The sequence below is a fragment of the Schistocerca americana genome, chromosome 8, assembly GCF_021461395.2.
Source record: "Schistocerca americana isolate TAMUIC-IGC-003095 chromosome 8, iqSchAmer2.1, whole genome shotgun sequence".
Classification (NCBI taxonomy): domain Eukaryota; kingdom Metazoa; phylum Arthropoda; class Insecta; order Orthoptera; family Acrididae; genus Schistocerca; species Schistocerca americana.
This window is the reverse complement of record NC_060126.1, coordinates 34079408-34223586: the sequence shown is the minus strand read 5'-3', so window position 1 is coordinate 34223586 and position 144179 is coordinate 34079408. Positions and strand designations below refer to the sequence as shown.

The window sequence follows — 144179 nt, the reverse complement described above, 5'->3', positions numbered from 1 at the left end:
TGTCACTTGGGTCATACGTCTGTATCTCCACACTCCTAAATATCCCTAGTTCCACTGTTTCCGATGTGATGGTGAAGTGGAAACGTGAAGGGGCACGTACAGCACAAAAGCGTACTGGCCGACCTCGTCTGTTGACTAACAGAGACCACTGACAGTTGAAGAGGGTCCTAATGTGTAATAAGCACACATCTATCCAAATCGTTACACAGGAATTTCAAACTTCATCAGGATCCACTGCAAGTACTATGACAGTAAGGCGGGAGGTGAGAAAACTTGGATTTCGTGGTCGAGCGGCTGCTCATAAGCCACTCTGCACGTCTTTAAATGCCAAACGACGACTCGCTTGGTGTAAGGAGCGTAAAAATTGGACTACTGAACAGTAGAAGAACGTTGTATGGAATGACGAATCACGGTACACAATGTGGCAATACGATGGCAGAGTGCGTATATGACGAATGTCCGGTGAACGTCATCTGCCAGCGTGTGTAGTGCCAACAGTAAATTTCGGAGGCGGTGGTGTTACGATGTGGTCGTATTTTCCATGGAGGCGGTTTGCACCCCTTGTTGTTTAGCGTGGCGCTATCACAGCACATGCCTACATTGATGTTTTATGCACCATCTTGCTTCCCATTGTTGAAGAGTAATTCGGGGACGGCAAATGCATCTTTCAACACGATCGAGCACCTGTTCGTAATTCACGGCCTGTGGCAGAGTGGTTGCACGACAGTAACATCCCTGTATGGACTGGCCTGGACAGAGAACAGATGACTCATTTTTCGTCTACAAAAACTACCTACAAAAGCTACTGGTCTCTCCTATGTATATGGTAACTATTGACAATTACTTTACCAAATTCTACTATTGATGAGCAATAATAAGTTTATTCACCTTCCTCGTAAAACAATTGGTCTCTAAGTCAATGTTTTTCTGCACTCGGAAAGGGAAGAGGATGTACCCTCAATTAAACCTACACAAACACTGCCTCGCTAAGGTCCTCTTCATTCCCTAGAGTTGGAAAGTAACGGAATAGCAGAACAGGAACGTGGCCACTCGTAATAGTCAAGCACGCTGTTCTCAAATTTGGCAATTTACACAGGCCATTGCTCAGACTATTATTACTTTGTCACAGTTCCTAACAGGACCATTTCTTTTGTTTCACATAACCAGTCCGACTTTAAACAAATTTAATTAAGCAGTTCAGTAATATATTTCCTTTCAAAAATAAAAATTCATGAGCTAGTTAATCAAGCCACACACTGAGTAGTACGGCTTAAGACTGCACTCGCCAACCTTCACTGAATTCAGGTCAAGCACACTCTCTCGATAATTATTGTCTGTACACCCAGCGGTCACGAGGACCGCCACTGACAACGAGAGTTCAACGTACTCACATTGTGTACTTGCTGGTCGGTACATTTGATTTCGCACTCGAGTAATCTCAGGTTAATTTTACGCTCCACACGCACTCAACTTCTTGTCTGCATACGCAAGTCTCATCTGAATTCGGATCCAGCACGCTACGTCGACATTGTATGTGTAGCCAGTGACCACGAGTTCCACTACAGATAGTAGATTTTCAAAGTTCCCACCATACACTCGTGGTTGCCTGTTGAAAGGAAATCACACTCAAATGGCTTACCATCCGCACGTGCAAGCCTCCTCAGAATTCGGACCAAGCACAATCTGTCCACATTGCCCGCGTACCTAGCGACCATGAGGTCCACTGGAGACAAAGTGTTTTCAGAGTACTCACCATATATTCGTACTTGCCCATCTAAAATATATCACACGCAAGTAAACTAAGCTTAATTCTACACTCCACACGCTTAGACTTAACGGTGATTTGCCTGCTGTCACGTTGCTATGCATTCCAGCGTCGGTCCACTATCATATCTGAAAGCCCGCCAGATCTGGATATCACATGATTCAGCCAGCAGACTACATTGAGGCTCATAACGAGACCCTTTTCAAACTCCGCCAGGTGCTGATTATGCAGTCTCACAGGAGGAAGTGGCATCTCCCTGCCCGTCATAGTTATGTGACGCTGCTCTCGCCCTTTAATATGCCCTACCAGATCTGGTAACAATACTACACACCAACAACACTCTGTTGGCGCTGTACATGACCCAGAGATCTGTAACTTGAATCATTTCTCTGGGTGCTTCACTTTTTTTGTCAGGCGTTGAGTTTAGCTTTTGGTGTTGTAACAGGCTACGATCCTCTCCCCCCACCGACGAACCAACGACAACGTCAAAGCTTTCTCAGGTCATCGGTCCCTAGACTTTCACACTACTTAAACTAAATTATGTTAGGAACAACACACACACCCATGCCAAAGGGAGGACTCGAACCTCCGGCGGAAGGGGTCTTACATTCAATTAAGTATTGTTGACATTGGTTCTGTATCAAAAAATCAAGTCACGAAAACCAGTGAAAAACATCCATCCTGAATACGATTTTTCAGTGGTGAATTGGTGAAATGGAAATATTACGGTACTATATTTCGTACAAACCTTAATCGTTATTAATAGCTTAAAAATTTCTTCAAAATAGAAGTAGTTGTAACCGAATCTCGGTATTATATACCCCCTTTCCGTTAAACAGGTTTTCGTTGTCTTTTAGTAAATATTTGGGTATTTCGGACAATAATTTACGTTTTCTTTTTGTTACCCTTTCAGACCCCCTGGCTGCTATTGTGCACATTAGTGTTTGCTATTTATTAGCTGAAACAGAAATCTTTTTCCTCCAGGGAAAATTCACGTACACATTTGTGAATGTTAAATCTTTTCGCCATGCACAAGTGCTGCCACCTGTTGCGCATAACTATAAAAACCAACAAGTGAAGGTAGCAGTATGCAGTAGTTTGTGGCTGCCAAAATAGTTATGTTCCACTGTACAACTTAATACTATTATTGTTGGTTTGCATTGTAATTTTTGAATGATCAGTTTATTTATTACAACAGTGAATTTTTCAAAATTTATTATTTTATACCATAAAAAGAAGACAAGTGTACAAAATATGTTTTGAAAATGAGTACATATATGTGCATATAACTGGCATCTAAAATCATTAAAAAATCACCTAAATTTTCCTTCCTCCAGAAAACGTTCAGGTCTGAAAGGGTTAAATTCTGTCATAAATATGTAACAGTACTCTTTAGGTTAGCAGTACTACATTGCTACGATCTTGTTGCTGTGGTCTTCAGTCGATGACTTGTTTCCTTCTGCTGTCATGGCTAATGTATTCGGTGCAAGCCTCTTCATAACAACTGCAACCTATATCTATTTGAACCTACTTGTTGTATCCATTCGTATGTTTCCCTCTGCAGTTTTTGGCTCCCAAATTTCCCTCCGCCATAGACGCTGCCAAGGCCTCCTTAGAAATATTTTTAATATATTTGTGTTGTGAAATGTTACAGGCTTTATGTATGTGGATCTTTATACAGGTGATGTGCTTAATTTCCAAGATTGCATCGTTGATGGACCGACACTAAGAGAGGCTCTTGATGTGGTGGTGGTGGCATGTGAGGTGGTGGGCATTCAATTCATCCCCGTAAATAATAGCTGTAATGTGGTTGAGCTGCTGGGGGATGATAAACCGTAGCTCCTTCGGATGGTGGACGACATCATAGGTGATGATGTGCAGCAGCACAAATATATGGACAATGACATTACCAGACTAGCAGCAAGCAGCCATGGACAATGATTTAGTCGTCACAGACAAGGGTGTGCAGCAGAAAATGGTTCAAATGGCTCTAAGCACTATGGGACTTAACATCTGAGGTCATCAGACCCATAGACTTAGAACTACTTAAACCTAACTTACCTAAGGACATCACACACATCCATGCCCGAGGCAGGATTCGAACCTGCGACCGTAGCAGTCGCGCGGTTCCGGACTGAAGCGCCTAGAACCGCTCGACCACAGCGGCCGGCGCCATAGAGGTGTTCTGCACCACAGTGTGTTTTCCTGCTAAATTTATCAGAGCGTATGTTCCTGGAAGAGTCAGCCGCTTTATTGCTTCCTTTTATACGAGGGTCACTCCAAAAGAAATGCACACTATTTTTGTAAAAATACAGTTTTCATTCTCCACGTGTGAAAGTTTTACAGTGTGTAGATACATCCTTCCCGCTTGTTTTCAAACTTATTTCAACCTTGTCCCGTGAGTGGCGCCGTCACAGCATGTCTTCAAGATGTCTGCTACACTTGACCTTCGTCAGAAGTAACGTGCTCTAATAGAATTCCTGTGCTATGAAAACGAGACAGTGGGAAACATCCACAAGAGGTTGAAAAAGGTGTATGGAGATGCTGCTGTCGATCGCAGTACAGTTAGTCGGTGGGCAAGCAGGTTACGTGACGAAAGCGGGCACGGCAATACTGAGGATTGTCCTCGCAGAGGCAGACCTCGTACTGCACGCACTCCAGACAATGTGCAGAGAGTTAATGAATTGGTGACTGCTGACAGACGCATCACAGTGAACGAATTGTCACGCTACGTTGGGATAGAGGAAGGAAGTGTTTGCAGAATACTGAAAGTGTTGGCTTTAAAAAAGGTTGGTGCCAGGTGGTTTCCCAGGACGTTGACAGTGGCTCACAAAGAAACAAGAAAAACGGTATGCAGAGAACTTTTGGGACGGTACGAGCATGGTGGGGATGAATTTCTTGAAAGAATTGTGACAGGTGATGAGACATGACTCCATCATTTTTCACCAGAGACGAAGAGGCAATCAATGGAGTGGCATCATGCAAATACACCCTAGAAAGAAAAATTTAAATCCACACCTTTTGCTGGAAAAGTTATGGCTACGGTGTTTTTCGATTCCGAAGGACTCTTGCTTGTGGACATCATGCAAAATGGAACCACCGTAAATTCTGATGCATATGTGACGACACTGAAGAAACTTCTAGCTCGACTGAGTCGTGTTTGGCCACATCGGCAAAAGCAGGATGTTTTGCTGTTGCGGGACAATGCACGGCCACATGTCAGTCAAGAAACAATGGAAGCGATCAGAAAACTCGGATGGACAACACAGAAACACGAGCCTTACAGTCCTGACCTGGCTCCATGTGACTGTCATCTCTTTGGGAAACTGAAAGGTTTGAAGATGATGACTCCCTTGTGCACGCTGCCAAACAGTGGCTCCAACACGTTGGTCCAGAATTTTACCGTGCGGGTATACAGGCGCTGGTTCCATGATGGCGTAAGACAGTTGAGAGGAATGGAAATTATGTGGAGAAATGAAAATATTGTTCCTAAACGATTTATCTACACACTGTAAAGCTTTCAAACATGTAGAATAAAAGATGGATTTAAAAAAAAGTTCTGTGTATTTCTTTTGGAGTGACCCTCGTATATATCTCGCGAAAAGACAATGAAGTTAAAATTAGTGTCAAGCTCCCATGGTGTCTTACCAACAACCATTTTTCCAATTTGTAGACGAAACTTACGATGTCACTGTCAAAAAAACGTACCCTCCACCATAAGTTTGCTTGTGGAATATAAATGTATACATGGAGAAGCTTTGCTGTAGATTAGGGTCTGAATTTTGGAAGTCAACAAATACGGCCTCCACTTGAGAGGCGTGAGCCATTGTTTTCAGAATTTCATGTTAGAAAAGTGGCGTTTGGAGTATGCATGACTGATGTTTTCTGATTCGTGCTGGTTGTCATGGATAGGTTCCTTGCTTTTGAGATACTCATTTACTGAGTGACACTGAACTTGCCAAATTTGCATTGTAAGAGGCTGTCCTCGTTGTCATTTACAACACAAGTCAGATATGCGACTAGAGATGGACTCAGTTCACATGCTGTGCCGGCTCCATACGGCGTGTATTGGGTCACTAAATCACGTGGCAGTATATTATTTACTTTGGCCATTCCATTGCACCGACTCTAATAAACTTTTACCCAACGTAATAGTAGTATGTCACCACTTAATTTGAAGATGGTAACTCTAGTGATTTTGGACATATAAAAATATACATAACGCTGAATATTCAGTCTTTCTAAGGAATAGCTCCGTGCTACACTAATATGTCATTCTACGCTTATCACAGAAGTGCTCTAGCTAAAGTCGTTCAAGCTCATTTGAAGTTGTTTTCAGTTAGTGATACACATTTGACAAACTGTCAGAAGATGTGGTCCTGTGCCTGAAGAGTGTACATCAAGAAATAATCATAAAATCTGCGTGTAAATATGGTGCGTAAATAGGCCGTGGCTCACATACACCATGTGAAAAGAGTTTTATAAAAGAGTCACTATATCAAGGAATTAGTATTTTTACTATAGTCCTTCAGACACGAAAAGAAATTATTGTTTAAAGTTTGTGTGTGTTTTTTTTAGACAGCATGATGCGGCAAAACACTAAAATAATTTGAAAACTTACTGCCCAAGTACCTAATTTACGCAAGGGCACAAGCAACACTCAGTAACTGACCTCAGTTAACGATAAACGAGTGCAGTCCTGCAGACGGCATATTTAGCTGATTCTAGAGGAGTAGGGATATAGCTGTCACGAAGGTAAAATGGCACTGATGTTGCTCTGAAAATACATTCCCGGAAAAAAATTAGTACACGCTTTTAGAGGCTTCAAATTCACTCGAGATTTATTGTTGCAGCAGTGCATATGGAGTACAGAAAATAACTAGATTTACAGATCAATAGCCAAGCAATTCTAAGCTACCTGATGAAACACCCATACTACGAGGATGGTTTGAGAAGTTCTCGGAATCACCGCGAGACGTCAACACCAGCGTAGCGAGTTGTTCACGTGATGTTCATTGGACTGTTGCCTGTAAACACGTGCCACGTCAGTGCTCTTGGAAGAGAGCTGTGGCGGTGACGTGGCTCCGTTGTCGTTCCCACATAGTGATTTGAGAAGATGAAAAACATCGAGATTCGTGCAGTTATTAAGTACTTCGTAAAGAAAGATATGACAGCAAAGGACATTCACGCTGATTTCCAGAATATACTGGGGGACTCTGTTCCTTTATATTCAACAGTTGTAAAGTGGACGACTGAATTTAAATTCGGCGAGGAGAGCTTAGATTATGATCCGTACAGTGGTCGGGGTCGGCGAAGATGTGTCACTACTCAAGAGATCATTGCAAAAGCGCACAACATGGTCATGGAGGATCACCGATTGAAAGTGCATGAAATTTCTCACGCTTGCCAGATGTAATCTGAAATGGTATACCACATTTTAACTGAAGAATTAGAAAGGAAAAAATTATCTGCAAGTTGGGTGCCGCGACTCTTGACGCTGGATCCAAAACGCATGAGAATGGGCGTATCGGAACAATGTTTGGCCCGTTTTAGGAGAAACGAACAAGATTTTTTGCACCGGTTTGTGACCGCAGATGAAACCTGTGTGCACTACTACACCCCAGAGACAAAACGACAGTCAAAGCAGTGGAAACACGCCGATTCTCCGCCACCAAAAAAAACGAAGACAATCCCTTCGGCAGGAAAGGTCATGGCATCAGTGTTCTGTTATGCGAAGGGGATTCTGTTTGTAGATTATCTCCCCACCGGGAAACAATTACTGTAGAATACTATGCTAACCTTCCGGACAAATTTCAACAAAAGAGTCGCGAAAAAAGGTCAAGTTTATCAAGGAAGAAAGTCATCTTCCATCAATGCGCGCCCTCACACATGTGCTGTCGTCATGGCAAAATTACGCGAACTAAAGTATGAATTGTTGCCATACCCACCTCATTCACCTGGTATGGCTCCCTCAGACTTCCATCTCTTCCCAAAACTGAAAATTGTTCTTGGTGGACGAAGATTCACTTCAAACGAAGAATTGACAACTATTTTGCAGGTCTGGAGGAAACTCATTTTCTAGATGGGATCATGGCAGTGGAACACCGTTGGACCAAGTGCATTAATCTATAAGGACACTACGTTGAAAAATAAAAAACGTTTCAGTGATGTAAGTACTGTTTTTCTATTCCTTTCTCACAACTTTTCAAACCACCCTTCGCGGGGGGCAATGAAGGTACTGAATCTGCCATCCAGATCGATCGTACAGATGGCGAAGACTGTCCTGGAATACGTTATGCGATGCCTGCTCGATCTGTTCACGTACATCTGTAAGAGTTGTTGGTTGATGAGACACACAAGTTACTTCTCATCCCATCATATACCACATGTGCTCGACTGGAGACAAGTCCGGTGATTGTGTTGGCCAGGGAATTCGCTACACGTCTTACAGAGCACGTCGAGTTAAGCCGTGCGGTTCTAGGCGCTACAGTCTGGAGCAGAGCGACCACTACGGTCGCAGGTTCGAATCCTGCCTCGGGCATGGATGTGTGTGATGTCCTTAGGTTAGTCAGTTTTAATTAGTTCTAAGTTCTAGGTGACTGATGACCTCAGAAGTTAAGTCGCATAGTGCTCAGAGCCATTTGAACAGGAAGTATGTGGGCAAGTATTATCCTGTTGAAACAACATATCGCCCTCCTCTTGTAAGAACGGTAAAAGAATGGGTCTAACAACATTCTGCACATACTAAGCACTGGTTACTGTCTCCTCTAGAAACAGCAAAGATGAACGAGAGTTGTAGCTTATCACACCGCAGACCAGAAGATCTCGAGAGGGGCCAGTGTGTCTCGGACGAATCCACTCTACGAGACAGAGCTCAACAGGTCTGCATCGTAATCGCAAATGACCATCACTTGTGTGTAGGCAGAATGTGCTTTCATCACTGATGACCACGACGCGCCAACCCGTCTCGCAAGTGGTCTTATAACGACACCAGTTGAGCCGTGCAAGTCAGTGCTGCGGCGTAGGTGGAAGACGGGCAGGAGATGAGCGTGCCCACTGTCCCACTGGTAATAACTGGTATGCAATTACTGGTGCTGACATGTCTGGGCTCAGAAGCCCTCTTATCTGCACTGTGATAACTGTACGAACTGCCACTGTTGCCCTTACGATATGACGATCCTGGCAGGCAACTGTGCAGCATGGACGTCCAGAACCTCAACTACGAGTGTGAGAATGTTCACGTGACCCCTGATACCAGCACCATTGCACAACTGACGCAGCGCGTCCAACTTGTGTGGAAATTCTCTGAAAGGACAATTGCACAACTTGGAAGGCCAGAATTTGATCCCTTTCAAACTTGCTCAGTTGCCTGCATCTCCATGACATGGTTGCCTGCTTGCTTCACGTTTTCGACCGTACTCATCCTTCTGACTGTGAGCACTCCCTATTAAAGGTTAGATGCAGATGGCGCTCTGGTAGGTATGCCACTATACTACACTACTGGCCATTAAAATTGCTACACCACGAGGATGACGTGCTACAGACGCGAAATTTAACCGACAGGAAGAAGATGCTGTGATATGCAAATGATTAGCTTTTCAGAGAATTCACACAAGGTTGGCGCCGGTGGCGACACCTACAACGTGCTGACATGAGCAAAGTTTCCAACCGATTTCTCATACACAAACAGCAGTTGAGCGGCGTTGCCTGGTGAAACGTTGTTGTGATGGCTCGTGTAAGGAGGACAAATGCGTACCATCACGCTTCCGACTTTGATAAAGGTCGGATTGTAGCCGATTGCGATTGCTGTTTATCGTATCGCGACATTGCTGCTCGCCTTGGTTGAGATCCAATGACTGTTAGCAGAATATGGAATCGGTGGGTTCCGGAGGGTAATACGAAACGCCGTGCTGGATCCCAACGGCCTCGTATCACTAGCAGTCGACATGACAGGCATCTTATCTGCATGGCTATAACGGATCGTGCAGCCACGTCTCGATCCTTTAGTAAACAGATGGGGACGTTTGAAAGACAACAACCGTCTGCACGAACAGTTCGACGACGTTTGCAGCAGCATGGACTATCAGCTCGGAGACAATGGCTGTGGTTACCCTTGGCGCTGCATCACAGACAGGAACGCCTGCGATGGTGTACTCAACGACGAATCTGGGTGCACGAATGGTAAAACGTCATTTCTTCGGATGAATCTAGGTTCTGTTACAGCATCATGATGGTCGCATCCGTGTTTGGCGACATCGCGGTGAACGCTCATTGGAAGCGTGTAGTCGTCATCGCCATACTGGCATATCACCCGGCGTGATGGTATGGGGTGCCATTGGTTACACGTCTTGGTCACCTCTTGTTCGCATTGACGGCTCTTTGAAGACTGGACGTTACATTTCAGATGTGTTACGACCCGTGGCTCTACCCTTCATTTGATCCCTGCAAAACCCTGCAAAACGATAATGCACGACCACTTGTTGCAGGTCCTGTACGGGCCTTTCTGGATACAGAAAATGTTCTAATGCTGCCCTGGCCAGCACATTATCCAGATCTCTCACCAATTGAAAACGTCTGGTCAATGGTGGCCCAGCAACTGGCTCGTCACTATACGCCAGTCACTGTGGTATCGTGTTGAAGCTGCATGGGCAGCTGTACCTGTACACGCCATCCAAGCTCTGTTTGACTCAATGCCCAGGCGTATCAAGGCCGTTATTACGGCCAGAGGTGGTTGTTCTGGGTACCGATTTCTCAGGATCTATGAAAACGTCTGGTCAATGGTGGCCCAGCAACTGGCTCGTCACTATACGCCAGTCACTGTGGTATCGTGTTGAAGCTGCATGGGCAGCTGTACCTGTACACGCCATCCAAGCTCTGTTTGACTCAATGCCCAGGCGTATCAAGGCCGTTATTACGGCCAGAGGTGGTTGTTCTGGGTACCGATTTCTCAGGATCTATGCACCCAGATTGCGTGAAAATGTAGTCACTTCTCAGTTCTAGTATAGTATATTTGTCCAATGAATACCCGTTTATGATCTGCATTTCTTCTTGGTGTAGCAATTTTAATGGTCAGTAGTGTATTAGTTGTGGACGACGTTGAAAGCATTATCAGTACACCTACTATCCCAAAGGTGATATATGCCGTCATCGTATCAAAATCAACGTTGTTTTTGCAGGTGTACTAATTTTTTTTTTGTTTTGTTTGGGCAATGTATTAAAATGAGTTCTCAGTCAAATGCTTATGTGAACAACAGTGTGACAGAAGACAATATAAAACGGGCACAGTCGTAAACGTCCGATTTTATTAAGAATTTTAGTAAGTTATTCGACGATTGTCATCTTACCTCTAGGTCGTACGACTGCTTGTGCTTTGGCATGCTAGTTCGCTACGAAGTATAGTCAGGTACTGAATTATTTTGGCGCGCAAATCTTGTCACTGAATACTGTGAGAACAGTTTCCACAGTGACACTGACTGTAATTGCGGTTTCTAACCGGTAGGTCATTGGTTTGATGTGGATGGTGGGTGCTGGTGTGAATGTGCTGGATGACAAAATTAAATTGCCATTAACATTTCTACCAAGAACTTTGCGCTAGATACATATTAGTACTGTTAAGTACCAAATTGGTGTGTTGTATTTGTGACCTTTTTTGAAAATACGGCGTGTCTTCTACACCACAGATCACACTCCTTTGCACAAAAAAATCTTGTACTGACTTTTCTTTGTAACGCTGATATGTTTTCAGTTTCTATTATTAAAAGTTTTACAGTGAACAAATTTATAATATTATTGTTGGCATTCGAGGTGATACCAGACTATCGATTATCTAGTTCATCAGCATCTGCACACCGTGGGAAACTTACGTTTATTGGGAGGATACTCTGGAAGTGTGGTGCATCTGTGTAATAACTGGCATACCATGGCGACGTATTCTAGGGCATCGCCCCAACGTTTGTAAACATTATCAGGCAGGCAGGACGGCAGCCAGTAAAAGAGTTTTAAGGTGTGTTGCAGTGGCTTTAATAGGTCAGAATTCTGTACAGCAAAGGATAACTGGGATAATCAGAAGATAAAGGTAGCACACTCAAAGACTGTACTCAGTGGCAACAGGTATAGTAAGTGAGGGGTTGTAATGTTCACGATTCATTTGCCACGGTCGCCAGCCGACAGATGCCACTCATGAGCCCTTTCTGTGCCCTCTCTGTTTTGACTTTGCAGAGAGTAACTACGCTGGGGTCAGAGGAGAACAGTGCCTGCGACATTCATTATAGGTTACATCCTTGCCCCACCAAGTAAATCCTCCTGTTGCATAGCTTCAGCCATTTGAACGGCTGCAGGAAGTTGGACTGATGTATCGACGGATCACTGCACGTGTTCGGTACAATGTGTCAGTGGTGCGTCATTGATTTCAGCAGCGTCTTTGGAACATTCTCATACCTGTAGACCAGGATCTGGATGTCCATGTAGAACAGACCCATGTCAAAATAGATGTATTGCACTAACAACCACACATCATCAAAGGACGAAATCTAGACACATGGTGCACATGCTGTGTTGTCATGGACCATTGGGAACAGCCCACTTGCAGCGGACCTAAGAATGTGATGAACGTGATAATGCTACCACTGGCACAACGACAACGGCGGCTACTCTGGTGTCAGGCAGGAGTTGACTGGACACTTGAACAGCACTCGCTCAAGACATAAAGTATTCAGTGACTGCTACATTTCAGAGGCTGTTACCCTGTGTGCCACTAGCATTTCCTCATCGGGTAGGTGATGTGGATTCTCGGCAGGAAAGTGCACGTCAACATATTCACCTAGGATTGAAGAAACTATTGCCTAATTGCAAATAAAGGCGCAAAACGCTTGGGATAGTCTATCCCAGAGTGCCATTCGATACCTGTAATAATTATTCACATGCGAGAATACACGTAGCGCTGCCGCCAGCGGGCGGTAATCCGTGTAATGATGCAACTGCCCGAGCACACTTTAATGTGACGTGTGTTTCATTTGGTCTGAATTTATAATACCATACTTCTGCACTGTTGTATTACTTATAACCTCTCTTGTCGATAAAATAACCTTGTCCTTGAGGGTGTTGCATTTTTTCTGCCAGTGTAGGACTCTTCTAGAAGATATATGACGTTTCTCCAAAACCCTGTTGAGGGAAAGTAGAAAACCCGGATTCAAGGTAAAATGTACAACTTTTCTGTCGGCTGCCTTCTTGATCAGTGCCAAGTTCTCTGGACTAATGTAAGGTGATTATGCCACGTATGTGAAGGCATTACAGTCTTTCCCCCTGCCCCACTAACGAAAGGAATGACTCGATTTTTGCATGCTGCCGTTTACTGCGCATTGCTTAGACACATTTCTGAAAATTTCAATATTCTGCAAACCACTGAAGTGCAAGGCAAAGGATGTTTTCCGTTCTACCACATAGCACCGTTTCTTTCCTTTGCATTCGCATATGGAGTGCAAGAAGAATGACCGCTCAGTTGGCTGTGTGTCCACTGTAATTAATCTAAACCTTTGCTGTCCTTTACACAGAGGTTTGCCGGGCCAAATATTCAAATATGTCTGTGACGATTTCCCATGGATGAAATAAACCTACGACCATTCATTATTGACCGTTTTGTGTACGTTTGATATCTCCTATTAGTTCTATTTCCTATGAATCCAAGAGACTAGAAAAATATTCAGGTATCGATTGTACATGTAGGTAGTGGAATAAAGCCAACGTGACACAAGTCTTCCGGATTGTTGCCCATCCCCCCAGTTCCTCTCCATGAGGGGGGGGGGGGGGGTTGATGTGGCAGTTTCTCATTGTTGACCTCACCACTCCCTACTCTTCCCTCCTTCCCCATTCCCTACAACCTCCCCCACTCACCCCTTCCTCTCCCCGACTTCCCCTCTCCTCCCACACTTGGAAATTGGTGGGAACAAGTCTTAGTCTTTGCTGAGCTGCTGGAGAGGAAAAAAGTAAGGTATTGTTTTGGGCGTTGTGTTTATTTGTTTGTATGTGTATTATCCTGCTGGAAGAATTTCCTAAATTTTGGCAGGGAAACCACTGACAATTAACCTACAACCCTGATGCTTGAAATTAAAACAAACACAGCTTCTTAACATCTACATCTACATCTACATGGTTACTCTGCAGTTCACACTTAAGTACCTGGCAGGGGGTTCATCGAACCATTTTCATACTACTTATCTACCATTCCAGTCTCGAATGGCGCGTGGGAAAAAGGAACACCTAAATCTTTCCGTTCGAGCACTGATTTCGCTTATTTTATTATGGTGATCATTTCTCCTTACGTAGGTGGGTGTCAACAAAATTTTTTCGCATTCGGAAGAGAAAGTTGGTGATTCGTAAACAGATCTCGCCGCAAAGAAAACCGCCTTTGTTTCAGTGACTGCCACTCCAACTCGAGTATCATATCAGTGACACTCTCACCCCTATTGCGCGATAACACGAAACGGGCTGCCCTTCTTTGCGCTTTTCCGATGTCCTCCGTCAATCCTACCTAGTAAGGATCCCACACTGCGCGGCAGTATTCCAGCTGAGAACTGACAAGTGTAATGTAGGCTGTCTCTTTAGTGGGTTTCTCGCATCTTCTAAGTGTTCTGCCAACAAAGCGCAATCTTTGCTTCGCCTTCACCACGATATTATCTATGTGGTCTTTCCAATTTAAGTTTCTCGTAATTGTAATTCCTAGGTATTTAGTCCAACTGACAGCCCTTAGATTTTTGCGATTTATCGTATACCCAAAATTTAACGGATTTCTTTTAGTACCAATGTGGAAGACCTCGCACTTTTCTTTGTTTAGTGCCAATTGCCACTTTTCGCACCATACAGAAATTCTCTCTAGATCATTTTGTAATTGGAATTGATCGTCTGATGATTTTACTGGACGGTAAATTACAGCATCATCTGCAAACAATCTAAGGGGGCTGCTCAGATTATCACCTAGATCATTTACATAAATCAGGAACAGCAGAGGGCCTATGACACTACCTTGCGGAACATCAGATATTTCTGTTCTTCTCGATGATTTACCATCTATCGCTACGAACTGTGACCTCTCTGAGAGGAAATCACGAATCCAGTCAAACAACTGAGACGATACTCCATATGCACTAAATTTGATTAATAGTAGCTTGTGAGGAACGGTATCAAAACCCTTCAGGAAACCTAGGAATATGGAATCGATCAGAGATCCCTTGTCGACAGCACTCATTACTTCATGGGAATAAAGTGCTAGCTGTGTTGTACAAGAACGATATTTTCTGAATCCGTGTTGGTTATGTATCAATAAGTCATTTTCTTCAAGGTGATTCATAATGTTCGAGTACAGTATATGCTCCAAAATCCTACTGCAAATTGGGTCTGTAATTTAATGGGTTAGTCCTATTTCCTTTCTTGAATATTGGTGTGACCTGTGCTACTTTCCAGTCTGTAGAAACAGACCTTTCGTCAAGTGAGCGGTTGTGTATGATTGCTAAGAAAGGCGCTATTGTGTGAAGGCTTGCCTTCCTTAAGTGATCTGAGTTGTTTAGCAACACTTAAGATATCTACTTTTATGTCACTCATGCTAACAGCTGTTCTGGTTTCGAATTTTGGAATATTTACTTCATCTTGTTTCGTGAAGGAATTACGGAAAACTGTATTTAGTAACTCCGCTTTAGTGGCACCATCATCGATAACATTTCCATCGCTATCGCGCAGTGACGGTATTGACTGTTTTTTGCCACTGGTGTACTTTACATACGACCAGAATCTCTTTGGGTTTTCTACCATATTTTGAGACAATATTTCATTGTGAAATCTATTAAAAGCATCTCGCATTGACGTCCGCACTAAATTTCGAGCTTCCTTGAAACTCAGCCAGTCTTGGGGATTTTGCGTTCTTCTGAATTTGGCATGCTTTTTTCGTTGCCTCTGCGACAGTGTTCTGACGTGTTTTGTGTACCTTGGTGGATCAGCCCCGTCTCTTATTAACTTATGGGGTATGAATCTATCTATTGCTGTCGATACTCTATCTTTGAATTTGAGCCATATCTGGTCTACACTTACATAATTAGCTTGAAAGGAATGGAGACTCTCTCTTAGGAAAGCATCAAGCGAATTTTTATCTGCTGTTTTAGATAGATATATTTTGCGTTTATTTTTAGCAGTTTTCGTTGATATGATTTTGAGCCTCGCTACAATGACCTTGTGTTCACTAATCCCAGTATCCTCTATTACATCAGGATTATTTGTGGCTAAGAGGTCAAGTGTGTTTTCGCAACCATTTACAATTCGTGTGGTCTCATTCAAAGTATTCTCAGAGAAAGCATTTAGAACAATTTTGGAAGAATGTTTTCTGTCTACCACCGACTTTGAACACATATTTTCGCCAACAACTCGAGGGTAGATTGAAGTCTCCACCAATTATAACTGAGTAAAATTGGATAGGTGATAGAAAAATGCTCTCGTGAACTCTCGTTACTAGAAATGGGCTACAAATTCAAGAAAGATGTTGTTTATTTATTTAAACATTAGTTAAATTAATTAACTGAATTGATGGGATATGTTTTCAACTGACGAGATCTTGATGTTGGACAGAGAGAAGGTTAAAGGAGATGTGTATTGTATTACCTGTAACCATACAGCTGAGATTGCGTCCATAGCCTTCTACATGAGGAATGAAAGAAAGTGATAATGCATAATCATAGGGTAAAAACTATTCAGCAAATAATAGTGATGCAGCAGGATGGACAGGGGATGCATTTTGCAACTCCTAGAGGCAACTGCCTGTGTCGGAGCTGTTCATGTTCCTTTTTGTTTTTTAATTTCAAGTGAATCCACAGCGCAGGGGACGACATCATCCTATTCCGCTACCCCAGACTGAATTAACCACAAATGTTCTCCTTGTTGTATGGGGCCGACTGAGGACGCTTGAAATAGGTTTTGTTCGCGTGTGTGTATACATTCACCTTGCTATACGCCCTAATCCACAATACCAAACGAAATTGGTGCGGAACTGTCCTACAATCGCTGCCAGAAGAATTCCCTCCTACTGAACGACAAGTGTATAGTTGCTGAGGAACTTGAAGACACACATACATACTTGGTAAAAAGGGATGGGACAGCAGGCAATCACTAAAGTGCAGGAAGCCAACACACGCTACCACAACTGATGGAAAATGCTTCACTGCTGTAATTACTCATCGAAAACATTGTGAAAAACCCACCACTCATAAACAAAGAATTATAATGCAACATAAGCACTGGAAATTTAGAAAAATCATCGTGATAACACAACTACCACAAAAACTGTCACCAAAAGACCTCATCATGAGAGAGTGGCACCAGCTGCAAGTATGTTCACGGTGAGGTGTGGATGCAGATTAAGCAGCTTAGAACCAGACTTACTTCCTACCTCCTACCTCACTCTCCTCCCCCTGTAGGTAGGGATACCGGTTTTCCAGGCCTATTCTAACCTGTCGCTGATGGTAGACAAATAGATGCATCTCATGGTAGTTTCCGGTCTGCAGAAATCTGTCACAGATGGAAAAAATGCTCAAAAACAGGACGCTTCCTGCAAGCCATTAAATGTATTTCTTGGAAAGACTGGCTTTCCCGGAACAATAGTGAAATACTTGATTGTTCAAAATGGATAAAAAACTGAATGGTCAACAGACAGAAATTAAAAGTATTTCTAGCAAATGTCTACCCCTGAAACAATTGCGAAATATTTGCCATGGACATATCAGCTGGAGAAGAATGGCCAAAAGCATGCTGCAGCCCTCAGCTACACAATGTGATCAAAAGCATCCGGACAACTGGCTGAAATGACTTACAATTTCGTGGCGCCCTCCATCGGTAATGCTGGAATAAAATATAGTGTTGGCCGACCCTTAGTCTTGATGACAGCTTCCACTCTCGCAGGCATACGTTAAATCAGGTGCTGGAAGGTTTGTTGGGGAATTGCAACCCGTTTTTCACGGAGTGCTGTACTAACGAGAGGTATTGATGTCGGTCGGTGAGGCCTGACACGAATTCGGCGAGCGAAAACATCCCAAAGGTGTTCTATAGATTTCCGGTCAGGACTCTGTGCAGGCCAGTCCATTCCAGGGATGTTATTGTCGTGAAACCACTCCGCCACAGGATGTGCATTGAACAGGTGCTCGCCGGCCGGAGTGGCCGTGCGGTTCAAGGCGCTACAGTCTGGAAACGCGCGACCGCTACGGTCGCAGGTTCGAATCCTGCCTCGGGCATGGATGTGTGTGATGTCCTTAGGTTAGTTAGGTTTAATTAGTTCTAAGTTCTAGGTGACTGATGACCTCAGAAGTTGAGTCGCATAGTGCTCAGAGCCATTTTTGAACGTGTTGAGAGATGCAATCGACATCTCCGAATTGCTCAACAGTGAGAAGCAAGAAGGCGCTTAAGACATGAATGCAGGCCTGTGCTATGATAGTGACACGCAAAACAACAAGGGGTGAAAGCCCCTCTCCATGAAAAACACGACCAGACCATAACACCACCGCCTCCGAATTTTACTGTTGGCACTACACACGCTGGCAGATGACGTTCACCGGGCATTCGCCATACCAACACTTTGCCATCGGATCGCCACATTGTGTACCGTGATTCGTCACTCCATAAAACGTTTTTCCACCGTTCAGTCGTCCAATGCTCCTTACACAAGCGAGGCGTCGTTTGGCATTTAAAGGCGTGAAGAGTGGCTTATGAGCAGCCGCTCGACCATGAAACCCAAGTTTTCTCACCTGCTGTCTAACTGTAATAGTAGTTGCACTCGATCCTGATGCAGTTTGGAATTCCTCTGTGATTAGCTAGATAGATGTCTTCCTATTACACATTACGACCCTCTTCAATAGTCGGCGGTCTCTGTCAGTCTACAGACGAGGTCGGCCAGTACGCTTTTGTGCTGTACGTGTCCCTTCACTTTTCCACTTGACTATCACAACGTAGACAGTGTACCTAGGGATGTTTAGGAGAGTGGGAATCTCGCGTACAGACGTATGACACGAGTGACACCCAATGAAATGACTACGTTCGAAGTCCGCGAGTTCCGCAGAGCGCCCCACTCTGCGCTCTCAGGATGTCTAATGACTACTGAGGTCGCCGATATGGAGTACCTGGCAGTAGGTGGCAGCACAATGCACCTAATATGAAAAACGTATGGTTTTTGGTGAAACATGGACGATAAATAGTTTGGACAAGAAGAGAACAGAAGCTTTCGAAATGTGGTGCTACAGAAGAATGCTGAAGATTAGATGGGTAGATCACATAACTAATGACGAAGTATTGAATAGGATTGGGGAGAAGAGAAGTTTGTGGCACAACTTGACCAGAAGAAGGGATCGGTTGGTAGGACATGTTCTGAGGCATCAAGGGATCACCAATTTAGTATTGGAGGGCAGCGTGGAGGGTAAAAATCGTATAGGGAGACCAAGAGATGAATACACTAAGCAGATTCAGAGGGATGTAGGTTGCAGTAGGTACTGGGAGATGAAAAAGCTTGCACAGGATAGAGTAGCATGGAGAGCTGCATCAAACCAGTCTCAGGACTGAAGACCACAACAACAACAACATGGTTTTTGTGGTGTCCGGATACTTTTGATCACTTGGTGTACGTCTCGCTGTGGGAAGAAGCACCTCCAGAGGGCTGCACCCACCAGAGGGGTGGGCGCCGTGAGCAGCAGCCATTGAGGTCAGTGCGGGCGGTCGATATTCAATACGCCAGTGCTGACCACCACTGCTGCTACTGGCTGCTCCAAAAAATGGTTGAAGTGGCTCTGAGCATTATGGGACTTAACATCAGAGGTCATCAGTCCCCTAGAACTTAGAACTACTTGAACCTAACTAACCTATGGACATCACACACATCCATGCCCGAGGCAGGATTCGAACCATGACTGTAGCCGTCGCGCGGTTCCCGCCTGGTTGCTACCAGCAGCCTCCCATATCATAACACCCGTCAGCAAGCTACAATTCCCATCCGTTCCCTCCTCGCTGTTTCATAATATCCAACTGACTAAAACTATGAACTCATCCTATGAACTGTTGTCAGTGACAGATAAGCAGACTGCCGAGGTCGGAGCTCTATAAGAAGAATTTTTGTTGTGTTTTCCTCAGCTTGACATCCATTTTCGCAATTTTACCAGGTTTCCCCTAATTTTGACACATCTTACGTAAGTAACCGAATTCCAAACTGCTGTTGTCGACGACTTGTTGTAGTGTCCTACCCACTCGTCTAGTATAGGGTGCCCAAGAATCTGTTTTTTCGGATCGCTAAACAACAATTCAGGTAGATCATATTAATGGAGTTTATTAAATTTTCATCTTTGAGGAACATTTTCTCAAAAACTGCTAATAGTATATCAATGAAATTTGTACACAATATTGTGTACTTCATTTCCTTCATTTTTATAACAAATTGTAAAAAAAATATTGTACAATTCAAGAGTTGCAGAAGAAAAAGTGCAAAATTTTAGAGAAAAAAATAAGTATCTGTTTAAAAAAGTTGTAAAACAAAAACCAATAAATATTTCTTAACATGGCACTATAACTTTGTAGAGAAATATTCACTGAACATATAGTCCAAAGTTCAGAGCAATATGTTTAAAGGTTTTAGCAAAAATGTTCCTTCTGTTTGCTAAAATTAACATGGAGGAGATGAATCGTTACGACTCCCCTTTAAGTAGGTTAAATTGACAATAATTAACTTTGCGTATTCACAAAGGTGTGCCGCAAGCAAATGGTGAGTGGCAAATAATCAATATACTTCGGTATATACAATTTCAATCCAAGGTAAACAAAACAGGTCATTAAGTCAGTGCTGTGGCGTTTGTACGACGGCTCGTGGTCCACTGCAGCCGCGGCTAGGCGGCGAGGCGCTTATGTTCTCTTCGCATAGGAGCCGCTCCGCTCGTGGTGTCGCCCTAGTCAGCGTGGTATTGGCTGACATCGTCTCGCAGCCCTCTCTGCTCTTCCGCTCTTGATCGTCGTGCCGGCTCTTGTCGTTACGCCGGAACACTTGTCACTTCAACAAAACGTCTCATCGCGTCAGTCTCATAGTGCTACATCTACATCTACATCTACATACATACTCCGCAATCCACCATAAGGTGCGTGGCGGAGGGTACCTCGTACCACAAATAGCATCTTCTCTCCCTGTTCCACTCCCAAACAGAACGAGGGAAAAATGACTGCCTATATGCCTCTGTATGAGCCCTAATCTCTCTTATCTTACCTTTGTGGTCTTTCCGCGAAATATAAGTTGGCGGCAGTAAAATTGTACTGCAGTCAGCCTCAAATGCTGGTTCTCTAAATTTCCTCACTAGCGATTCACGAAAAGAAAGCCTCCTTTCCTCTAGGGACTCCCACCCGACTTCCTGAAGCATTTCCTTAACACTAGCGTGATGATCAAACCTACCAGTAACACATCTAGCAGGCCGCCTCTGAATTGCTTCTATGTCCTCCATCAATCCGACCTGATAGGGATCCAAAACGCTCGAGCAGTACTCAAGGATAGGTCGTATCAGTGTTTTATAAGCGGTCTCCTTTACAGATGAACCACATCTTCCCAAAATTCTACCAGTGAACCGAAGACGACTATCCGCCTTCCCCACAATTGCCATTACATGCTTGTCCCACTTCATATCGCTCTGCAATGTTACGCCCAAATATTTAATCGACGTGACTGTGTCAAGCGCTACACTACTAATGGAGTATTCAAACATTACAGAATCCTTTTTCCTATTCATCTGCATTAATTTACATTTATCTATATTTAAAGTTAGCTGCCATTCCTTACACCAATCACAAATCCTGTCCAAGTCATCTTGTATCCTCCTACAGTCACTCAACAACGACACCTTCCCGTACACAACAGCGTCATCAGCAAACAATCGCACATTGCTATCCACCCTAACCAAAAGATCATTTATGTAGATAGAAAACAACAGCAGACCTACCACACATCCCTGGGGCACTCCAGATGATACCCTTACCTCCGATGAACACTCACGATCGAGGACAACGTACTGGGTTCTGTTACTTAAGAAGTCTTCGAGCCACTCACATACTTGGGAACCAATCCCATATGCTCGTACCTTAGTTACGAGTCTGCAGTGGGGCACCGAGTCAAACGCTTTCCGGAAGTCAAGGAATATGGCATCCGTCTGATACCCTTCATCCATGGTTCGAAAGATATCGTGTGAAAAAAGGGCGAGTTGCGTTTTGCAGGAGCGATGCTTTCTAAAGCCGTGCTGATGCATGGACAGCAACTTCTCTGTCTCAAAGAAATTCATTACATTCGAACTGAGAATATGTTCGAGAATCCTGCAACAAACCGATGTTAAGGATATTGGTCTGTAATGTTGAGGATCCGTTCTTCTACGATTCAGTCATTGATATTGCAGCATGGTTCTCAATTTCTATATCATTACTAAATCACCCCCTCCGTTACTTTGCGAGATTTAATTCATGTTGACATATCGTGAACCTTGGTAACATCACATGACATAAATACTATTTTGTGATGTGGGAAATAGCCAGCAGTAGAGAGGAGGATCTAAAACTACATTTCTTAGCCGAAATACTTTACAAATCCGGTCAGATTTTATTACGATTGGTCATCTCTCCCTATGTGGGTGGTAGTCACAAAGGGGATCCATTCGCAGGATAAAATTGGACATTGAAACATCTCAGTAATACCTTTGATGATTACTACCCCAACAGACGAATCAGATTCATAGCAGCACTATTTCAAAACGAGTTGCCCCTTTGGTGAACTATGGATCCTGAGCAAAACTCTACATGATCGCTGTCTGTGCGTCTTATAACTCTTCCTCTGTTTTTAACCAACCTTTACTGCAACGTTGTCTCCTATTTAATTTGTATCTGGTCAGAAGTAGGAGAGCACTATGCCAACTACATACGTCGTGATGAAGGAAAAGAATGAGCTGAGCTTCATGTAGTCAATACGCTTCGATATTTTGCTTTCTGAAAGAGCATTATATAGACCAGTATTCTCATTACACTTTGTACACCGACGTATATTTTGTTTTTCTACCATCATCTGTGCCAGGTACTAAACCGACGTTAACAGGTTTCGTTCCACTGGCACTCGCAGAAAGCTGGACAAGGCATGGTGTAAAGTGAGCTCTTCCCACAACACACAGGATAGTTGAAATAAGAGACAGAGGTGGTGTTTCTAATTAAAAAAGCTGAGGAAGGCGTCGCAACATATGGAAATTGGAAGTGTCAGCAGCACCGTGGAGCGTTTCCAAACAGCTGTCCAAGGTTGATGATCTCTACATTTAATCTCAGGTTCCACAGTGGTGGGACAGCAGACGTCCCAGTGTCCCGTTTTCGAAGAGAGCTAAAATATTGATTCCTCATAATGATGGTGTGTATTGCACCCAAGTATATGATCACTATTTTGTTGTCCTAGGTGGTGGTCATCCTGATCTCCAAATCTTTGGAAACTGCTTCTTTCATTTTTATGGCTTACAATGTATAGTTGCATGTGGAACAAGAAGGTATCCTGAAAGACTTAAGCCCATAGAGTATCGATAGTATGCACCATCAGTTGTCTATCGCAGGGGTGAAGAAATCGAATAATTTTCATACATCCTGGTTAGTAGGTAGGTACCCTTATTCTTTCAGGCTTTTGTCATATTTTCGTCAATTTTACGTATTTGCTATCAATTTTCACAATTTTACCAAGTTTTTTTCCTGGTTTCAACGTATTCTACCCTATTAATCGAGTTCTAAACCACTGCTCTCGACAACTTGTCAGATCAACAAAACGTCTTACTGCGTCGATCGCGTGATGTTATCAGCCAATGACATTGCAGTATGGTTCTCAATTTCTGTATCATTGCTAAATCACCCCCTCCATTACTTTGCGAGTGCTGTATACATTCGGGCATATCGCGAACACTGTTCCACCACCTGCACCACATGACACAGATACTGTTTCATGGTGTGGGAAATAGCCATCAATAGAGAGGAGGTGCAAACATTACATTGCTTAGCTGAAACACTTCATAAATTCGGTAAGATTTTATTACGATTGGCCATCTCTCCCTATGTGAATGGGAGTCACAAAGTAGTCTCACATTCCTAGGATAATGTCAGAGATTGAAAGATCTCACCAGCACCTTTGATTTTTACCACCCCAACAAACGAATCACGCCCTCTATTTTGAACCGAGCTGCCCCTTTCTTGAATTTATCAGCTAAGTATCCTGAATAAAAATTTAGATGGTCTCTTTATGCATCTTGTAACTGTTCATCTGTCTTTAAGCAATCTTTCCTGCAATAATGTCTTGGAACTGACCAGAAGTATATCTGCTACAATCGACATCTCGTAATGGAGCAGAATGAGCTGAGTTCCTCATAATCAATACACTTCGATATTCGGATTGTGGAAAGAGCATAACAGGTGTTGCAAACCTGCGCAGCCGACTCATGCTAGTGATATTGAGAGAGGGCAAGATACAGTCTCACCAACTTTTCATAAAGATTTTGTTACAACGTTACGCAACTTGAGCAAGACTAGAAAGTTAACAGCCTGAGGAGGCGCTGATGGAGCCTGGTAGGGCGCTAAAAGCATGAGGTATTTTTATGGATCTTAGTTCGTAGAAAAGTATGTTGGAAGTTGAAAGCAAGGAGCGGCGAACACATCCCTCAGGCCCACAGCCGTACAGGGTAGACAGAGCAGCCTCTAGTCGAGACAGGTCTCCGTCAGGACAATGCCGAGCTATACCTACATTGGCGCCAGCTGAAGGCTGGGGTGGGGGCGACAGACTGAAGGGACGTGTCTACGTAGTGGAGTCATAAACCGGGCATTGTGTGCAGCGCCACGCCTAAGAAAAATTCACAAGTTTTCGTGTTCGCTGATACTGCTAATAGGCCTGTGACCCACTTCCATCGGCTGCCTCGGTCGTATAAGAAACTCCGGCATCCGAGAAACGTTTAGAGATTGAATCTTTATGACACCTCATAACTAGGACTAACATGCTCCAAGGCACAGGCGTTTTAGATCATCTTCTCCTCCCATGGAAACTTAAAAAGGCCACTAATTGAGGTTTCTTTTTTTCTTTTTTTTTCAGAGACGCAGGTTTCTTAACTCTTGTGCTGGTTCGACATGAGTTTGTACTGTCGAATAGGAGAGGAGATTTAGCGCCTCTAAAGCCCTGTGATTGGCTCAAGACAGGGTGAAAGTGGTGTCGTTCGGAAAAACGGAATTGTTTTATCTGGAGAAGTGCCAGCACTCCGGTGTTGGACTTCGGTCAGGGAGCAACGTCTGGTTGAAGATCTGGCATGCTCCCTGCTTGCGACCGGTTCTAAGACTGACTTCACTTGCGAGTATTTAGACTGGGGAGCCAGTGGTGAAGTTCTTACTGCACCGACAGTGTGACTTCGAACGTCTCGGACTACTCGTTTGCCGAGGGCACACTTATTCGTTTTTGGTTTACCAGTCTTGACGTTTGGTATCCTTGTGCGCTCTGTCGTATAAGCGACCAGCGAACGGGCGTGTCACACACTGAAATCTACCGTGATTTCAGGGCTCTGGTAGAGAGTAAACAGCGATCCATCTGACTGATCGCTAGACCGTGAGATTTTGCATTTCTTTCGAGGCCACGATCGATTCCCAGGTGCCGCCTTACTCCTCGCCCCCCGCCGCACACATCTCGCCAGCTGCAAGTTGCATCACTGCTCCTCTGGCCTTGCCAGGGCGTACATATCACAATCGCCACTCCCTCTCAGCTGCAACTGTTGTATCCACGGACCCAATCAACCAACCAACTCGCGCACGCGCCCCTTAACCGTGACATAGCTGGCCACAGTTCCTGTCGCGGCCGTCTGCGTCTCAGGGCGTTACCGCCGACGGAAGAGGTCGCGCCATGGCTGAGCTCGGGTCGGCAGCGCCCTCTGCCTTTTGCGTATAAGGAGGAGAGCTGGCCCCGAGGCGGACAGTCTATTGTCGATTGTCTATTGTCAGCCTTTCGTGGAGTTACAGCGGAGCCACTGCAGTGTGATATTTGCTATTGTATTCGACTAGGCTCAGTACACGGATTACTCTTGGATATTACTTGGACTTGTTTTGCTGGTGCACGTTTAGTCAGAAACAAAGATAAGTTATCTCTTTATTCTAGCTGGCGCAATTCTTGTCATTAATTATTTTTCGGCCAACAGACATAGCTACATCCTGGTCACTACCCACGCTTTACACAATTTGTGATGGCTGCCCCAAAAGTACCGCCGAGGACCTTGGGTTAGGGAGCCGTCACAAAAGCAACAATATAAACTTCTGTAGATTTGAACAGTCAAAGTCTGCTCAGCGTGAGATTAATTCAGATTGCGTTATCCACTTTTTTTTAGGGCCGGAGTACTTGACTCGCTTTTGCCACCAGGATCCTTGTCCATTGTGGTCTTAAACCACCTGTGAGTTGTTAACGATATTCTGTCATAACGTGTTATGCATAAATTATGTTAGTCTTCGTTTTTTGGGAAAATAAATGTTGTCAGTAAACTAGATTTTGCATACATTCTCAATCATTTTTATATAGCCCACAAACAGGTTGACTTTCATTGAGGCGTCCCATGCCAGATTAACTTTCATTCTGGCGTCCCATGCAGGATAACTTTCAATATGGGTCGGTATTATCATTCCAATATTGTAGTTGCCGCTCTATGAAGAATGTTCCGTGCCAATATTACTCACCTCACTCATCTAAATACACAAAATCTCTCTAGATGCATGCATACTGAGGAGATTAGCACTCCTAATTGCTGCATAACACATACGAGCCTATAATCCTTGTTTTGTCACTCAATGAGACTGAGTGAGTCCTGTATGCGAAGGATATAGTGGAAACATGAAGTCTGGAAACAATTAATTGTCCTACTGCGGTGCATTAGAAATCATGAGAGCAGACTCATGTAGTGATGCAGTTGATGGAAGCTCAAAGTCTGGAAACAGTTCTCTATGTTGACTTGATTCCCACTCCAATGTGTACAGAGCTGTGAACACAATGCAATTACGCTATCTCATGTGTTGGGTTCCCAGGCAGACGCCCCTGCGCTGTCTCTCTCTCACTAAACCGACACCGAATGCGTGATGTGTGGTGGTAGCACTCTGGGGCAGTTTCTGATATTTTTAATTTTAATTAATTAATTTCATAAACGTTTAGTCAAATAAAAAGCATACTGCTCTAATGTCATGAGATCCGTTTTTCACAATAGCGTTTTTCTGTCATCTGCCATTTTTAAGCAGTTGTGTGTGTTTTTTTTGTTTTGTCTTTTTTCAAGCAGCAAGGCTGTAGGGTAATTGTCGATTCCGTTTTCTGTAAAAATTTAGCAAATTCTTCCTGCAGGATAATAAAAATATAAATAAATGGACATTATTCCCAAGACACGTCCTTCCTCTCCAGCAGCTCAGCACAGACTAAGTCTTTTCCTAACAATTCCCAAGTGGAGAAGGGGAGGGGTTGGTGAGGGGAGAGTCGAAGTGATGGAAGAGAGGGGAAGGGGGTGGAGGGGTTGTGACGTTGCCACATCTACCCCCATGAAGAGGAGGTGGGGGGACCATCCAGGGAAAGCCGCCGTTTTGAATAAAATTGTCACCTATGCAGACTGGTGTCACTTTACCTTTCTCCCGCTACTCATGTGATGTAAAACAATCTCCTTTGCAGACTCACAGTACTTTCTCAGTATCCTGTCAATGAACAAAAATCGGCCACATGCTATACCTGTGAATTAATCCACATGACTGTTGTGCTGATATCCTTGTAAATTGTTACCATCAGTTGTACAGGCTGATAGTGCATTTTTACATATTTTGAAATGCATAGTTTTTGTTTTTGATTATTTATAGCAATATGGTAACATTTGCACAACTATTAAATCTTGTCCAGATCTGAAAATCTGTGCAGTTCTTGTGTCATATAGAACTTCATTTTGGATACCTGTATCTGCAACATTTGAGGTTATGAATATTGTGATACCATGTCATTAATGTACAACATACACAGCAATGGGTACAAGACACTTCTTTGGGGGACACCGGAAGTTACCTGAAATTCTGTCGATGACTCATCATTCAGCCGTGTCAGTCCCAAATTTCGTTTTGTATCCCACATGATAGTACTTTAGTTAACAACAGTATGTATGAAGCCTAGAAAACGTTAAGATAAACTACTACACCTAGCAGCCTTGTTCTGTTGCTTTTTGGGTGTCATGTGAGACAATCGTGAGATGTACCTTGCTGGCTTGCCTTTTTTGATAACTGTGCTGGTTGGTTCGGGTGAGGTCATAGTCTTGGACATTTTCATTCAATGAATATACTAAACCATGAGAAATATATATTTGCTGATCTAGTGATGTATCAGCTGTACATTATGCATACAAAATCTAGGTCATTTACACTAAAACAACTCTCATATATGTATTAAATAAAGATTTAAACCTGTGGCTGATGATGCCCCAATGTAAGTACATAATACAAGGTGTCCATAAAGTCCATTTACAACTTCAAAATTTTATTACAATGGCAGTTGTTGAAGTATTTTAACAAAATTCCTTTTATTGTAATCACTGTTTACTAAAGTTTCTATATATAGTAAAATTTTGTGTTTCAGATACTCTGTTGATGGAAGGAACTGAACCTCTACAAAATGGCAACTCCTCAAGAGGAGGCACAATGTGTGTCCTGGTTTATTGAGACAAAATCGAATGTTCAGACTCAACGAAACTTCAGAACGAAGTATGGAAGAGATGCACTATCGTGCCCTTTCATCTGTGCATAGCACAAAAAATTTATGGGGACAGGATAAAGTTGGATAAAGTGAGGAGCGGGTGAACAAGAAAATCCGAGGAAAACATCAATCGCGTTTTAAACGTCGTCACTCGTTCACTTACAAAGTCCATTCGCACTGCTGCCAGACAGCTGCAACTACGACGTTCAGCTGTGCATAAGGTCCTCCACAAGAACTTACGGTTGTATACTTACAAAGTGCAACTGTTACAGACACTTGAGACAAATGACTAGCCGAAACGGACAGAGTTCTCACTCAACATGCTGGAGGATGAAGCGTTCCACAAGCGAGTTTGTTTCAGTGAGGAGACAACTTTTCATGTTTCTGGGATAGTAAACAGACACAATGTGAGAATGTGGGGATCTGAACGCCCCCATGTGACTAGGGAGCTTCACCGCAATAGTCCAAAAGCGAACGTGAGGTGTGGAATCATGTGCAACCGAATAATTTGTCCATTTTTCTTCAACGAGTCAACAGTTACTGCAAATGTTTACCTCGACCTTCTGACCGAACATGAAAAGCCACAGCTGATTGACTTACAACGAACTATCATTTTCCAGCAAGATGGTGCACCATCACATTGGGGACTGCATATTCGTCGGTTCCTCAATGAAACATTTCCAGGCAGATTGATTGGCAGGGATGGGCCAATTCCTTGGCCACCGCGTTCGCCGGATATCACTCCCTTGGACTTCTTTTGATGGGGGTACGTAAAAGATATCGTGTATCAAACACGGAGGCTGGACATTGCTGACTTGAAGCAAGGGATTCGTAATGCCACTGCCCACATTGATCACGCTATGCTACAGGGAACATGACAAGAAATCGAGTATTGTCTTGATGTGTTTCGTGCAACTAAAGGTGCCCATACAGAGATATATTAAACACTGTCGAAAAAACCTTTATAAACACTGATTACAATAAAAGAAATGTTGTTAAAATATTTCATCAACTGCCGTTGTAATAAAATTTTGAAGTTGTAAAGGGACTTTATTGACACCCTGTACTATTGCTGCATCGACGTACTGGAGTATGGAAGGCTCACTGCCTGTTCCTATTGTTACTTGCATAGACGCACTAGAGCTTAATACATACAAAAATCCTGAAAAAATATTCCACTATAAGGTTAAAAAGGAAGTCAGAGAATTCGTATAATTACATCAATAAGGATATCAACAATTCAATCAATTAACGTAAATTTACTTGATTTATGGAGCAAAATATAGAACTTTGGTCCTGTACTTATGTTATTTTAATTACTACGCCAGGTGCGCCATTCTGCTTGACATGTGTTTCATTTCATGTGTAGCATTGTGTAATATGTATGACTGTGTTCTATTCATAGTTGACAACCGGTTTCCTAACTAAGTCCAACTCTTTTTCTTTTGATAGTTGTAGTTTGATGACAAAGAAGATGCAACGCTATCAAGGTGATACTGGTATTATCCTTACTTTTCGCATTTACTATTTTTCATTTATGACTCCGTTACTGCATCTGGTTACTGGTTCAGTCTTTCTTACTGCAAAAAAATGGACCTTTGATACTTATGTAACTGAAAAATCACTTTTTTGTTGAGAATCTGTCACAAACAAGGTTGTATTACATTGCCATCACATAACAACTTAAAGGATAGGCCGCATGTACTGCCCCGTAGACAGCTGCTAATGATAATATTTTATCGCTCATTTTAGCGAACTGCAAACTTCTTTTCAGCTTGCCATTTTAAAAATAATATTAATACTACTGGGTTCCATACCTTCGAAGTGGAGTAGCGTTCCAGTGTCGTGTACTACGCTCAGTTTTCTGATCGGATTGCCCAGACAAATTGTCAGTTCCGTTTTACATTTCCCATGTGCCGTATTTTCTGTGGACTGCAGCCTGGGGCGGCTGTTGTGCCTGTCCGACAACGGTTCCTGTGCGGCGTGTACAGACACCCTGATTACGTGACATGGAGCTGACAGAAATGTACTGAAAGTGGACAGAAAAAAAATGTGGAAAGAAGGAAGGTCGTCTGTAACATCCTTTAACGTGGGACTCAATATCTGTGTAGCTTGACACATGGTAATAAATCCTAACAGCAGCATTAAAGTTGTGTGGAGACTGAATTAATTAGGATAAGCACAACCGCATGATACAGGTCCTGTACAGGCCTTTCTGGATACAGAAAATGTTCGAATGCTGCCCTGGCCAGCATATTCTCCAGATCTCTCACCAACTGAAAACGTCTGGTCAATGGTGGCCGAGCAACTGGCTTGTCACAATGCACCAGTCACTACTCTTGATGAACTGTGGTATTGTGTTGAAGCTGCATGGGCAGCTGTACCTGTAGACGCCATCCAAGCTCTGTTTGACTCAATGCCCAGGCGTATCAAGGCCGTTATTACGGCCAGAGGTGGTTGTTCTGGGTACTGATTTCTCAGGCTATATGCACCCAAATTGCGAGAAACTGTAATAACATGTCACTTCTAGTATAATATGTTTGTCCAATGAATACCCATTTATCATCTGCATTTGTTCTTAGTGTAGCAATTTTAATGGCCAGTAGTGTACAAATAAACTGATAATACCATTTTAGATGATAAGCACATAACACTGTGATAATATTAAACCCAATGTCACATTCTAATTGAATACATTACATACTGGACCGCCTGTATTGCGGACCCATGAGTAAATTTAGTCTGAAATCAGTACTTACGTGGTGTGAATATTGAGAATAATATCACACTGTAATTGTAGGCACAAGTTATTGCACTATCTTCATGCCAGAGAAAGAAGTAAATTCAGTCTTACATATATACTGAAGATACATCATAACTATAGAACTTATGTGGCAGTAATGTGTGTAAAGTGAAATTACAGTAGTTTCACATAGCAGCAGTCACGTTCCTATGAAGTACTTTTCACTAGTTAAATATTGCCAAAAACTTATGTTTATTAGTAATAGTACAGTTTTCGATTTTTGTTAGTATTTTTATGAAATAAAGTGTGCCTTTTGTTATTTACAATAGTTTATAGATAAGTAATTTATCACTCTTGTGTGGTGCTACTAGTGCTGTTATATGTACTAAGTTGACACAGGTACAACGAATAACTGCAGAATTAACGTTTCTTGTATTCTGTAAATCAAAAATAACCAAACATTGTGCAGCGATGTTCTTTTAATTTTACTGCAGACTTATTTGTTCTGCTGCTAGCTTCATCTTAGAATGTCTATCAGCTGCTGATGGTTCTTCTCCCTGGCGAGGTCGAGTGCCGTCTTGCCTTCATTATTTCTGGCTCTCCGGTCGGCCCCTGCCTGCAGCAGTGCAGTCGCTGCCTGCGCGTGGCCATTGAACGCCGCATCGTGCAGTGGAGTCCACCCACCCTCACTCCAAGCGTTGGGGTCGGCAGAGGACGCCGTCAGCAGCCGCACCACTGCTGCGTGGCCGTTCCAGGCAGCCCTGTGCAGAGGCGTGTTCCCACGGGACGTCCTGGCACTCATTTCTGCGCCAGCCTCTACCAAACACCTCGCAGCCTCGACGTGTCCCTCTGCTGCTGCATAATGCAGGGCGGTTCTCCTGGTGCCGTCCTCTTCTCTCGCCCCCACATCGGCCCCTGCTGCGAGCAGCGTCCGCACATCATCCACGGTCCCCTGCTTAGCTGCCTTGATTAGTCTCCTGTCCTTCTCTTTTGCAGAAAGGCTCCTGCACAAAAAAATGAGGTTATCACTCATCTGTCCAAACACACTGAAGAAAACATACAACTACAGGGTAAAAACTCTGGGAGGTTGTAGGGGACATCAAAGTAAATATTTTTACCTAATGCCATTTTTTCCTACGAGGATTATTTAAAATGGTGGGGGCCATATTACGCTCTTCAGTTGTTAGAAGCCGTATTACTATCTTCAGTTGTAGGTAACTGTTGTCCACCAGTGTAGTAGTGCATTGTCTCTGTTTACTAATGGAGCTATACACCTGGAGCGAGTACACTGATATGGTTGGTGCGTACCACAATGACGAGCTGCACGGCAGGTTAATCAACAACCATATCCTAATTGCCATATCCTGCATCATACGACCTGTGCTGCTGTGTACCAACGTCTGCGTGAGACCAGGTCATTTAGCAGATTACCTGGATGGACAAGCAGTGAAGGAAACAAAAGAAAAGTTCGGAGTAGGTATTAAAATCCATGGAGAAGAAATAAAAACTTCGAGGTTCACCGATGACATTGTAGTTCTGTCAGAGACAGCAAAGGACTTGGAAGGGCAGTTGAACGGAGTGGATAGGGTTTTGAAAGGAGGATATAAGATGAACATCAACAAAATCAAAACGAGGATAATGGAATGTAGTCGAATTAAGTTGGGTGATGCTGAGGGAATTAGATCAGGAAATGAGACAAAGTAGTAAAGGAGTTTGCTATTTGGGGAGAAAAATAACTGATGATGGTCGAAGTAGAGAGGATATAAAATGTAGACTGGCAATGGCAAGGAAAGCGTTTCTGAAGAAGAGAAATTTGTTAACATCGAATATAGATTTAAGTGTCAGGAAGACATTTCTGAAAGTATTTGTATGGAGTGTGGCCATGTATGGAAGTGAAACATGGACGATAAATAGTTTGGACAAGAAGAGAATAGAAGCTTTCGAAATGTGATGCTACAGGAGGATGCTGAAGATTAGGTGAGTAGATCACATAACTAATGAGGAGGTATTGAATAGCATTGGGGAGAAGTGAAGTTTGTGGCACAACTTGACTAGAAGAAGGGATCGGTTGGTAGGACATGTTCTGAGGCATCAAGGGATCACCAATTTAGTATTGGAGGGCAGCGTGGACGGTAAAAATCGTAGAGGGAGACCAAGAGATGAATACACTAAGCAGATTCAAAAGGATGTAGGTTGCAGTAGGTACTGGGAGATGAAGAAGCTTGCACATGATAGAGTAGCATGGAGAGCTGCATCACACCAGTCTCAGGACTGAAGACCACAACAACAACAACAACAACAACAACAACAACCTGGACAGGGTCGCCTTCGCACGGTAGGAACGCTGCAATTTGAGGAAGCTGTCTTGCAGCACATGCAGCAGGATCCTTCAATCAACACTCGTGCAATTGCACGTAACATGGGGACAAATCAGACGAATGTAAGAACAGTCCTTCGAGAGCAATTGTTACATCCATTTCATTTACAGCGTGTCCACAAGCTGGAACCAGTTGACTATCCACCCAGAGCACAGTTTTCGCAGTGGTACCTGGAACAGTGTGAAATGCATCCTAAATTTCCATCCTCTGTGTTGTTTACCGATGAAGCAACGTTCGGGCGTGATGGAGTCTTCAACATGCACAATTCGCATGTTTGGAATGAGGATAACCCACATACCACAGTTACTAGCGCTCATCAAGTGCGGTTCATCGTTAATGTGTGGGTCGGTGTTCTTGGGGACTGTTTAATTGGGTCGTAACTGATACCTAGGCCATTAAATGAGAGGCACTATTACAATTTTCTAGCCAGAGTATTGCCAGAATTGCTGGAAGACGTCCCGCTCCCTACAGGACAACGCATGTGGTTCCAACCATGACGGAGCGCCAGCACGTTTCAGTCGTCGTGTGCGTCGGTTCCTGGACCGACGGTTCCCAGCAACGTGGATTGGCTGAGGTGGTCCTGTACCACGGCCTGCTCGATCCCCAGATATGTCCCCTCTGGACTTTGTTTTGTGGGGAGAGATGCGCAACTTTTTTTACGCAACCCCTGTTGCATCAGAAGACGATCTGGTTGCCCGGATAGTAGCAGCAGCAGGAAAAATTCAGAATACTATAGGGTTTTTGCCCATGTCAGACAGAACATGATCCGACGGTGTAGCCTTTGTTTACGTGTCAATGGAGGCATTTTTGAAAATCTACTGTAGTTGAAATTGGGTTGTGTTAATGTGTTGTCTCTTGGTCCCAAAAAAATGGAAAAGTGTTTGTTGGTTTAATTAATTTGCCGCCAGAGAAATCTTCCTCTACCGGTTTAAATACTCCTCATATGAAAAATGACATTAGGGAAAAATATTTGTTTTGATGTCCCCTACAACCTCCCAGAGTTTGTTGGTTTAAATACTTTACACCCAGTGACAACCAACCAATCTATTGTAAATTTTCTTCCTTCTATGGCACAAAATGTTGGATGTTCTCTGTATATTAAGGGACATATGCACAGCTGTACCATCCTCACAAAAGTTTTCACCCAGTATCCTTTAAAGATTCCTATACTCTATCTCTGAATGAACTCAGTTAACCCAAGATACCACATAAAATATGCTTCATGCAACCAGTACCAGTTCTCTGTGTGGAGTAAACCCTTCTCAACAGCAAAACTCACGGGTTAAGTGAGTAATATAATGTTTTATTCACTCTTCCAGTCGCAGGTTCGAATCCTGCCTCGGGCATGGGTGTGTGTGGTGTCCTTAGGTTAGTTAGCTTTAAGTAGTTCTAAGTTCTAGGGGACTTATGACCTAAGATGTTGAGTCCCATAGTGCTCAGAGCCATTTGAACCATTTGATAAAACACAGTCATTGTATTAATCTGCCAAGTGATTTATTACTGTTGGTAAATACAATATCCATCAATCGATTAAGTACTCATCTTTGTCTGTGGCTATTATGCATACATAGAGTTGATAAATTCGCTGTCTGTAGTCGAAGTCCCATAGTTTATTTATTCAAAATAGATCTTAGTTTAGTAGCAAGTATGTGAAACGCTTCTTGATGTTTCCTGTCGAATGGCAACACAGAAAACGTTAATTCTCAACTACTCGTCGTCAGCCAATGGCCTGAATATCACTTTGACCCCACAATGCTTTCCTAAGGCCGGTGCTGGTGAAGGCATGCGCCTTTGAGTGCCTCTAATCTGTATACCGATTCATACATATCCACAGTCTTAAATGGAGTACTAGCAATGGTGCTACTTAGTTTTAAGCCACATGGTTTCTCGTCTAGCGCAGTCTGTTCCCTGATTGTGAGTAGCAAGATGTAAAATCTGTTTTCTTTGGGATCTTTAACTACTGATTATTTCCTTACTTAAGGATAAGGTAAAGTTTCAACTTCATACCTTATTTACTTTATGTTTCTGCATCTGGCACTCATTATTGCGTCTCGTGACTACATTAGTTTCCCTACATACGTATCGATTCAGTTACTGCACCTCCTGAAGTAGTTGTATGTTATCTTGTTGTTAAGATTTTCTGACATAAGTCCTTGAAGAGTGCCACTTCTATGAGCGTGAGCAATTTAACTCATTTCCACTGAATTGCTCGCCTATTTTCATTCTCTTTTAGGTCTTGGTGTTCTGATCTGTATACTGACGTCCATTGAAATGCAGAGGTGCTGCGACTAATGGGTTGTTGCCTCTTAGAATATAGCTGAGTCACTCTGTTTATGATGAGCTTTTATGTAGACTTATATTTTTCTGTTTATACTTATATGCACACAATTTGCTTTTAGACATAATAATCCTGAGAAATATTTAACCCATAGTAATGAAATTTTGGTAATAGGTGAAAGGCTTATTTCAGTAGTGGTACAAGTGCATTTTTTTTCATTCTGAGAGACAGAGTCTTAAAGTTATAAGAGCGCTGAAATATCTGCAGTTGAGATACCAGAAATATCAAGTATATGTCTCAACTGCAGATTTTTCAGCGCTCTTATAACTTTAGGACTCTGTATCTCAGAATGAACAAAAATGGACTTGTACCACTATTGAAATAAGCCCTTCACATGTGTCACGGTAGTATATTTAGTGTGAAGTGATTGTCATCGTAAGATCACAGGTTAATGTTAGTGCCAGGTAAGCCATTGCAAATGGGAAAAGCAGGTACATTAATAACCTGTGCAGCAGCCAGAACGTTCAATGGAAGCATGCAAACGTGCTTGCATTGTGTTGTAGAGGTGCCGGATCTTGGTTTGTGGGATGGAGTTCCTGGTTGGCCAATACAGGAACGGTTAATGCTGGCTGTGGATGACGCTGGAGCTGTTCTCCGATAATGTCCCCGTGATCAAGGGGTAGGGTCTTTGTCCTTGGGGTGAGAAGCTGCCCCTAAAGGTGGAAGAATCAGTAATGGTCAACGGCATGACGAAGAAGGCAATGGAAACCACAGCATTAAAGACACATAACGTGTATCCACAGGACATGCGGCCTTTAACTGAAAAAGTGTCATCATGATCTCTCCAGTGGCAAAAGATTCCGGAATAGTCCCTCCTCGGATCTTTGGGAGGTGACTGCCAAGGGGGGAGGTGACTATAAGACAAAGATTGAATAACCAGCGAAAGGATAACGTTCTACGAGTTGAGACGTGGGATGTCAGAAGATTGAACATGGTAGCGAAGCTCGAAAATTTGAAAAGGGAAATGAAAAGGCTCAGTCTAGATATAGTAGGGGTCAGTGAAGTGAAATGGAAAGAAGACAAGGATTTCTAGTCAGATGAATGTAGGATAATATGAACAGCAGCAGAGAATGGTGTAACGAGAGTAGGATTCGTTCTGAGTAAGAAGATAGGGCAGAGAGAGTGTTACTGTGAACAGTTCAGTGGTAGGGCTGTTCTTATCCGAATCGACAGCAAACCAACATCGACAATGACAGTTCACGTATACATGGCGACGTCGCAACCTGAAGATGAAGAGATAGAGAAAGTATGTGAGGATACTGAAAGGGAAATACAGTACATAAAGGGAGATGAAAATCTAATAGCCATAGGGGACTGGAAGGCAACTGTAGCGAAGGTACAGAACAAATGGTTACAGGAGAATATGGGCTTGGGACAAGAAGTGAAAGGGGAACAAGTGAGAGAGGGTAAAGACTAATTGAGTTCTGTGACAAATTTCAGCTAGTAATTATGAATACTCTGTTCAAGAATCACAAGCGGAGGTAAACCTGGAAAGTCCAGGTGTATCGGAAAGATTTCAGTTAAATTACATCATGGTCAGACAGAGATCATGAAATCAGATACTGGATCGTAAGGCGTTTCCAGGAGCTGATATAAACTCAGATCACAATGTAGTAGTGATGATGAGTAGGCTGAAGTTTAGGAAATACGCAAATGAGTGGGATACAGAAGTACTAATAAATGACGAGATACGCTTTAAATTCTCTAAGGCTATAGATACAGCAACAAGGAATAACTCAGTAGGCAGTACATTTTAAGAGGAATGGACATTCCTAAAAATGGCAATAACAGGAATTGGAAAGAAAAACATAGGTACAAAAAAGATAACTATGAAGAAACCATGTGTAACAGAAGAAATGCTTCAGTAGATCGATGAAACAAGGAAGTACAAAAATGTTCATGGAAATTCAGGAATACAGAAATAAAGGTCACTGAGGAATGAAATGAATAGGAAGTCCAGCAAAGTTAAGACGAAATGTCTGCATCAAAAATGTGAAGAAATCTGAAAAGAAAAGATTGTCGGGAAGACTGACTCAGAATCCAGGAAAGTCAAAACAACCTTCGGTGAAAATAAAAGCAAGGATGGTAACATTAAGAGTGCAACGGGAATTCCACTGTTAATGCAGAGGAGAGCGTGTAGGTGGAAACAGTACATTGAAGGCCTCTTTGAGGGGAGATTTGTCTGATGTGATAGAAGAAGAAACAAGTGATAGGGGATCAGAATTTAAAAGAGGTTTGGAGGACTTACGATCAAATAAGGCAGAAGGAATAGACAATCCATGAGAATTTCTAAAATCATTGGTGGAAGTGGTAACAAAACGGCCGATCAAATAAGGCAGAAGCAATAGACAATCCATGAGAATTTCTAAAATCATTGGTGGAAGTGGTAACAAAACGGCCGTGTGTAGGATGCATGAGTCTGGCGACATACCATCTGACTTCCGGAAAAGCATCATCCACACAGTTCAGAAGACTGCTAGAGCTGAAGCAAGACTAAAGAAAAATCGAGATCCGTTCATAGGATTTGTCGGCCTGGAAAAAGCATTCGACAATGCAAAATGGTACAAGATGTTCGGAATTCTGAGAAAAATAGGCGTAAGCTGTGGGGAGAGACAGGTAATATACAATACATACAACAGCCAAGAGGGAATAATAAGAGTGGACAACCAAGAACGAAGTGCACGGATTAAAAAGGGTGTAAGACAGGGATGTAGTGTTTCGCCTCTACTGTTCAATCTGCACATCGAAGAAGCAGTGATAGAAATAAAAGAAAGGTTCAGGAGTGGAATAAAAATACCAGGTGAAATGTTGTCAGTGATACGATTCGCTGATGACATTGCTACCCCAAGTGGAAGTGAAGAAGAATTACAAAATGTGCTGAATGGAATAAGCAATCTAATGAGTACAGAATATGGATTGAGAATAAATCGAAGAAAGACAAAAGTAATGAGAAGTAGCAGAAATGAGAACAGTGAGAAACTTAATGTCAGAATTGATGATTACAAAGTGGATGAAGTTAAGGAATTCTGCTACCTAGGCAGCAAAATAACTCTGACGGATGAATCAAGGACATCAAAAGCAGACTAGCACTGGCAAAAAGCGCATTCCTGGCCAAGACAAATTTGCTAGTTTCAAACAAAGGTCTTGATTTGAGGAGGCATTGTGTGGTGGTGAAACATGGACTGTAGGAAAGCTGGATAGAAGAGAATCGAAGCATTTGAGATATGGTGGTAAAGAAGAATGTTGAAAATTATGTGGGCTGATAAGGAAAGGAATGAGGAGATTCGGCGCAGAATCGGAGAGGAAAGGAATATGTGGAAAACACTGACATAGAGAAGGGACAGGATGATGATCATCTGTTAAGACATCAGGGAATTACTTCGAAGGTACTAGAGGAAGGTGTAGCGAGGAAGAACTGTAGAGAAAGACAAAGACTGGAATACATCCAGTAAATAATTGAGGACGTATGTTGCGAGTGCTACTCTGAGATGAAGAGGTTGGCACAGCAGAGGAACTCATGGCAGGCCACATCAAATCAGACGGCTGATGACAAAAAAAAGTCCGATATGTTCTGGACTGGACACCGATCTGGTGATCGAGCAGGCCAAGGCATATGTCGGCGCTCTGTAGAGCATGTTGGGTTGTGTGCGCGAGCGTTATCCTGTTGGAAAGCACCCGCTGGAATACTGTTCGTGAACGGCTGCACAACAGGTAGGATCACCAGATTGACGTACAAATTTGCAGTCAGGTTCGTGGGATAACCATGAGAGTGCTCCTGTTGTCATACGAAATCGCACCCCAGACCATAACTCCAGGTACAGGTCCAGTGTGTCTAGCACGCAGACAGGTTGGCTGCAGGCCCTCAGCTGTTTTAACCAACATACGGCCATAGCTGGTACCGAGACAGAGCTTTCGTCAGGAAGCACAAGAAATGGCTCTGAGCACTACGGGACTTAACATCTATGGTCATCAGTCCCCTAGAACTTAGAACTACTTAAACCTAACTAACCTAAGGACATCACACAACACCCAGTCATCACGAGGCAGAGAAAATCCCTGACCCCGCCGGGAATCGAACCCGGGAACCCGGGCGCGGGAAGCGAGAACGCTACCGCACGACCACGAGCTGCTGACTCAGGAAGCACAGGAAACCTCCAGCCCGCCCTCCAGAAGGCTCTCACTTGACACCACTGAAGTTGGTGGTTTTGACTTTACAGGTCAGTGGAATGCACAGGGCGTCTCACTTGGACCTGTCCTTGAAGTAGCTGATTTGTGACAGTTGGTTGTGCCACTGTAGTGGTGCTCAGATTGCTGCTGCCGCTGCGCCAGAGCCCTAAGTCGAACCCGATGGTCTTCGCTACCTGTGGTGCCATGTTGCTTGCGACCGTACATTCTGGAGACCACCGCTGCCAGCAGTCACGTACAGTGGCTACATTCCTGCCACGTCTTTCTACAGTGCGGCAGAAGGAACATCCAGCTTTTCATAGCTCTATTACATGATCTTGTTCAAATTAAGTGAGGTGTTGATACTGGCATTCTTGTCGCCTTATTGGCATTCTTCATTAACATTAACCCACTACGTCTAATCTCAAAGTTAACCAAGGCTCACGACCGTTACAGCGTTTATTTAAAGCAAACCTGATTTTCATCCTTATAGTGGCGCTTGTTCCGCGACTCTTACGCGACTGACACGAAATCTGAATAGAGATCATCTTTCAGACGTAGAAAGACTCCTACCAACTTTCGCTTATGTTGGGCAACTCCTTTTTGGTGTTGCGGTAGTTTTCCGCCACATTTTTTAAATTTTAATTTCTTATACACCACATAACGGTGATGCAAACATCAGATGTTCTTGCGTTGCAGTCCTTTGTTTAACCAATTACTCATTGACGTTGTGTAACAAATGGTCATTTCCTCTTGTATCGAACCTAATAGTAGAAATGTAAAACAGTCAGGTTTGAGTGGTCAAGACACAACTGAAATTATCCAGTTTAGTTAATTTAATTTTCCACAATTTCAATGAGAATACCGTTTTTGTAACTGCTTTTATTCACTTTTTGTGAAAACACTACAGTGCCTTTTCTTGGTTGGATGCAATTTGTTCATATTCGCTTCTGTAATCAGTTTTTGTTTCATGTATGTGGTGTTGGTGCACCTGTGCATAATCTTTGGCATTTGTTCTTTTATCATGCAGGAACGCAGAAAATTCAGCGCAACTCACTTTTCTAGACCTAACCAGATGCTATTTTTACTTTTTTTATATGTTCAATGGAAACACATTATTTGACGTATGCCAAAAGCTCATTTCATTTCATTTGATGTAATCGCTTTTATGCTGTAGTCATGATCATTTTAAATGACCAGAATTACTGGTTCTGTTACAGCGTGCATTGTTACTCGACGATCGATTGGTGAATGCGTTGTATGCCTCTATGAACGTAGCATTTGTTCTCTTCTGTTGTCAATAATTGTAGTTAGTTCAACGAGGCTCGCTTGCTATATCTTCAGCAATACACAATAAGCACCAGGGTAGTTGTTTTAGGCCTTTCACATTTTCGGTCACAATGCCTTTCTGTGACTATGTCATTCATTACTTACGATCGTTCCACGAGTTTTTATTACGTTCCCAGATTATTTTCACAGTTACTTCATAACTGTATTTTATAGCTAGTTACTTACTGTCACATGTGCGAACTCAACTGACGATGCAGTTTGGTGTAAGCACTCACCCGTTCCTTGTTATAGTTCATAGTTGTACAGTAAACATTTGTTAATATCTGTTTTTCATTGTTGAATTATTTGTGGAGCGGTTTTTATTCTTTGTCTGTTCTGTACTTTTACATAACGGTAGCAAGCTTAACACAGAGTTTCATTGTAAATACACCACTGAAACTACGCAGTTTAGTTATTTCAGTATTCTACATATTCAGTGACAAGTTCTTGTAATTGGTTTTATATCGTTGCTCACGGTCACTTTCTGTGAGCACGTTTATTGTTTTTTGCTATATTGTGTGTGTGAAAGTAGTTTCTGTTTTATCTGTCTACGCCATCTTGTGTAATATTTGGCATCTGTTCCGTTATTGGATAGACATGTATCAAATTCAACATAGCTCGCATGTAGTCTGTTACGACCGTACAAGAACTAACCAGCTCAGTACTTTTCAGTCTTTTTGTATGTTCAATGGCAAGACGTTTTTTGTTGTAACTGCTTTCTATTGTATAGAATTGATCACTTTGTACGAGCATAACTATGGGCTCAGTTGTATTATATACAATTACTTCAATATCGTGATTCTTGAGGTTTTCCGGCGTACCGAATTCGTGATTTGCAGCCGGATCATGTTGACTTCTTGCCACAATACTTCGGCTGGCAAACGACCAGAGCCGCACTACGAAAATTACGACAAAATCCTCGCACGATGGCCTTACCAGCCGATGAGGGAAACGCCACCGTGCTGTTGCCACGGATGTGGCGGGGGGGGGGGGGGGGGGGGGGGTTGTAGACCGAAGATAACTTGCTGAGTGAACCATTGTATCGAAAGACTGACACCAAAAGATTAAGGTCTCATAGTTCCGTGCCACCCAGGTTATATGGGCTTCCGAAAATTCATAAAAAAGAGGTTCTGTTACGGCCGACCGTCAGTAATATCGACGCCCGTACGTATGATGTGGCGATACATCTTGCCTGTACTGAGACCTTTTGTGGGGAAGTGCGCGCATCATGTTCGCAACTCTGCTGACGTCATCAATAGACAGAAGTCACTTCAACTCAGTGAAACTGACTTACTAGTGAGCTTCGATGACATCTGACTTTTCAGTAAGGTTGCTCTTATAGACTCTCCAGGAAGAAGTTCACGGACGACATAACAGCACTTTTGCATCATGTCCTTTCGTCGACTTACTTTTTATTTAACAACGAATATTTTGAGCAGAAAGACGGTATTGCCATGGACAGTCCTCTCTCCGCTCTGGTAGCAAACTTTTTTATGGAAGACATTCAGGAAAGGGCACTTGTTCGACAGAACTTAAACCGGGAGTCCCCAGGCGATATGTAGCTGGCACTTTTGTAGAATGGCCCCATCCAGTTTACGATGGAATAGAGAAGGATCGTTACTTACCGTTTTTTGACGTCTTGGTTACTAGGAGAGTGGATGGGTCATTAGGACATTCTGTCTACCATAAGCCCACACATACGGACCTTTACCTGCAAGCGTCGAGTTGCCATCACCCTTCACGAACTACCGGCGTCCTTAGAACGTTGGTGCACCGGGCCCATGTTGTTTCTGATGGAGACAGCCTTAGAAAGGAGCTAGAACACCTATAGTCGGTGTTCAGAGACAATGGTTATTCTCTACATCACATCAGTACAACGCTAAGAAGAAAGAAACGTGACCACCCACAACATGAAGAAGGCAAGCAGCTGTTCAAGTCCAGGGCGTTCCTTCCATACGTCGGCAACCTTTCGTCTAAAGTAGGCAGGATCCAAAGGAAATATCGTGCAAAATTAATTTTCCGGCCACTGGCGAAGATAGGTGTCCTTCTCGGTTCGGTCAAGGATGATCTGGGTCTGCGGAAGGCCGGGATTTACAAAATTTCTTGCCAGTATGGCAAAGCGTACATAGGTCAGACGATTTGTACAATACATGAACATGAGCCTGTCGCAGCCCAGTAAGTCGGCCATAGCTGAGCATTGTATTTTTTTCCTTTATTGAATTTTGAATTTCGATTCGATTTATTGAATTTCTATTAATACGCCGCTCTACAACCGATAAAAGAGTAAAAAAAACATAATAGGAAGATAACAAACAATATAATACAGGGGATAAAACAATAACTTCCAGTAAGTACACAGGCACAAGTTAGAAAAACAGGGCGACAGTACCGTTCAATGGTCCCAACAACTTCTTCAGAATCACCTTGACCTTTTTGCCACATGGTGTAACCAGTGGCAGCTCAAAATCAATCCTTCCATGACCCAGGCAACCAACATAGGTCGTACCACTCGCTCCTTCCGGCTCCTTGATTTTTCTCCCGTCATGTCCACCTCTCCTCCACCCTCACCTACCTTGGACTCACCATTGACTGTCACCTCGACTGGATCCCTCATCTCCGCTCTCCAATCCAAAGCAAACAACCGCCTCCACCTCCTTAGACTCCTCTCTGGCCAGACATGGGGGTTGAACCCCTCTACCATCCTCCACACCTACAAATCCTTAATCCGTCCCACCCTATGTTATGCCACTTCCACCTGGATATCCACCCCCCCCCCCCCCAAGTCTATAAGTCCCTCTAGATCCTCGAGCACCACTCTACCTCACCTTCCATATACACCTCCCAGCCCATATCTGAGTCCTCTACACCTCCTGCCGACTTGATCCCCCCTCCCCATCCCCTGGTTGCTCCACTCTTCTCCAACCCCAGCCCAATGCCACGCCTTCACCATTGTGTCCCCCCTCCCTCCACCTCTACACCCTTCATCTCCTTTCCTGGATGATGCTCTCTCTCTCTCTCTCTCTCTCTCTCTCTCTCTCTCCCTTCTCTCTCTCTATTTATCCCTCTTATCAACTCTGATACTCACCTTCCCCTCTGTCCTTTCCCCAGGCTCCCTGTCCCTCCCTCCATCCTGTTTCTTCCCTGCCTACCTTCTCTTTGACTCCATTCTCTCTCCCAAGTCCTTTTTTTTTCCTCCACTGCGTTCCCCACTCCTTCTTTCATCTGCCCTGCCCCCCCCCTTTTCTGTGTCCTCTCCCTCCATTGGCATCTGTCCAGGTCCCCCACCCACCCCTATGCCGTCGTACTCTATAGTGCAGTTTTCCATGAGCGTCCCCTTGAGGATGCAACGAGTGTTGCGAACAGCCATCAGACTGTCGCTAAGTGTGTTTTTAACTGTTGTGAACAGCAACCAGACTGTCCCGTGTTGTTTAATTGTGCCTATCTATTTATGTTTTAATCAGCATCGCCGGCCGGAGTGGCCAAGCGGTTCTAGGAGCTTCAATCTGGAACCGCGCGACCACTACAGTCGCAGGTTCGAATCCTGCGTCGGGCATGGCTGTGTGTGAAGTCCTTAGGTTAGTTAGGTTTAAGTGGTTCTAAGTTCTAGGGGCTGATGACCACAGCAGTTAAGTCCTATAGCGCTCAGAGCCATTTGAACCATTAATCAACATCACTGACCCTTTGTTTTTATATTTTCTTCGCACCTCTTCTGCCATGTTTCAGTTTTAACAGTCGCCATTTTATTGTCTGCTTTTATTTTTATGATATCTCCTAATTCTGCTTTCTAACTTTTCTGTAGGCTGCAGAGGGGCGTATTGTGCTGCTGCCAGCCCCCCCTCCCCGCCACCCCTCTGGAAGAGAACCGAAATCCAATAAAGAAGAAAAGCAGCCTCCCAGGTCATTCAGGTTGGAGCCCTGACAGTGTTTACTTGTGAGTACATGCATGTTGTTCATTACAGTCACGAGTGTTGCTCAGCATTGTCTAGTTGTAGTGTGAGTCGTCATCGATTTGTCGTTCACCGAGTAAGGCAGCTTCATTATATTGAATTCATTATTTTCTATTCATCCCGTTGTACCGGGTATAGACAGGCGACAGGCATTCATGCCGATAGCCTGCCAACAGCAACCTGACTACATCAGTCGGACCGGGGCTAAACATGAATAGGGCCAAGGACAGGAATCCATGGCTAGGCAACTCTTCCATTTCCCCTTCGCATGGCAATGTGACACCAGCCACTCAACAGCCATCGTGGCAAGCTGCCGGCTGTGCTGATACTGACACCCCCCAACGGGCTAAGGACCAAGCGCATCTGCTTCCCACCACAAGTCACTGATAACCACTGAGAGTGATACTGATTCACATGAACCCTGTACACAGTATCACGTCAGAGACCGATCGTCCTCTTCGTCGTCTATTCCCGTGGCTGCCTGGTGATAGACCTCTCACCTACGGATAGTCAAGCCATGTCGGCCCCCAGCATTTTTACAATCAACCGACATGCAGACGCCTTGCCGGGTGATGCTTCATCTCCACCATCTCGTCACCCCTACGGTGCTATCTGGGGATTCTGACCCTGGTGGTCCCCTCCACAGTTGACAATCTAAATGGTCTTCCACTCACGCCCATCACTGCGGCCATGATTCAGATTCCAATGCCTCTGCACCTGCAGCAGCGACACCTGTTGCTGCCATGGAGCAGGACATGGGTCCCCATCCAGACCCCACTTCTCAGAATCCGCCTCCACCACCAAGAAAGAAGGAGAAGATAGATCATATCATTGTTTACAATTCCACAAACTACATGAAACTGAACACTGAACTGTGACTTATTGCAGCCCAACTGCGTGCGGTATACCAGAAAGACCACGTCAAGTACCTGCTTGACACCGTGGATGATTATCTCCAAGTCCTCAAATTTGTGAAGTCCAGGGCTTTGGACTACTACACTCAGGCTTCTGGTGACAAAGGAACAAAAATCGTCATCAAAGACCTTCCTTGCGGAGTTACAGAGGTAGATGTCAGGGTGGATTATTTCGTCTCAATTTCCTGGACCCTTTAGTCCACCAATACAACAAGAGGGACCCTGAGACCCGGAAATTTATCCCTACGCCCACCTATGTTTATTCGGAGGAAGGGCTTCGAAAGCATTTTCCAAATCAGGTATCTCCTGTCCACCAAGGTGCGTATTGAATTATATGAAGGCTGCAAAGGCCCATCTGCCGTAGCTGTCAACATTTAGTCCACACCAGCAACTACTGTTCACTGCCTTTTCCTTAGTGTGCTGGCTTGTCTCCATCAGAGGACTGCAGCCTCCCGGTCTCAGAAAAACCCGCGTGTCCCCACTGTTTGGGCACTTCTCAGGATCTCCACCACCTGGCTCCCTGGAAGGTTTGTCCTATATACCAGAAGGCTGTGAAGTCTTTCCGCTCTCCACAAAGGAAACAAAGGACGAATCGACCACCCCCACCATCATGCACCACACCTATTTCCCCATCTCCAGAGTGAATTCTGCCACTGGCTCGCCAACTGGAAAACACAATGGGAGGACAAGATGTCTGCATTCCTCCTCCAACATAAATCCAAATGGGCTTTTGTCCGAGTCCTGCAGAGCTCCACAGTAAAGAACAACCATCCCATCCGCAGTGTTGATGGCTTAACTTATGATGCCCTCCATGTGGTAGAAACTCTGGCTGATGAATTTGAGGCCCAAACCCAGTCGCTCGTCCAACCTCATGCCTGATAACCTACAAGATGAACACGATATGCTAGCGGCCATTGCCGCCTTAAGACAAAGACCACCTCAATCTGTCCCTCAACTTACGTCCACAGGGCAAATCCAGCGGATCCTCTGGTGGAAGCAGGGACAGTTGGCTCCAGGTTTAGATGGTATTTTAAAGGAACACTTCCACCGGCTCCCTCACAAGCCACTGGTCTTGTTTACCAGTATGAAGAACCGCTGTCTCACAACTGGCGTCTTTCCCCCACAGTGGAAGTGGGCCAAAATCTTTGCCATCCCCAAGCCCACAAATGATCCCGCAGTCCCTTACTAACAATAGGCCCATTAGCCTTCAGAATTCCATGGCCAAGGTTCTCAAATCTTTGGTCCTCCATCACATTTCCAAGTCTCTGGTGGCAGATGGGACAATCCATTCACAACAAATGGTTCAAATGGCTCTGAGCACTATGGGACTTAACATCTATGGTCATCAGTCCCCTAGAACTTAGAACTACTTAAACCTAACTAACCTAAGGACATCACAAACATCCATGCCTGAGGCAAGATTCGAACCTGCGACCATAGCGGTCACGCAGTTCCAGACTGAAGCGCCTACAACCGCACGGCCACACTGGCCGGCTCCCATCCACAACAATTTGGATTCGCTTCCCACCTGTCGGCCGAACTCTAAGTCCTTTGGATCACAGAAGATGTCAGCAAGGGCTTTAACTCCACCATGTCGACGTCAGATTTTTTTCTGTGCCTGAAAAACGCATATAAGATCTGACAGGACAATCTTGTGTACAAAATGCTGACATAGACGACCATCCCCGATATCTATGTGAAGATAGTGGATAATTTCCTCCATGATAAGACTTTCTTGTTTACTCAGTAAGGTCGACGCCCCATCTTACATCACATGTCGATGGGTACCCTTCAGGGCTCTGAGTTGTCTCCCACCCTTTTTAGCATTTGTTCTAAAGATATGCCAGTCCTCCCATACTGCCACCTGGCACAATACGCCAATGATACAGCTCTCTATACCACCGGCGCAACACAGACCAGCTTATTGCTCGCCTCCAGAGGGAGGTGGACCTGGTGTCGTTCCAACAAGATTGCACTCAATGCCGCCAGAACTACAGCCATCTACACCACTAAACAGCACCCCATCCTCTGCCACAACATCACTGTTGCATGCGTCCAGGTCGTATGGTTCCGTGATACTAAATACCTAGGTGTCTGGATGGATAAGAAACTGTTCTCCCATCGCCATGCTGAATATGTAACGCAAAAGGAACTCAAGCTGATAAAAGCGTTTTACCAATGTTCACCAGCAGGAAACTGAACCTCGACACAAAGCTCTGCCTGTACCAGATGGTCGTCCACCCTTCCCTCACCTATGGCTCCACTGCATCGGCTACGATTAGTGCCTCCTGGATGCAGACCCTCCAGCACCTGCAGAATAAGGTGCTTTGGTGGAGTCTGCATGCTCTTACCCTCACAAGGGTGGTTACCCTCCATGAGGAAATGGGCACGGCCACTCTCAAGATGTCCATGCGAGAGAAGGCAAGGCGTCTCTATACCAAAGTAGAAGCCATATGTGACACAGTTGCTGGCTTACAAAACTTTGGCACAACGCCTCCCCGGCACTGGCACAGACACCTTGTTCCTCTCACCATCCTTGAGGACTCCGATTCCAACCATGGTTAACATTAGTCTTCTTACAGCCACTCATGCAGCGTTAGTATTGACTTGACCACTCGATGGGTGTCGATCATCATAAACCGCCGATGTTGATACCTAATGTGGTTCGTCGTTATGTTACCTCTCAACTGCACCTGAACTACCACCGTCAAAGGGTGATATGGGACTTCAAGTCCCACCGCCACACCTTCAACATGCACTCCAGTGATGTCTTTAGAATGGCATCACAGTCGAGTGGAACAGTTTACCATCCATCAACATAGTAAGACCGTGGGCAACCAGTGAAACTGTATTCCAAACTCGCAGAAGAAAAAGCAGCCTCCAGTATCAGACACTCACCTGAAAATGGCTGTACGGTTGCCAGCCGAACTATTGTGTCAAGAAGTCATCATGATCTGGCTGCAATTCCGAAACTTCACAGAATATTTCAATATCAGTTGTGTAATAAGTCGTATGACGTTTGAAAATAATAATGATGCTGATCTGTGCAAACACTGGTGCATGTTCTCCTCCATAGTGAATAACTGTAGTTAATTTAACAGCATATGATAACCTTCAATTTGGTCTTTTTTATTCCCATTATTAATGGCTTAAGATCATTCCGTGAAACCAAAATTACCGTTCGTGACATATTTTACAGAAATATTTGGGAACTCTATTTTATAATTATTCACTTATTGTCATAGCTGTCAATTGACGAAGCATCGTTACCTGTCCTCTTGTTATTGTGAATAACTGCATTGTTAACTTTTGTTCAGATCTATTTTTCAGTTGCTTCGATTAACTGTGCTCTCTTCAGTGTCAGTCTCCTATGTAAGGTTATGTCATTGTAACGACTATGATCGGACAATCGACTACCGCACTCGAAAAAGGCTAATCATTACTTTTACATGTATACCTCTGTTGTGGATCGGGCCTGTCTACACAGCTTGTGGTGTCTGTTCGCCATACTTGAGCCAGGCGGTCGGCAAAACATTTTGTGACGAGTTTTTGGATTTGATCTTTGACATTTGTGCCGACCACTTTTGTCGTGACTGCAGCACAACTCGGTGAGGATTTAGTTATCTATTCCTTAAGATTCTGTAGCTTTAGCGCAATTTTCTGGTCTGTTCAACTGCTGAAGACCTGAAGATGTTCACTGAACGAAATTAGCGGTAAAACGATAAATACAGCTGAGGTGGTTGTGATTAAGCATCATCATTAGTGTCAGCTTTGGTGCTCAACATCCTCAAGATTATTTTGTTCAGCGGCATTGGTTCAATGGCTCTGAGCACTATGGTACTTAACATCTGAAGTCATCAGTCCCCTAGAACTACTTAAACCTAACTAACCTAAGGACATCACACACATGCATGCCCGAGGCAGGATTCGAACCTGCGACCGTAGTGGTCGCGCGGTTCCAGACTTTAGCGCCTAGAACCGCTCGGCCACTATTCAGCGGCATTATGCCAGACCCTAAGTAATAGCGACTTGTACACATACCATTTGACAGCACGGATACATGTAAGGGAACTCAATGGCAAACATCAGACAGTAGTTGCGGATATATACACGCACACACACATACACACAAATGGCGAACATCGGTGAATGGCTGCTAACGCGCTTACCTGGTTTCTGCTGGTAGCTCTGAGAGCAGCCGACTGACTTGGACCACGTCTTCTGGCTGGGAGCGGACTGCGTCAGCCCAGCCCTGCGTCGCCATCACTGGAACCAGGTGGGCCTTCATGAAGTTAACGGCGGCCTTTGTGAGGCTGGCCCCGGAGTGCCTGACTGCGAGAACGGCTGTGGTCGCCGCATTCTCGACTGACAGCTGCGCGGCCACCTGGCGCTCGCAGTGAGCCTTCAGCACCAGCAAGCCGTACTTTTCTGCGGCTGCCAGCAGCTGGGCGGCCATGCCGGGCAGCTGGGGGGCCTGCAGGGTGTAGAGGTAGGCGACCAGCTGGCGCAGCACAGGGCCCTCCACGTCTGGTATCGTGACCAGGCCGCTACTGGCCTCCAGCGTCTCGTGCCGGAACATCGCGGCGAACACGGGACTCCTATCGGCCAGCACGGCCCTGTGCACCACGAGACGGGCGTCGCCCGCCGCCAGAATCACCACGGCTCCGTCCCCCGCGTCTAGGAGGGCGCCCAGGTTCACAGTTGTGGTCTCCTTAAATTCCTGAGTGGACTCCATTCCTGATGATTCTGAAACACCGCGTCATTGAGCAGTCCTTTGTCTTTAGACAGTATCCCCTACAATTGTACGATTTACTGGCAGATCTGTATCGAGGACAGCTCTAAATGTTATCAGTTGTACGTCAATAGCAGCAATGTAGTTTCCTTGCTGTGTCAGAAGGATGCCATAGGTGAACAGCTGCAAATAATTAATAATACCATGTAAAGCAGTCCCTATTTGTTTCAGCACATATCATTCTCAGGACAAACTCAAAAAGCGAAGGAGACTTCGTTTCCTTAATATCTTTCTACAGTTATTTCCTTGAGATGTCAGTGAAATGGGCATCTGGCATACTATTAACAAGGCCAGAATGCTCTATGATAGTACCTTATTCTGTGAGCCATGTTCCTGACTTCTCCAGTTGCTTAAGCAAACAAGGATGTTTTGAGAATGGAATCTGCAATACTCTGCTCTTACAAAGGTGGTTTGAAAAGTTCTCGGAACGGAATAGAAAAAAAGTACTTACATCACTGAAACGTTTATTTTTATTTTTTATTTTTTGATGTAGTCTCCTTGTAGATTAATGCACTTGGTCCAACGGTGTTCCAGTTCCTTGATCCCAACTCGAAAATGACTTTCCTCCAGACCTACAAAGTAGTTGTTAACTCCGGCTACCAGTTCTTCATTTGAAGTGAGTCTTCGTCCACCAAGAAAAATTGTAAGTTTTGGGAACAGGTGGAAGTCTGACTGTGCCATGCCAGGTGAATAAGGTGGGTGTGGCAACAATTCATACCTCAGTTTGTGTAATTTTGCTATGCTGGTGGCACATGTCTGCTGGCGCGCGTCAAGAGTCGCGGCACCCATCTTACAGATCGTTTTTTCATTTCTAATTCTTCAGTTAAGCATGCGTTAGAAATTTCATGCACTTTCAATAGGTGTCCTCCATGACCATTTTGTGCACTTTTGCATGGAGTAGTGACACATCTTGGCCGACCACTTTCCGAACCATCATCTAGGCTTTCCGGACCAAATTTAAATTCATTTGTTCACTTGGCAACAGTTAAATATGAAGAAGCAGAGTCCCACAGTGTATTCTGGAAATCGGCATCAACGTCCTTTGCTTTCATACCTTTCTTTACGAAGTACTTAATCACTGCTCGAATTTCGATTTTTTCCATCTTCGAAAATCACTACGCGGGAACAACAACAGAGCCACGTCACCGCCACAGCTCTCTTCCAAGAGCACTGGCATGGCACGCGTTCACAGGCAACAGTCCAATGAGTATCATGTGAACAACTCGTTGCGCTACCACTGACCTCTATTGGTGATTCCGAGAAGTTTTCAAACCACCCTCGTAAAAGTTAGTCTTTCATGTTGTCATGAAGGTGTTAGTTAACACAGAGAATCAACCATAACCTACCAAAGACTGTGGTGCCTTTCCACCAAGCAAAACCTCCATGGAACAGGGGTAACCAGACTGCAACTCATTCTCAACATTCGTCACATAGTCCAACAGGACAATACGCAACCATACATAGGGCGATACATAAGGGCCAATCATAGAGAATATGCCCTTTTTTCGACTTATATATGTGATATGGTCTTCTAGCTGATGTCACGCTACAACAGGTTTGGAAGTGGTACTGATAGGCGAGTACATAATTCATATTAATATAAGTTCTCAATTAGAAGCTCTGGTTCTCTTTCTCATAGTCACTATCTAGAGTATCTACATTAGACGGTCAGGGTTAAATCACCTTCAGTTTATTACAGTTATCTTCTATCAACCAACCTCAGTCATTGAGGGATTCATTTTAGAAGAGGAATCTGATCTACCTCTGCAACACCAAAGAAACCAAGCCCAGAAGTAAACAATTTTCCTCCAGACTTCTTAAAGTGGGAGGAATGGAAATCAAAGTCAAGTTATACACTGTGCTGTGTAACGCATCTGTATGGGGAAGTTACCAACAGATTTTGAGGTGAATCTCTTAAACAACTGATAGGCTCCATCGTTTCAAAGAGTTGACCCCATGTTCTCAAAAAATCAGTTTGGTTCTGGAAGAAGTCAAATAATCTGAGAAGGAATATTGGCCTTAAAAGTAATTATAGAGAAATGTAAGCAAAGGAATTTAACAACAAACATGAATGGTGACAAAGTTTGACAAACCAGTGTTCGAGTACATGTATGTAATGAGCTTCTGTATAACTTTGACTAATTTAGGAAGCAATATCACAGGAAGTGAAAGAATCAAAGAAGAAATACGAAGAATAACTCCCCAATAAAAAGAAGATATTAACATCTCAAGTGGTTGATTTGGGGGAGGGGATGAAATAGCGATCGGTCCCATCTGATTAGGGAAGGATGGGGAAGGAAGTTGGTCGTGCCCTTTCAAAGGAACCATCCCGGCATTTGCCTGAAGCGATTTAGGGAAAACACAGAAAATCAGGATGGCCAGATGCTGGTTTGGACCGTCGTCCTCCCGAATGTGAGTCCAGTGTGCTAACATCTGCGTCACCACGCTCCGTAAAGCTTAATGTAACGACCAATAAATCGGGAAAAGCCTTCCAAAAGCATATGTTTGGAGTGTGACGGTGTATGGCTGTAAGAACTTGACTCTGGAGACAGAGGAAAGAAAAATACTGAATTTCATTGGGGTGTTGTGTTACAGGTGCATACTGCAATTCAGAAACGACTCTTTGGATGAAAAATGGCAATCTTTTAAAGAGTGAGGACAAGAGGAGTTTATATAATTCCGTTGTAAACTATTTTGAGGGGTATCTATTGAGATGTGAGGAGTTCCTAAACGCAGGAACAGACAATAAATCTCACTTGTAGCATTCCGAGCGTATACGGGCGGTGTATTGAGTCAGCGCTGGCAGCAGGTGAGTGCGGGATGTAAGGTCGACGCAGTTTCGCGAGACAGGTTCGCTTGTTGAAACAGCGACTCAGTAGTACTGCACAGATTAGTGCAACAAGGGTAAGCCAGATATCCACACTGACAGCGGCCATGGCATTTTAGACTACAATAAGTTGGTGTCGTATAAGCACATCACACGCGCTGCTGCTGGCTATAAGCATGGGACATTTTTGTAACAAATTTGTTCCCAATGTTGCAGCCCCACCGGGTTTACTGGGCTGTGTCAAACGAGATCACGATACGGGCCTGCTAATGGAAGTCACCGGTTCGAGGCCATGGCAGGGCAACAGTTGTAAGCACTAGGTCCCCCCCCCCCCCCTCTCCCAATAGTGCCAATGCACATGTGGCCATGCCAGACCAACATCAGCAGCACGGCTCATAGCCACTGCTCCCTGTATTGTGGGTGCCACATCTCAGAATTTGCATCAGCATCTTCAACCGACATGGAGTCGGAATCACGAGCTACTGTTATCAACGAGGTGCAGTTGGCGAAGAACTGTGTTTTGGAGAGTGTAATAGACATGGACATGAGGCGTGACTGTCATCGTAATATAAAGGCTACCTTGTTTAGGCCAGAGGAGCCGACTGACTTATCTGAGTTTGGGGGTAACTGTAGAGAGCAGTATTTGGTGTCTCTACGGTGCACGCAACTTGACTTACCTGCGCATTAGCGCAATGCTTGTAGTCTGTGCCTCTACTCCGTTGTACATGTCGTTAATGGTGTCATATTGCAAGGCGCTGTAGAGAGTCTAGGTGGCTCATGATACAACGTAAAGATTGAGTCTGTGATCAATTTATTGGAGTTGCGACTTCTTGTTGTACTAGTGTACGAGATTAGAGTACTAATATTGTTACGAAAGGTTGTACAGCTGACAGCTGATAACAGGCAGCTACATGGGCCGATGACAGCCAGGGACGAACAGTTAGCATAGCTTCAGGTACCACAGTATGAGGTGGATCCAACTATGCAGGGTTTCCCCTACTGTGGAAAACCATCTGAGGATATGCTGTTGTTCGTAGAGGAACTTCAAACCTCGGCGGAGATGGGTGGTTGGACTGCAACTAGAGTGAGAATTAAAAAGGTACGTGAGGTGTACAGAAGCATTAAATAATGCAGCAAGCTTCGAGCAGTTGGAGAAATGACTTTTGCAAAGCCACAAAAGAACAGAACAGTGCACGGTATTTTCGGGACCAGTTGAGCGCCATCGTGAAGAGTCATGGATAAACTGCGGAGGATTTTGCTGATAGGACACGTATGACTTGAGGCAGAGTAATGAAGCACGCACAGTTTTGTTGCAAGAAGATGGGCAGATGATGGTCGAAATTGATACATCAAGAGGTTTATGAGATATACATGTTGTATTTTCTGCAAACACTGTTCCAGGGGCCGGCCGGAGTGGCCGAGCGGTTCTAGGCGCTAGAGTTGGGAACCGCATGACCGCTACGGTCGCAGGTTCGAATCCTGCCTCAGGCATGAGTGTGTGTGATGTCCTTAGGTTAGTTAGGTTTAAGTAGTTCTAAGTTCTAGGGGACGGATGACCACAGTAGTTAAGTCCCATAGTGCTCAGAGCCATTTGAACCATTTTGAACTGTTACAGGTGTAGACAGAAGTGGAATTTACAGAGGCAGTTCCCCCAACCACAGGGAAGCAGAGGATATGGAAGGTATCAGTAGTCGAATTTTGGTAATGGACGTAGTGGTTGATGACGAGGTGGTAAGCGGCCGTTAAAGGCAAGGGGGAACGCAAAGTCCAGCTAAATGCATTCCTGTTCAAATTAAATGCAACAAATACGTATGCAGAGATGGAGTGTGGAGTAATGGGTGTTGTGAAAAATGGGAAGTACTTTTGTTTAACACTGGGCAGCAGATGTGATGGTGGTGGTGGTTAACGTCCCGTCGACAACGAGGTCATTAGAGACGGAACGCAAGCTCGGGTTAGGGAAGGATTGGGAAGGAAATCGGCCGTGCCCTTTCAAAGGAACCATCCCGGCATTTGCCTGACACGATTTAGGGAAATCACGGAAAACCTAAATCAGGATGGCCGGAGACGGGATTGAACCGCCGTCCTCCCAAATGCGAGTCCAGTGTGCTAACCACTGCGCCACCTCGCTCGGTGGGCAGCAGATGTCGGTTGCCTCTAGAGACTACAGACTTACTGAATCAGAGGCAATCGAACCCACAGCCCTATGCGATTCGCGGGGTCAGCGATAACAATTTAAGACGGCTGGGTTCAGCAAACGTAAATTCTCACACAGGGGCTACTCGATTTAAAAAGTATGTAGAGACATTGCTACACCTAAGAAAGGGCTACAGCCTGATCCTGGGGTTTGACTTTTTTGGACCGAAATTGTGCTAAAATTGATCTTAGGCAATGTGTAGTAGAATGACATTTACATCAACATCAGTACTCCGCTATCCACTGTGCAATGCGTGGCGGAGGGTACCTTGTACCACTACTAGTCATGTCCTTTCCTGTTGCACTCGCAAATAGGAGGAGGGAAAAACGACAGTCTACATGCCTCCGTTCAAATGGTTCAAATGGCTCTGAGCACTATGGGACTTAACATCTATGGTCATCAGTCCCCTAGAACTTAGAACTACTTAAACCTAACTAACCTAAGGACAGCACACAACACCCAGCCATCACGAGGCAGAGAAAATCCCTGACCCCGCCGGGAATCGAACCCGGGAACCCGGGAGTGGGAAGTGAGAACGCTACCGCATATATAGAATCCGCCTGTTGCTCTTCATCCATAGTTCGCCGTATGTCATGTGAGATAAGGGCAAGCTGTGCTTCGCATGAGCGACGCTTTCTAAAACCGTGCTGATTCGTGGACATACGCTTCTCGATCTCAAGAAAATTTATTATATTCGAACTGAGAATATGTTCAAGAGATCTGCGGCAAACCGGTGTTTGGGATATTGGTTGTAACTCTGCAGGTTCGTTCTTTTGCCCTTCTTGTATACAGGAGTCACCTGCGCGTTTCCCCAGTGGCTTGGACCCTTGTACCAGGTGAGAGATTTGCAATAAATGCAAGTTAGGTAAGGCGCCAATGCCGTAGAGTACTCTTCGGAAAACGGGATTGGGATTCCATTCGGTCCTGATGACTTATTTGTTTTCATCTCTCTCTGTTGTTTGTCTACGCCAGGAATGCTTATTACTATGTCGCCTGTTCGATGTTCAAAGGACAGCACGTCTGTACAATTATCCTGCGTGAACGATTTCTTGAACGTGAAATTTAAAACTTCGGCTTTCGTTTTGTTATATTCAAGCACCACATCAGACTGGTCGACAGGTAAATGGAAATGAGCGTTTGGCATCATTGGTCGGAAAACCCCTTACGGGGCAGGTCCGGCCTCCTTGGTGCAGGTCTTATTACATTCGACGTCACATTGGGCAACCTGCGCACCGGATGGCGATGAAATAATGATGAAGACAACACAACACCCAGTCCCTGAGCGGAGAAAATCCCCGGCCCAGCCGGGAATCAACCCGGGCCCGTAGGACGGCTATCCGTCACGCTGACCACGCAGCTTTCGGGGCGTACGGTCGACAGGTGATTGAATGAAAGCTTTAAACTCTCTTAGTGATCTCACGTAGGCCCAGAATTTTCTCGGCTTGTCTGCCAGATCTTTTGCTGAGGCATGACAGTGGTAGTAGCTGTATGGTTCACGCATAGATCACAGACGCAAGAGTCTCCACTAACCTTTGCTTGTTGTCATTTGCGGATTCTCTTCCGAACCAAGAGCACAACAGCCTCTGCATCCTGGGAATTTTCCTAATCTCGTTATTAAAGCATGGTGGGTCTTTTCCATCCTTAATCGATATAATAGCACTCCGTCTTCAGGCCACGAGTCGCCTACCGGGACCATCCGACCGCCGTGTCATCCTCAGAGGAGGATGCGGATAGGAGGGGCGAGGGGTCAGCACACCGCTCTCCCGGTCGTTATGATGGTATTCTTGACCGAAGCCGCTACTATTCGGTCGAGTAGCTCCTCAATTGGCATCACGAGGCTGAGTGCACCCCGAAAAATGGCAACAGCGCATGGCGGCCTGGATGGTCACCCATCCAAGTGCCGACCACGCCCGACAGCGCTTAACTGCGGTGATCTCACGGGAACCGGAGTATCCACTGCGGCAATCTGCATAATAAGCATCACATAATTTTCCAGACCGCGATTTACAAACTGCTTAAACTTTGGATGTAACTCCTATATGCCTATTGTACTAGAACTAAGTGAAGTCGTTTCACTGTCTAGGCGAGATGCTAATAATTGCTTATCTGCTCTTTGTAGAGTACACTCTCCTCTCATTTTAACTGATTTATTAATTTGCGTATGCTTAATTGCTGTAATGACATCATCCCGGTTTCTATACTGATGCTGTCGATAAGGTGTAGCCTGTTTGTAGCTACATTGTCTAAGACATTTCCATTGCATGTGGGCTACTAACCACAGTTCGCCTCATGCGGGAAGGCGGCCCTATTATCAGCCGTTCTGTTCATCCCCCGCCATTCATCGAAAAAGTTCAAAGAAGGGCAGTTAGTTATGTACTGTCGCGATATAGGGGAGAGACTGCCAGGGATATCATACGCTAATTGGGATGGCAATCACCAAAACACGGGTGTTTTTCGTTGTGGCAGGATCTTCTCTTGAATTTTCAGTGCTCTACTTTCTCCACAGAGTGTGAAAATACTTTGTTGACGCCTACCTGCAAAGGGAGTAATGATCATCATAATAAAACAAGAGAAATTAGAGCTCGCACGGAAATATTAAAGGGTTCATGTTTCAAGGGCGCTGTTCGAGAGTGGAACGGTACAGTAACAGCTTGAAGGTGATTCGATGAACCCTCCACCAGGCCCTTAATTGTAAATTGCATAGTAATCAAATAATTCCATGCAAGCAGTCGAGATGTTTTATAACATTTTCAAATGTGAATACGAAAGTGAGACTTATATTTTTGAAGACTCAAAAACGAACGGCAGAAAAATCGCCTGCAACACAAATAGATGGTTTTGACAATGATATTTTAAAGCACTCCGTGTTTGAAATGTATATAAGAAGGGAATACTCGCCATCACAAAAACTCGTTACAATTATGCCTGAGCAAACTGGCTTCACAGGTAACGCTTCGTCAATGCAAAGAATTTTAAAAGACATTTGTTTCAAATCTGTTAAGAAGAGAGTTTTTAACTGAAAGAAGTGACACAGAAACAACACGAACCACGTCCCTCATAAAGACGCACCGTACAAGAGGAGGAGGTAGTTCCACAGTGTATTACCTTGATGAAATATGAGTGCATAATTCCATGAGCGCGTGCAAGGTTTTCGGATACTTCTTCTGCAAACTTGTATTTAGGTGTAAGAAAAACAGTAGTAACTACCAGTCACAAATGAACGCTGTCACTTTCAGGAAGTGGTTCACTGAACGATTGTTGCCGTACCTTGCTTCGAAGTCGATCATTGTAATTACCTTGTCAGTTGTCACTCAGTTGTTACACAAAGAAGATCAACTACGAGCACCAGAAAAGGGGATAGTGTGCTCTGGCTGAAAAATAAAAATATCGCGGACAATATAAGCCAGACTCGTGTGCTGAACTCGTGCAGCCCGTTAATTTATAAGAGTCACGCGACGGAAGGTACAAACTGACTTTCATGCGTGTGAATGCGGCCACACAGTGCGTTTACCCACATACCACTACCAGTATAATCCGATAGAATTAATTTGTCGACAGGTTTCAAGCTATGTGCGAAGAAAAAAACAAAACATTCAAGATAACAGACACTGAAACGCTTTGCACGAAGCAATAGACAGTACGCCCCTTCAGTGTGGGCACAATGTGTGTGGCACGATGAAAAGTTTCAGAAATAAGACTGACAGGGAGGTCAATATGGATAAACTCCTTGCAATTTTCATTCTAAATTTACAATCAGATTATGCAGACATGGGCAGATGGTACTACGATGTAGACATTGAAAAGGGAAAGTTATCTGTCAAGGTATCTGCGGTTTTCGACGTTATCGGCCAGCATTACGTCGGCTTATTTACAGAAGATAGTTAATTGTTTGCTTCTTCAGTGGATTATAAATGCGTTATTCCACTATAATATCGAACATACTTCCAGCTTTTGCGATAGTCTTTTGCACTAAACTTTGCTACCAGTAATTCTTTTATACGCATAGTGATTTACATTGAACTACATTGAAACACACCCACCTACGCGCATTATACACAGCTAAAAGAACTGTATGCAGTAGAAGCAGTTATCAAACAAATATAATTATTTCGGTTTGAGTTTGAAGTTTATTTTGCAGTGTATTACATTTTACTTATATTACTGTCCAAATCGCAATAAATAGTAATTATTGGAACCATTTTCGGTGATCTTGTCGTTGGACACTCGTCGTTTTAAGTAAAGTTGTACTTGACGTCTTCACAGAGCTGCGTCAGCTGTTCTCGCCGTCTGACCTTTTTCAAGCAATGTCAGTCAGTTGGTTTATGCTTCATATGTCATTCTTTCTCCGTGTGTTGTGGGTATGGTTACTAGCATTTGCAGTCCACTCTGCACTATCTTTTGTGGTATATATTACAGTTTTATATATGTACAAGGATGTAAAAGTTAAGATGCCTATTCTTTTGAAGCAGTTTCTGTATGTTTCATAAGTCTTTCTTCTCAATATGATCCTGCCTGTTTTTCTTTAATGTGAACACCTTTTTTATGTCTTGAATGTTTGAGTTCCCTGACACTACAACTCTACACTGCATGTATAGTTCAGAGAGCCCATGTTACTCGGTACACAGACGCTGTTTGTCTGTATACTGTGATAACTGCCTCATTATGATTATGACAGAGCTGAGTTCTTTACAGATAGTATTATACATTGTTTCCATTTCGGCTCGTTATGCATAGTAATGCCTAAGAATATAGTGGATTCTACTTCTACCAGTCTCGTTTCATCCACTTCTAAACCCATATACACAGCCTTCCCTTTATTTCTGAACACTGTACACATAATCTTTTTTAGGTTTATAACAAGTTCATTTTCCAGGCGCAACTGAGCTCTGGTGTTCGCAGACATGTATGTTCTTCTCTCAAGCTGTACCACATTTTGGTCATTGTTCAGTATTGTCACACTATCTGCGTGTAATACTTTCTTCTAATTCTCTTCAACACCAATGGCCTATTACGAATCCCTGCAGCGCTCCATATTTGATGGCTTTAGTTTCTGACTAATATGCATCCCCTATTGATACATGATATGTTGCGCAGCTTCAGGAAAAGAACTATATACTCTATCCAGCTAGTTGTTTTATTAAGATAAGTGTAGTACACGAGCAAATGAGGTATTGCAGGAGAAATGTACCCATAAGTGCAGATAATTTTTGCACAAACTAATTGACGTTAAGGAAGGGGATGCTGATAGCGAGTTTTGACATTCCAGATGAGGATGAATGGTACACAAGATGTTGTAAACCACAATCAGCTGCAAGGCACCATTAAGTCTAGGGCTCTAATTCGAATTTGAGGATTTATTTTCCCCATGGGGCCTGTTGCCAGTGATGTCTGTGACACGAATCAGAATAGGGAATAAAGCACCGATATATCAGTAACTATATCACATAGCTAGATATTGGCAGCTGATTATAGAATATTTTATTAACCTGTAGTTAGCTGAGAGGATAAGAGAATAGTGATCTATGGAGTGCAGGAGTCGTGGTCATACAAAAAAAGTCTACAAATGGCCCTAGACAATACAGGTTCTGCTGTGATTACAGTCACTTGAACATCGAGACCACTGAGACTATCGATAATTTAGGACTGTGCAGTCCTCAAGCGTCAACTGCGTACCGACCACAGCAGCGCCGCGAAACAGCATCAAGAAGGCGCTGACCAGCGCAGCGAAGAAAGGAGCCGGCAGCGCCACACCTCCAGAAAGACAGAGTTCAGCGTCCCTCACCAATGCTGACTTAACCAGCTGCCCATCGCTGGTCGGGCCCAGTTCGGTAGCAGTCTTCGAGAGTATCAGTACTGAGTAATACAAAGATGATACTTACCCTGAATTCTGCGAGTAGTAGCAGAGAATAAAAGTAAATGCATGTAGGAAGCACAGGTAGCCACTTAATAACGTTTTTAGAAATGAAGAGTTCTGTTAATTTAAAAGTGTTATGTACAGATCATTTTGCATTCCTGCCACTGGCCATCGCAACTTCTCTCCATCCTTGTTTATGTCAGTGCTGACTTCCACAGTAGACAAGACAACAAGGACAATGCTGGTACTTTTCGACCATAGATTCAAGGAGTGGTTACCACAAATTTGAGGTTGTTCCTAAATACCAGCCGAAGATAGAATATTCGGTAAAATGAGCGTGCTATTAGTTCAGGAGAATGCTTTGGATTGAAAAATGTACCTGCAACGTTTCAGAGGTTATTGATGATGTACTGAGAGATTAAAAACTGGCCCTGTACCTAGTTTACTTAAACGATATCATCATATACTCAAAAAGGAATGGAGCAGGCAGTACAGATAGCCACTGTAGGAAGTGTTTAAGAGACTGAGGGTTTCACGTCTGATGTTGAGCACAGAGAAGTGCCATTTTGCATTAGAGGAGGTAGGGTATTCAGACCAAGTAATTAGTAAAGATGGAGTACAGACAGACCCGAGGCTGGTGCAAGCTTTGGAAGGCTTCCCAGTGCATAAGTTGAATGAGAACTGGAATCCTTTCTAGAGGATCTCAAGTTACTACAGAAAATTCGTGAAAGGGGTGCTGACACCAAGCAGTTGCTAAGAAGTGGTGTGAAATTCATGTCAATATAAGAGTGCTTTGGTGTGTTTGAAGAGTAAGAGGGGACTCCGACATCCAGCGCAGTTCTAGTATTTCCAGACTTTCAGAACGAATTCATTCGTTCGTATGATGCTTCCAATCGTGCTTCGGGATGTGTTTAACACAGGAGATTAAGAGTGAGAAGCGGCCTGTCGCCTATGTCTCGAGACAGCTGAATGCAGCAGAGAACGGTTATTCAATGACAAAGAAAGGAAGAGATGCTGAGTTTCGTTTATAGTGTCACGTATTTTAGATGTTATCCTTACAGGAAAAAAATACTGACCACGATGTTTTGAACCGGTTATCGGGCCTGACGGGACCCATCCAGCAGCCTGGCAAGACAGGTCCAGAGACAGCAAATTGGACTACGAAGTGGTACACAAGCATGCGATGAAGCACAGGAGTGTAAATGCATTATGCAGGCGGGCAGCAGTGTTGAAAGCTCTAGGTAATGGTCTTGCAGTATAGCAGAGAGCTCACAGTGGCTGTAAACAGAAGAGGATGCAGTCAAAGTCTGCCACATGTGATGAACTGTTGTGCAAGGGAAGGAGGCCAGGACTGCGGGTGGCAGTACGAATGAATTTTAAGGTGTTATCTGGTCATGCTGGTCATGAAGAGAGCAGAGCAACAAACTAAAGAATGGCCAGGAGATACTGGTGGAGAACAAGAGAAATGGATGCAGATAAATACACGAGCAACTGCGTGCAATGTGCACAGTGAGCTCACTTGAATCGTAATTGTGTAGACTGCAGAGGCTAACAGAAGTGTCAAAATAATTTGAAATGCTTTGAGATGACGTATTAGGACGGTTCAATCATATGCCAACAGAACACCAATTCGTATTTGTTGCGTACACAGTTCCGCGTAGTCAGTGCGTACACAACTTTCCCACTAGAGCGCGCCCCGCTAAGCACAACAGCGCAGGCGCAGCGCTCGTCCGTCTCCGCACTACGAGATGGCGCTGCCATAGAGACGGACCAAATTCTGCTTCCGCCGATCCGCGTATTAATATGTAACGCAGCCAATGAGATTGCTGCTAATGTAGAACCTTTTCTTCTAGCGGATCACACTCGCGCAGTGATACCTGAACGCTCGAGGTATTATAACGAGTGTACAGGCCTCCGATTAGTCAGTTTGCATTAGTCTGCATTTGTCTGTACCAGTCTATAGTCAAGTTTCAATCTGCTCCTAATAATATTATCATATTCCTGTACATAGCCATGAAGAGAAATGTATAGACACTTTGTCAAGTAGGAGAGATATGTGAGAATAAGATTAACGTACCAAGACCAAAGGAACTTCAGATTGTCAATTGTAAATAGCATCCAGAATCAAGTTTTGTAATGTCTATGCTTTTTATTATTTTAATAAATGTGTGTGAAAATTAATCAAGTTCTGTTTAAAGTTGGTCACCGTCAATCTGCTACTCTAAGCGTGCAAATGGTACTTCTATCGTCTGCCCTAACAGCAGAAGATAAACACGCCACAATAAGACCACTCGCCTACTTCGTTAGAGCGACAAGTCAAATAATCTGATGGTGTGTGTACCGAAGGTCTTACAGTACGCACACCACAGTATTAACGATAAGAGTATGCTTTACTCAGTATGTGGTGATCGTTGCTGTGCTGAACCAGCCGTCAGAGACAGTTGCACAAGCAATCATTAACAGCTGGATGTTGAAGTTTGGCGTGCCAGGTACGATAAGTATGGACCAGACTAGGAATTTCATGTCAGACTTACTGAAGGAATTGTGTCGGTTATTGAACGTGAAGAAGTTAAGAACTAGTCCTCTTCATGGACAGGCCAATGGTAGGATGGAATGGACACATAGAACGATTGGGAAAACTTTACGTTGCTATGTGAATGCTCATCATAGTGACTGGGATGCATATGTAAGGTATGTCGTGTCAGCGTATAATTCAAAATTACACACTAATACTGGGTTTCCTCATATGAGGTTTTGTATGGTCGGAAAATGCCATCACCGTTTGATTTAATAAAGACAAAGAAAGGTAAAGTTGGAGAGGCGGCACGCGGGTATGCGGAAAAATTTCCGGAAGTCGAGAACAGAATACCAAAACAAAGGCAAGGGGAATCAATGCTTCGCTGATTACTCCTGCTTGTCTGTCGCGTCTGTACCTGTACTTACCCTACGGCAAGTTTACCGCAGTATAAAGTGACATTAGTGAGTCCTTAAACGCCGGAAGGCGAATACGAATAACCTCATCACTAGGTGTCGAGCACCCTATCAGATGGTGGTGGCTACTTTGTCAGTTACGTGAAGCTTCAGTTGTCAACAAGAACGGCAGTTGTCTGAGGCAGCCTGGAGTGGATTCCAGGAGTTTCAAGAACGGAAACGGAAAAGAATGCGAAGAGAAGGAATCATAGGAAAAGACAAGATGATGTGGTAGAGTCTGTGCACGAAGTAACGTATTCGTTAAGATCAAGACAATGAGGCTTGTTTCTGAATGATTTCTTTGGTGTTTACATTTGTGTGGGTATAGGACTGTAGCGAATACATTTTTTTAGTCTATAGATTCTTCTGTTATCTTTTGTTGTTTGTGAATCGGCTTGCTAGTGACAGAGGCCTTCCAAGCAGGGGCGGGGGAGTGTGATCTTTGTTCCTGTCACGATGAAAGTAATAACAGTATTACATTTCGTCGCCCGGATTGGGGCGGGGCCTCTGCAGAACCAGTACCAGGAAAGATGAAAGCTGTTCTCGAGGCAACAGGATGTGATAGTTGCCAGCCGTCAGTGGGCGCTGTAGTTTCCAACACATGGGAAATGCGGAATGAAGTGAGGACGTTGAAAGAAGCGTTCAACGGACTTCGCGAAAGTGGTCAGAACATGGAAGTACTCAAGGAAGTTTCAGGGGAAGGTCATAAACGAGGGACAAATGAGACAAGTAGTGGAGGCTGTGCTACATACACGGAGAAAGAGAGACTTAAAAACTGTGGAAAGAGTGAAAATACACAGATAGCGAATTTGGAGAGTGAAGTGTTGAAGAACACACAGTTGGTATGGAAAGTGACGATTAGAATAATGGATTATGCTTAGGCATCGGAGAACGTGATGACCCGGAATTTGGGATTGCTGCAAGCATAAGTGTTGGGAATTGTAGTGACAATGCTGAATTAGCGGATAGCGTGTGGGACGCACGAGAGATGGTGTGACGCTTGCAAGCAGTCATACATCTTGCCTTGCATGGATAACTGAGCTTAATCTTTTGCCACATGAACAGCACTTGTCGGGGTTAGAGAAAGCAAGTAGCGAACTATCGCTGAGTTAAGTCTAATTTGGTAACCCAGTAGAAAAAACTTACCCTCTTACCGCCACATAGCAGTGGAAGTGAAAGAAGACCGAGCGCCATTATACAGGGTGTCCAACATAACTCTACCACCTCATATATTTTAGAAGTGAAACAAAACGGAGAAAATGCAATTGGCCAGGAATGCACTTGTGACAGGGGCAGGTACGAGGGGCGTTTGAAAAGTCCGTGCGAATTCCGAGAGATGGCACCACCGTCGTGTATCGAGGTCACGTTTAGTTAGTAGCATCTTTGGAAAGAACGCACACCAAGTTTCAGCCATGTTGGTCTATTTTTTTTTGCGTTTGGCAGTCGTGTGACTCAAGAAAGTCGGATGATTGTCAAAAAAATGGACGGAAAAGAATTTCCTGTAGTGATTTAACATTACTTTATGAAAGGCAAAACGCCTCAGGAGACTAAAGAGAAGTTTGATAAACATTACGGTGACTATGCATCTTCGATCATAACAGTTTATAAGTGGTTTCAACATTTTCAGAGCGGCCATATGGGCACAAATGATGCTGAACGTTCTGGACGCCCTGTGGAGGTTACGACTCCAGAAATCATTGATAAAATCCATGATATGGTGATGGATGACAGAAGAGTTAAGTTGCGTGAGATTGCTAGTACTGTGGGCATCTCGAATGGACGGGTACATAATATTTTGCGTAAAGATTTGGACATGAAAAAGCTATCCGCAAGATGGGTTGCACGATTGCTCACGCTTGACCAAAAACGGAATCGTGTGAAGTGTTTCAAGGATGGTTTGCAGCGGTTCAGGAAGAATCTGTAGGACTTTAAGAGTCGTTTCGTCACTGTGGATGAAACATGGATACATTACTATACCCCTGAGACTAAACAACAATATAAAACATGGGTTACCAAGGGTGAATCTGCAGCAAAAAAGGCGGAGACCATTCCTTTGGCCAGAAAGGCTATGGCGACTGTCTTTTGGGATTAGCAAGGTATAATCCTCATCGACTATTTGGAAAAGGGTAAAACTATTACAGGTTCATATTCTTCATCGTTATTGGACCGTTTGAAAACCGAGCTGCAAGTAAAACGCCGGCGATTGGACCACAAAAAGTCATTTTTCTTCACGACAATGCACCAGCACACACATCAGCAGTTTCAGTCGCAAAATTAATGGAAATAGGATTCCAATTCGTTTCACATCCCCCCCCCCCCCCCCCCTGTTCTCGAGACTTGGTTCCCTCAGACTACTATTTGTTCCCCAATTTGAAGAAATAGCTGGCGGGACAAAGATTTTATCCAAATGAGGATTGCAGCAACTAATAGCTATTTTGCAGACTTTGGACAATTCCTATTATTCGGAAGGCATCAACAAATTAGAACAGCGTTGGACGAAGTGTATAAGTCTAAAAGGAGACTATGTCAAAAAATAAAAAAAGTTTAACTCAAACAGGTAAGTAGTTTTTATTTTTGCTCGGACTTTTCAAACCATCCTCGTATTGTCGTATTGTCAATTCAAAAATGTAAACAAACATAATTTTCAACGTAATTTCACGTTTCTTTCTTTTTTTTTTTTTTTTTAATGGCACATGTACGTTTTTCTACGGAAATGAAAAATGGAGGTGCAATCAGTGAGGGCTGACTTTTTTTCACTGTTATGAACCTTATACCTGCACAGACTTTTAAGAATGGCAACGGTGCCACGGTCTCTGCTGCAAAGTGCAGAGCAAGGGGTTGCCCAGTGCAGGCTTCAGGACATTGCTGACAACCCGCATTACGCCATTACAGCATTACGGCAGAAACTGTGTTACCACGCCAGTTACTTAAGGTCAATGTATTCCAGAAAGTATTATGGCAGTGAAACCAAGTCTGCCTTCAGTAATGATACCTCTAGTTTTCATTTCAGTAGAAAAACATACACCTGCCATTTAAAACAAACGTAAGTTTGCGTTAAAAGTGATGTTTGTTTACTTGAAGGGACTGTGCATTCCTGCCCATTCTGTGATTCCTCCCTCCCCCCCCCCCCCCCCCCCCCCGACAGGTGTATCCATGGCCAGTCGTATTTTTCATATTTCGTTTCATTTCGGAAAAGTAAAGCTCAGCAGATTCTAATTCGATTCACAGTAACATGAAAATATGTACAGTTTAAGTGTTATGCCATTCACACGTACCCAGTAAAGTCGGAAGATCTTGGAAAATTCACGTAGGTGAAGGTCCACGAGACGTTATTAATTTCGGAACATGGTAGCTGGGATGCAATAACGACGAAGGAACTATTGCAACACTGTCAAGGAGGGAAAGCTCAAGGAGACCAGACTGATTGAACTCAAGGAAAGTGGGTTATTAATCAAGGGGATTACGTGCAACATAACGGGGCCGACCCATCTACTGGCCAGGATTTGGGAATCACACAAGGAAACGTCTCAGAATTTCTGTGGTTTTGGCCACATGTAGCCCTGGAATTATTGCCAGCACCGAATATCACACTCCCAAATGAAACTTTAGAACTTGACCTAAACCATTCCCTGGATCGGATCATTGCTATGCAGGAAGGGCGCATTTCGGCTGAGCAATTAATGCACCACCGAGGAAAATTCAGAGAAAGACAGTGACACGTGGTGACAATTTTCAGTGCCGCAGTACCAAGCGCCAGAGCGGTTTTAACTGTGCTGCGCATTGCTTTTATTCTTATGAGAGGGAGGGCTGACTCAGTATAAACGATCCAGATTCAGTTGACTGTATCTCGAGTGCATAAGAAAGAGAGTGAAACTGTAACCTTGTGAAGTGAGTGTAGAAAAGTGTAAATTAGTTTGAGGGGGAAGGACGCAGCTGGACAAGCCACCGAAGGTTAAATTGCCAGAAGCGCAAAACAAGTGTAGTAAATAGTCTCGTAAGTAACGTAGCAATAGGCAGCATAGTAAGAAAGATTGGCTGTCGTATCTAACATGTGTGGGCAACCTGCCAGTTTCTTTTAATATCAGTTTCTCCGTATTTTGCACGAACATGTAGTGTAATATAGAACTGATTTTGAGGGCGACTCAAGGAACCCGGACTCGTTCACGGAGGGGAGCTAACGTAGCACACCGACAAAATACATGTACACACAGATGAGCCAAAACGCTATGACCACCTGCTTAATAGCTTGTTTGTTCGTCTTTGGAACGAAATACATTACTGATTCTACATATCAGGGATCCTACTGTTTATTGGTAGAACTGCGGAGGTATGTGCCATTAGATGTCTACGCACAGGTCACGTAATTCGCGTAAATAACGGGCCGTTGATTTGCGTACGGGTGATGACGCCCGACAGTGACACAGATGGGTTCTATAAGATTTACATCACGCAAATCTGGTCGCCGAGACATCAACGTGAGTTCACTATAACGCTCCGCAGACCTCTGTAGCGCCGTTCTGGCTCCGAGACACGGACTGCTGACTTTGCCATCGGGGAAGACATCAAGCATGAAGGGATGCAGGTGGTTCGCAGCTGTCAGCTTGTTTTCGATTACTACCACAGTTCCACGTATGGGCATGTCCATGTCCCCCATAACATAATACTGCTCCCACCAGTCTGTGTGCATAGCACGTTGCACGTTTCGAGTTGCCGTTCACCTCCTTGACGGCGTTAGTGGAGACGACCAGCGACCTGGGGTAGCAAAAATGTGGTTCACCCTGTAACCACCCCCTTCCTAACCGGCCTACTGAGATATAATTAACCGTGATCGTGTAAGCCTAATGAAATTTTACAGACAGTAAGACTATGGTTACCGAAGGAAAATAATACCGATTAGTTGGAGGAAGGCGTACAACAGACCCTTCTGAAGGAAAAATCTATTGTAAATCTAATCTAAATTATTGATGATAGTTTTGAAATGGATGGAAATTTAGTGCAATCACTCACGAACCACACAGGGGGCGTGGCGGGGGGGGGGGGGGGGGGGGGGGGGGTGGGAGGAGGAGGAGGGGGGAATGGTACCACGTAATATTTAATATAAAGCAAATACTGATTAGGAACAAAAAAAGGATAAATAAACGATCGCCAGCCTGTTACGGCAATGAATATCAAAAATCCTACGAAAGATTATGGTAAAGAAAATTAAGCAAATAATCACTGCCGTGGAAACAGAAGGTTGTCACCCTTTTCCACAACACAACAGGTCACGAAAAAATAAATGAATCAGAAAGCACTGCGTTTGCAGTTAGTTATTCTGAAATTCTAAATCTTGAAGGTGAAGTTAAATCAAGTTACTGGTTAAATAAATGATTGACTGAAACTGAAACTTTGTTTGTTCAGTAACCCAGCGTAGCGTAATGCAAAATTTACCAAAAGGCAAGCAATTTACTTTTGATTATTGAGAGAGTGAACTGAATTTACTTTAAGCAAATGAGGAACTGATTTTACTTTTAATACAACAACAATAAAATACATACTAAGCCAGCAGAAGTCACCCGCTAAATACAGAATAAATGAAATTACGCACTCTTAATTTATGCTGTATCTTTAGTTATTAATTTTGCCAGTGAAATTTTACGTTATTTTAAGTGAGTGAAGTTAGTACTCAAAATTATAAATTAGTTAAGTCTCTGTTATGGAATACAAGAATGAACAATTACTGATGCAGCAGAATTTAGATTGAAACTGGTCATTAACAAGCAAACAAAACTAGCAGTAAGCAGTAAATCAATTTTCATATTTTTGCGACACTAGGTGACTGCTTGGAGATGAAAGGGACCCTGCTTGGTAATAATGTCTGAGGACAATGACAACACAGGTGTCCTAAAAGTTTTAACTATTGCAGGTAATTATTAACGGAAGTTAGTCGAAAACTGTGAATGAAATGCCATTGTGTACTGCCTCTATAATATTAGTTATACTTTGTCACTTAACAATTATACGATATTGTAGCTGCTGGGACGACGAAGAATGTAGCTGCTGCTGGTTGAGAACTACGAGTCGTCTCCAGAGCCACGGATAATTATGAGACAGGCAACAGATAGAATTGAAGCTTTCCTCCGCCAGTTCACTCCTATTGTGCTCTCAGGACTCGGGGATTAACAAAGTAGGTGCACCTACACTTTCGCGATCATAGCTGCACACCGCGTTAGCGGAAGAACCCAACAAATTCTTCCACACTCTTTCGTGTCAAAAGCTACCCTGCTTCCTCTCTGTTCGCAACGTGATGGAGACTCTCCATATACAAAGATAAACAACGACACAGCTAGTGCTCCTTCGTTGTTGCTATCGATACATTTAAATAAAGTTACCCTGGCTATTACCGAACAATTTACAATATTTACAATTACAATCAGTTTCATACAGTCAGAAATAAATACATTGTTACATCCATTACATATTAAATATAGTTTCTGTAATAAGGCTTACAGATTCAGAATTACAAGTACAGTACGAGTTATCGACGGATACTAGACGGCGAAAAATTTTGGAATGATGCAGAAGGTACTTTACCTGCATTTTCGATGTTACAAGCCGAGAGGCCTATACGGTCGAATCCCGAAGGTCCCGTGCCCACTCGAATCGTAACTACCGATGTCGCTGTGTCAGTACGTGAACACATAGGGGTAATATACTGCGGAGCTCCATGTTCGACAATGTACGATGAAGTGTGCGCTCCGAAACACTTGTGCATACACAAACATTGTGCTTTTTCGGCAGAGATGTCACAGATCATGATCTATCCTATTTTAAAGAGCGCATAAGCCTCCGAGCTCCACGTTCTGTGAAGAGTCCCGGACGACCAACCATTCAGCGCGAAGTGGTAGTTTCTGTCCTACCCCTTTCCATACACGCTCACGGTAGTAACACGTGAACATTCGACCAGCTTCGCCGTTTTCGAGATACTCGTTGACAGGCTCTGCTTAATAATAATCTGCCCTTTGTCAGAGTCGCTTATCTGAATTGATTTCCCCATCTGCAGCCTGCATCATCGTTAGGGTGATCCTCTGTCCGTGCCTGCTCCGCTTGCATACTTTTGTTACCGCGACACGTGGAGACTGAATTAATTAGGATAATGCATAAGCGTATATTGCAGGTCCTGTACGGGCCTTTCTGGATACAGAAAATGTTCGACTGCTACCCTGGCCAGCACATTCTCTAGATCTCTCACCAATTGAAAACGTCTGGTCAATGGTGGCCGAGCAAGTGGCTCGTCACTATACGCCAGTCACTACTCTTCATGAGCTGTGGTATCGTGTTGAAGCTGCATGGGCAGCTGTACCTATATACGCCATCCAAGCTCTGTTAGACTCAATGCCCAGGCGTATCAAGGCCGTTATTACGGCCAGATGTGGTTGTTCTGGGTACTGATTTCTCAGGATCTATGCACCCAAATTGCATGAAAATGTAATAACATGTCAGTTCTAGTATAATATATTTGTCCAATGAATACCCGTTTATCACCTGCATTTCTTCTTGGTGTAGCAGTTTTAATGGCCAGTAGTGTAAATTACACGTCTGTAAGACATTTTCAGAACTGCGAAAAGTATTGTGGACCCTCACCCTCCACAAAACATCAGAAGTCTCTCATATGTACTGCAAGATTACAATTAATCAGAAAAGTGGCTGACCCACTTCAGCCTTGCATGAATTTTCAGCACCAGGCTGCTGCTGTGAGGTATACGATTCAAATACGTCAGCGGAAAGATGTCCACGTTTAATCACTCCAGCTTTTGAGGTAGTTAATTTACCTCAGGGTCGGAATGGGTAAGCAAACCATCTTCTTTCTATTTTAATTTTTACATGACTCGCTCTTAAACTTGAACTGATGTAACTTACAAATGATAAGAATTTCATGAGTTTTTTTGTCACAGTACCTTGTGATCTGATATGCAAGATCAGGAGCAATATTCCTGTAACACAGAAATGAGTTCTTTGACTGTGTGTCACAAAATGTATATAATTGCAGTGGAGGAAACAGCGGCTCCCTGTCACCACAGGGGCACTGTGTTTAACGCGGTGCTGCACACATTTCTGGATGTTTCTATCACTTATATATTCTACTCAAACTAACGTACTTTCGATATGTGAGTAAGAGCTGTTATACTAGTTTATAGCTCTGGAGTCTATTACACACTGTTTCCCTCATGGAGCCAAAGTTACAGTTTTAAGATGTTTGATTACATTCCATTTACAGTTTTCTTCGCAGACTTCTGCAATTAATTACCCGCAGAGGGTAGTAATCACAATGTTTTGGCTCTTCGAGGTTTTCGTGTGAGACCGAGTGGTGTATTACGGCACCGCTGACACGAAACGAGCATGAGATGTTGTCACTGTTGTAATTCGACAAGGCTGATGCAGTGTCGCAAGCTTGTCGAAGCAGCGAACTGGGGAGAACTGCTCTGACTAGTGCAGCAAGGGGCAAGCCGTATTTTCTCAGTGATAGTGGCATGGCAGTGGTGTGTTAGGATACAGACAGGTAGTCCAGTGTACGTACAACGGGCGGGCTGCTGATGACTACTTGCAGTGGACATTTTTTATTCTCAATCTTGCAGCTTATCAGGATTACTTGGCTGTGTCGAACGAGATCACCGTATGAACCTGCCTGTGGGAGGCCACGGTTCGAGGCCACGGCATGGTGACAGCAACCTACGCCTTAAATTCCCCCGCCCCCACACACAGTGCCACAGCACAGCTGCGCGGCCATCCCAGCTCGACACCAGAAGCACGTAATGCCCAGGGGACAGCGGGTCGTTGCCCGCGCAGACCAGCCGTCTACCGCCGCTACAGGACGGGCGTGTTACCGTGGCAATCATCCAGACGCCGCGTGGACCCACTGCAGATACAGCACCGTCCAGTATACACCGCCTGCCGGCGATCGGTGGAGCAATGGCGACAGCAGCGCAGGACACGCTGGCAGCCGGTTGCCCACCGAGCTGGTAGCAGCGCAGCTGCGTCACTAGAGAATCGGTTACGTTTGGAGATCCCTTTGTCTGGAGCCTCCAGACTCTTACCCCGCCTCCACCATCCGCTCGCACCATCCTGTCTTGTAGCTGCTCGTCGTTGCACTGGTCACGCTTCGCAGTGGGAATAGGTCTGTAGGAAGACCACGACTGGAGTATATGGATCACACAATGAAACACTTCAGCTTCAATTGCCACACGGGAACGAAGAAGAAAGAGACAAAGCGGTAGGTGGATCAAAACAAAATGTCCAGACACTCTGTGACCAAAATGTTACTGAAACAGAGGATGACAGACTAAAGAACGAAATACTAAATGTCTTTTTCCAAAGCTGTTTCACAGAGGAAGACTGCACTTCTCTAGATTGTCGCGCAGATGACAAAATGGTAGATATCGAAATAGACGACAGAGGGATAGAGAAACAATTAAAATGACTCAAAAGAGGAAAGGCCGTTGGACCAGTTCGATTTTACACAGAGTACGCGAAGGAACTTGCCCCCCTTCTTGCAGTGGTGTACCGTAGGTCTCTAGAAGAGCGTAGCGTTCCAAAGGATTGGAAAAGGGCACAGGTCATCCCCGTTTTCAAGAAGGGACGTCAAACAGATGTGGAGAACTATAGACCTATATCTCTAACGTCGATCAGTTGTAGAATTTTGGAACACGTATCATGTTCGAGTATAATGACATTTCTGAAGACTAGAAATCTACTCTGTAGGAATCAGCATGGGTTTCGAAAAAGACGGTCGTGTAAAACCCAGCTCGCGCTATTCGTTCACGAGACTCAAAGGGCCATAGACACGGGTTCCCAGGTAGATGCCGTGTTTCTTGACTTCCGCAAGACGTTCGATACAGTTCCCCACAGTCGTTTAATGAACAAAGTAAGAGCATATGGACTATCATACCAATTGTGTGATTGGATTGAAGAGTTGCTAGATAACAGAATGCAGCGTGTCATTCTCAATGGAGAGAAGTCTTCCGAAGTAAGAGTGATTTCAGGTGTGCCGCAGGGGAGTATTGTTGGACCGTTGTTATTCACAATATACATAAATGACCTTGTGGATCACATCGGAAGTTCACTGAGGCTCTTTGCGGATGATGCTGTGGTATATCGAGAGGTTGTAACAATGGAAAATTGTACTGGAATGCAGGAGGATCTGCAGCGAATTGACGCATGGTGCAGGGAATGGCAATTGAATCTCAATGTAGACAAGTGTAAAGTGCTGCGAATACATAGAAAGAAAGATTCCTTATCATTTAGCTACAATATAGCAGGTCAGCACCTGGAAACAGTTAATTCCATAAATTATCTGGGAGTACGCATCAGGAGTGATTTAAAATGGAATGATCATAAAAAGTTGATTGTCGGTAAAGCAGATGCCAGACTGAAATTCATTGGAAGAATCCTAAGGAAACGGAATCCGAAAACAAAGGAAGAAGGTTACAGTACGCTTGTCCGCCCACTGCTTGAATACTGCTCAGCAGTGTGGGATCCGTACCCGATAGGGTTGATAGAAGAAATAGAGAAGATCCAACGGAGAGCAGCGCGCTTCGATACGGGATCATTTAATAATCGCGAAAGCAGGAGAGACCCTCAGTAGCTCGGTAAGGGCTTTTGTTGAAATTTCGAGAACTTACCTTCACCGAGGAGTCAAGCAGTATATTGCTCCCTCCTACGTATATCTCGCGAAGAGACCATGAGGATAAAATCAGAGAGATTAGAGGCCACACAGAAGCATACCGACAATCCTTCTTTCCACGAACAATACGAGACTGGAATAGAAGGGAGAACCGATAGAGGTACTCACCCTCCGCCACACACCGTCAGGTGGCTTGCGGAGTATGGATGTTGATGTAGATGTAGACGAGAAGACACCTCTGCTCCCAACTCATCCTCAGATTGAGCACTAATGAGGAAGATGAAACTGTGTGCGATCTACGGTAGGCAACGTAAAACATATTGCTATATTGTACCAGTTTCAGTTCCTTGTACCTGCTTTAGTGTATCCTATCTCAGTCTCTTGAACTGTCACAGCCGTGTGGCGTTATCATTAATGGTCTGTGTGTTTGTAGCAACAGAGCCCTTCTTTGTCGTCAGGCACACTTCCGTCCAGGTAAATGCTTCCTCTTTTCCTGTACCTTGACTAGCTATTATAACTCCTCAAAAAGTGTGATTTTAAACTATGACAGTCTTCACGATGTTTATGAGTACTGTTTCTCATCAAAAACCAGACTCCTTGCATGACCCACTGCTGACTGGTCTATATAGTCTGCAACGACAGATGTCAACTGAACAGTCTTGCGAAGAAAATGGCATTCGTCATCTAACAAGTGCTCCGTTTCAGCCTCAGTCCAACGGAAAAGCAGAACGCTACGTACGGGAACAGTCGCTGCAACTCTTTCTCGCCTCCTGTCTCGAGGCGACGAGGCGGAACTTCTGCACGACCGCCGCCATGGGACGCTGATACACTTGCTACACCCACAGCAACATCAGGCGCCGCCAGTGGTGAGGAAGTATCGTTTTGCGACTCGCGATCTCGTTTTTCTTTTTTTCTTTTTTTTCAGGTTTTATGGAAACTGTGGGCGCTGGGAAAGAGGCGTGACCCAGGAACGCAATGGCTCTTTTATGTACTTGATTGCAGGTCCTTATGGTTTGCAGCACCGGCTCCAGAGCCAAATTCGTGTGTGTCATTTGCCCCGTTATTCTGCTGCTTTTCTTCCCGCAGATTCACGGCCTGACGGGACGGCGCGACCTTCGCAGCCGGCCAGTGGTGCCACCAGGGCACCCCAGGAGGAGCAGATGGGCGATGCGCCCTCGACCCCGCCGTCCCCGCTCGCCGACTCGATGGACCTGGACCCGCCATCGCCCCAGCACACGCCCTCAGGCCTGGACCTGTGCCGTGGCAGCAGTTTTCTGGAGGATGCTACCTCGCAAGCCAGATGGTGGGGTACTGTCGGGAGTCCGCCGTTCTCCACAGATACGGGGGCGGGATGGATCGGCATAAGCTGTCAGCAGCACGCCAGTCGGCAAAGACGCGGCGTGAAGACTGGCATTAGGCGCTGGATCAAGCACGCCTGTCACGAGAGAGGCCAGAGACAGACTTGCAAGCAACACGCCGCCAACGCCCTCTAGACAGCAAGTAATTAAGCCGCCGCCGCTGACCGGAGGGTCTCACTAGCTCCGTCACTGACGCACTAACTCACTCGGGTTACGACAGAGCATAGCGATCAGACCGAGACTAGCACTGTGACTAAAGTCTGTAATGGCAACATACCGATATTGTCAGCAAGAGGACTATTGCGGATGAACTTGCACCACAACACATGGACTCTATTAAAATTAAGTAACAGCTCTCTGTTCACGTAAATAAACAACTGTGTTAACCCACGTGAGCAGTTGTGTTGCAGAAAGAGGATACCAGCCACCAAACAACTCTCTCCCTCCAATCCTACGGTAGAAGACGTCATAGTGGCGACGAAGACAGTTCATTAACACTCATGTACTCGCCCGCTCCGAGCTCTTGCGACCATCTACCAGGAACTTCGAGACAAAAGCAAACCACTGTAGAATCCCAAAAGCATGCCACGGTTCTAGAAAATTTTCCTAACGATGTTTAGTGTCTTATGACAAGACCTGCTGAAAATATATGAAACCAATTTCCTTTTAATACTGGTGTCTATATTTAAAGCAAGGTTTACATACTAACAATGAAGTCCTATTTTTATTTTTTTTTTCCTTACAAAATAAATGCACGGATATCTCAAATTCGTGAGTGGAATAAAATTCATAAATATTTCATTATAAAATTGATTTTTATTTATCTGTGAAACAAAGAGGCGAAAGAGGAGAATTACACTACTGGCCATTAAAATTCCTACAGCACGAAGTTGACGTGCTAGAGACGCGAAATTTAACCGACAGGAAGAAGATGCTGTGATATGCAAATGATTAGCTTTTCAGAGCATTCACACAAGGTTGGCGCCGGTGGCGACACCTACAACGTGCTTACATGAGGAAAGTTTCCAACCGATTTCTCATACACAAACAGCAGTTGACCGGCGTTGCCTGGCGAAACATTGTTGTGATGCCTCGTGTAAGCAGGAGAAATGTGCACCATCACGTTTCCGACGTTGATAAAGGTCGGATTGTAGCCTATCGCGTTTGCGGTTTATCGTATCGTGACATTGCTGCTCGCGTTGGTCGAGATCTAATGACTGTTAGCAGAATATGGAATCGGTAGGTTCCGGAGGGTAATACGAAACGCCGTGCTCGATCCCAACGGCCTCGTATCACTAGCAGTCGAGATGACAGGCATCTTATCCGCATGGCTGTAACGAATCGTGCAGCCACGTCTCGATCCTTTAGTCAACAGATGGGGGCGTTTGAAAGACAACAACCGTCTGCACGAACAGTTCGACGACGTTTGCAGCAGCAGGGAATATCAGTTCGGAGACCATGGCTACGGTTACCCTTGACGCTGCATCACAGACAGGAGCGCCTGCGATGGTGTACTCGACGACGAACCTGGGTGCACGAATGGCAAAACGTCATTTTTTCGGATGAATCCAGGTTCTGTTTACAGCATCATGATGGTAAAATCCGTGTTTGGCCACATCGCGGTGAGCGCACATTGGAAGCGTGTATTCGACATCGCTATACTGGCGTATCACCCGTCGTGAAGGTATGGGGTGCCATTGGCTACACCTTTCGGTCACCTCTTGTTCGCATTGACGGCACTTTGAAGAGAGGACGTTACATTTCAGATGTGTTACGACCCGTGGCTCTACCCTTCATTCGATCCCTGCGAAACACTGCATTTCAGCAGGATAATGCACGAGCGCTTGTTGCAGGTCCTGTACGGGCCTTTCTGGATACAGAAAATGATCGACTGCTGCCCTGGCCAGCACATTCTCTCACTAATTGAAAACGTCTGGTCAATGGTGGCCGAGCAACTGGCTCGTCACAATTCGCCAGTCACTACTCTTGATTAACTGTGGTATTGTGTTGAAGCTGCATGGGCAGCTGTACCTGTACACGCCATCCAAGCTCTGTTACACTCAATTCCCAGGTGTATCAAGGCCGTTATTACGGCCGGAGGTGGTTGTTCTGGGTACTGATTTCTCAGGATCTATGCACCCAAATTGCTTGAAAATGTAATCACATGTGAGTTGTAGTATATTTGTCCAATGAATACCCATTTATCATCTGCATTTCTTCTTGGTATAGCAATTTTAATGGCCAGTAGCGTAAATTACACTTCTGTAAGACACTTTCAGAACTGCGAAAAGTATTGACGACCCTCATCCTCCACAAAACATCAGAAGTCTCTCACATATACTGCAAGATTACAATTAATAATAAAAGTGGCTGACCCACTTCAACCTTGCCCATGAATTTTCAGCACCAGGCTGCTGCTGTGAGGTATACGTTTCAAATATGTCGGCAGAAAGATGTCCACGTTTAATCACTCCAAATTTTGAGGTAGTTAATTTACCTCACTGTCGGAATAGGTAAGCAAACCACTTTCTTTCTATTTAATTTTTACATGACTAGCTCTTAAACTTGAACTGATGTAACTTACAAATGGTTGGAATTTTATGAGCCTTTTTGTCACAGTACCTTGTGATCTGATATGCAAGATCAGGAGCAATATTCCTGTAACACAGAAATGAGTTCTTTGACTGTGTGTCACAAAATGTAGATAATTGCAGTGGAGGAAACAGCGGCTCCCTGTCACCACAGTGTTTAACGCGGTGCTGCACACATTTCTGGATGTTTCTATCACTTATATATTCCACACAAACTAACGTACTTTCGATATGTGACTAAGAGCTGTAATACTAGTTTATAGCTCTGGAGTCTATTACACACCGTTTCCCTCATGGAGCCGAAGTTACAGTTTTGAGATGTTTGATTACATTCCATTTATAGTTTTCTTCGCAGACTTCTGCAATTAATGTTCACATCTAGGATGACTGTTACACTACTGAAACACTGAGGTTTGTTTGAGAAGAAACAAATACACTGAGGACTGTTATCATTTAGTTTTTCCGTTTTCAGTGTTCGGTAATGTGAGCTGTTCTGCAGTCCTGTCCTGTTTGGATAATGTGTGTAAGACGCAGTAAACAACAGGACACCCAGTTTTTGGTCTCTACATAACTGAGAGCGAGTTATCGATAATTTTCTTTTCTGATCGACAAGAGTACAAAGGAATGTGTTCGTCAAATGAAGAAAATTTTTTGATGAAGTAGTGTACCAATTAGGTCACAAATTGATGGACTCCGAATCTGAATGACTTTGTTTCTGATGTCTACCCTACACTTACGGCAGTTGTTACATTCACGTCTTCTACCATAAATAAAAACATTTTTCTGTGTATACCAATACAATACCAACGTAATCCTATGGCTGCAAGACAAGAAAGCATAAGTCCGCCGAAAAAACATCTACACCATGCATACCAGCTTGTCACAGGTACAAGTATGGTGGCAGCCATTGCCTATATTTCGGCCTTGGTCTGTGTTCCTCCGCTAATTGTAGGACTACCACATACAGACTAAACCGAGTCCAAAGCTGGAAGAGGAATTATCGACTGACAGTGCAATGGGTCACCTGCTCAGTATATCAAGAACCCGTACGAGTAATCAGGGCAGTCAGGTAGTGCAGAGCCGTTACTCACCCTACAGTGAGGGAGGGGTGTCTCCAGTCGAGTGATGCTCGTTGCCGCAACCAACAGGCAGAGTGTCCCTTCAGCTGCTGGAGTCGCAGTGTGCTCAGCGTCACTGCCCCCCCCCCCCTACCTTATATATCTGTGGGTGGCCGATGCGGCCACGTCTCGCCACTGTGTCTTGCACATGCTCCTCGCGTGACCATCTTATCTCGAGTGCCTGTCATCGTTTGTGGCAGTCTTAAATCAAGATTGCACCAAGCGACCGGGTTTATGCAGTCCGCGTATCAACTTGCACATGGACATTCGATTTCTCGGAATCCAAAATATAGGAAAGCATTGCGAATCTTACTAAAACTGGTACTGTGTGAATATTTTGCCCTGATCTCAGTTTTGATAACAGAAAACAGTCCGTTTTGGCACGGTCTGTAGAATGGTGTGATTGTGTTTCACATCTTTTTTGGTCAGTTTTGTTTCACCTGAGTGATTACTCTGACCTCAAACCGACTCAGCAGGACAGATATCCCATCAATAATTTATAAATCTTTTTAAATGAAATTAAATATTTTTTGTCTGCTGGCCAAAACAATTGCAACGCCAGGAGAGATAGCAAATAAAAAAATTAGTTATAAGTACAATACAGTAGTGAGAGTATATGATAAAATTTTAACATTATTTGGGCGTACAGAGGATGCCAAAATTAGTATACAGGATTGTCATGTCTGACATTAGCAGTGGCTGTAACCTGACTGGGTATTAGAAAGAACTGCACTAGGATGATAGACACAGACATGCGTGCCACCATGCTGCTCAAACTGTATGCGACAGTCCGTCACCCGTGGTGGCTGCTGAGTTGTGGCATGCCGGCCTCTGAATGACCAGTGAACACCTGCTTTCGAAGTGTGAGGAGAGGGATGTGGAGAACATACTGCCCTGGACAATAGTCGAAAACGATCTCTACTGAGGTACATATGGGCAACATGCAGCCTCGTGTTGATCTTTTGATTGATAATTTTACGTTGACGTCGAAAGTTCGGCACAGCCATCAGCCTTAACAATCAGAAATGTAACGGCTACTGTCCATATTATTGTCCATGCATAATACATGTTGTTGTGTACCTAAGGGTATACAACAGCATCATAGCAATTATTGCACCTATATGATGACAAATTCAGTCTGTCCGTTCTCCTCACAACGCCCACACACAGACACGTCTGTCGTGGTGTCAGATGCAGAACGGGGACTAGTCCGGAAAGACAGCACAATGTAACTGCTATGTAAACTCCTGTTTTTGGGCATTCCTCTCTGCTGTTACATCAAGGGTATCTGCTATAATGGTCACCGTGTTGACAGCTGTAGCTATCCTTCAGCTGCAGGCATCACGAAATCATTCAAAAAATTCATCGCTCTTGCAGACCCTATCGCCCTGACAATTATAGTATCCTGACATTGTTACACTATCCGAGTGGATACTTGCCTCACCGCCAAGAAGCCCACTTCATGACTCAACGTACTTGAAATGGTTGTACATTACGAAATGGCCAAGGAAACAGTGTGATTGTCCCCCAAGGCACCAATCGCTGAGGCTACTGATATTTTGCATGGCGCTGAATATCTCCATCCTGAACTCGTCGATTTCATATGTCAATCATGGTCTCCTGAAGGACAGCTTCGTAGCTTTGGAGGGAGACAGCAAAGGTGGTCACAGCCATTTTAGGGCAGTCGCTGCGGGCACTGACGAGAACTGGTCAAGCCTGATGTTACGACGACATGGTTGCCACAGTTGCTTTCTGATCCTTATGACAGCCACACTGTCTCCCTGCATCTCTCACTGCGTGGTACAGGCCCTGACCTATTATCCTGTCCTGACGGTGCTATAAGATAGATACGGTACATGCAGTAGAGTCAGAGCACAGCATACTGTAAACACTACTTCCTTAAATACAACTCAACAGGATTTTGCTAGAATAGCGTCATCTTTCTAACACTCGCAACCTAAGTTCACTAACCATTTGCGGTACACTTTGGTTCGAGCGGTACAAATCTGTTATGGCCCTATGGTCACGTACCTGAACTCGATGGCCGCCATCAGGCCCAGTTAACGTCGAACCCAAATACTGGAGCAGTACTCCACAGCAGCTCGCACTGCGGTCCCTTGTATGGTGCTCTGAACAGATGCACTGCACTTTTCCGGAAGCCTTGCTCCTCCACTTTTAATTTCTCGCATTCCTTGATTTCATAGGGATTCATAGTCTCTATATCAAAAAACTAAAAACCCGCCTCGATTCGAAAAAAGCACCTAGTGTTAACTATTAACCCAGGTTTCGGCGTAGATAACTACACCTTCTTCAGAACAACAATAAAACCCACAGGTGCCTATGAAGACCTTTGTCAATGATTAAAAGAAAACCGCGTAGTTTATAGGCTAGTGTGAGGTGGAGAGTACACCATTAAGTTAAGTAGTGGTTTCGACTTTGTACATATGTACTGTTTGCGTTTCCTTTTCTTTTTCGTTTATAAATGCATATCTATGGTGTTCTTTAATCATTGACAAACGTCTCCTTAGGCACTTGTGGGTTTTATTGTTGTTCTGAAGAAGGTGTAGTTATCTACGCCGAAACCTGGGTTAACAATTAACACTAGGTTCTTTTTTCGCAATCGAGGCGGGTTTTTAGTTTTTTAATATATTAACCAACGATTGCTAACGCGCTGCGATGTTGAAGGTTCTTAAATTCATAGTGTTACCCCCAAACATTTTTTACACTGTAAGTACCTCCAGAAATAGTATCATTGTTCATATAAACATCAATAGCTCCCGAAGTTTAGTAATCGGGTAACATGACGCAATTCTTATTTATTTATATAAATATAGATTTTTGCAAAAAACGAAACCAGAAAAGCCATCAACAATTCTGTGCACTCATCCTGAGGTACTCTTTCCTGTAGACAACGATATAGTCTGCAAATGTCTGCAAATGCTGCTAGTGCTCTGATAAAACATTTAGTTCGTTAAGAATATTGGAGTCCTATTGTACCGTGTGTGAGGCTCATGAGGAGACTAGTTTCCATTGCGTTTCCGCCGTCTGTATAACGTACTGAGCGGAAAATTCTCTGATCTAGGTACAAGTTTCAGGAGGTGGATCATATGACTTTCCCGTAATAACCACTCTATAATGAGATACAGTACCTAATGGATTTAGGTCTGTGCGAAGGTCTACTGGACATACATACGTGGCTGATATTTGCGGTACATCGAGTACGATAGAAATGGATGATATGTCATTCGAGTGCTATTCCGTGAGTCCGTGCAGTCTCAGAGACGCATTCAGTGTCGCCGACGAATTTGCATTCGAATTCGGAATTCCCCTGCAGAGCCTTCTCCCCTACACTTGCTGTTGCCCCCCTGTAGTCCGCTGCCCACCTCCCGTAGGTACTGACCTCTCAGCTGCTCGGTCTGTCAGACTGTGCAAAATGGAACCCACGGCCCTCTGATCGGTCCTCACTGCTCCCGAAGGAGCAGAACGCAAAATCATTTCACATGTGTCTCCAATAATAGGGACTCCCATATCAGCTTATTGTTTACTTAGAGAGCTGGTTGCCAGGTGCGCTGTATGCAGAGAAATGCCAGCCTATTAGTCAGGTGACGTGGCATGACTTACACAGAATGTCTTTCTCTTCTTGTGTAAACAATGTAATTTTCTCACCAAGAGCTCGGTGTCCTAAGGATTTATAAATTCATTATTATGTAAGTTATAATAAGATATGCGAAATGCCATTACTTCCAGTGTCGCCTTTTAAAAATCGAGGTGCGAGAATGGTCACTGCAACACATTTGAATGTGAAAATCATCATTCAGTCACTTGTGGCGTCATCTGTACGACTGGTGTCGTTGTAGTCGTGGCGTTAAAATGAATTCCGTTTCATGTGTCTAAACAGCGTCCTATTAAACGTATAGAATGGCTCATACTTTTCTACAAATAATGCGCAGACTTTTAACAGTACATTCAATGTTTCAAAAAAAATGGTTCAAATGGCTCTGAGCACTATGCGACTTAACTTCTGAGGTCATCAGTCGCCTAGAACTTAGAACTAATTAAACCTAACTAACCTAGGGACATCACACACATCCATGCCCGAGGCAGGATGCGAACCTGCGACCGTAGCGGTCACGCGGTTCCAGACTGAAGCGCCTTTAACCGCACGGCCACACCGGCCGGCATTCAATGTTTCAAAATTTTATAGAGCATTATCGGTGTGTTATGGAGCTGGACTTTCACCAAAAAATGTATTTCTTGCGATTAAATTTCTAACAATTATAGATTTGCTCTTTTAAATGTCCGATAAGCAAAAATCAGAATGTCAAATGCCTCAGACTGTAATGCTTCCCGCTGTTTATCAGTTTCGTTTCAGAATTAGATACCCAGATTATATCGGAGGGATATGAATTAGAGGTGTTCACCTCCATTATCCATAGTTGGGAACCAGCGACTCAAACCGCAGCTTCCGCTCTACCTGTTGGTCAGACAGCTGTGGGACGGTGGCTGCCCTCCACCTCAGCTGTTGTCTGGCTCCACACTGAGGGAGCCCACCACAGAGGCTGGACACAGCTGCTCCCACCTGTGACCAGTGCTGGCAGCCAGAGGCACTCGGGCGTCCAGAGGACCTGCTGAGGACAGCGTGCGGGGCGCAGGGACTGGAGACATCCCAGATGAAAGCTTTCAGACTAGGGCCAGCGGTCGGAACACTCTTTACAGTCAGCCATTGATTTTAGTCTTCCATGTGCTCCTCAGTTACACTATGTGTCGGGCAGTGTGCAGTTTATCAGGCACTCCTGACACTAAAGAGTATTCATACTGAAAGCCAAGGGATGTGTGGCTTACAATTACCTCAATGAAGTGCATGGCAATACTAAATATATGTAAACTTTTCGAGAAAATAATTCCAGGACAGGAGTTACAATTCTTGCTTTAACAAAACGTTCAAAATCCTTAGAGATTGTTGGATATGAAGAATTCTGAATACTCTAACATGCAATGTAAATATAATACTAGTAACTCTGATACAGTTTTCTATGTAAAGTCAGAAACATTATATAAAGCACTCCGTCTTCGGCCACAGGTGACCCATCGGGACCATCCGACCGCCGTGTCATCCTCAGCCGAGGATGTGTATAGGAGGGGAGTTTGGCCAGCACACCGCTCTCCCAGTCGTTGTGATGGTTTTCTTTGACCAGAGTCGCTACTATTCGGTCGAGTAGCTCCTCAATCAGCATCACGAGAATGAGTGCACCCCGAAAAATGGCAACAGCGCACGGCGACACGGATGGTCACCCATCCAAGTGCCGGCCAAGCCCGACAGCGCTTAACTTCGGTGATCTGACAGCAACCAGTGTGCCCACTGCGGCAAGGCCGTTGCCAGAAACGGTACATGCCGAACGTTAAATCAAAAGAAACAGGAAAGCTGATTTTCGAAATGGCTGCCCTTAGTGTTGTGAAGTGTCTCGGATTTCAGTGCTCAATACAATTTGTTATGCTATGCTATCGGTTTACAGGACGCCATTCATATTTATTTTCCATATACTTTGTAACTTTTAATTACACAAACAGTTCACGACGAAACTAGATTTTATTATTTAAATAAGTAGCTTTGGCAGCCATCGATTCGGGCGGTGGTTCCAGTGAAACTAACCGATTCACATCTCTGTAGTCATCTGGTGGCTACTGTTAATAGAAGAAGTAATCAGACAGTGTTTGCGAAATACAGTTGCTTCTGATGGAGCGATATCCAGTAACAATCCTATTATTTCCACATGATCCCTTGTTATTCCTTATACACTTTCTTTCAGTTACATGTAAGAGACATATTATAAACATGAAATGTTATTTTCTCATTTCATGGCAAACAGTTCTTATTTTTGTCTGATTTTTATTTACTTTAAAATTTCGCCTCATTTACTAAACACATCAACCAGGCATCAAACAACCTTTCCAAGTAAACAGCTTATAATGTCTAAAAGGTGCAGCTATCTACTCCTACTCGTATGTTTGTGATACGAAGAAATTTCTAGGAAGTAACATTTCTTGAGATACTTGATAGGTGGCCTTACGAAGATAACGTATTTACCGTGGTCATTTCACAAAGCTCAAGTGGGGACACTGTCCAAGCAAAACCTTAGTTGATAAGGAACCTCAGTTACTTACAACTTGACAGTTTTCAGAACTTTCTCAGTTATTTTGACGGTAATGAACACTGTACCTTTATTCCTTGTCAATCATAAATTATACTCTGTTGTACTGACATTAAGAGGTGTTTATGTTAAAAAGTCAAATATAGCTGGAATAGCGAAGAGATACTAGCGAATTCAGTGGTATATGAAGTATGAATTTTCTCAATAATTTTTCTCAATACTCAACCTGAGGGAACTTATACGACGTAGGCTGGAAGGGAGTTTTGTGCACTGCAGGCAGACGCTGCGATTATTATGAAATCCCGCCCAACGTTTCCTGTCTGCTGCCTTAGCATACTTAGCGCTTCCTTTCCACATCTACATCAATATTCCGCAAGCCACCTTATGGGGTGTAGCGAAGGGTACCTCTGACGGCTCTCGTTTTCCGCCTCCTCCATTCCATTTCCGAATGGTGGGTGGAAAGAACGACTGTCTACAAACTTCTGCATGAGCTTTGATTTCCCTGATTTCTGATTGTGATCATGTCGCGAGATGTATGTGGCAGGAAGGAATATACTGCCGAACTTTTCTTCAAACACACTCAAAATTTCAAGAATAAACCTCTACCTGATACACAACACCTCTCTTGTAGCGTCTGAGATTGGAGTTTGTTGGGTGTCTCCATAACTCTGTAGCGTCGAGTAAAGGATTCCTTGATGAGATACGTCGCTCTTCGTCGAATCTACTCTCTTCAATTAATTCCTCTGTCGCACTGTCGTATGCTGGGGACAGTGCTCTGCTGTCATGCGGAGGCTGCAAAATTCGTCACCATATCTACAACCGTGCTTTGTGTATTTGTGCAAGCCAACAGAAACACCTCATCATGGATCTGTCAGCACTAAAGCTTCGTTCACACCCAAAGATTTGTAAGTCTAATTCTCACATATGTCCTAAGGTTAACTCAACAAACAGTCCATCAGATTTTATCAGCAGGAAGCTATAAGACAGGTTCAACAACTTTTATATGTATGAAAAGAATTTTTCAATTAATAATAGCTATGATCTTATAGAAGATATCATAGATGCAGCAATACCAGAGGGTGGAAAATTTGCCTCAATGGACACCAATATACCAGTTCTTGACACAATGCAGATAATTAAAAGCAATCTAAACAAAAGTCGTCAAAGGCTGAGATACATAAACTCAATGAACTGTTAGAACTAATCCTGTCATATAACTAATTCTCTTTTAACAACCAAATTTACAGGCAAGAAGATATCATTGCAATGGCCAGCAATTTGGCAGGAATAACTACTGACATTTGCATGGATCACATAGAAAATTAATTCTTCAGGTTATATGTTTATTTAAAGACAACACAATTTGTTACAAAAGGTATGTTGATGTTACCATTATCCTGTATGCTGATGTAACTGAAGAGATTGAAAAACATGGAAATGCTCTCAGTAGCATGCACAACAAAACTTTACTGTAGAAAATCAAATAGATTATGCAATCAATTTTTTTGATGTTACACTGTCAAATGTAAAAAACAGACCTGCCTTTCAAATTTACCAAAACTCCATCCCCAGAGGTTTTCCATAAGCAACTCCTCCTGTCACACAACACTTAAAAAATGGAATTTTTCAGATCTAGACTTAATCATATACATCATGTCCCACTCAGTCTGCTAGATGAACAACAATAAATCAACATTATCAACGGAATAGATACAACCCAGATATATTTCTTAAACTTGATAACAAAATTAGTCAAAAGCAATGAACCCCTACCTAATAAATCAGAATCACAAGAACAACACATTTGCTCACATCCTGTTTATTGGAACCTTCTTCATAACAGTGGTATTCAAATATCCTTCAAAGGTGACAATTTGCTATAGCAGCACTCATTTTATGAGGTTCTCTGTGCTTCTCTATTCTGTGCAGTATTAGTTTCTGAAAAACTACATCAAATTACATTCTTATGAATCTGCTTACAGTATTCATCTTTTGGTCTCCCTCTTCAGTTTTTATCCCACGTGCTCCCCTCCAACACTAAATTGGTGATCCCTTGATTCCTCAGAATTTGTTCTTTCAGCTGATCCCTTCTTCTATTCCAGTCACAAATTTCTTTTCTCTCCAGTTCTGTTCAGTACCTCCTCATTAGTTACATACTCTACTCATCTAATCTTCAGCAGTATTCTGTAGTATCATATTTCAAAAGCTCCGTGTATGAACTGTTAATCATCCATATTTCACTTTTATTCATGGCTACACTCCACACTAATACTTACAGAAAGACTTCCTAACACTTAAATCTATATTCAGTATCAGCCAATTTCTCTTCTTCAGAAACACGTTTCTTTCTATTGCCAGTCTACATTTTGTACCCTATTTCGGCTATAATCAGTTATTTTTCTGTTCAAATAGCAAAACTCATCTACAACTTTAAGTATTTGCTTTCTTTATCTAAATCTCTTAGCATCAGCTGATTTAATTCTGCTGCATTCCATTATCCTTGTTTTGCTTTTGTTGATGTTGATCTTGTATCCTACTTTCAAGATGCTATCCATTCCATTCAATTGCAACTGCAACCATTCTGTATACAATAAGTAATTGTGTGGTTCCACAAACATGTAACAATTACAGTTTTGTAATTTGTAGTATCTGTTATGTATCTGCAGGTGTAACAACTCTCTCCTTTCGGCCCGCATCTCGTGGTCGTGCGGTAGCGTTCTCGCTTCCCACGCCCGGGTTCCCAGGTTCCCGGGTTCGATTCCCGGCGGGTCAGGGAGTTTCTCTGCCTCGTGATGGCTGGGTGTTGTGTGATGTCCTTAGGCTAGTTAGGTTTAAGTAGTTCTAAGTTCTAGGGGACTGATGACCATAGATGTTAAGTCCCATAGTGCTCAGATTCATTTGAACTCTCTCCTTTTCCCCCAAGCTCTTTGACCGTAACCTGTTTTCCAAAGTAAACACATTGGATGTTGTGAGTGTATGTGCTCCCTAAGTTAATAATGTCTAATGTATAACTACATTATCAAAGACATAATATGGAAGCACAAGCAATTAGCATGGTGGCTAATATAGGTTTAATGCGTAAAAACTGAAATATTTTTGGAAAAAAATGGTGATAAAAATAATGTGAAAATGATATGGGTACACCAGCTATATGTATTTATTACCATATTTTACAACAGATGTCATTTTTCTACATCCAAATGTTTCATTTGTGTCTAGTCATCAAGACATAATTTTTTTCTGATTTAAACAGTGATATCCAACACCAAGTATGGATACATGTACAGCAATGTAAACCTCCTGAAGATGGGCAGAAACCAGCAACTGGTTGTGTGTTAAATAAAATCGCCTTCTGTTGTGACTATTAGCAGTTATTATTCTATGTCCTAAATTCACTAGGTTTTTCATTAACTACAGCCTACTAAAAAAAAATTACAGTTACATATTTTTATAAATATTTCTGTGTAGTCAAATTTGTTAACAGTGGGTCCTTTACAATAAGAGTCTAACATTGTTCTTTTATTCTTCTCTGAGTCTTTCTTTTTTTCATATATATTTCAAGAGCAACAACTGTGTCATTTAGTTTATCTTGTGCTGCTTCCAACACTGTCATGTTTTCATACCAGGCACATCATTAATTTTTATGGTATAGTTAATTCTCTGATTTGCCTCAGATAAAAGTTTGTCATAGTCATGCAATTCTAATTTGATACGTATTTCATCCTCTTCCAAATTTTTTTCTTTCATGAAAGTTGCTTTTGATTTTCTAGAATATATTTTTCTGTTTGTCTTCTTCTTCCACTTTTTCCTTCCTCTTTTCATATGCTTCTTTCCTCTTTGTTACAAACTCTTCTTGTAACTGTTTTTCTTCCTCAAGTCTAGCTATGTAACGCTGATGAGCTGTACAATCTCTTTTCAAAAATACTTACATTATGGGGTCTTTGTGCATTTCATAATTGTATTGTTTCAATTAACCCTTGATAAACTCAATGGTACCTAAGCAATTCTGGGAAAGATGTATTCTGGTGTTTGTGAGAAAATTATTATTATTTGAAAATCCTGTTTCTGGATCTGCATTATGGTGTGACTGTAGTAATACATCTTTCGTCAATCTCTTCACATTTGAGAACATATCACTACCTACTGAATTTTTATGGAAAATATTTTTTTCCAGTAGTGGTTAATTCTCAACTTCTTCATGTTACCACCAATGTCATTTATAATATACAAATCACCTCATATTGTTTGACAATGAAGAATTTTCCGCTCATTAGAAATGATTTCAAGTTGCTGGAAGAGTTAGCACAAAGTGCCCAAGAAGAATATTTGTCAATGAAGTCATCTCATCACATAAGAAATGAAAATAAAAGTTCTTCACCCTGAAAAAAACAGAATATATTCCCCTGGCTATTTAAGAAAATGTAACTGAAGTAAAATTTTATCCAGTTTACACTGAATAATTCTATAAAATGTTGAGTTATCTTTGAATCTGTGTTTTCAAGACAAGAAGTATTTCTGAAGAACAGCCCTCTGACATAAAATTCTTTCAGTATTCAGAAAGAGTGTTAACCATCTACAGCATGCATGTCTGAGAAATTTCAACTTTGAAAGCAGAAAACATCCTGAATTTTCTTGAATTCAGTCAGTACAAGTTTTTCTGGGTATGTGACCACATTCTCAACATGTAAAATCCTCCAATCTTTGGGCTGCTGTTGTAAATGGTCTTCCTCAAGGTTTTTTTGCACTTAGCAGTTACCAAAAATATCCTAAGGCCATCTGCAACAGTGGACGAATCCTAGAAGCATTTTACACATTGGCATTGTGGTCACATAGCCAGAAAAATTATATTCACTGTGACAACGGCTGCAGAAGTCTACATTTAGTTTCTTGAATTTGCCTGTTCTTATTTGAGAAAGTTTAAAAAATTTTGTACATCAATCATTAAATCCACAGCTTCCTGCCCAGAAAATGCGGTCCATTTTCCACAAGTCCCGTGTACTTTATGTAACGTGCTGGTGCCAATGTCAATTATTTCTGGATAGTTTAACAGCTTCTTTTGTGCATGAATAATTCTATCAATTGCTTTATTTACATTTGATTCATCACTTCCCAACATGATTAAATCTCTGATGACCTCTTGATTATTAACATTAGTTTTGATGATATTCACGGATGTGTCTTTTGCTGTAGTATGAGACATCAGGTAAATGTTCAAATGACGAACTGTAACTTTATCACTGACCTTCATTTTATATTGAGCTGCTTTTTATGTTCTTCTATTTATTTAGTCTTCATTTACATAAGTATAAGGACCTGATTTCACCTAATAATAGTAAATGGAAATGTGACCCTATGGCATCCGGTATGAAACAGAACAATTTCGAAGCAGACAGAGACATTATGCCAGCAACTGTACTATCAGGGAACATCGCCATGAACAGTTCCTTCAAGTGCTGAACGGAATTGTAGCTAAAATTATTGTATGCCACTTGCATAGCACAAAGAAGTTACGTCTTTTTTGAGTTATTCCTAACAGACCCGCAGGTTACGTTTATTTACTGTTTCTCTTTCCATCAGGGAGAGATACTTGCAGTGTTGTATTCCTAACAAGAATGGTGGGTGCGTTCGCCTGGTTGTCTTCGACATGCCTGTGGGTTTTGACCCATATTTTGATGAAATCTTTGCTGTTCTAGAGATGTAGCGGAGCCCCACAATTGAAATAAACGCTAAGGATGAGACATGCCAAACGGAAACCAAATCCCGCAGTGTTGTCTAAAATACGTTCATTGTGCTGAAGTCTCTTTCTCAACTGGATGTGTCAAAACAAAAACACTGGCTTCAGGTTTTCAGGAATTTTCTCTCCACTGTTGTCTATATAGTTTCTGAAACCTTTTCTTAAATTTGGATACGAAAGAATAAAACTGTCAGACAATTTTCTTAGATTTTCTTCCTCTTCTGGCCATAGGCTCACAATGTCAATGGGCGACTTTTTATTGTCCAAAATATCGAACTCTTTCACGAAGGATGTGAATTCTTCGCTGTTATTCCAAGTTAGCCTTTGCCTCAAGATGTCGCTCAGACTCCGACAGAACAGTTTACTATTAATTCGGGTAGTCATTCTGCTTGATTCTCTTCTGAGAACCACTGAAACTCCTTCGAAGCACCCTTCAGAAATAGCTTTCCCTGCCTCCTTCATTGAAACACCTGGCATTTCCTTCAGTTGTTCAAAGGCTGTTACTGACTTCTTAACTGCTCTTTATGATGAAACAATATTAACACTGTCCTTTTTTGGTAACTGTGATTACTAATCTCTTCACAAACATCAGAAAACTGTGCTATATTGATCACTAATTCAGGGCTAGATAGTGTTTTCTGCAATCCCTTGAACTCTTCCCTTACAACTGACATTCTAGTGATATCATTCGACCTTCTGTTGAGATGCGCACTGAGAGCCTTGTAGGACTTCCATACTGTTTGTACTGCTCTAAAGCTTGAGGCCACCCAACACACTGAGAATACTTTAGATATCTTCTTAAGTTTTGCATCTAACTCTTGTGCAACAGCTGACAGTTCATGGAGATTCTTTGGAGATTGATGACACAATGCACACAGCTTGTAAAAAAAAAATGATAATACGATTCACAACAGGAATCTCTTCGATTGCATCAGCAACCCCTAATTCAGTTCGGTGAAACAAACAATGCTTTTTGAATAATTTGTTGTACTCCTTTCTAAGTCGTTCCGAAACACTTGATTTTTACCTAGCATTACACTAGCACCATCTCTGCATGCTACAATCAAATTGTTATTCAAATAGCTTGAAGAAAAACCAGAGACATTTTAGAAGATTTCCTTCTATTATTTTGCATCCGGTCTTTTAAGTTCAATAATATCCAAGAAGAAGTTATCCACACAACCATCGCTGATTTCGGACCTTAAATACACTATTTAAACTGAGTGTGAACCAACAGATGTAGACTCATCAATAAGATCAATGAGTACAGAGAGTTTGGAATTCTTCATTATAATGGATGAACAGAGCTTATTCCTCACAGCGTCCGCAATGCAGTCTATGATGTTGCTACAACTGAGTTTACTATGCAGTGTTTTGCCCATGTGGAGGCAATTTTGAATTTGAAAATCCACAGTCTTGTGAAAGTCTGAATATGGTTTGTTATTTTTTGCTACAAAATATGCTGTGCAAAACATTTTCCTCGTACTTTCAATAATGTCTTCCTGCTGTTCAACTACAGGGTTTTCTGGAACATTGTCTTGTCATTATTTTCGTTGTCTGCAGTTAAATGTGCTTCGAAATTCCTATGTTCATGAATTTTTTCTCATTAATGTTAACTGAGCTTGTTTAATTGCACAAACTGGACCCACCGAAATACTACTCCATTCTTTATAAATATACACTCCCTGTGATTTACTCACTTCCATGTTCTCACTGAGCAACCCCGTTTGCCTTCCCTACACATTAACCTTTCATACTTAGTCTTAAATTCTCTCCATGTACTATCGTTCCAACAAACAGCAAAACAAGGAATAACAAGGAATTACTTCACATGACTGGTTTTTACCCCCAACAACACTGGTTCTGGTGCTAATGTTCGTATACCAGCTTCACGTTTTTTCGTACCATACGGACCACCTTCTGTAGCTGAAACCCCGGAACTAAATTTACTGAATTAATCTACTATACTGAGTTTCACACTGAAACATCGCAACTTTCAATTACTGGCACAGTTCATACACTTTTCTCTTAAAAACATATTATGACAGGGTTTAAAACGGCGAAGTATTACGTAGAACCGAAGGAGTCAGCAGAGCTGTTCACTACAACAACTATAACTCCACTGAAAACAAAGCTCAACAACAATACTGGTGCCGGCCTTGTACTGGCTAACGATTATCGCTGATGACAATCGGACTGTAAACGCACAAACGAAAGGCACGACAATGACTCGAAATAATAAATAGGTCTACCGTAATAATATCATAGCATAGAGCGAAGTCAAGAGCAAACATTCGATATTGTGGATGGATTGCTGAAGATCGCAATATCAGCATAATGACGCGGGAGATGTTTTTATTTTACTTATATCTTATCTTACAGATTAAGTTTCAGATAGAGATCAGGTTTTGTTGTATTATTAACCTTCAGGCACTCGCGGAATTTGAAGCAACGCTCGAGCGGTGGCATTTACACCATCACGAATTGGTTTTCGTTTTCGAATGCATCGGTCTACCGGAGCTCGTGATCTTGCGGCAGCGGTCTCCATTCGCGCGCACGGGGTCCCGGGTTCGATTCCCGGGGGGGTCAGGTATTTTCCCTGCCTCGAGATGGAGATGACTGGGTGTTATGGTGTCGTCTTCATCATCATCATGTAATTGTCATCGTCGGAGGAAGACAATAGCAGACCACCTCCGCTAGGACCTTGCCAAGTCACCGGTGCGGGTCTTCCGCGTCGTCCCCTACGCTCCTCGGAGTATACCTCATCATCATCATAGAGTCAAATCAACCACATACCACATACCATAAGGTGAGCCGACAGATAATCAGGGATTACCTGAGAATAAAATACGTAGATAGTTACATGTTCAGAAGGTGGAGAAAATGCCGCCCACGCGAGCACCCCGAGGTGAAGAAGGCAACATCAGCGTGCCAAAGAAAGGAATTAAGTTTTCAGACATTATTATCATGTCAAACGATGTGAGTATCTAAATGTGGGTCAACATCGGATGTGCAACGCCACGCAGAACTGCACAGAGCTAGGATTGCCAGCTGCCGGGTTTTAGATTGGACTGTCCGGTTTTTAAATAAAAACTGTGGTGTCCGTTCGAACGTCCCGATCGGACGTCAAACGTCCGGTTTCGGGCTCCATTAAATTAGGCAAAATTTTTATTAACAAATTTCATTTTTAAATTTTTGTACGGAAGCCAGATATTGAAAATGGAGTCAGTTAAACTTTACAGTTTGATTATTCTTTGGTTTCAATATTTTGTATCAGATTGTGTCACAAGTTGGAAGCATCGTGGATTTGTCACAACGATTTCCAATTTATTTTAATGTAAGTTGGCGCGATCATTTGTTCGACAAGCTGTGTCAGAGTTCAAAGAGGCTTTGTATTTTTATTACACATTGGTCTCCTTGTCGTTAAATCATTTGAAGACTGCTCCAATAAGAGCGAACTAGGAAAAACAGGCCAATAACAGCTTGTATTTACTAAAAGCTGCATGTCACTTCCACCTGGACAATAAAGCAAAATTGGCATACCAGTTTATGTGTGTGTGTTCTTCTTCACACATATATTATACAGCGGCAAACAACAACGAACAAAAGAAGTCGTGACAATGTTGCATTTTCATTTTATTATCGGTGCTTACAATAAAGACCTACTAATTTTAAAAGGAATACCGCTGTCGAACTAATGTACGCACCAGTCATACCCACTGTTGCGCGCAACTGATTGATGCAGGTAAAGTATTTTATCATGAACCACACACAGCATGTGTTTAGTTTAACATTGGAGTGTTTAAGAACGGCACTGTAGTGACTGAGTGATATGTGTACGTAAATAGCATCGTGTTATAGTGAGCTTCTCAGATGCAGCATGCTGAAAATCACCGCCGTGAGTGTCATTCCAATGACAAATGTCTACAAGAAACAGATTTTAAAGATGGTGAATATACCGTGTATTTTAAAACATGGCGTGTGAGTTTTACAATGAAATACTACTCAGCGAAATCGACAAAGCATCATGCAGTTACAAGACACACATGACAAGGTGCGGGATCTGTTGCGAAACTCTGCTATTCAAAGGTTTTGCGTGACAGTGGGAACTTTTCAGGTAGAGGAAGAGTCAGCAACGGAACTAATATTAACATATAATGGAGTGAAACAACATCACAGTTTCCTTTCATAAGACTGTGGAAATCTTTTTGTTTCAAGATTCGAAACTGTCATCCAAAATTCACTGTGGACAGGCTAAAGCTGATGCTATTGGCGGTACATTCTCTGCAACAAATTTTGAAAAAAATGAAATGCTAAAACTTCTCGATAGCATTTGCTGCTTCAAATAAAGGAAATACGAATTTATTTCCAGTTGCTATCCGGTATTTCGACCAAGAAACCGGAACAACTTGTGCTATTGTTGACTTTTCAGAAGACAGTGAAGAAACATCAACTTCTACAGCGAAGAAGCTTAAAGAGGGCATCATTAAGACTAGTCTTCCAGGATTGCAACTAGTTGCTTCTGGTGCGGACAATTGTTTCATCAATTACGGGAAAAACCAAACTGTTTTCATGGAGCTAAAAAAAAAGTGTTTGTAGCACCACATCACTACATCTGACCGCAGGACATTGTCACATACATATACGCCACGATAGTGCGAAATATGGACTGAAACTACTGTCATACAATGTTGAATCGTTAGTGGTTAAGATATTTAATGAGTTTTCTTCAGGCGCGAAGATGGTGAGTGACCTGAAGAATTTTTTGCTTCTGCACTCAGAGTACTCCACAATGCTCCAGCATGTTCTTATACACTTTTTTGACTGTTTTTTCTTCTCTAGACAGATTGCTCCAGAACTGACCTGTTTTCAAAGCCAGGATGAAACAGCATTGCCAAACTTATTTGGACATTTGTAGCCTATGAAAACTACAGTGAAGTGGACGATGAAGTAACACTCCCAGAGATTTACATTCATTTATTAAATACAACAATAAAGCATGTGGAAAGTGATGGTATACAGATAACGAAAAATTCTGCATTCTTGAAGTTGCGTACAGAAATTATTAACTGTAAAAGGAAAAACTTCTTCAGATTCAGGAGCTGAAGAAATGTCTACAATATGAACAAGCAAAATTTATCAGTAAAGCTCAGCATTTCTATACTAATATTGTGGAATACCTACAAAAACGGTTTGACTTCAGCGAAGATTCAATTTTGAAGTTTAGCTCTCAGTTAAATCTTAAAGAGCCCCTTAAAATGGAGAAAAGAATGAAATTTATAGATTTCAACATAAATAAAAACGGTGACGAACTATTTTTGAAACACATACACTGAATGTCGTCATGCCTTTCATTAAGGACTTAGCAGACTCAAACATTTCAAACAAATGGGTGACATTTTTTATCGGATGCAAAGCGCAAAATTTGCTGAAAGTTGTTCAACATGTGCTACCAGTGCCACCGTCCAATGCGTTTGTAGAGCGGATTTTCAGTGTGATGCTAAATATCTGGAGCAATAAAAGGAACGGAATGAAAGTGGAAATGATGAAAGCTGAACTCTCTGCGAATTTTAACTAGTGTATGAAATGTTCTGAATTTGCTACATTTGTCAAATGCGACAATGGGAAATAACTTGCTAAAACTGTGAAGTCAGAAAAGAAGTATAACTTCAAAATAGATCTAGGAAAGAAACTAGAAGCTCACAGAACTGGCTCTACTCACAGTATTATCGTGTTTAATAAATGCATGCTTCCTGTTATAGCAGCTATAATGTATGCATTGTGTAATGTGTTGTGAGTAATAATAAAAATAATAGTAATATATTAATAGTCATACATTTTTAATTGTCCGGTTTTGGCTCCAGTTAAAGTTGGCAAGCCTGTGCAGAGCAGGCCATAAATGCCAAGAACGGAGCAGAGTCTTTGTATGTGCACAGCAATGCTCCAGAATGTGCGCGCACGTTTGTGTCAATAATAATGGAAAATGAGTAATGCCGTCAAAACAAAGCACTCATTTCCTTTGATGTTCCGGCACTGCACTGAAGTTTTCATTGTTGTTGGTCATTGAGCGGCGTGGTTTGACGCCCACACCCGCGGCGCTGCGCCGAACCTTCTTCTGGGCTTTGCGCGAATGCCAGACCCCAAGCACCTGATGTTCATTGTTCTGTTTTGTGGCGTTGTTTGTCTCTGGCCATTTATTAATGCTTACTTGACTTCACAGCTAATATGTCCTATGAGCTGTAACTCAGAATTGACGGTAATTTAGTTTAGAGAAACGGCGAAAGAGAATTACTGTAACAATAAAATATTCTCCGTTTAAAATAGTAAGGGGGCGTTGTGAATCAGAAATATTACACCAGTTTCGAAGTAAATGTTCATTGCAATCCTTAACATTCAACTAAGCGCCACTAAAAGAGGTCAAATTCTTTGGATTTTTTATGCTTCATGTACAAGCTAAAAATAAACACACGCGATAATAAGTTTTGTTTCACACGCTAAAAACAATAACTTTTGTCTTTCATGCGCCAGTTTGTTTATTTTCATCTGAAAACTCATCAACATTTGTAAAAAGCTATAATTACTTCGCATTTCTAACACTACGCATGTATAGAATTTATGGACATGGAAGGCCATTAACGGATAAATATCGCATACTGGTTAAATGAATACGTCATTGTTCAGCCAGAGCCTAAACATGTCATCTTGAGCCCACCAAAACAAATGGAGCTGTAACTTCCGTCTTGTGGTGACGTCATCCGCAAAAGTGCTAATCTGTTCAGGACACCGATTTACTTACTGCATTCAACATTCGCAACATTTCGTTTGTTGCAAATGAACTGATGCTGCTATGTAGCAATACTACTGAGCGCTACACTACCCATAACGTCTTGAAATTGCGGGAAATTCAAAATGAGACTTAAAAATGAAATTATTATTCTTTAAAGCTAAGAATAAAAAGTATCGAAAAAGTAGGAAAAGTACGATATGTAAAGAAAAAGTAGGAACCTCCCTACTTCAGAAGTAGGTCAAACGCAGGAGGAATATGATGCCTCAAATTCTCGACCTGTCAAACAGTCATAGCTGGTTCGGTAAGTGTCGTCTTACACATGGCTGCATCGAATACACACTAGGAATTTTTAGAGTTGCCATCAGGTAGGGTGGAGTACTCTGTGTGCAGAAACCAAAAAAGTTCTTCAGCTCACTCACGTTCTCCTCGCTTGAAGGAAACTTGACCATTAACGATTCAGCAGTACAAATGCCGCTTGTATCAGCCATGTCGTGCCTATCGTTGAGAGTAGAGTGAAGGCTTTCACGACCGGGTGACATGGCTGTGATATACTTTCCGGGATGTGAGGTCGTGGTCCAAGAACTGAATGTTTGCATTGTGATTGTGCAAAACCGTTGTACAGGTGTTAATAATACTTTTGCTTTCTATTTGTAAACTTCCTAGGTATAGTATCAAATTAACTTCACTGTACAGTAATTATAATGGAGATAGCTACTGGTGCAAGTATTAAATTAATATCTTGTAACTTACTCTGAAGTATGTGACAGTAATGAAGTGTGGAGATTGATTTCAGTGTACTCATTTTGAGTAAATATAGGAGCAGAAAAGTTCTTGGACCACGACCTCACATCCCGGAAAGTATATCACAGCCATATCGTTGAGAGGTTCTGCTGTTCAAATCGCTCTGAGCACTATGGGACTTAACATCTGAGGTCATTAGTCCCCTAGAACTTAGAACTACTTAAACCTAACTAACCTAAGGACATCACACACATCCATGCCCGAGGCAGGATTCGAACCTGCGACCGTAGGAGTCGCGCGGTTCCGGACTGAAGCGCCTAGAACCGCTCAGTCACCGCGGCCGGCTGGTTCTGCTGTCATCAAACAAAATTGGTGATACCTTGTAGTAGTGTGAACAACGTAAGCAGTGACAGGGAGTCTTGTTATTCCACAAGGCATACAGCTGTGATTCAGTGGACGGGATTAATTGACAAGAGCGTGACGTCTATGCAGAACGAGTTGCTCGATTGCACATTCCATCCGAAAAAAAAATATTCAAAGGGTTGTTCGAACGGTTTTCGGACACGGGATCATTGGAACAAGATCGAGGGGTCGCGGTAGTCACTGCGCATTTGGCATGACCTGTGTGGAGGAGTGAGTGCTGCAAACAGGGAGGCGACAAAAAAAATTGTCCAATGTTTGTGAAATCTTATGGGACTTAACTGCTAAGGTCATCAGTCCCTAAGCTTACACACTACTTACCCTAAATTATCCTAAGGACGAGCACACACACCCATGACCGAAGGAGGACTCGCTCCGCCGGGACCAGCCACACAGTCCATGACTGCAGCGCCTTAAACCGCTCGGCTAATCCCACGTGGCAGGGAGACGACAGTCTTGACACATGTGTGCGAAGAATTGGAGCTGCTGACGGCGCAAACCACTGTGTCCTGTGCGAGACGGTATTTAATCCGTATCTCTCGCGTGCAAGCTCTCAGGCCACATGACCACCAAGCTATATTACAGTTACGCCAATGCATTCTGAGGCGGACCGCTGAAGATCCGCAGTTAAAAGCTCCAATTTGTTTACGAATGAGGGACGATTCACACACGGTGGAGTAAAGTATTATCATAAAAACCACGTGTGGGGAAAAGGCATCAGGTTCTCTTTAATATCAACGGGTTTTCAGGACTTGTATGTGACAATCTCATAGGATCAGATACATTACGCGGAAAATGCTGATATAATAAGTCTCTGGTCGACATATTAGCTACATTTTTGGGTAATATTGGGTGTATCAAAAAGACTGACCCAACTCTTTTAAAAAATCATAACTATATGTTATTTGAGATAAGTGCGTGAACAACGTTCTGTTGGAAAGAGCAAACTCTCGAGTTTTACACGGTTTCCGCTAGCTGGCAACAGTGTGCGCACGCTTCAATTCTAGTAGAAGTGGTGTCGGGGCAATAGCGTTTTGTGTTCTATGTTTTGCGCATTGCAGGTCAGTAATAACTGTTCAGCATGACTTTAGTACTAAGTATGATGCGGCTTCTGCACAGAGCATTAGACGATGGCATGAATAATTCCGAGAAACAAATTGTTTGTGTAAAGGCAAATCGCTGGACAGTCCCCGAGTGTCTGACACAGACGTCGACCGTCCGCCATAGTTTGACAAGGAGTCCGCGGAAATCCGTTCGCCGTGGAGCTCGACAGCTCAACATGCCCCCGGTGTCCGTCTGGTGTGTGTTGCGTCGACGTTTACATGAAACCATACAAAGTTCAGCCACTGCAGGCTCTTCGTGAAGATGAGAAACAACAACGTGTGGACTCGCTAAATTTCGGTCTTGGAAAGTTGGAGGATGACAGTTTTCTTCCACACTTAGTGTTTAGTGACGAGGCAACATTCCATTTAAATGGAAAAGTGAACCGTCACAATGTGGGGAATGGAACAATCACATGAAGTTGTACAACATGAGGACTCTCCAAAATCTACTGTGTTTTGTGCAGTTTCTCGTTAAAAGGTATTTGGTCGATTTTTCTTTGCCAAGAACAATGTTACAGGAAGCACTTTTCTCGATATGCTTGAGAACTTTCTTTTGCCACTGTTGGAGACTGATTCGAACGACTTCATTTATCAACAGAATGGGGCACCGCCACACTGACATCTGGACGTGTGCGAATTTTTAAATCAGAGGATTACTGAGCGATGGATCGGTCGCACTGAACCAAATGATTCAGCCGTACATTACTGGCCTCCAAGGTCACCAGACCTGACTGTATGTGATTATTTCTCGTGCGCGTTTGTAAAAGACTGTTTATGCCACTCCGTTACCAACAATAATGAATGAACTGAGACATTGCGTAACAGCAGCTGTGGAAGCTGTAACTAAAGACATGCGCGCTGCAATATGGGAACAATTTGAATATCGCATTGACATATACTGTGTATCTCAAGGGGAGCGTATTGAACACCTATGAAAAGATACGAAAAAAACTTTTTCAGTTTCCCGTTCATCAAAAAACAAAATTAATTGCATATGTTTATTAGTTTCAGATATATAAACGTGCCAAATCGGATGATTCTTTTTGATACACCCTGTATTACTCTCAAAGCAAAACAACGGCTGAGGTTTATGCACGACAGGGACCCGCCTCATTTTCTAAACCTCGCACGGCAGCGCTTAAAATACAAGTTTAACGAGTGATGATTTTGTTGGAAATATCCAAAAACGTGACTACCACCTAATTTCGATCCCTGAGATTTGTGGCTACGCTTAAATACGTTGGTGGTTCACATATCCATTGACAGTTTGTACTTGTTCCAGGAGTGTGGGTCCCCAGTAGGTGAAAAAATCCGAGGGCAACCACGTGTGTTCGAAAGATTTTGTGACTCTTTGTGTGCTCATTGAGCAGCACCCATACCGCCACCAGACGGATGGCTGTCACTGGACAGAATAACCCATGGCTGACTATGTTTTTAGGCATCTTACTTTTTTCCTACAATTGAGGAGTGCTACATCCTTCAGCAATGTGGCAGACTTATTCAGTAAAAATTCCTTATACTTGCCAAGTCAAGGGTCGGTCCCTGGCGGGGACAGCTCTGTACCACTGTCATGCTGTTCCCATCTCGCGTACCGATCTATGGAGGGATGTATGTCTGTACACTTCCCTCATGTTATACTCATTTCATGTGCAAGCCACTCTTTGGAGGCAGCAGAGTAGTTCCACAGCCTACAGTGTATACTGGTTCCATAAACTTAACCATAGGATTACGAGAGGACAGCGTCCCTTCTCAGCTAAAGATACCCGATAGGTTCGCCCAGCATCTTGGAGCCTTGTTGCTGGGAGAGGGGGAGGCGTTCGACACGTTTGATGCGGGATGCCGCGGCTTTCTCTCCGGTGCAAGACCCGTCACCTCAGAGCAGCTCTTACATACCACGTCCTCAACTGTTCGTGTCTGTGTCACGCGGCTGCCATTATCCTCTACGGCACGCTCTGTAGTCTCACTTAAATTAGATCACACCTGAACTTTAAGGTCTCGAGTTGCATTGTGGCCACGACAGGTAGTCCAGTCTCCTCTCTCTTTCTACCGAGAGGGAATTTCTTAAGCTTCTGCAAGTCGTACAAAAACCACGTTAAAGTCTGAAATTCACGTATGTTTTAAATTTCTAAAGTTTCTCGATGCATGTAGAAAATCTGCTCTTAAGTGTATTTTTTTCGTTTTTCTTTTTCTTAACAGAGTTGTGGCTATGCTTAATCGAGTGAAATTTTTCCATGCGAAATTCCCTATTTTGAAAACGGCTTCAAACTGATCACGTCATATTTTGAAAATTAATGAACTCGCAGAAACACTTCGTTTTCGTTGGTTACTAAGTGTGTCTGTTGTGCGTAAGCTTCGGAAAAGGCTATTCTTAATGAAATTTTCCCAATATTTTTCTCCAAACAAGTATAATGTTTAGATCCCCTACAAATATTCCAAACGCACATATGATGCATAGGTCTGCAGTGTCTCCTTAACGTAGCCCTTAAGATACGTTCCTGAGAATTCCCTGCCGCCGCGGCCCGCCGAAATCCGCCAGTGGCAAAGCGGTTGGTAGCCGACAGTTAAACCACAACGAACCTGTAAAATCATAACTAGTTTAATTCGTTCTACATGACCATGGGAGTTACCCACTAATGTTTCAACTCGTGGTCTTCCGTCCTTTTGCTTTCTTCTAGTCTGTGTGTTCCACATATTCATTTCCCTGTCGATTCATCGGAGAACCGATTCATCACATCTGTGTAACATTATATCTGAAGCGGCTCGATTGTCTTCTCTTCTGGTTTCCCCGTGGGCCACGATTCTCTTGCATAGAAAACTGTCTACCAGATGTGATCCCTACCTCTTGTTGCCAACATCATTTTTGCTACACCTCATTACTATCGTTTTTGATTTACCCTCCTCCCACATTCACTGTTCATTCTATTCCTCACGTTCTGCAATTCGAAATCACTGTCATAAAAGGTTGCAAGATTTGTCGTGCAGTTATTGATTATTTTTGAGCATAGTTTGTAGCCAGTGTATAAAACACTGATGGCACGATAGCTTTTACTGTCAATATGTTTCCCTTCCTGGAAAAGAGAAATTAGTTCTGCTGTACACCAGGAGTCTGGGATCATCGCAACATAGACTTATCACTTGTAAAAAGCTTTTACCTAGTGATAACCCTCCATATTTATTTATTTCTGCATTTATTCCTTCTATTCCAGATGCTTTTCTGTTCTTCATGCCTCTTAAAGCCTCTTTTAGCTCCTTCATAGTAACTGTATCCACCGTTCCACTGCACATACTGTCTCCAGTGATCACCTTCGGCCTTCTGTGTACACTTGTTCATTGGTTATAATGTTCAGTGATGCAGTATCTTTTTTCTCCTTGTTCAGGCTTTGTTGGATAAATTTACTACGTTTCACACAGTTGCTGTTTCACTCAACTAGAATTCGCTGAGGTAATATGCTGGACTCTCGTCTGGGAGGACAGTGGCTAAAATCTTCAAATTTGGGTTTCTCTTGATTTCGGTTATGGCTGACACTCGCCTGTTGTCTGTGAGAGAGTCTTGCGCTCATCAGAATTGTAATCCCTAAGTATTTAGGTAGGAGACTACATATTGGCAGAAGTAAAGCTGTGACAGGATGTATGGACAAAAACACCGTTTGTTCCCTTCCATTTTGCGAGCTTATGCTCCAAGCTTAAGGACCTCAACGTTGGCTGTACATTTGAACCCAAAATTTCCTTTATCACGCCTGTTTGTTGTTCCCAGATGAAATATTAACTACCATTTTAAGATAGGATTATAAGTTACCAACGATTACCGAGTGATGGGAGACGGGCAGCAAGTGGAAAGAAAATATTTTTATTTATCATTTTGTGAAAACCTGTTTGATATTTATAGAATGAAATTTTCATTCTACAGCGGAGTGTGCCCTGATATTCTCATCGACTAACAGTTTCTGAGGCCCTGGGTGGAGAGGTACGTCACCCGGCAACACGGAGGATACGGTTCCCTGTTGCCGAGCCCAAGAGATGGAGAAATGAGCTGTTATTCCGGCACTCGTTGTTTTGTGTTCTTCCTGATCTGATCCGATTATCATTGCACAAGGCTTTTGTCAAAATATCTAAGATTGCAATCGGGGCTGACAGTTTCTTATGTATTAATATATCGTCGACACCCTGTGGACCATGTTCGGTTACAGCAGCATTATGCGGGCGAGCGTTATGCTGTTGGAAAACACACTTGGAATACTGTTCGTGAATGGCACACACCAGGTCGAATCACCAGACTAACATGTCAATTTGCAGTGTGTGGGATAACCACCAGAGTGCTCCTGGTATCATACGAAATTGGACCCCAGACCTTAACTCCAAGTGTAAGTCAAGAGTGCCTAGCACGCAGACAGACTGGTTCAAAATGGTTAAAATGGCTCTGAGCACTATGGGACTTAACTACTCTGGTCATCAGTCCCCTAGAACTTGGAACTACTTAAATCTAACTAACCTAAGGACAGGACACACATCCATGCCCGAGGCAGGATTCGAACCTGCGACCTGAGCGGTCGCGCGGCTCCAGACTGTAGCGCCTAGAACCGCTCTGCCACTCTGGCCGGCGCAGACAGACTGGTTGAAGGCCCTGAACTGACCTCTTCCATGTGGTTTTGACTTTTGACAGGCTCGAAGCTTCCCTTGAAGAAACTGATTTGTAACAGTTCATTGTGTCACTGTGAAGCCAACTGCTGCTCAGACTGCTTCTTCTGTTGCAATACGATGCGCCAGAACCATACACCGAACGCTACGGTTTTCCCTGTCGGTGGTGCTACGCGGCTGTCCGGAGCCCAGTCTTCTTGCGACCGTACGTTCTCGTGGCCACCGCTGCCAGCAATCATATACAGTGGCTACATTGCTGCCAAGTCTTTCTGGAGTATCGCAGAAGCAACATCCGGCTTCTCGTAACACTATTACACGAATTCCTTCAAACTGCTGATACTGGCGTTTTTTCACGTTAAAAGCATTCTCGACTAACATCAACTCAACATATCCAATCTCAAAGGTAACGTCCGCTCGCGACCGTTACCGCGTGCATTTAAGGCAAACATGAGTTCAATCCTTTTAGAGGCGCTCCTCTTTCATATCCTCTTTCAGATGTAGCATCACGCCTACCAGCTTTCGTTTATATCGCACAATTTCTTCTTGGTGTTATGATTTTTTGCCGTCGGTATATAATAGAGTCTGATAGAAAAGTTCAACCGGAAGAAAATGCTTCTTTTTATCACAGAATTTGAAGTTACACTACTGGCCATTAAAATTGCTACACCACGAAGATGACGTACTACAGACGCGAAATTTAACCGACAGGAAGAAGATGCTGTGATATGCAAATGATTAGCTTTTCAGAGCATTCACACAAGGTTGGCGCCGGTGGCGACACCTACAACGTGCTGACATGAGGAAAGTTTTCAACCGATTTCTCATATACAAACAGCAGTTGACCGGCGTTGCCTGGTGAAACGTTGTTGTGATACCTCGTGTAAGGAGGATAAATGCGTTCCATCACGTTTCCGACTTTGATAAAGGTCGGATTGTATAGCCTATTGCCATTGCTGTTTATCGTATCGCGACATTGCTGCTCGCCTTGGTTGAGATCCAATGACTATTAGCAGAATATGGAATCGGTGGGTTCAGGAGGGTAATACGGAACGCCGTGCTGCATCCCAAAGGCCTCGTATCACTAGCAGTCGAGATGACAGGCATCTTATCAGCATGGCTGTAACGGATCGTGCTGTCACGTCTCGATCCCTGAGTCAACAGAAGGGGACGTTTGCAAGACAACAACCATCTGCACGAACAGTTCGACGACGTTTGCAGCAGCATGGACTATCGGCTCCGAGACCACGGATGCGGTTACCCTTGATGCTGCATCACAGACAGGAGCGCCCGCGATGGTGTACTCTACGACGAACCTGGGTGCACGAATGGCAAAATGTCATTTCTTCGGATGAATCCAGGTTCTGTTTACAGCATCATGATGGTCGCGTCCGTGTTTGGCGACATCGCAGTGAACGCACATTGGAAGCGTGTATTCGTCATCGCCATACTGGCTTATCACCCGGCGTGATGGTATGGGCTGCCATTGGTTACAAGTCTCGGTCAGCTCTTGATCGCATTGACGGCACTTTAAACAGTGGACGCTACATTTCAGATGTGTTACGACCCGTGGCTCTACCCTTCATTCGATCCCTGCGTACCCTACATTTCAGCAGGATAATGCACGACCGCATGTTGCAGGTCCTGTACGGGCCTTTCTGGATACAGAAAATGTTCGACTGCTGCCCTGGCCAGCACATTCTCCAGATCTCTCACCAACTGAAAACGTGTGCTCAATGGTGGCCGAGCAACTGGCTCGTCACAATACGCCAGTCACTACTCTTGATGAACTGTGGTATCGTGTTGAAGCTGCATGGGCAGCTGTACTTGTACACGCCATCCAAGTTCTGTTTGACTCAATGCCCCGGCGTATCAAGGCCGTTATTACGGCCAGAGGTGATTGTGCTGGGTACTGATTTCTCAGGATCTATGCACCCAAATTGCGTTAAAATGTAATGAAAGCAGAGCTCACCATCTGCAGCATCGTCGACAGGACTGACTGCGGACCTTTGGTACAGAGCCGAGTGGAGGGTCTGAATCAGAGGCTGAGACGGTTCTGCGACCGTGTGGGCTGCAGATTCCTCGACTTGCGCCATAGGGTGGTGGGGTTTCGGGTTCCGCTGGATAGGTCAGGAGTCCACTACACGCAACACGCGGCTACACGGGTAGCAGGGGTTGTGTGGCGTGGGCTGGGCGGTTTTTTAGGTTAGATGGCCTTGGGCAAGTACAGAAAGGGCAACAGCCTCAACGGGTGCGGGGCAAAGTCAGGACATGCGGGGACCAAGCAGCAATCGGTATTGTAATTGTCAACTGTCGAAGCTGCGTTGGTAAAGTACCGGAACTTCAAGCGCTGATAGAAAGCACCGAAGCTGAAATCGTTATAGGTACAGAAAGCTGGCTTAAGCCAGAGATGAATTCTGCCGAAATTTTTACAAAGGTACAGACGGTGTTCAGAAAGGATAGATTGCATGCAACCGGTGGTGGAGTGTTCGTCGCTGTTAGTAGTAGTTTATCCTGTAGTGAAGTAGAAGTGGATAGTTCCTGTGAATTATTATGAGTGGAGGTTACACTAAACAACCGAACTAGGTTAATAATTGGCTCCTTTTACCGACCTCCCGACTCAGCAGCATTAGAGGCAGAACAACTGAGAGAAAATTTGGAATACATTTCACATAAATTTTCTCAGCATGTTATAGTCTTAGGTGGAGATTTCAATTTACCAGATATAGACTGGGACACTCAGATGTTTGGGACGGGTGGTAGGGACAGAGCATCGAGGACATTATACTGAGTGCACTATCCGAAAATTACCTCGAGCAATTAAACAGAGAACCGACTCGTGGAGATAACATCTTGGACCTACTGATAACAAACAGACCCGAACTTTTCGACTCTGTATGTACAGAACAGGGAATCAGTGATCATAAGGCCGTTGCAGCATCCCTGAATATGGAAGTTAATAGGAATATAAAAAAAGGGAGGAAGGTTTATCTGTTTAGCAAGAGTAATAGAAGGCAGATTTCAGACTACCTAACAGATCAAAACGAAAATTTCTGTTCCGACACTGACAATGCTGAGTGTTTATGGAAAAAGTTCAAGGCAATCGTAAAATGCGTTTTAGACAGGTACGTGCCGAGTAAAACTGTGAGGGACGGGAAAAACCCACCGTGGTACAACAACAAAGTTAGGAAACTACTGCGAAAGCAAAGAGAGCTCCACTCCAAGTTTAAACGCAGCCAAAACCTCTCAGACAAACAGAAGCTAAACGATGTCAAAGTTAGCGTAAGGAGGGCTATGCGTGAAGCGTTCATTGAATTCGAAGGTGAAATTCTATGTACCGACTTGACAGAAAATCCTAGGAAGTTCTGGTCTTACGTTAAATCAGTAAGTGGCTCGAAACAGCATATCCAGACACTCCGAAATGATGATGGCATTGAAACAGAGGATGACACGCGTAAAGCTGAAATACTAAACACCTTTTTCCAAAGCTGTTTCACAGAGGAAGACCGCACTGCAGTTCCTTCTCTAAATCCTCGCACAAACGAAAAAATGGCTGACATCGAAATAAGTGTCCAAGGAATAGAAAAGCAACTGGAATCACTCAATAGAGGAAAGTCCACTGGACCTGACGGGATACCAATTCGATTCTACACAGAGTACGCGAAAGAACTTGCCCCCCTTCTAACAGCCGTGTACCGCAAGTCTCTAGAGGAACGGAGGGTTCCAAATGATTGGAAAAGAGCACAGATAGTCCCAGTCTTCAAGAAGGGTCGTCGAGCAGATGCGCAAAACTATAGACCTATATCTCTTACGTCGATCTCTTGTAGAATTTTAGAACATGTTTTTTGCTCGCGTATCATGTCATTTCTGGAAACCCAGAATCTACTATGTAGGAATCAACATGGATTCCGGAAACAGCGATCGTGTGAGACCCAACTCGCTTTATTTGTTCATGAGACCCTGAAAATATTAGATACAGGCTCCCAGGTAGATGCTATTTTTCTTGACTTCCGGAAGGCGTTCGATACAGTTCCGCACTGTCGCCTGATAAACAAAGTAAGAGCCTACGGAATATCAGACCAGCTGTGTGGCTGGATTGAAGAGTTTTTAGCAAACAGAACACAGCATGTTGTTATCAATGGAGAGACGTCTACAGACGTTAAAGTAACCTCTGGCGTGCCACAGAGGAGTGTTATGGGACCATTGCTTTTCACAATATATATAAATGACTTAGTAGATAGTGTCGGAAGTTCCATGCGGCTTTTCGCGGATGATGCTGTAGTATACAGAGAAGTTGCAGCATTAGAAAATTGTAGCGAAATGCAGGAAGATCTGCAGCGGATAGGCACTTGGTGCAGGGAGTGGCAACTGACCCTTAACATAGACAAATGTAATGTATTGCGAATACATAGAAGGATCCTTTATTGTATGATTATATGATAGCGGAACAAACACTGGTAGCAGTTACTTCTGTAAAATATCTGGGAGTATGCGTGCGGAACGATTTGAAGTGGAATGATCATATAAAATTAATTGTTGGTAAGGCGGGTACCAGGTTGAGATTCATTGGGAGAGTGCTTAGAAAATCATCAACAAAGCAGGTGGCTTACAAAACACTCGTTCGACCTATACTTGAGTATTGCTCATCAGTGTGGGATCCGTACCAGATCGGTCTGACGGAGGAGATAGAGAAGATCCAAAGAAGAGCGGCGCGTTTCGTCACAGGGTTATTTGGTAACCGTGATAGCGTTACGGAGATGTTTAATAAACTCAAGTGGCAGACTCTGCAAGAGAGGCGCTCTGCATCGCGGTGCAGCTTGCTCGCCAGGTTTCGAGAGGGTGCGTTTCTGGATGAGGTATCGAATATATTGCTTCCCCCTACTTATACCTCCCGAGGAGATCACGAATGTAAAATTAGAGAGATTAGAGCGCGCACGGAGGCTTTCAGACAGTCGTTCTTCCCGCGAACCATACGCGACTGGAACAGAAAAGGGAGGTAATGACAGTGGCACGTAAAGTGCCCTCCGCCACACACCGTTGGGTGGCTTGCGGAATATCAATGTAGATGTAGTAGATGTAGATGTCACTTCTAGAACAATACATTTGTCCAATGAATACCCGTTTATCATCTGCATTTCTTCTTGGTGTAGCTATTATAATGGTCAGTAGTGTATTTTAGGCATATCTAATAATAAAACGCTTAAGGCAAAAAAGCTTCATGAATAGAACAAGAAGCAAATCTGTCTGCTGCTGGACAACTGAATCGTCAGCAAGACTACAGTAGAAATAGGCAATGGGAAACTGATGGATACGGGTAGCGACAGTGGCATAAGGAGCAGAAGGGGGAATGCATCACAACTGTTCAGAAAGCCAAAACACAGTCTTAAGACATTCCTTCACTAAAGAAGTTAAGTGAATATTTCGGAATTCGAGACAAGAACAGCTGCCAAAATGTGTAACTTAGAAACAGATATCCCCGGAGTAGAGAAGCAGCCTAAATCACTCAATAAAAGCAAGTCTTCTGGTCCAGACTGTATACCAATTAAATTCCTTTCAGAATATGCTGATGCAATAGCTCCGTACATAACAGTCACATACAAGCACTCGCTCGACGAAAGGTCCCTATCCAAAGACTGGAAAGTTGCACAGGTCGCAGCAAATTCAAGAAAGGCAATAGGAGTAATCTACTAAATTACAGGCCCATATCATTAACGTCGATACGCAGAACGGTTTTGGAACATATACTTGTGTTCAAACATTATGAATTACTTCGAAGAGAACGATCTATTGACACATAGACAACACGGATTTAGAAAACATCGTTCCTGTGAAACGCAACTAGCTCTTTACTCACACGAAGTGTTGACTGTTAACGACGAAGCATTTCAAATTGATTGTGTCAGAAGGCTTCTAACACCGTACCTCACAAGCGGCTTGTAATCGAATTGCGTGCTTCTGGAATCTGGACTCAGTTATGCGACTGGATTCGTGACTTACTGTCAGAGTGGTGACAATTCGTAGTAATTCACAAAAAGTCATCGAGTAAAACAGAAGTGATTTCTGACGTACCCCAAGGTACCCATGTTGTTCCTTATCTTTATAAACGATTTAGGAGACAATCTAAGCACCCGTCTCAGATTGTTTGCAGATGATGCTGTCGTTTATCCCTAGTAAAATCATCAGAAGATCAAAACCAACTGCAAGACGATTTAGATAAGATAAGTGCAATTGACCCTAAACAATGAAAAGTTCGAGGTCATCCAAATGAGTGCTAAAAGGAATCCGTTAAACTTCGGTTATACGCTAAATCAGTCACATCTAAAGGCCGTAAATTCAACTAAATACCTAGTAATTACAATTACAAACAACTTAAAATAGAAAGAACACACCGAAAATGTTGTGGGGAAGGCGTTTTATTGGCAGAACGCTTAGAAAATGTAACAAATCTACTAAAGAGACTGCCTACAATACGCTTGTCCGTCCTCTTTTGTAATACTGCTGCGCGGTATGGGATCCTTATCAGATAGGATTAACGGAGTATATCGATAAAGTTCAAAGAAGGTTAGCACGTTTTGTATTATCGCGAAATAGGGGAGATAGTGTCACGGACATGATACAGCATTTGGTGTGTAAATTCATGATCAACTAATCTTCAAATTCCAAGAAAACTATCAGCATGCCTTTGACACTTGACTGACGAGTTTTTTTGTCTTTGAGAACATTTCCCGATCCAATGTGAACACTGATGCTTGGTCTCAATATCACAGCCGTAGAGCCCCGTCTCATTACCAGTTATGACTCTCTTAAGGAATATCTCGTTTTAATTTGCGCGGTCCAAATACTCTTGACAGATTGGGTGGGGAAGGTCTTTCTGGTTTTGACTCACGAGTCGTGGGAACAACTCGGCGGCAACACGATGCCTTGCAAGATGGTGTGTCAGGATCTCATGGGGTAATCCAACTGAAATGTTGCATTCTTCTGCAATCTCTCGGACAGTCAGTCTTCGATTGGCACGGACGATATCGTTGACGTCCTTGACATGAGCGTCGTCGGTAAACGTGGAAGGGCGTCCTAAACGAGGGATTTGGCGTGTCTCTGTAAAGGTTTTCTTGAGCTTCACGCAAAATTTAATCCAGACACGTTGCTCTTCTAACTCTGCCACATCGAAATTCGCAAACTGTGCGACACAACGTTCTACTCAATACAGTACTGAACAATAGCTAACAGACATACAACAATGAAACTTCTGGCAGTTTCACATTAAACATGTGCGGCTGCCTCACCAAAGAACGTACATGCTGTTGCCTCAAAGATAAGACACTTCTGCTAGAGCGAGAGAGACAGAGGAAGTGCCACTGATAAGAGCTTGCGCGCAGAGCGCTGCGAAATCAAGTTACTTCCTGTCCTCGCCCATAAGAATAACATAGCCGGAAGTTTCGATTTTCGCCCGGCGGGGCTCTAGTAAAATTATATATAGGGTTTTTTAAAACACTCATCCCCCCCATGAACCATGGCCCTTGCCGTTGGTGGGGAGGCTTGCGTGCCTCAGTGATACAGATGGCCGTACCGTAGGTGCAACCACAACGGAGGGGTATCTGTTGAGAGGCCAGACAAACGTGTGGTTCCTGAAGAGGGGCAGCAGCCTTTTCAGTAGTTGCAGGGGCAACAGTCTGGATGATTGACTGATCAGGCCTTGTAACATAAACCAAAACGGCTTTGCCGTGCTGGTACTGCGAACGGCTGAAAGCAAGGGGAAACTACAGCCGTAATTTTTTCCGAGGACATGCAGCTTTACTGTATGATTAAATGATGATGGCGTCCTCTTGGGTAAAATATTCCGGAGGTAAAATAGTTCCCCATTCGGATCTCTGGGCGGGGACTACTCAAGAGGATGTCGTTATCAGGAGAAAGAAAACTGGCGTTCTACGGATCGGAGCGTGGAATGTCAGATCCCTTAATCGGGCAGTTAGGTTAGAAAATTTAAAAAGGGAAATGGATAGGTTAAAGTTAGATATAGTGGGAATTAGTGAAGTTCGGTGGCAAGAGGAACAAGACTTTTGGTCAAGTGATTACAGGGTTATAAATACAAAATCAAATAGGGCTAATGCAGGAGTAGGTTTAATAATGAATAAAAAAATAGGAGTGCGGGTTGTTGTTGTTGTTGTTGTTGTGGTCTTCAGTCCTGAGACTGGTTTGATGCAGCTCTCCATGCTACTCTATCCTGAGCAAGCTTTTTCATCTCCCAGTACCTACTGCAATCTACATCCTTCTGAATCTGCTTAGTGTATTCATCTCTTGGTCTCCCTCTACGATTTTTACCCTCCACGCTGCCCTCCAATACTAAATTGGTGATCCCTTGATGCCTCAGAACATGTCCTACCAACCGATCCCTTCTTCTGGTCAAGTTGTGCCACAAACTTCTCTTCTCCCCAATCCTATTCAATACTTCCTCATTAGTTATGTGATCTACCCATCTAATCTACAGCATTCTTCTGTAGCACCACATTTCGAAAGCTTCTATTCTCTTCTTGTCCAAACTATTTATCGTCCATGTTTCACTTCCATACATGGCTACACTCCATACGAATACTTTCAGAAATGACTTCCTGACACTTAAATCTATACTGGATGTTAACAAATTTCTCTTCTTCAGAAACGCTTTCCTTGCCATTGCCAGCCTACATTTTATATCCTCTCTACTTCGACCATCATCAGTTATTTTACTCCCCAAATAGCAAAACTCCTTTACTACTTTAAGTGCCTCATTTCCTAATCTAATTCCCTCAGCATCACCCGACTTAATTAGACTACATTCCATTATCCTTGTTTTGCTTTTGTTGATGTTCATCTTATATCCTCCTTTCAAGACACTGTCCATTCCATTCAACTGCTCTTCCAAGTCCTTTGCTGTCTCTGACAGAATTACAATGTCATCGGCGAACCTCAAAGTTTTTATTTCTTCTCCATGAATTTTAATACCTACTCCGAATTTTTCTTTTGTTTCCTTTACTGCTTGCTCAATATACAGATTGAACAACATCGGGGAGAGGCTACAACCCTGTCTCACTCCCTTCCCAACAACTGCTTCCCTTTCATGTCCCTCGACTCTTATAACTGCCATCTGGTTTCTGTACAAATTGTAAATAGCCTTTCGCTCCCTGTATTTTACCCCTGCCACCTTTAGAATTTGAAAGAGAGTATTCCAATCAACATTGTAAAAGCTTTCTCTAAGTCTACAAATGCTAGAAACATAGGTTTGCCTTTCCTTAATCTTTCTTCTAAGATAAGTCGTAATGTCAGTATTGCCTCACGTGTTCCAGTGTTTCTACGGAATCCAAACTGATCTTCCCCGAGGTTGGCTTCTACTGGTTTTTCCATTCGTCTGTAAAGAATTCGTGTTAGTATTTTGCAGCTGTGACTTATTAAGCTGATAGTTCGGTAATTTTCACATCTGTCAACACCTCCTTTCTTTGGGATTGGAATTATTATATTCTTCTTGAAGTCTGAGGGTATTTCGCCTGTTTCATATGTCTTGCTCACCAGATGGTAGAGTTTTGTCAGGACTGGCTCTCCCACGGCCGTCAGTAGTTCCAATGGAATATTGTCTACTCCGGGGGCCTTGTTTCGACTCAGGTCTTTCAGTGCTCTGTCGAACTCTTCACGCAGTATCATATCTCCCATTTCATCTTCATCTACATCCTCTTCCATTTCCATAATATCGTCCTCAAGTACATCGCCCTTGTATAGACCCTCTATATACTCCTTCCACCTTTCTGCTTTCCCTTCTTTGCTTAGAACTGGGTTTCCATCTGAGCTCTTGATATTCACACAAGTCGTTCTCTTATCTCCAAAGGTCTCTTTAACTTTCCTGTAGGCGGTATCTATCTTACCCCTAGTGAGATAGGCCTCTACATCCTTACATTTGTCCTCTAGCCATCCCTGCTTAGCCATTTTGCACTTCCTGTCGATCTCATTTTTGAGACGTTTGTATTCCTTTTTTCCTGTTTCTCTTACTGCATTTTTATATTTTCTCCTTTCATCAATTAAATTCAATATTTCTTCTGTTACCCAAGGATTTCTACTAGCCCTCGTCTTTTTACCTACTTGATCCTCTGCTGCCTTCACTACTTCATCCCTCAAAGCTACCCATTCTTCTTCTACTGTATTTATTTCCCCCATTCCTGTCAATTGCTCCCTTATGCTCTCCCTGAATCTCTGTACAACCTCTGGTTCTTTTAGTTTATCCAGGTCCCATCTCCTTAAATTCCCACCTTTTTGCAGTTTCTTCAGTTTTAATCTACAGGTCATAACCAATAGATTGTGGTCAGAGTCCACATCTGCCCCTGGAAATGTCTTACAATTTAAAACCTGGTTCCTAAATCTCTGTCTTACCATTATATAATCTATCTGATACCTTTTAGTATCTCCAGGGTTCTTCCATGTATACAACCTTCTTTCATGATTCTTAAACCAACCAACGGCAAGGTCCATGGTTCATGGGGGGGAGTGCGGGTTAGCTACTACAAACAGCATAGTCAACGCATTATTGTGGACAAAATAGACACAAAGCCCATGCCTACTACAGTAGTACACGTTTATATGCCAACTAGCTCTGCAGATGATGAAGAAATTGATGAAATGTCTGACGGGAGAAAAGAAATTATTCAGGTAGTGAAGGGAGACGAAAATTTAATAGTCATGGGTGACTGGAATTCGTCAGTAGGAAAAGGGAGAGAAGGAAACATAGTAGGTGAATATGGATTGGGGGGAAGAAATGAAAGAGGAAGCCGCCTTGTAGAATTTTGCACAGAGCATAACTTAATCATAGCTAACACTTGGTTCAAGAATCATAAAAGAAGGTTGTATACATGGAAGAATCCTGGAGATACAAAAAGGTATCACATAGATTACATAATGGTAAGACAGAGATTTAGGAACCAGGTTTTAAATTATAAGACATTTCCTGGGGCAGATGTGGATTCTGACCACAATCTATTGGTTATGAACTGCAGATTGAAACTGAAGAAACTGCAAAAAGGCGGGAATTTAAGGAGATGGGACCTGGATAAACTGAAAGAACCAGAGGTTGTACAGAGTTTCAGGGAGAGCATAACGGAACAATTGACAAGACTGGGGGAAAGAAATACAGTAGAAGAAGTATGGGGAGCTCTGAGGGATGAAGTAGTGAAGGCAGCAGAGGATCAAGTAGGTAGAAAGACGAGGGCTAGTAGAAATCCTTGGGTAACAGAAGAAATATTGAATTTAATTGATGAAAGGAGAAAATATAAAAATGCAGTAAATGAAGCAGGCAAAAAGGAGTACAAACGTCTCAAAAATGAGATCGACAGGAAGTGCAAAATGGCTAAGCAGGGATGGCTAGAGGACAAATGTAAGAATGTAGAGGCTTATCTCACTAGGGGTAAGATAGATACCGCCTACAGGAAAATTAAAGAGACCTTTGGAGAGAAGAGAACCACTTGTATGAATATCAAGAGCTCAGATGGCAACCCAGTTCTAAGCAAAGAAGGGAAGGCAGAAAGGTGGAAGGAGTATATAGAGGGTTTATACAAGGACGATGCACTTGAGGACAATATTATGGAAATGGAAGAGGATGTAGATGAAGATGAAATGGGAGATAAGATACTGCGTGAAGAGTTTGACAGAGCACTGAAAGAACTGAGTCGAAACAAGGCCCCGGGAGTAGACAACATTCCATTAGAACTACTGATGGCCTTGGGAGAGCCAGTCATGACAAAACTCTACCATCTGGTGAGCAAGATGTGTGAGACAGGCGAAGTACCCACAGACTTCAAGAAGAATATAATAATTCCAATCCCAAAGAAAGCAGGTGTTGACAGATGTGAAAATTACCGAACTATCAGTTTAATAAGTCACAGCTGCAAAATACTAACGCGAATTCATTACAGACGAATGGAAAAACTGGTAGAAGCGGACCTCAGGGAACATCAGTTTGGATTCCGTAGAAATGTTGGAACACGTGAGGCAATACTAACCTTATGAATTATCTTAGAAGAAAGATTAAGAAAAGGCAAACCTAAGTTTCTAGCATTTGTAGACTTAGAGAAAGCTTTTGACAACGTTAACTGGAATACTCTCTTTCAAATTCTGAAGATGGCAGGGGTAAAATACAGGGAGCGAAAGGCTATTTACAATTTGTACAGAAACCAGAAGGCAGTTATAAGAGTCGAGGGGCATGAAAGGGAAGCAGTGGTTGGGAAAGGAGTGAGACAGGGTTGTAGCCTCTCCCCGATGTTATTCAATCGGTATATTGAGCAAGCAGTAAAGGAAACAAAAGAAAAATTCGGAGTAGGTATTAAAATTCATGGAGAAGAAGTAAAAAGTTTGAGGTTCGCCGATGACATTGTAATTCTGTCAGAGACAGCAAAGGACTTGGAAGAGCAGTTGAACGGAATGGACAGTGTGTTGAAAGGAGGATATAAGATGAACATCAACAAAAGCAAAACGAGGAATGTAGGAATGGAATGTAGTCAAATTAAATCGGGTGATGCTGAGGGGATTAGATTAGGAAATGACACACTTAAAGTAGTAAAGGAGTTTTGCTATTTAGGGAGTAAAATAACTGATGATGGTCGAAGTAGAGAGGATATAAAATGTAGACTGGCAATGGCAAGGAAATCGTTTCTGAAGAAGAGAAATTTGTTAACATCGAGTATAGATTTAAGTGTCAGGAAGTCGTTTCTGAAAGTGTTTGTATGGAGTGTAGCCATGTATGGAAGTGAAACGTGGACGATAACCAGTTTGGACAAGAAGAGAATAGAAGCTTTCGAAATGTGGTGCTACAGAAGAATGCTGAAGATAAGGTGGGTAGACCACGTAACTAATGAGGAGGTATTGAATAGGATTAGGGAGAAGAGAAGTTTGTGGCACAACTTGACTAGAAGAAGGGATCGGTTGGTAGGATATGTTTTGAGGCATCAAGGGATCACAAATTTAGCATTGGAGGGCAGTGTGGAGGGTAAAAATCGTAGAGGGAGACCAAGAGATCAATGCACTAAGCAGATTCAGAACGATGTAGTTTGCAGTAGGTACTGGGAGATGAAGAAGCTTGCACAGGATAGAGTAGCATGGAGAGCTGCATCAATCCAGTCTCAGGACTGAAGACCACAACAACAACAACAACAACACACTCATCGAAGTCTCCAAAAACATAAAATGAGATAAGAGCACAGTTAGATAGATAAGAAAGAGAGGATCAAATATATACCTATAACAATATAGTTTAGATAAGAAATAACATAGTTATAAGCAAAATATATAACTAAAGGCCCTATTTGATTTTGGAGCGGCGGGGCTCGTAAAATCTAGCAGCCCCGCGCTGCAGGGCGCCCCCTCTTTAACCACAGTTAGGTTATATGGAACATAAGTTAGTATACTAACAACTATATGTATACATATCGAAGATATATATCACAGATAATGTCAAGTGCTGCTGCAATGTATATAAAGAAGCAGAGGGGGTGTTAAACATGTTCTTTAAAAAAATAACACATTGATCTTGCCAAAAGCCGAGGAGCGATTCTTCTTGGTGTTGTAGCCTCCTCAGGGGCACTCTGGGATGCACTCTGGCTCTCTCTCTGGCCTAACCGCATTTCGCTCCAACACATCACTGGCGCGAAATTACGAACGTTCTGGAATTTTTTGAACAGACCACGAATTGTGATGGAGGAAGATGCATAAATAAATATTTAGATATCTACAACTCAGAACGGTGCACGGTGTGTGGCGTTGAGCACCTTCGTCGAGTCAGCCTCGCTGCCGCACACTCTCCTCCCTCCCCTCCCCCCCCCCCTATTCGGCCTACTCACTACTGGCACTCTGCCCTCCTCCCCTCCCCCTACCCCGCCCCACTACCATTGCCCGCATTGCTTGAGCAGTACGAGGAGGTCCCGGCCTGTGGCGACGTGCAGCAGTTAGTTATTTCCTAACAGCGGAGGCCTGCATCCTGCCGCCAAACCGCTGTCCCATGTGCGGCAGCTTTCAACGAGACGCTAGCAACGTTTCATCTCGCTGGCAAATCAGACGCTAGTGCCCACGGTGGGGATTCCATTTTCTCTCTTGCACAGTTCTGGGCCGAGCAATCCACCCACGCAATACAACACATAAATACGTCTCGTAAATTTAAAGCATCTGGAAGTTTTACAACCACACAAGGTACAATGCAAGGTTAACGATTCAATGAGAGGTATGGATATCCGTATGGAAGGTATTGAAGCCTCGCATCAGACACTGTAATGACAAACATTTATGTAATGACAGTTTATGCTGAAGCCATTTCATTTAAAAATTGGTAGGTAAGTAACAAATAGCCTTGTGAAAACTCTACATTCGCATCGCAGGTACTTACAGATGAGAAATCCATACATATTATAAACGTTGATGTATGTATGTATGTATGAACTGCTGTTCATGCAAGACGGAACTCAACCCCAGCAAAGTGTTGACAATTATTGAACTATATGAGATAAAAACGTAAATTAGTTAAAAACTAGGGCGTGCACACACCTTATTCAACTTGTAAATGTCACTACAGATATTCGGATTTAGTTTATAACATGTTCGATATGTGTACCATCATTGGCGATGATGTGGCGCTGACGAATAGCGAAATTCTGCATGACCCGCTGAAGTGTCAGAACATTGATGATGTCGATGACCTCCTGAATGACTGTTTTCAGCTCATTAATGGTTTTGGGGTTATTGCTGTACGCCTTGTCCTTAATATAACACCACAAAAAGGAGTCACATGTGTTCAGATCTGGAGAATATGGCGGCCAATCGGGGCCCATGCCAATGACCTCTGGGTACCCCACAGCCAAAATACGGTACCTAAAGTGCTCCTCCAGGACATCAAACACTCTCCTGCTTTGTTGGGGTTGAGTTCCGTCTTGCATGAACAACAGTTTGTCGGAATCAGGGTCACTTTGGATAATGGGGATGAAATAATCTTCCAAAACCTTCACGTACCATTTGGTAGTCATTGTGCCATCAAGGAATATCGCACCGATTATTTCGTGACTGGACATTACACACCACACAGTTAGCTGTTGAGGGTGAAGAGACTTCTCGATCGCGACATGCGGATTCAGTCCCTCAAATGGTTACTTTTGCTCATTGACAAACCCATCCAAATGAACGTGGACTTAGTCGTTAAACCAAACCGTACAGCTCACACTAATTCCCATCATGCCCCGCGGCCAACCGCGAAGTTTGAATGTCCTGACGCAAGCCGTTCAGAAGTTATGAGGATTTTCTTTCGTATAGTTCAATAATTGTCACCTTATATATGCCACATCTCTTTCTTACCCAATGGATAAATTTCTGCCAAACCTGATGGCCTACACATATCACAAACTGTCTGAAAAGAACCACTGTGGGGTAAGAACCACCTCTCTCCCATCCGCGCGGGGTAGCCGAACGGTCTGGAGCGCATTGTCACGGTCCACGCAGCTCCTGCCGTCGGAGGTTCGAGTTCTCCCTCGGGCATGGGTGTGTGTGTCGTCCTTAGCGTAAGTTAGTTTAAGTTAGATTAAGTAGTCTGTAAGCTTAGGGAATGATGACCTGAGCAGTTTGGTCCCATAAGATCTTACCACAAATTTCCAAAACCTCTCTCAAAGGGGTGGGGTTGGGTGAAGGAGTATCTTAGCTCGCGAACAGCAAGTAGCCAGAATATATTCATCCACCGAGAATGGGAGCACTTAGTGATTTTCAGCAGTCTTTACACTCAATTGCAAACCATTACGAGACCTTTCCTCGCTGACAACCCGTACAAAATGATGGAAGGAAAAAGGTTCATCGCTTAATACATTTTCGCTATTAGTGGTGTAAAATGGCAACACCAGAAATGACGTTGTAATTTCTTACTTCTTCATTGCTAAGTATTTCCAATATGTTTCGTATACAGGATCCACGTATACCGCTGGATCTACCTACAGAATTGTATCACTGTACGTTGTAGTTTAGGAGATATGAGGTCAATAAACATTGGCCTGCGTGAAAACGAAACTTCAGGGCGAAATTCGCTAGTGTACAGATGAAATATGTGTGCAAACGCGAGTGAAATACATTAAATATGTATATGACATGTATGTACACTCCTGGAAATTGAAATAAGAACACCGTGAATTCATTGTCCCAGGAAGGGGAAACTTTATTGACACATTCCTGGGGTCAGATACATCACATGATCACACTGACAGAACCACAGGCACATAGACACAGGCAACAGAGCACGCACAATGACGCCACTAGTACAGTGTATATTCACCTTACGCAGCAATGCAGGCTGCTATTCACCCATGGAGACGATCGTAGAGATACTGGATGTAGTCCTGTGGGACGGCTTGCCATGCCATTTCCACCCGGCGCCTCAGTTGGACCAGCGTTCGTGCTGGACGTGCAGACCGCGTCAGACGACGCTTCATCCAGTCCCAAACATGCTCAATGGGGGACATATCCGGAGATCTTGCTGGCCAGGGTAGTTGACTTACACCTTCTAGAGCACGTTGGGTGGCACGGGATACATGCGGACGTGCATTGTCCTGTTGGAACAGCAAGTTCCCTTGCCGGTCTAGGAATGGTAGAACGATGGGTTCGATGACGGTTTGGATGTACCGTGCACTATTCAGTGTCCCCTCGACGATCACCAGTGGTGTACGGCCAGTGTAGGAGATCGCTCCCCACACCATGATGCCGGGTGTTGGCCCTGTGTGCCTCGGTCGTATGCAGTCCTGATTGTGGCGCTCACCTGCACGGCGCCAAACACGCATACAACCATCATTGGCACCAAGGCAGAAGTGACTCTCATCGCTGAAGACGACACGTCTCCATTCGTCCCTCCATTCACGCCTGTCGCGACACCACTGGAGGCGGGCTGCACGATGTTGGGGCGTGAGCGGAAGACGGCCTAACGGTGTGCGGGACCGTAGGCCAGCTTCATGGAGACGGTTGCGACTGGTCCTCGCCGATACCCCAGGAGCAACAGTGTCCCTAATTTGCTGGGAAGTGGCGGTGCGGTCCCCTACGGCACTGCGTAGGATCCTACGGTCTTGGCGTGCATCCGTGCGTCGCTGCGGTCCGGTCCCAGGTCGACGGGCACGTGCACCTTCCGCCGACCACTGGCGACAACATCGATGTACTGTGGAGACCTCACGCCCCACGTGTTGAGCAATTCGGCGGTACGTCCACCCGGCCTCCCGCATGCCCACTATACGCCCTCGGTCAAAGTCCGTCAACTGCACATACGGTTCACGTCCACGCTGTCGCGGCATGCTACCAGTGTTAAAGACTGCGATGGAGCTCCGTATGCCACGGCAAACTGGCTGACACTGACGGCGGCGGTGCACAAATGCTGCGCAGCTAGCGCCATTCGACGGCCAACACCGCGGTTCCTGGTGTGTCCGCTGTGCCGTGCGTGTGATCATTGCTTGTACAGCCCTCTCGCAGTGTCCGGAGCAAGTATGGTGGGTCTGACACACCGGTGTCAATGTGTTATTTTTTCCATTTCCAGGAGTGTATATATGAAACATATATATGGAATATAAGAGAGAGAGAGAGAGAGGAGTAAGAGGAGATGTTCAGGAAGATCGGTAGGAGAAGGACAGAGAGAGGAGTAAGAGGAGATGGGCAGGAAGAGGGGTAGGAAGACATGGACAGGGAGGGGGAGATGAGATAATAGAAGTCTGGAATAAATTCTGCCAGGGCAACTCGGGTACACAGGTAATGGTTTTATATTTGCTTGAAAACTACCAGATACGACTTTAATTCGCGCCAGAATGTAATTCAACATATCTTAAAAATGAATACGAGTTACTGTGAATTGATAGCGCCAAGAAAACCACAGTCAATTACCAGCTGATATGGAGTAGTAGAAGAAAACATATGTTGATACAAGTCACACGATTATTTAGAAATTAAATGTGCGTAATTACCTGACACAAACCACCAACAGAGGTCGGTATTTTACGATGTAAATGACTGAACCAGATTACAGACCGCCAGCAATTTACACTGATTGCCTGCACACACGATACAACGCACTGGTCCGCTGCCCACTTTCTCAGCCTTCACAGGGAAAACGTGCGACGTTCCTGTGTCGGCTATAGTTGCCGATCGACTTTGCTGTGTATGGCTGCTGATGTTACGGCTGTCTAGGTGTAAACATGATTGTTGCGGAGACATGCCTTGTGTAATATTTTGTTTGATAAAAGGCTATCTTCAAGGAATTTTATGCAGTCAAGGCGTACACCGAACTACGTTAACTGTTTCATCAGGAGTATCTTTACTCCCAGTTTGTTTTCTAAACATGAAATAAAATTCGTTGCGGAACAGCGCCGTCACTTATATTCCGGCATTTAGTAGCAGGTCGAATTACTTCCACGACAATGGTGGCAATAAAAAAATATGCTATATATTCATGTCTTTTCATATTACATAAAGAATGAGAAAACACGTTGTTCCTTATCAAACTGAACACAGTGAATATTGAAAATAGTAAAATACCTCTTTTGTTTGCCTGTGTAAACTGTTGTAACATAATTACTACCAGCAACAGTTACTGGATGTTATATGAATAAAGTCTATACATACCACAGGGCAACACAGGATACACACACAGATAAATATGCCACTGGATGCGTAGTATTCTGTCTATGAAGTTGCGTCCATATCTAGTCTACGTGATCCTGCTTTGAGCTTTAAAAACGATTTAGATATGTCCCAGACACTCCTTAACCAACATTGCACAATCTAAGATTTATTAATAGTAAAGCAGCCAGCGACTGCTTTCTTAAAAGGTAAGTCTACGGATTACGTTCCGTGGACTATTTAAACACCAAGTATCATAATAGCTGTGAATGGAAAGATAATTTCATCAGTGACAAGTAGCGATGCGATGAAACTATTACTACCAACCAGTTTTCTTAAAAGCGCATGAGAAATTATTACTGCCTTTGACAACGTCATGGTCGTACGCGCTGTGATAAGAAGGAGGCCAGTGGCGAGTGACTCGGGAAACAAGGCTTCTTTAGTCCGGGCTTGTCACGTTTATGTTGCACGCCCTGCATACTTGGAATAGGTAGAATGTAAGTTGTCCGTTTCGCAACAAAACTCTGACAAATTTCTTGCCTGCCGTCTTCTAGCTGCACGGTCATATTATTCGGCTGATTTGCGGGAAAGAATTCATCAGTGCAATTCGCATTCTTGTAACAAAGGGAGGTAGCAGTTCTGGAGGATCGAAAAAGTTGTCTGCGCCTCTCCTGCGGTGAAAATCGCCACCTCACTCGCGACAGGACGAACTTCATGGCTGCATGGCTCACACGGCATCAGAAACATCGCCTCCCTTAATTTTCGCGAGTGTGGTTTCTATGACTAGTAAACAGTCACGGCGTAAGTAGGCCAGGTCGGAGGGGGTGGCCCACACGAAGCAGAAAGCGAGCGCCTACCTATGCAGTTACTCACAACACCAGACGCTGGAGACGGGTTGACATCACTCGCTAGCAGTCTGGCTCTGAGGCGTGTTAATAAATTCACGTCTTACGAATCTGAAATGTGAAAAACAGCCGCGCCGGCTCAGCGCTCCTACCTGTTGTGTATATTTATTTACACCCGCTGCTGGTTCGAGATGAGACACGCCACTAGCTGCTTGCCACGCCTCGGGAACGATGTTCCGCAAAGTCTTGCCGTCACGTTACTGCCCCCCCCCCCCCCCCCCCGCGCTCTCCAAGTGCTGGAAGAGAAGGCTACTCCGCCTTCACCAGTAAAGACCCGACTGACTAATCGTTTCTTGCAACACGCTGGAGCATACTCTTCACTGTGACGTTGTTGGCGGACCACGAGCTCAGCTGCTCTCGAAGAATGAGATCGCTTCACTGGGCATGGGGCTCGCACAGTTTTCGCGTGTAACCCCAACATGTTTCAGCGCCTCTATTCCATCACCATTAGGATTTATTTAAAACTTTAAATTGTAAAGATAAGTAGTCTACGAAAACTAGGCCCAAGGACAGTTTTTATTTCTGTCAGTACTTTAATTTTACATTATACAGTTATGCAGGAGCATCTGCGCATTATCGTGTGCTGTCAGATCGTCATCTGCAACCAAAACATGTTAATACGAGCTTCGTTGGTGGGTTAACATGTAATAAATTGAAAACGCATTAGGGATAATTTACAAACTTATACGGGAATCACTGGAAGACAGGCATCGTAGTTGTCGAGTAACCCTCTCGTCTAACTTCAGAGGCCTGGTGCTGAAGAGAGACAGTGATAACAAGACAAGCTGATGGGAAACAATTAGAAGTATTTCATCTGAAGTGGTCATTTAGGACATTGAAACGTTCCGGTAGAGTGCTTATTGTGCTGCTATCGCAGCTATCCTAAGTGCTCCCACTTGTCCGACACCTGCCGCCCTGTGATACGGCAAGTACCAAATGGCTCTGAGCACTATGCGACTTAACTTCTGAGGTCATCAGTCGCCTAGAACTTAGAACTAATTAAACCTAACTAACTTAAGGACATCACACACATCCAAGCCCGAGGCAGGACTCGAACCTGCAACCGTAGCGGTCGCTCGGTTCCAGACTGTAGCGCCTAGAACCGCACGGCCACTCCGGCCGGCATACGGCAAGTACCGTAGTTTGCAGCCACGCCAACGCAGTGCAGCGTGGGTCCAGTGTTTTGGTTTGCTGCTTCTGGACTGGCAAGTCCCTGGTTCGATTCTCGCTTCGCTCGGTGACTGCTTGTTTGTGTTGCCCTCAACGCCCAAGTCGCCGAAGTGATGCCAAATAGCAGCCACCCCAACAACCCCAGATGGGGGCTCGTGGCCGAACGTTTCATTTCAGTCTGGCTGACCGGTCATTGTGAGGCGCCAGTTCTTGCAGTAACCATTATTTTTTTCTGTTGATTACATTTAACGGTCTCTGATAAATGAAAGTTACCTGTGCTGCGATTGGTGGATGGAGAACAGATCGAGTAATCGTCATATCTGTTATGATACCAAAGTGTTTGTGCCAAGGCCGGCCGGTGAGGCCGAGCGGTTCTAGGCGCTACAGTCTAGACCGCTACGGTCGCAGGTTCGAATCCTGCCTCGGGCATGGATGTGTGTGATGTCCTTTGTCCTCGTTTAAGTAGTTCTAAGTTCTAGGGGACTGATGACCTCAGTAGTTAAGTGCCATAGTGCTCAAAGCCATTTTTTTTCTTTTTTTTTGTGGAAAATGTAGAGGGATCTGCATTCAAATTTATCTGAAACTAAAAACTAACGATTTTCTATAGAATTTCTTGAAATATAATGGTGGAAAATACAATGACGTTATTTAAAAACGTTACCTCCGCCACCTTCAGTTACTTTAGGTAAAATAGCACATTTAATTTCAGCAGCTAGAGTAAGTTTAACAACGTGCACAACCACAAAAAAAAGCTAGCTGAGCCGACGTGAAAGTAGATTCGTTTACTCCTGCGCTAAATATTTCTTTTGATAAAAGCTATAAAGACGATGGCAAAATTTAGAATGAAATACTAAAGTGCATATTACATTTTTTTCAATGCTTGCATAATGTTCTCTGCACATATTAAGTCACCATCTGACTGTAGCGTCGTACACTAAATCGTCGCCGGCCGGAGTGGCCGAGCGGTTCTAGGCACTACAGTCTGGAACCGCGCGACCGCTACGGTCGCAGGTTCGAATCCTGCCTCGGGCATGGATGTGTCTGATGTCCTTAGGTTAGTTAGGTTTAATTAGTTCTAAGTTCTAGGGGACTGATGACCTCAGATGTTAAGTCCCATAGTGCTCAGAGTAATTTGAACCATTTTGAACTAAATCGTCATTGAAGAGAACCGATGTAAAATGTTGTGATTTCTGTCCCTGTGGGTACCTTTTTGTGTTTCTTTGAAACAGTCACTGATATGCAGCGTCGTATAACAATGTGCCAGCAGTAGGGCAAGGGCAGCAACACAACATTCTTGTCAAATTTATTCAAGATGGCGGAAACAAGATGGCGGCGATAGATGTGACAACATCGCAATGATGTCATGGCGGAAGTTCAAATTTTGATTGGAAAGTAGCTCAATTGGGCTACCTCCACCAACCTAACCCTTCCTTCCCCCCCCCCCCCCCCCCCCCCAAGAAAATGACTGGGAAGATAGCTCACTTGGGCTACCTCCACTAACCTCAAAAAATGACGCGAAAATTTTAGACGGAAAAAATGGTGGGAAAGAGGTTACTTGGGCTACCTCATCCAACCAATACCTCTTCATTGGAATTGGTGGGAAACGGTCAATCTCTGTCCAGCTACTGGAGACGAAGGAGTGTATTCATTTTCTGCAGGAAGCTGGAATAATTTATTTAGGGATGGATTTCACATAGTTTATTTATTATGCTGATACAAAACACTCGCCCAGCCACACGCGGATCACAGTACGTAGCCTACAGACCTAGATGAAGGATAGGAAGGAGTGTACTTTATCTATTTGCAGTTGGGGAGCTGCAACAATTCATTTAGAGATGAATTTCACATAGTTTATTTATTGCGCTGATACAAAGCACTCGTCCTGATGTGCTTGTGGTTACAATACATAGCCTACAGACCTGCAAACTACTTTTAAATTACCGAAATAATGCTGTACAATGATGTACAGACACGCAAACAACTCGCAAATTGTCAAAGTAATGCATGTAAAACGCTCTGCAAACACACTCACTAGTTGTAAACTGTCGAAATAATCCATTGCACAGCCTACAAACATGTTCACAAAATAATGCAGTACACTGATGTACAGACACGTTAACTACGTGTAAAATTGTCAACATAATGCATGTATATCGCTCTGCAAACACACTCACTGCGTTTAAACGATGGAAATAATGCAATGCAGAAACACTCATTGCCATAAAAAAGCTTTTGAGCTATCTTTAAAAAATTCAACCACGATGTATCAGCGATCTGTTTCCATCAGAGGTCCAAGGTAGAATAATGACCGTCTGTGTCGGGCGTGCACGCCGGTCTAGCCTGCCCACGTGCAACAGGCATCTGGGCGCACACGCCTGGTAATGTGTTTACACGGCCACCATGGCTGGTGCACCGATGTCCCGCCTTTGTACCTGCAGGTCCAGCGCCAGCCTAATTGCTTACCAACATGATTTCCTAGTGATGCACACTCTCAGGTGCAGCTAAAAGGTTGTCAGTGCTGTACTGATGTCTCATGCCTGTGTACATGACAGCCGAGTCTCCCTCTGGATACGCTACAGAAAGATTTTACAATGCTTTCAGAACCTGTTCACGAAAAAATCCCACAATAACACAGCATGCGTTCTTCCTAGTGATCCTAACGAGACAGCCCAACCATTAAATATCAGCCCTTCCCGGAAATCGTAAAGTACTGCAGAAATAGTTAATGATCACTTTTGCTGTAGGAGCTTTTGTGATTTCGCAGCTTGTGTGCTGGAAATTCTTGTCCTAACAGGTCAGCCTGTTCAGAACATGGGTCAGCACACATTAACATCTGTGGCGACATGCCTTCAAGGTAGAAAAGCATGGCACAGCTAAAAGATTGTCAATGTTGTGCAGACATCTCACGTTGATATAACTGACAGCCAAATATCGCTCTGGACACAAATACAGAAATCTTTTACACTACTTTCAGAAACTGTTTACGAAAATATCCCAGAATAACACCAAATGCATACTTTCTGATGGTCCTAAGAGGCACCCCATTCATCACATGTTACCTATCCCGAAAATCGTAATGGCCTACTTTCGACAACCATCTCAGAAACTGTAAACGTTCGCTCTTGTTCTCACTGCTAAAAGTCATCATGTCTGTGCATGCTTGCAAAAACACCGTTAATCATAAAAGCATTCTTGTTATTTAGAAAGAGAGCACTGTCTAAGCACAGACGGGAAAAATCAGAAAAATTACACAAACAGAATCCGAAGCACTGTCCTTCAGAAGGGAAAAATGGCTGGAATTTTCAGTGTCCTACAGCTGGTGGTCTGGAGATGTCCTAATGCCACAATGGTGGATGAGGGACAGCGTCCCGCCAGGGACAGATGGTCTGCTTCAACTTGTCTTTGAACACTTGAACAAAGAAGACATCACATTACTCTCAGAACTTTCCATAGATACCTTGCCCCCAATTGTTCCAACCAGTCTCTAGAAGTTCCTATGCCCCAGCACAAAGGACGTCTTGTGAATGAACGTAGCATTCTGATTGGCTCTTACTGAATTGACCCACCAAAGTGCTGCTGCTGCCAGTGTGGGAGCACTGTCCGCCATTTTTTTCTGCAGATAAGACTTCCAGAGGCAAAACTATTTTGTACAGATCGCCATATTACATTGAGAGTTAAACATTGCAAAATTGGTCTATAGATCGTGAAATATTGCAAGACACTTCCTCAGTTACACTACTCTGCTATTGTCGTGCAAAGCGTGAATTTTTCGGTGTGAAACCCGCTAAATTACTGCTGCTGGTGTGGGAGCACTGCCCACCATTTTCTGCAGACGAGCAAAACTATTTTGTACAGATCGCCATATTGCACTGTCAGCTGAACCCTGAAAAAGTGGTCTACAGATCATGAAATTCAGAAAGACACTTCCTCAATTATACCCTTCTGCTACTGTCGAGAAAAGCTTGAATATTTCTGCGTGAAGCCGATCTCCAACCCGGCTATATCACCATATACCGTATAGATGTATTAAACACACAGCTGGTATCCTACACCATACAAAATCACCACTTCTGCATCTGCAATATAGCTATCGACCACTAGACACTCGTATATATACCACGAAGACACACAGCATGCCAGAGCGCCCCAGAGAGCATCCGAGAGTGACCCAGAGAGCTAAAACACTAAGAAGAATCGCTTCTCGGCTTTTGGCAAGATCAATGTGTAGAAGTTTATATAAACTTATTTACTATTTCTTTATTTATCTCTCACCTTTCATTTTTTTACTATTTCTTTATTTATCTCTCACCTTTCATTTTTAATTTTTTTATTTTATTGGTCATTATAAAGTTGCGAAGCATCCTTATCTATCTCGTGAGATTTTTTTTTTTTAAAGTCTACCTCTAAATTGACGTTAATTTCTTATCTTTTAGATCTCTAAATTAATTATTTATTAATTAAAATATGTCTGTGGGTTGCAGGGGTTCCGACCCCTGGGGAGGTGGGTGGGTGTATGTGTACTCCTTGCAGAGCTAGTTATTTCCCACAAGGTTGGGTGGTCATCCACGGTGGCAGTCACGAGTCATCTGGCACCGTACACTCGGTGGCCCAGTGCTTGACTAGAGTGTCCTCAGTGGTTCGTGGTAACTCTCCAAACTGTTGTACAAAGGCTGGGCTGGTTCCCCTCAGCACAAAGACGTTACTGTTTCTGTCCCCGATGTGCTTGCTTGCTTGATTTCTACACCCATATTAAGACTAGAATTACAAGAAGACTTGTATTTTCGCATGGTCTGCCACAATATCACACCATTTACACGATACTTCTCTATATCAAGCACAAATCAGTAGTCCACCGCACACAGACACAGATATAAAGAAAACAGAGCAAACTTGCTGCAGGTGTAGAATAAGTGGTTGGAGGTGACTGGTCGCATTTGAGTACAGTACTATACTGTACGGCCTGACCAGAGAAATAGTGTATTTCCGCTAGGTGTTGGCAAGTGTACTACATTTTCATGCAATTTTAGAATATGGAACGAGAAGTGATGTCATGACCGCATCAGCAGAAGTGATATAAAATCGATAAAATTACGAAAAGTGTTGGAAAATATATATAAAATTGAGGAAAAATACGCCGAAATGTGGAAAAATTGAGGGAGTACTTGCTTCTTCTGGTTGGTGCAGAACAATTCTTGTTCATGGGGATGAGTATACTACAGCAAGAGCAATACGAGAAAACATTGACATGGAAGCACCAGTAACCAGGGAAACAGTCTTTATTTTTCATCCAGGCAACATTCTACGGTATGACTATTGAGGTAATAGTGATACACGCTAGTTGACTGCTGTGTTTGATGCTTTCCTGGAAAAAAGAGAGACATGTACCTCTAAACTTACTTGCATCTCCGATAAAGGATGACAGAGAGTGGATGGAGTGATCAGTTGTGATGGAGTTGTAATGAGGTACAATTTAATGGTAGACTGATGATACTTTCTAGAGAGAGTGGGCCATGTTGCTGCAGGCCATTTGACCATTTTTTTGCGTTGTTCTGTTGGGATGAATCAGTTGTTTGACATAACCAGAATTCGACTTGTATTGAACTGCATGTTCTGTGTGTGACTTAAAGCATTGTCTACTTGCGATTGTTAACACCAAACCTCTCAGTCCCCAGAGGACTTCCATCTCATGTGTGATGAAACATGACCATCCTGTTTCTACACATGCCTCCAGATGAAAGAAGATTTATTCGACATAGTCTATTCCCCTGCCGCATCTTGGCTAAAAAATCAAGTCTTCAGTTTCATAACTAGGGTGATTCTAAGTTAGTGACAGGTGATTGCTAGGTACTGCAATTGCCGTGTATACATCTCCTTCACAGATGTCTTGTTTACGGAGATAGTGGTGGCTTGACGTGTCGAACATCGCTGCTATGCGTTTGTCTCTTTCTCTGTAAGAGCCATTCTCCGATTCCAACGATCTTTTCATATACACTGATGCGAGCATAGTATAATTTTTGAACCGTGATTGGATGTGAATAGTGGGCGCTGTACACCTCCGGAAAACTATGTTGTGCATGTATAATAAAGACTCGATGCTTTAAGGAAGTAGTTTTTTATTTTACAGTTTATCACCGTGGTTTATCGTACAGAAACCAGCGAGGAGAATGTATGTCATGTGCTGGAAACATATTTCTTACGTTGGGATAGTAGCAGCATTGCATTCCACACGACTAATAGGTCAGAAACCGCAACGAACTAACATTATAGTGTGTTGTAAGTGCAGAACCGTGTAGCCTCAGGAGTGCATGTTTTCTCTTACTTATACCTTCTTGGTGCTGAGCTCAGAAAATAGGACAATACTTTACAACTGATAGCGCAGTTGATATATGTAAAATTTTTCAAACTGCATCTATCTGAAGCTTCATGATGCATAAAACCACCCGTTTCTTCTTCTTCTTATTCGCCTTTTACGTCATCACAGCAGTTTCATACCTACTATACACCGATAAGGGATGCTAACCACCTCGACGCTCGCACATCTGGAGAAATCTTGTGCTCTTGACAACATTTACAGACTCGGTTTGCACTGTTCCTTCACAAAACGTGGAATCTAGTGGTCTACTTCTGATCAGCTGCAGATTAAATTGGAGCCAGTGCCGCTTGGAGCGTTGGTCAAAGGCAATGCGAGGAGATCTCCTGGTCTCTAACTTTATCCTAAGAATGCGAGAATGCCTTTGACTTCCAACCACATAGAGAAAGATCGTAAACTACGCACTATTATCTAAGTGCTAGAGATACGTAGATCGCTATCTGGTATACTTTGGTGTATATGTTCGAGAATTAACAATGAATGAACGTACTGCAGAGCCACCTATGTACATTTGCAGTGGAACTAGCAAAGTAGTGGAGGGGCTGTTTACCAATGATACAGAAATTGGGGACCATGCTGCAGCGTTATTGGTCAGCGTTGACATTACGCTAAAATTGCTCAAATGGATCGCATTATCAACTGTGATACTTATTATTACAGTACATCGATGGCATCTTTTCCATCCCATCTGTCCACTGGTACACTGTTGATTACCATATAATGATTGAATGACATCGCTTGTTTGAGATGGAGAAAGAGTCTTGGTAGAGGGGCAACATCTTCTGGGGATAGGCAGCACCGAAACAATGATTGCATACATGACTGCAATATGAGGAACCAGTCAATCGAAATGGAACACAGCGCCATCATCTATCCTGTAACTGTGAATGACGAGTTTAAATGTAGAGGTCATCTATCACCTTGTTTGGAAACGCTCCACAGTGCCTCAAAACTCTTTCAACTTCCTTATGTCATGAGTTATTGAACGCAGTTTTCCGAAATTCCTTCACCAGGGAAGACGAATGGAATATTCCAGAATTTGAAACACGAACAGCTGCTAGCATGAGTTTCTTAAAAGTAGATACCTTAGGGGTTGCTAAGCAACTCAAATCGCTTGATACGGGCAAGTCTTCAGGTCCAGATTGTATACCGATTAGGTTCCTTTCAGATTACGCTGATACAATAGCTCCCTACTTAGCAATCATATACAACCGCTCGCTCACCGATAGATCTGTACCTACAGATTGGAAAATTGCGCAGGTCGCACCAGTGTTTAAGAAGGGTATTAGGAGTAATCCATCGAACTACAGACCTATATCATTGAAGTCGGTTTGCAGTAGGGTTTTGGAGCATATACTGTATTCAAACATTATGAATCACCTCGAAGGGAACGATCTATTGATAAGTAATCAGCATGGTTTCAGAAAACATCGTTCTTGTGCATCGCAGCTAGCTCTTTATTCGCACGAAGTAATGGCCGCCATCGACAGGGGATCTCAAGTTGATTCCGTATTTCTAGATTTCCGGAAAGCTTTTGACACCGTTCCTCACAAGCGACTTCTAATCAAGCTGCGGGCCTATGGGGTATCGTCTCAGTTGTGCGACTGGATTCGTGATTTCCTGTCAGGAAGGTCGCAGTTCGTAGTAATAGACGGCAAATCATCGAGTGAAACTGAAGTGATATCAGGTGTTCCCCAGGGAAGCGTCCTGGGACCTCTGCTGTTCCTGATCTATATAAATGACCTGGGTGACAATCTGAGCAGTTCTCATAGGTTGTTCGCAGTATCAGTTGCAAGGCGATTTAGAAAAGATTGCTGTATGTTGTGGCAGGTGGCAGTTGACGCTAAATAACGAAAAGTGTGAGGTGATCCACATGAGTTCCAAAAGAAATCCGTTGGAATTCGATTACTTGATAAATAGTACAATTCTCAAGGCTGTCAATTCAATTAAGTACCTGGGTGTTAAAATTACGAACAACTTCAGTTGGAAAGATCACATAGATAATATTGTGGGGAAGGCGAGCCAAAGGTTGCGTTTCATTGACAGGACACTTAGAAGATGCAACAAGTCCACTAAAGAGACAGCTTACACTACACTCGTTCGTCCTCTGTTAGAAAATTGCTGCGCGGTGTGGGATCCTTACCAGGTGGGATTGACGGAGGACATCGAAAGGGTGCAAAAAAGGGCAGGTCGTTTTGTATTATCACATAATAGGGGAGAGAGTGTGGCAAATATGATACGCGAGATGGGATGTAAGTAATTAAAGCAAAGACATTTTTCGTCGCGGCGAGATCTATTTACGAAATTTCAGTCACCAACTTTCTCTTCCGAATGCGAAAATATTTTTTTAAGCCCAACCTACATAGGTAAGAATGATCATAACAATAAAATAAGAGAAATCAGAGCTCGAACAGAAAGGTTTAGGTGTTCGTTTTTCCCGCGCGCTGTTCGGGACTGGAATGGTAGAGAGATAGTATGATTGCGGTTCGATGAACCCTCTGCCAAGCACTTAAATGTGAATTGTAAAGTACTCATGTAGATGTAGACTGCCTTTTATCTCAGTCACTTGTATGTGTGTGTTGTGGGAGTAGCAGCAAGAACATGATTTGCACCGTGCGATGCCTAGTTTTCTGTGGGAACCAATGGATCGAAATGTGTTAATGTCAGTTTAGAACCTGGCACAGACCTCGAAGTCGTAGTGGAAAAAACAAAATGTATGGCAGTGTACAAAGCTGTGTCACACGCTGCTTACAGCAGATAAAAACAATGTTGCAAACAACAACATAGGGGCACAGCGGGTCTCTCTTGCTACTGATAGTCAGTGGGATGTGGCCCTCCTCCTACAGTACAGGTGATGATACTTTGCACTAACCTGTGCAGGCGACTGAGTGGATAAATACCTGTATATTTAATGGGGTTGGCACATATGCTCAACGCCGGCACATAGACAGTAATTGTTTTCGATAGATGCATCTCGAGTTCTCTCTCGGATTAAGTTAGCGGAAATTTTTTATAGTGTGTAGTCTTTGATTCTCTGTTGAATGGTACATAGTAGAATGTTTGGGTGGCAGACATGAATGGAGTCTGAAAGATGCAGGTCTCCTTTGGACTGCAGTACCTGTGTGTAGTTTGGAGATGCGACGCAATGCAATAGCAAAATCTTCATTCTTCTCCCAGTTCCCGTACTGTCCTTTTATACTGCGACCTTGTGTTGCAGGTGAAAGCTTCTGTTTGGCGCTGGCCTTACACATCATATACTGTTGGCGGAGCTATGACAACACGTTCCCGTTTCCACCAAATGGTCAAAACACGGTGCTGTTGTACTAACACAGCTTAACCTGTTTCTGCACAAGTTGCAGAAGGTGGTATATATAGCACGTCAGCACAGTCTTCGGGATAAAGAAATTCCCCCCATTTTGAAATTCAAACGATTCTTTTTTTAATTCCTGACAAAATTCGGAATTCCCGCCAAAATTCAAAGTTTCCGTCAATAGTGAAGGTAAGGAGGGGAGAGCGTGTGGGAGGCGACGAGGACCTTTGTACCAGGTGAGGAAAACACATGACTTAATCCAGGGGTGGGGGTGGTGTGGTGGTGGTGGTGGTGGGGGGGGGGGTGGAGTAATTAATTGACCAATTTAATTAATTTGCATTTGTGCGCTGCATTGTCAATATGCTTCTTCATTAAGTATGAGAATGAACTTTCTCCTCTTCTAGCAGCAGTGTATGGTAGGTCATCTGAGGAGCCAAGCGTTCCTAGTGACTGGAATACACCCTTTCAAAAGTTCTGGTGGTATCATGGATAAAAAAGGAATGATGCATAAAAAGGGAATAAAACGTTACCTACAGCTTGTACAGAAACCACGCTGCAGTTATAAGTGTAGATGGACGTCGGACAGTGACATGGTAACCTATAGCCTACTTAATTCAATTTACACATTGAATATACTTTGAAGAAACCAAAGATTAATTGCGAAAGGAAATAAAATCTCGGGGAGAAGAACTGAGAACTTTGGGGTTTGCCAATTATATTGTAATAATGTCAGAGACAGAAGATGGCGGAAGACCTATTGAACATAATGGGTAAACACACTTGAAAAGAGGCTATAAAATGAACACCAACCCAGGTGAAACAACAGTTATGGTAAGCAGCCGAATAAAATTAAGTGATGCTTAGAGAATCAAGTTAGCAGAGGAGTCGCTAAAAGTGGTTGACATAATTTTGTTATTTTGATGCAAAATAACTGATGAAGGCCGAAGCAGTTAGGACATAAAATGAGGACTGGAAACTACACGAAAATCATTTACGTAAAAGTGAACTTTGTTACCATGTCATATCAGTTTCAGTACGATGGTTGAAATTAAAATAGTGGCAACTATTATTCACAACCGATACAGAAGAGTTCCATGTTTGCTCCTGTTACTGTCCTTCAAAGTAATCACCAGCGTTGTGTAGAACCCGTTGGCAGCGATGTGGAAGGCATAGTATATCGTTAGCAGAGCCTGTTCTGTTGATGGTGCGAATGGAGCGGTCTACTGCCTGTCGAATCTCTGGAACAGTTCTGAAGCGAATGCCACGAAGTGGTTCCTTCCTCTTCAGAATCAAATCAAAGTCACAAGGACTTAAGTTCGAGGAGTATGGTGGATGGTACAGTACTTCCAAGTTCCATCGACCGTCGTGCAAACACTCGTGTTAAATGGTGGGTGGGTTACGCAGAAAGCGTCGTCGCTTCTTTCGCAAAGCTGGTCGCAGGTGATGCTCCAAAAACGAATAGTATTACTGTGCATTGACGGTCTACCGTGGAGGAACGTAATGCGTTAGGATAACACCATCACAGTCGTACACTAGAATCTCCATAACTTTAGACCGCTCTATTCGCACGATCAACAGAACAGGCTCTGCTAACGGTATACTACGCCTTCCACATCGCTGGCAACGGGTTCTACATAACGCTGGTGACTACTTTGAAGGACAGTAACAGGTCCAAACATGTAGCTCTTATGTATCGGTTGTGAATAAATAGTTGCCACTATTTAAGTTACAACCCTCGTATTAGAAACTTTTTTTCTGAAAGTATTTGTTACTAGTGTGAAACGTGGACGATAAACATATCAGGCGAGAAGGTCATAATGCGTTTTGAATTGTTGTGCCACAGAAAAACATTGAAAATTAGATGGGTAGACTGAATGACAAGTACAGAGTTACTGAATAAAACCACAGAAAAAAGCAACTTACGGTAGATCTAGACTAAAAGAAGGGATCAGGTGCTAGGATATACTGTGACTGAAGTTCACATCGAGGTCATTGGAGATGGAGGACCTCTTCGGAATCTTCCAAGAATGTGAAGCAAACCGACCGTGCCTTTCAAAGAAACTGTCCTGGTATTCGCTTGGAGTGATATAGGGAAGTCACGGAGTACCTAAATCGGAATGGCCGGACGTGGATTTGAGCCACTGTTCTCGCAATGAGAGCCCGTTGTGCTAACAACTACGGCGCATCCCTTGGTACATATCCTGAGGTGTCATGGAATCCTCAGCGTGGTAGTGGTGGGAAGTGTGCGTGTGAAAGTGGGGGACGGCGAAAATCAGTTCATCAATACGTAAGCTCGATTACCGTAACCAAGCAGAAATGAACGTAGGTTGCAAAGATGTTGACGCTTCCATTGCACAGGCTTGCGTGGAGAGCCGCAGGAAACGGTACTCGGTCCGAAGACCACAAAAACGACTCCCACCTGCTGAAGTACGCTTCCGTATCTGCACAACACGTTCGTGTCGGGGTGGTCAGTTTTCAGTTTTAGGCGCTTTTCGTCGTCGCTATATACCATTACCCTAGAACTATAACTTATGTTTCCAAGAGCATACCCAGTTGATCTAGATGGTGAGAGGTTGGCGTAAGAGGCAGTTGCTATTAATTTTGTGAATAGGGGATGTATGGAGTAAACGAACCAAAATTCTTACAAAGTGAAGCTCAAAAATTATGGAAAACAGTTTATTGAAACCACAATTTCGTAATATGTACTTGCTATAATAAATAGATACGTGATAAAGACCTGATTACTATGCGATGCCGACCTGCTGTCGTGCCATCCTCTGCCATATGCCGACAATAGTTACTTCCTCATGGCGACAACAATCTCAGTACTGACGCATTCGATTTATTTGTGGAGATGCAGCATGCACCACCAATAGACATCAGCTTCAAAAATACAGCTCGCAAGGAGATTATAAAATTCATCAGATCACCAAACAACAGTGACGATGTTGGCTGTGATGGCGTTTCTAGTATAATATTTTACTCTTGTGCTGACTTGATTCGATTATCCTTAATTTCTCTATGTAACCACTCAGTGATTGGGGGCGCATTTCTTGACAGACTTAAGTCAGTTGCAGGAGATAAGCTAAACACCTTTAGTTACTAAACTACACGGCTCCTTCCACTCTTTTTTTTAAGTCTACGATAAAGTGGCTGCGTTGTAATACTGACTCATGTAAATGAGAAGAATTTGATAACGGTTTCGCAGTTTGGCTCTCGCAAAGACTTCTCTACGGAGGAAGCAATACAAGGCCTTACAAATTAAATGACTGCAGAGGTAAGCAACGCAAATTGTCCTGTTGGTATAATTTATAAGGTTCCCAAAGTCTTTGAATGTGTGCCTCACAAAATTCTACAGCCTAAACTAATGAGTTGCCGCATTAATGGCATCGCTTTTCCATTGCTGGACTGTGACCTTCATAACAGAAATGATAACGCGTCGCAGTCATAAAACTGACCTAATAATTGGGGAATATGACAGCGATATCCCACAAAGAGAACTATGCAGGTATACCCTTGTTGTTGACTTACATAAATGGCCTCCCAGTGACTAAAGACTGCTTCAAAAGCTTCGCACGTCCCACAAGCACACTAATGAAGGATCCAAATTCCACCTTACAAAACATGGTCAAATGATAGCTGGGCAGAGCTAAAAGCTGTTCACAGCTGGCAGTTTAAGTCTTAACATCACAATGATTCATATTAAGCGATTTGAAACGGGCAATAATGAATTGTTGTCAATAGAGGTAGGCGTTACTGATCGTAAAGTAAATGAAAAATAGTGTGTCAAATGTGTTGAAATGGAGCCAACACGTAGAAAAATTAATCAAGAACCTTACTTTTGTAAACCCTCGTCCCCAGTTTTGTGAAGGCCTCGTCGCTACTGCTGCGGAGGCCGAGCTGCCACTGCCGTTACGGTAGGCCGAGTTTGTGAAATTGTGGAACGGCTTCTGGCGCAGTACACCGCGAAGACAATTTCTCCCTGCCAGTATTACAGAGCTGTGCCCCAGGGTCAGGAACCAGGGTAGGAGAACGAAGGTTCTACAACACTTCAATAAATTAGTAACGAAGTCACACAAATGATTAGAAGGTCTACTTATGTTTGAGACTAGTCGAATAATGAAATCTGCAACACTGCTTGTAATATAACACAAAAAGGCCCTCAGTGGCTAAGTGCAAATAATCGTAGGTAAACTTCACAGTACACGGCAAATGCAATTTACAACAACTGTCTGTTCACTTCTAAGAGTTCACTAAACGACGTTCCCCGTCTGAGTCAGCCCTGGACATTGATCTATAAGCAAGTGCGGCGAGAGCTGCTCTTTTATCCTCCGAGTAGGCTTCTGTCCGTTTTCGTCAGGTCATTGGCGGATTGCACTCGGCCGGCAATTGACGGAGTCGAAGTCGATATCTTCATCCTCAGCGCCGCTGGTGGCGCTAGTGGAACTGGCGCAAGTGGGGAGTCTCTGTGGCAGTGGCACCAGCTAGCGTCTTTGCGCTTGTGGTGTGTCTCGTTCGAACGACACAGCACTTAGTTCGGCGTGTACTGCCGTTACAAGACTCTCTCACTGTATCTTACGTAAAGTCTGGAGCCTTAACATATTCCGCGTATTTTCACTCCCGGTCTATGACCGAGTTTTCTCCACCACAATCTAACACTGACTGTATTCAATGACAAACAGCATATGTAATGATGGTTTTATATAATTTGTACATCATTAGTTCATTTCATTTTAATGCAAACGAATTATACGTGAAAGATTGTGCTTTGGTCGCATAGCACAAATATAATGTGTGCAAAATTTGCTAAGACGGCAGAGAGTTAGTTGAAAGTCGGATGTGGACATGTAAAGACGGACATATGGGATGTGTTGTTTTCTTAGTAGATGTCGGAGTGTGTGCTGTGGAGAAACGCATTGTAGTACAGAGGCAGTCTGAGCACACAGAGACCGGTGAAACGAAGAAGTAGCCAGCAACATTGCTGCAGTAAAGCCGGCCAGTGTGGCCGAGCGGTTCTAGGCGCTTCAGCCTGGAGCTGCGTGACCGCTACTGTCGCAGGTTCGAATCCTGCCTCGGGCATGGATGTGTGTGATGTCCTTAGGTTAGTTACGTTTAAGTAGTTCTAAGTTCTAGGGGACTGATGACCTCAGATGTTAAGTCCCATAGTGCTCAGAGCCATTTGAACCTTTTTTTTTTTTTTTTTTTTTTTTTGCTGCAGTAAAACACCAAAATTTAAGAGACGACTACGATTTATTTAGAAATTATCAACGGAGAAGAGAAGACACTAGAGAAAGAAGAGGCAACACACAAGATTCAAGAGCTTAAAATTCAGCATTTTACTGGCACCGAAGACAGAAGATTATCAGGACGAAGAATGAAGACTAGGAAAGTGCGAGAAGAAACCAACAGTCATCACAAAACACGAGCATACACTGGACTAACAGAGAACGTGTACGAAATGGATACATACGTCATTTCGTCTGAGGGACAAAATGAGATATTGAACTACAGCAATGGTACGGACTCTGATATAAAGCTTGACTGTTTACCGATATTGCTGGCCGGGGTAGCTGAGCGGTTCTAGGCGCTACAGTTCGAATCCTGCCTCGGGCATGGATGTGTGTGATGTCCTTAGGTTGGTTAGGTTTAAGTAGTACTAAGTTCTAGGGGACTGATGACCTCAGAAGTTAAGTCCCATAGTGCTCAGAGCCATTTTTTGTTTACCGATACTATGATTGAGAGAATGGACAGTGATGAGAGAGCCAAAGCACAAGCTATTCAAAAGTGATAGTTCAAAGAAAAGACGCCACTTGAGTCTCCATTGTACACGAAAAACATATACATCCATTTGCACCACTTAACATCATACTGTATATTAATGAAACTGAACTTGATAGACATGATAACACACAGGGGTAATGGCATCGTGTACATAAGGTCTAAAACGGCAGTTCATTAGTAGAGCCATCATTTGCACTCAAGTAACTCATCTGAAATGTTTCCGTCGTTATTACCGCTACTTGACAGGAACTAACAGACTCTGAACGCGGAATTGTAGTTGGAGCTAGATGCACGGATGGGACATTCCATTTCGGAAATCGTTAGGGAATTCAGTATTCCGAGAGCCACAGTGCCATGAACTTGCCGAAAATACCAAATTTCAAGTATTAACGCAGACGCCGACGGCCTTAAATTAACGACCGAGTGCAGTGATATTTGCGCAAAGTGCTAACAGACGAGCAACGCTGCGTGGAACAACCACGGACGTCAACGTGAGACGTACAACGAACGTACACATTAGGACAGTGCGTCGAAATTTGGCGATAATGGGCTGTAGCAGAGGCGACCGACGCGAGCGCCTTTGCTAACAGCGCGACATCGCCTGCAGCGCGTCTCCTGGGCTTGTGCCCATAGCGGTTGGGCCCTAGACGACTGGAAAACTGTGGACTGTTCAGATGGGTCCCGATTTCACTTGGTAGCAGCTGATGGTAGGGCTGAAATGTGGAGCAGACCAGCCAAGCCATAGACCTAAGTTGTCAACAAAGCACTGTGCAAGCTGGTGGTGGCTCCATAATGGTGTGGGCTGTGTTTACACGGAATGTACTGGAGCCTCTGGTCCAACTGAACCGATCATTGACTGGAAATAGTTATGTTCGGTTACTTGGAGACCATTTCCAGCCAAACAAGGATGGAATATTTATAGATGACAAATCACTGGGGCACAGATGTTCGTGATTGGTTTGAAGAACATTGTGGACAATTCAAGTGAATGATTTGGCCACCTAGATCGCCCTACAAGATCCCCATCGAACATTTATGGGACACAATCCAGAGGTCAGTTCGTATAAAAAATTCTGCGCCTACAACACTTTCGAAATTGTGAACCGTAACAGAGGCAGCGTTGTTCAATATTTTTGCAGGAGGATGTGCAACGACTTGCTGAGTCATTGTACAGGGTGGTCCATCTGAAGTTTCGGATGAGATTATCTCGAAAACTATACATCGGGTAAAAATAGTGGGCAAGACAAGTTCGTAACCTCAAAGGGGGACATCAAATGATACTGCACGTCACCCCCAGGCCCCGCCCCCTTCGGTGGGACGGGGGGGGGGGGGGGGTAACTTTTAAATCTTAAATGGAAACACCCATTTTTATTGTAGATTCAGATTCTCCATAAAAAAGTAATCAAGTTTTGTCTAAAAAAACTTTTTAAACCATTGACAGATGCCGCTGAAATCGAGAAAAATTAAAACTGCGGAAGAACTCCGATTTATTTAGAATGGTCCGAGGAGGACGCATCAAATCGATACAATTCTTTCATTACGCTAAATTAAGCTTTTTTTACAAAATGTATCCTACCCGCCACAGTTTTTGATGGAGTGAGGCCACTATTCTCCTGCAGAGATTGTTGATATTATGTTAATTTTAGGTGAATGTCATAACAATTACGCTGCAGCTGCGCAATTGTACGCGGATCGTTTCCACACAGACGACATGCAAGCGAAAACATTACTC

The 144179-nt window shown here is 43.5% G+C and overlaps 1 protein-coding gene across 1 annotated transcript; it reads right to left on the bottom strand.

Moving 5' to 3' along the window:
- Positions 1-31157: 31157 nt before the first annotated feature.
- On the bottom strand, positions 31158-126008 carry LOC124545254 (serine/threonine-protein phosphatase 6 regulatory ankyrin repeat subunit A-like). The gene is made up of 3 exons (XM_047124130.1): positions 125909-126008; positions 50527-51103; positions 31158-32291 (listed from the first exon to the last, which is right to left on the bottom strand). The coding sequence occupies exons 2-3, from the start codon at positions 51090-51092 to the stop codon at positions 31805-31807; spliced, it is 1053 nt and encodes a 350-aa protein (XP_046980086.1). The 5' UTR covers positions 51093-51103; positions 125909-126008; the 3' UTR covers positions 31158-31804.
- Positions 126009-144179: the final 18171 nt, after the last annotated feature.

Bases quoted from the DNA above. Each gene is read 5' to 3' on its own strand.
- LOC124545254 (XM_047124130.1), bottom strand. From the start codon at position 51,092: ATGGAGTCCACTCAGGAATTTAAGGAGACCACAACTGTGAACCTGGGC. The intron at 32,292-50,526 runs GTAAGCGCGTTA...TTTTTTGTGCAG, and splicing joins GAGCTACCAGCAGAAACCAG to GAGCCTTTCTGCAAAAGAGA.